The sequence below is a fragment of the Centropristis striata genome, chromosome 21 (genome assembly GCF_030273125.1).
Source record: "Centropristis striata isolate RG_2023a ecotype Rhode Island chromosome 21, C.striata_1.0, whole genome shotgun sequence".
Classification (NCBI taxonomy): domain Eukaryota; kingdom Metazoa; phylum Chordata; class Actinopteri; order Perciformes; family Serranidae; genus Centropristis; species Centropristis striata.
This window is the reverse complement of record NC_081537.1, coordinates 25,998,853-26,105,315: the sequence shown is the minus strand read 5'-3', so window position 1 is coordinate 26,105,315 and position 106,463 is coordinate 25,998,853. Positions and strand designations below refer to the sequence as shown.

The 106,463-nt window shown below is 38.3% G+C and overlaps 2 protein-coding genes across 2 annotated transcripts; one reads left to right on the top strand and one right to left on the bottom strand.

Annotated features, from left to right (window-relative positions):
- Positions 1–11,911: 11,911 nt before the first annotated feature.
- Positions 11,912–77,219, bottom strand: stxbp4 (syntaxin binding protein 4). The gene is made up of 22 exons (XM_059324197.1): positions 77,087–77,219; positions 66,562–66,635; positions 66,298–66,393; positions 66,115–66,184; positions 64,864–64,938; positions 59,872–59,957; positions 57,850–58,003; positions 55,006–55,138; positions 53,925–54,031; positions 52,798–53,023; positions 52,587–52,668; positions 48,715–48,797; positions 46,977–47,073; positions 45,733–45,857; positions 43,361–43,450; positions 43,161–43,226; positions 35,468–35,647; positions 32,462–32,578; positions 31,587–31,636; positions 27,168–27,304; positions 13,257–13,314; positions 11,912–12,434 (listed from the first exon to the last, which is right to left on the bottom strand). Exons 1-22 carry the CDS (start codon positions 77,140–77,142, stop codon positions 12,278–12,280), a joined length of 2,319 nt encoding a protein of 772 aa, XP_059180180.1. The 5' UTR covers positions 77,143–77,219; the 3' UTR covers positions 11,912–12,277.
- Positions 77,220–84,566: 7,347 nt separating this feature from the next.
- LOC131959097 (hydroxycarboxylic acid receptor 2-like) lies at positions 84,567–87,210 on the top strand. Its single transcript, XM_059324205.1, has 2 exons — positions 84,567–84,968; positions 86,106–87,210. The coding sequence occupies exons 1-2, from the start codon at positions 84,567–84,569 to the stop codon at positions 86,796–86,798; spliced, it is 1,095 nt and encodes a 364-aa protein (XP_059180188.1). The 3' UTR covers positions 86,799–87,210.
- Positions 87,211–106,463: the final 19,253 nt, after the last annotated feature.

Below are 106,463 nucleotides of genomic sequence, written 5' to 3'. Positions count from 1 at the left end.
ACACACACACACACACACACACACAGCTTGCAGAGAGGAATGCTGGGTCACATGAGTGGGCTGGCTTGACCTACTTTTGTCCAATGAGAAGCCTCCTTCTCCTGCTCACCTCCCTCCTCCCTTGCAGCCTGGACACATTGAACATCATGTGCTCAGGAGGAGAGAAAAACAAATCGAGAGGAGAGGAGAGGAGAGGAGAGGAGAGGAGAGGAGAGGAGAGGAGGAAACAATAAAAGAGGAGAGGATAAAGCAAGAGAGGAGGAGAGAAAAAACAAACTTAAGAGGAGGAAAGAAGGAAACAAACCTTTGAAGAGTATGAAACAGGAAAGGAGTGAAGTAATAAGGAGAGGAGAGGCCTCACAGAAACATTGGTATATGTCTTTAAATCACAACATAAATCACAACATATATATATATATATATATATATATATATATATATATATATATGACAGACATTACATTTTATACATACTTTATGACTTAAAAGTCACATGACGCATGATAAAATTATTGTAGGAATATTATTGAAATATACAGTAATTACAAATAACAACAAGCAGGTAAAATGTAATAAGGTGCAATTAAAAATCTCAGTAAGTCTGTTGAGTCTTTTATATTGGTGTTTTGTTTTTGTTTTTTTAATCTCAGACCTGTTTGTGACCTGTTTGTGTCTGCGAACATGAACTGAAGGAGTCTTCTTACAGCTAAACACCATATGTGGCACTAGATGGAGAAAAAAAAAAGAGTCGCTGTCCTCAACAGCCTTGACAAATCCCTACCAGCCTCTCTCTCATTAAAACTTCCTTAGCAACGGAGATGTTGTGGCGACCTTTGTGAGGGAGGAAAGTGGGACACGGCTCAGACTCGCTGGGAGGTGACTGGGCCAAACACAAAGTCTTGACTCATCCCTTTGAAACGCTTGATGCCAACACCTGAATTACCTGTCGCCATACATGAAGGATTACACCTGACTGAGAGTCCACAGTGACAATGCATTAGTAGAACATTTAGCAGCTATTTGGTGGTAGAGACAAAAAAACAGAGCTAAAATAGAGAGAATCTTTTTTTTTTTAAGAATTTTTTTTTTTTTTTCAGTTTTCAATTTAACAAGATAAACATGAAAACACACAACTCCAAACCCCTTCCCCAACCCACCCACAGACTGGAAAAGAGAGAGGAGGAGAAAATAAATAGATAAATAAAATTAATAAATAATTAAAATAATGTTAGTAATGATATAAAATTAATTAATTAATAAAAAAAATTAAAAAACACGGTCGAGAGGCAAGGAAGACAACAATAAGCACTGACAACATAGAAGCTGGCAATGTGTCCATAGATGCTAAATAGGGCTGCCACATCTCTGTAAAAGTATTATAGTCATTCCTGAGTGTATATGTAATTTTTTTCAAGTGGAACACAGCTATTCATTTCTGAAACCCATCTTCCTATAGAAAGTTGGGAGTCAGATTTCCACGTGATGACGATGCACTTCCTGGCAATGCACAAGGCCAGTGAGAGGAACCTCTTTTGAGCTTTTCTTAATCGTGCATCAATATTTGTAGTATCTCCTAATGAGCAGGTTTGAGGATCTAATGGGAGATGTAGTCCCAGAAATGTTGTCATGATGTCAGAGAAATTATGCCAGAATATGTTAAGTTTTGTGCATAACAAAGGCAGTTCAGACTGCCAGCCAAAATCCGATTTTTAGCCCATCCAGATTGGAACTGGATGGCTCTTTTGAAGTCTGAACAGTCACAAATCACATGAAATCTGATTTTTGCGAACCGGATCGAAACCACCTTCGGGAGGTAGTTTCAGATCGCATTTGGACAGATGCGTCTCAGTCTGAACCTCCAAACACTCAGATCGGTTTTCACTGTCCGTGACGTCACTCTACGTGGTACGCGTAGCGCCGGCAGCGCGGAGACGAGGTGTCCACCGGCAGCCGTGCCCGACTCATGCGGGCCCGACGGGGGCGTCCATCCGCCCGGTTTCTCCCCTGGTGCGTCTGAGATGTTCTGCACCTCTACTGGACAGAGATAAGGCCAATATACTGAGGTGACCTGCCTCCATCATGTTTGTTGTTGTTGTTCTTGTCGCTGTCGCAATTATATGACGCCGTTACTATGGTAACCTGTCAGATCAGTCAATAATGTGGCCCAGTCTGAACAGAGCCATATCCGATTTGGACACTTGCTTAAAACAGTGTGGACAGTCAGCCCTAAAAATCTGATTTGAGTAGGAATCTGATTTGAATCAGATTGGCCTGCAGTCTGAACGCGGCCCAAGTGCAGTGTAGGAATGAACCCTCCTCTATACTACATCTAAAACACAGGTTGGATATCTCAGGTTTTTAATTCATGTCATTTCTGTGGCGTAAGATAGGTTTGATGAAGACAGTTGTAATAAGTCAGCCTGTATCTGGAATTAAGAGTTGCAGTTAGACTTTTTTGACACAGTTCAGCCCAGAGCTCTGTACCCATTGTCACATCCAAGTCAGACTCCCATTTCTCCCTTGATTTAAATAGAGAAAATATTGAACTTAAATCCATGAGGTGACACAAACACTGCAGCTGAATATGTAAACAAACCAATATTTAACATATCAATTTATAAGGTGACATTAAGTCAATATTTTGCTCAACCCACTTTCCTATACCCTCACAAAACTTACTTATTATAACATGAATGAAAAATGATTCCACCTTAAAACCATCAAGGCCAGAAAAAGCAAGATTAACAACCTTTTCATGTTCTTTAAACACTAGAAAACAGTTTTGTCGAAGCTTTTGGACTGATGCATAAGCAAGCTAAGTGCTTGTTTAGTGCTCATGGTCACCAGATGGGCCCAGAGAGCACTTGAAATGCCTTAAATAATCTTTATTTACTTATTGTAATTATTTTTAAATCTGCATTTTTTTAAGTATACAATGACATTTCTTTTGATTCAGACTTTTCAGAGAAATTACAGAAACAAACAAGAAGAGTTTTGCTTCATCTATCTAAAATTAAATGAGTTGGTAATTCTTAAGTTTCATGTCGACTGTCATTCATAAATTCAGAATCACAGCAATGAAATGTGTCTTACAGCCAATCAGAGCAATGACACGTGTTCATCGACCAATCACATCAATAAAAAACATCTTCATGGACCAATCACAGCGATAAAGTTATGACATAGGACCAATAAGAGCAATGAAACCTGTCCTATGACCAATCACAGCAACAAAATGTGTCAATCAGGTTGTTAACCTGATTGACACATTTTGTTGCACGTGTCCATGGACCAATCAGAACAACAACGTGTCCAATCACAGTAAAGAAACGTGTCGTTGGACCATCAAAGCAATCAAAAATGACCTAGGCCCAGCGAGGGTCAGGACCAGGCGGCAATCTCCGTGTCTGAGCATGGAGGCCAACCAGGAAGTGCCTTAAGCCTGCAATCCACCGAAAATTCCAGCAGGGGTTGCTAAGTTTGGCTGCAAAAAAAATCTGCCCATTCATTTCAGTGCAAAATTTGAAAACTTCTGGCCGTGGCTACAGGTCACTGTCAAGGCGAGCCGTCATCAGGAAAGAAGCAGAGCAATGCGTATCCACGGCAACGTGTCAATAAAGTTATATGTAACGTTATATAGATAGAAAAGAGGACGTTTACCGATTTGGTCTCATAACTTTGACCCTTTCACTTTATTTTCACTTAATGACAGTTTATTTGAACGTTTTGTTCAGTAAAAATGTCTTGTTCAGTGTTTGGTTGGACTAACAGACACTCCAAGGAGTCGCTGCTCAGTTTTCTGAGGTAAGAAAGATACATTTTGTTTTTGTTTTTTGCTAGCCAAAACTAACATCCCAGTTAATGCTCCAATTAATGCTAACATCAATTAGCAGCAGCTTCTCTCAGTCAGGTTGAGGTGTAGAGAGGCTGTAGTCAGTGATCAGATCCCTCTCGCTCCTCCACAGTCCAGATATGGTCTGCTCCCCTTATCGGAAACAAGATGGCGACGAGTGTAACGCTTGAACTCGAGGCTTCCAACAGGCCACAAACCAAGGGGTGACGTCACGGTGACTACGTCCATTATTTATATAGTCTATGATCAGGACCAGTGGAAATCTGTCTGAATGGGAGACTTTGTTACAGTTATTTTTAAATTATCATGTTATCCTCATGCTAATATTAACGTGAAGCTGATTAACAGCTGGATTTAACAGAAATTAAAGAGTCATTGGTTCTAGAGGTATCCTGTGATGACTTTAATGTTTGTACTGGACACTGGATTGCCAAATGTATTAAGATTAATCATCTATCATTATGTGAAATTGTTATGTGAAAGAAATGACCAACAGATGGTACATTAATCCATCTTCAGAGCCACAACAGCAGTGTGACTAAAAACAACCTAGTCAGTCTCTTTTATTGTTAACAGACCAAAAGTATTATTCTTTGTTATCAACAGACGTCATTTCAAATAATACAATCTAAAAATGTATTCATAATTGGGTTTCTTGATGTTATATAATTTGATCAGAAATCTGGGCCACAAAGAATCCACTGTGAAACTTCCAGAGGAGTAAATTGGATTTTCCTCCTGAAACGAGGGGATTGGTCTCCGATTTAATTCATGCTGAGGAGATAATTTACTCCAGGAGCTAAATTACACAGAAGCCCTTGTTTTGTGGGTCAGTTTGGGTTGTTTTTCAGCACACTGTTAGCAACAATGTGGTCATGTAAGCACAGTGTGTGCCTGCAGTGGTCTTTAGAGTATGATTTACATAACTAAAGCTGGCCTGAATGAGCTCAGTCAGAGCGACGACCTCCTGGTACGTCTTAAGACTCGGCGAGGTCGAGCCAAGAGCTATTTCCAGCCGTAAAGCAAACAAGTTAACAAGAGTTTTTCGTCATCAAGGACTTCGATAAAAGACGCGTCTCCGGAGTCATCCAGGGTGACGGTCATCAGTGACTTTGTTAAGCCGGCCAATCGCTGACTCACTGTGTCTGTTTGGGTTGAGCTTACTCTAATCCGATCCTGACAGGGTTGTTGATGCAGTCTGTGACCTTTGACCTCCTCCAGGTTGAAACAAGGGAAAGAGGCTTTGCAGGTTGTGTAACGTCTCTGCTGATTTGGTTGTAAACTGTTCGTGCACACATGTGGTCTGATCACCAGGACCGTATGGAGGACGTCAGAGGGGCCAAAATACAGAAAAGGTGAATTTTGCAAAATATCGCAATAAATATATACCTGGAACACAAACATTTAATTTTTAATTTTGTTTTGCAAACATAATGGCAGAAATTTGTGTTTCTTTTATTATTGTAAAGTGAAACATAAAATCTAAAATGAAAAGATATAATGGAATCCAATGCATAAGGGTTCATGTAGGCAGGATTTACTATCCTGCCCTCTTTTTTTCTTCTTTTTTTGGGAAGTAACCTCTTAAAATGTGCATGCCACACATTTTTTCACAACTAATACATATTTATTAATTTATAAAGCCCTGGACTGTAGCAGCTCTTATTTGTTTCAATAATTTGAATTCCGTAAAAACATATCTGTGTTGCAGGCTATTATTTAGAGACAGAAGAGGTAATTTTATGGAAATATTCTTCTCATGGGGACGCAGATGTAAACAAACACACTGGCGCAACAACTTACTGTAAAGTGTTCTGCGAGAAAAAACAAACAATGTGAGAAAACAGTCGGGGGGCATGGTTGTTCTGGAGAGTTTCACTGTCAGTTTTACAGTTTTTCTCAATTGCTAAAACACATTTTTTGAATCCTCCTGTCCTTTTCTCAGAATTCTAAACACAAAACTCTTTTCTCACACTACATTCACAAAACCTCTGATTCTTTTAGCAAAACCATACCATCGCCTCAAAATAGTTTTACCTGTTCTCAAAACCAAACAATGTTGTCAGATCTTGAAGTAATTGGTCTAAATAGAAAAACTGCTGAGCAGTCATTACACACTTCACTAGGGTGACCATATTTTGATTTCCAAAAAAGAGGACAATCGGCACGGCCTCGAGACACAAATTCAGACAGGCTTCTCGGAGGTTGATGAACATGCTTTATTATGCTTCAATGGTGCAAAATTAACTTCTGTAATAAAATAAAATGAAATCTGTAAAAACTTGTAACAAAATAATAGCTCTCGTAGACTCTTTTCAAATAAATGAATAAATAATATGAAATAATGTTCTAAATATGAACTCTTCTGTTAGAAAATCTAGCTTCAACAATATATCTCTTAATAACTGCAATAAGATAAATAATAGAAGAGTCTCACAAAGATCACAAAGAGCTTTGAGATCTCCAGCACCTTTATTAGACACTGAGACATATGTGCCAGCATTGCACACGGTGCACTCCGCCTCCCACCTGTCCCGACCGGGACGGTACGTCGGAAATTTTTTTTGCAGTTCATCTGTGAAGCTGCACTTACGCTTCGGCATTTCCCGTGCAATGCTGCTCCGCTGTTCGATCTGCCCTCTGTCTGCTCTGCTCTCTGTCTCTCTGTGTGTCTGCGCGGCGCTGACCTGCCCACTAGGCAGCCTCTTGGTAATTACGTCTCGCAAAATTGTGTGCAAAGCGCCGGTCAATTTACATGCACGTGTACTGGTCCTATGAAAAATAGTGAACACCGGACATTTTCGTGAATTTTCGTGAATTTATAAAACCCGGCCGGACGTAAAAAGTGGACATGTCCGGGCAAAAGAGGACGCTTGGTCACTCTACACTACACCCCAAAAATTGAAAACACAGTGTTCAAGGCATGTAGCTCATGGAGAAATGTTTATTGGTCACATTACATTTTTTTCACATTAATGTGAAAAAAATCACGCAGAAATTGACAAATACAAATGAAAGTGTACAGCCTACAATGTACTGTAAAAGGTTAAAAAAAATCCTTAACTGCTTATCAGCACTCGGGTCATGGGGGGCTGGAGACGATCTCAGCTCACATTGGGCAAGAGGTGGGGTACACCCTGGACAGGTCACCAGACTATCACAGGGCTGACACACAGAGACAGACAATCATGCTCTCATTCACTCCTACGGACAATTAAGAGTCACCAATTAAACCTACGTAAGTGCATGTTTTAGGACTGTGGAGGGAAGCTGGAGAACCCACGCTGACACGGGGAGAACATGCAAACTTCACACAGAAGAGCCGCAGGCTGGAGTCGAACCAGCGACCCTCTTGCTGTGAGGCGAGATCGCTAGCCTCAAATTGAGATCGTTAAATGTTTACCATTGCATAAAAACGGTGTAAGCTGCTCCAATTTGTGTTTTTCATTGGCTATTGTGTTTCAGCTCAGAGAGTTCTGACATATCATCCAGATTTCCTAAATATCAAACATGTTGTACAGCTTGGGAGCTGTAAGATTGGATCTGAAACCGCTCACAAAACCACATAATCAGGTTCAGACCAAGAATCCAGACCAGATTTCTTCCATTTTTGGGAAGGAGAATCAGCCCAGAACCCCTGCTGTCTGAGCCTCTGATCTCTTTCATCATCAAGGAAGAACTGCGGCTCATTAGATATTTATTTTTCCAGATCATTCTCTGTTAACCCTAGATATTGCTGTGCATGAATAGCTCATTAAACCAGCTCATCTGGCACTAACATCGATGACAAGTTCAAAGGCACTTAGATCACCTTTCTTTGCTGTTCTGATGCTGGTTTAAACTGCTGCAGACGGTCTTGAACACATATAGACACTGAATGCATCGTGCTGCTGCCACTGTGTGACTGATGATCTGTGTTAACAAGCAGTTGAACAGGTGTACCACGTCACCCAATTAAAGTAAAAAGCTCACTGTAACACCAGTAATTTTTTAAAGACAACATCTGCAGCAAACACATGAACGTTTTCACCTTGAATACGGCGAGAGAACAAAAGGTCGACATGCCACAATGTCAGAAATATCAGCAGAAGCACACACCAGTAAACGTGGTCACGCATTCAGGTTGGTGTTTAGGTGTTCATGAGTGTGTGTGTGTCAGGTCATTAGTGTTTCCAACCGCGGCAGATATTTATAGCTGCAGTTGCTCGAGCGAAGGGAAATCAATATTTGGAGCCCAAGGCAGGAAGAATATTGGCTCGGCCCTTCCACTTCCAGCCCTCGCACACACACTAAAAATACTACCATTCACACATACACGCACACATACATTCACACACTCCAACGTTTGTGGCAAAACCACACACTTAATAAATGATTCCCCCTGATGACTTCCTCACCTGAAGCAGAAGAGTGAAATAATCTCATTATTACAGGCTTTTATTTTGTTAGTGTCGAACAAAGACGTCAGCAGAAGAACAAAACAGAGAAGAATCGGTATAAAATCCCGCATCAGAAGACCTGTTCTGTATCGATCTGCCTCTGTGACATAACACATGTTTCAGTCCAATAATAACTCCAGTATGTGGTACAGTACGACTTCTGAGGACACATGCTGCAAATCATAAAGTGGTAACGCTCTCATCCTGAGTTTAACAAGCATTTTTTCTTGAGTAAAAAGTAAAGAAAGAAATAAAACCTTACATGTTTGAGTGAAATTTAGATGGAGGAACTGAAGTTTTTGCTCTGGGCCTCATGCATGAATGTTTCCTTATTTTTCTCTTCTTTTTTTTTGTTCTTGCACACAACAATAAGAGGACAGTACATGGGATTCATGATACATGTGTTTACAACCGAGTCTGTTCTTACACACATGAGGATGCTGATGGTGTGATTGGATGCATGTGCCTGACAATTTCGTTTTTGTTTTATCTCTAATGTTCTACCTTTTTCCCCTATATTTTAGGACTTTTATGAAATGTTTTTTAGGGCGCTTCCACAAATCAAGTCTGTTTAGTTAGTCCAGATCAGAGTGAAATTGATACATTTGGTTCGTTTTGTATTTAGTCTGGTTTGCTTTAACAGTGCGGACCAAATAAAATAAAAACATTTGAAGAGGGGCGTGTACGAAGGTGGAGGGCTGTAGTCATACTTGCACTATTATTTCTTATTGGTTGAAAGGTGGCGGTGAAATTTGTAAAAAAATAAAGTAATCAAAGCAAAATAGAACAAAGCGCAAACCGAATACGTTTAATTATACCGACATTAATCCTGCTCTGGTGTTCCGACCAAACTAATTTGGAGAGAAACGTTCACAACGAGCTCCTGTTGATCTATTATTTCCGAGGTGCTGCGATCAGACACGTTTAATTAGAAAAGAGCCTTGAAAAGTTGTCCAATTTTTTTTTGCATAAACAGTGTCACAGCTCAATCAGATTTATTTGTGTTTTTAATATCTGCTTCTACCACGAAGGTAAATTTTGAGCAATGTGTTGATAATTCTGCAATATCAAATTAGCTTTAGCTCAGAGGTAGCCTACAGAGTGAAACTGAAGGACACATATCTCACAAAATGTCAGTGCAGGTAGCCCACAATCTACTGTGTTTTGGTTATTTTGCTTTAATAGGGTTGGATTCAGGTCGGATTTCGTTCACAGTAGAATCTAACCGCACTAGGATCCGTTTGGAAACGGACAGAGACCCTCTCTGCTACTAACTGCACCAGAGTCCGATCAAAGGGATTAAGCTTTGGGTTGTGAAAGCACCCTTAAACAATTAAAAACTACAAAGAAGCTGCTCTGTTATCTTTTTCTTATCTTTTCTGACATGTTAATTCGTTGTTGTTGACTCTGTTCTTTTTTACCCTTCGAGCTGCTGCAGAGAGGAATAACACGTCCTGTTAGTTTGGACAAGCTTATGGCAGCAAACTTCAGGCTCCATTGTGGCCCTGAAGAACAATTCAGAGCAGGAATGTAGACCTTCTCAGAATAGCTTCATGCACTGAGAAAGCCTTCCTGTCGCTGAGAATAAAAACACACCGACTGTTTTTAAAGGCCGAGGACTGATGAGAGACAAAGACAGGAGACACACTAAAGTGAGGAAGAAGAAAATTGCTTCAGTCTCAGAGAGTCCTGAAGTTACTTTTTTCTTCTTCTTCTTAGATTATATAATGTATGAAATGCTAACAAAACGGTTGTAGCTTGGTTCAGTTTAGGCATCAAAACTACTCAGTTAGGTTTAAGGTAATCATAGTTTGGGTTAAAAAATGTGCCTGTTTGCCTCCCTCCAGCATCTCTTTTCTTTTTTTGCACAACAGAAAACAGAGCAAACACCAGTGCAACCAGTTAATGACGACAGGCCATCACCTGATTTGTTTTTTTTATATGAAGTCACATTTAATCATGTGAGTTTCTCCAAAGTCCTCCAAACCATATGACCACATACAGTAAATCGTTGGTCCTGAGTGCCTGACTGGTGGCAGATCAACATGTCAGATTTAAACACGTTAATGTTGAGAAACAGTCACAGTTTTGTTGGACAAAAAAACTACTTCCCTAAGGTTAGAGATATAAAGTACATGGTTTAGGTGTTATAAAAGATAATTTATAGAATCCAGAATTGAGTTTAAAATCCTTCTTACTTACAAAGCTCTAAATGGTCAGTTACTTGTGATTCCTAAAACTAGATTGGGAGCCAGAGCCTTCAGTTATCAAGCTCCTCTCCTGTGGAATCATCTCCCAGTCTCAGACGCCCTCTCGTTATTTAAGAGTAAACTTAAAACTTTCCTCTTTGACAAAGCCTATAGTTAGAGCTGGCTGAGGCCTTGGACCAGCCCCTAGTTATGCCGCTATAGGCCCAATGTGTCTGGGGACATGATACACCAGGCCCCTCTTTTTTTCTCTCTCTCTTAATCTTTATACATTCATGTCTCAATAATACATGTCACTAGTTTGTATTTTCCCAGAGAACTCTCACTTTACTCTGCTCTCTCTTCACAGGGTGTGGAGCTGTGGTCCTGCTCAGCATCACTCCTGCTGGTCTCACTGCTGTGGATCTGGTTCGGCCCCAGATGGGAATGCTCCTCTCCTGGTCCACTCTATACTCACCATCACTACCGCCAATGGTGGCGCATCACCTCCTGCTGCTGTGTCTCTGTCTCTCTCCTCCTCTCAACCCTCTCTCTATCCTCCCACTCTCTCCCCCCCCAACCTCCATCTACTCTATTCTACTCTGTTGATCCTGTACAATGACATCTATTGCACGTCTGTCCGTCCTGGGAGATGGATCCCTCCTCTGTCTCTCCCTGAGGTTTCTTCTTCTTTTTCCCCTGCTAAAAGGGTTTTTGAGGAGTTTTTCCCTGGCTGATGTGAGGGTCTAAGGACAGAGGATGTCGTACCATGTACAGTCTGTAAAGCCCTTTGAGGCAAATATATGATTTGTGATTCTGAGGCTATATAAATAAAATTGACTTGACTTGGCTTGGTTACGTTGTTGTTCTTAAGGGCTCGCGCTCACACATCTGCAAATTTCAAATTGGTGAATATTCACTTCCATTCTGTGCAAGCAAAGAGGCAGATAACGATTCCCTCCAGAGGCAACGCCAAACCTATAATAAATACTGACTTATTCCACTGAAAGGACTTGATTTTGCTGTAAAGATCTCCAGCCTAAACAACAGAATAGACCGTTTGTCAGTACCACCCATTTCAACACATATGAGTGTCAAAATGACTCATATGAGCGTTTCACAGCTCACGGTACAGCAGAGCATTCTAAAAACAGCACATACGTCATTATACATACACGTACGGTTTGCAGTTGTAAAAAAGACTGCAGTTTCTGTTAATTTATGCTACAAAACCAGTCATACGAGACCAGTCTCGTAAATTTAGTCATGTTGGGCCTCATCAATCAAGAGACAGAAAGAAAGAAAGAAAGAAAGAAAGAAAGAAAGAAAGAGAGAAAGAAAGACTCAGCTGTTCTTCAGCTGTCATTGAACAGCTGTTCCTTCCTGAAAACATCTGTTATTAGTATTAAAGCTTGATGAACTCAGTCATACTCGAATAAATGATAAGTGACAACTTTATTCTGAAACATTTCAAATCACGACTTCAATGTAACATCTGAAAGGGTTAAAGCTTTACGACCATACTTGGGCAAGAAACAGTGGGAACATCTGCAGTAAAACCTGATCATCTATCTTCTCTGGTGCACAAATAAACACAAATGATCCTGCAAGAAAGCAAATATACGTATTTCCTTAAATGTTGAACTACATGTTTAAAATAAAGTTCTGTGGGTTTCAACAACCAGACAGCACAGGTAACTACAGGTGAGTTAAACTAAACATTGTCATGCATAAAGTTACTTTAATGGAGATGTGACAGTCGGTGATCCTGTACAGATAAAAACATGTTTCCCAGGTTTTCACATCTCCGTCTCGATGGACGAGCCTGGCCTTCGGTCCGCTGCCTCTCCGTTCCGATCCGCCTCCAAGACTGAGGCCTCCGGAGGAGCAGGAGCCCCCGGGGCGCCGCCGCTGCTCGTCATGGGCAGGCTCCACGAGGTCGTTTGGGTCATGTGACTGAACAAAAAGAGCTTAAAGGTTACTGATCACCAAACAGACGGCTCCTTGGCCCTTAAAACAACTCCAGTGAAAACAACTATAAAAATATAACATGAAATTATTTTTATTGAGGAATGATATCTGTGATGAAGACCAATAAACAATTTCTAATCAGTATTCTGGCTCAACAGATTTGCATTTATAGTGTTTTTCGACAGCTTAGAACCTGTATGGATCATATATTGACTGTAAATTATTATTTCCAAAGGAGCTGATTAGGAAAAGGACATTTCAAGCAGAAACTCAGAATAACAACAAATTTAGACTCAAAATCCTCAAAGTTGTTAAAGATATAATTATATTTAAATATTGAATTATATTTGACATCTGACATCTTTTGTATTACGATTTAAAGCAGTGCAGTATCCTGAGCACACAAATAACTTATGGAAATGGATTCCACATATTTTCATAAAAAATATGCAGAAAGGTTTTCCTTCAGAAAGTCCTGTTTATATTTAACAACAAACGTATTAGTATTGTACAACTGTGTCCACAACAACTATAAATGCCAACGGTACAGTTACAAACAGGATATTGTTTGATAAGTATTTTTTAATGAACTACACGCTAACTAAGTCCTCGGTTATTTAGATGTAATTGTTTTTTTCAGTGGCTGTTTTGTTGATGAGTGAGTTGGTTATATTTCATTTGATTAATTGCCAATTTGTACTGGAATCTGCACCACTAATAAACATTATAAAATAGTTTTCCAGGGAGGGATGAGTAGCTGGTTTTTGAGGGTTTTGGCTTTGTTGGAAAACATCTGATTGCTCTTACTTGATGTAGTATTTGACTCCGTCTGCAGTGTAGGCCTCCTCCCAGCCGTAAGGAAGACCTGCAGCAGGGAAAACAACATTTAATTTAACTATTCACTGGATGTCATGTTTAATATGTTTACTTTTTCCATCATGTTCAGACAGAATCAGGCCAGCAGATCACCAACACACGCCTCACAAAGATCAAGTTTCCATCCCGCCTCTTTTCCTGGAGAAGCTCCAGCGTGAGAGCCATCTTACTGTACTTTTCCACTGGATCTCTCGCTGATCTCTCCACTTACAGTAAGAGTCGGAGGATGAAAAGTCTCTTAACCCCGTTTCAAGAGAACAAAAGAGGGCAAAGTTTCAAATGCTGCCCCGCGGAAATCAGCTTGTAAACTGAAACCAAACATTTCACATGTTCTGAGAAAAGAGGGATTGTGGCTGTATCAGTGACTTGACATATTACATGGCAAGTGATATCTTATGACATGTATCAGGGATTCAACAATATTCAGAGACACTGAGCACAGAGCTGAGGATGAAGTCTACAGTCTGTTTTCAACACTCATTCAGACACATTTTGAGCATGATTTGAGGCTGAAACCAGATGAAAACGACTGTTCTGCCAAAAAATGGCCCTGGTCGCATTTATAGTTCCTCTAAGCCTCTTAAGAAATGGCCACACCAACTGACATTTTCTGCTTTTTATTTTTTCAATTTTTTTTTAATTTTTATTTTTACAAAATGTAGTCCCCCTGCTGTGGTTGTAAATACTAGGTTTAATAAACGTGTTTAAAAGAGAAGCTGTTGCTGTTAGTTGCTGGCTAGTTAGCAAGCTAGCTCATGCTTCATACTACACTTGTCACACAAAATGAGCCCAAGCAGTGGGCTTTCTTATGCTATGAAAAGAGTGTGTGGATGAAGCATGAACGTGTTTAATTTTACTAAAGCTAGCTAACTATCCAGCCGCTAGCTTAGCTTGCTAGTTCCTGGTGCCTCCAGAGCTAATCCTCAGAGCAAAGTAAAGTGTCGTAGCCGTGTGGAGCGAGGAAGAGTCCATTAATGTCCTGTAAATTACCAGTGGCAGACCCAGAGCTGCCACCGGTCATTTTCTGTAACCAGTGTAGAATGAAATGAAAGCGCCAGCATAAGTATGCATGAGTGTAAGTTCCAGCCGGCAGCTGATAAAATTAAGTCAAGTTAACGGGCATGAGTCAATCACAGCACAGTCTAGTCTTCCATCATAGGAAAGTGGGCTTTCTTTTAGTTAAATTGGATTGGAAAAACAATTGACGTCCCAGCTGGACGCCAAAAACTGCACCGAGGTAGAGTCTGATGGTGACATCGTTTTCACATCCAGTTCGACATCTCCTACAAACCATGAAATAATAAGAATATTATGGCTAGAACAAGGGAGATACATGTGCCTTTTTTAAAAAAGACAACAACATTTGATTGACATTTACTTGGTTGTAATCAGATGGCCACGCTTTGAGGTTAAACTATCTTTTATAACACCCAGGAACTTTTTCACCCAAACCTTAGAGAAGTGGTTTTGAAGCGAAATCATGAAATCAGACCTTTTCCATTACGTTTATGTATTAGGACGTGTTGATCTCCTACAACTCCTACATTTCCTTTGCGTGACTTTGCTTCTCCAGACTCATGTGATAATGCATCAGAATTGCATTATCCATTATTGTGCTTTCAACGTCTGTATGAGCTGCATCGTGTCTCCTGTACTGTCCACAGGAAGTCAAACCCTTCCTCTTGTGCTCCGCTCATCACAGTAATCCTCATGTATGTACAAAGAGACAACAATATAGTTCTCACCGCAGGAACAAAGACACCTGATCTGCTTTGTGTCCCCGTGAATGACAGAGTGTGAAGCCCTGTGATACATTTCACAGACCAAATTTCACCCCAGTCAGTCTGAGCGATGACTGAAGGACAGAGACACAAGAGGCCAGTGTCAGGTGGTGAAAACATGTCTGTCAAAGAGGAACAAACACTGAACTGTAGAGCAGAGATCAGGTCACTTACAGGATTCGCCGAGTTCCTGGAAAACCTGTGAATCTATACGATGTATGAACCTCAGACAGGCTCTTTGTAACACGTGTTCATAGAAAGAGTGATGATGGTTGGTGTCAATTTCCAATCAAATCAAATCAAATTATTGATTTATACCCAAGGGGAAATTCAGTTAGTCTGTTAGCTCCTCTGTAAATTATTGAAGAATTAGATTAATTAATTAGATTAATTTCTTTGTTGAACACTGAGGAGCTCCCCAGAGAACTACATATCTTACTTGAATTTTCCACTTTGGTGGTTTCATTTCTTATTTTTACATAATTATAATGTCCCATCTGGCAGATGTATGATTATATTTCTACAAAGTGACATTTATTTGTTCTTGTGGTGTATTGTCAGATCTGACGGCCTTTTGGTGACTAGGTTATGTTGTTGAGGTCTCTTAATCCTTTATCATCTACCCTGTTTTTGGAATTCTCCCCTGTTTGGTATGCCCAAAAGGAATAGCATAACAAACAGAAGCACTGCAAGGTCAAACGCAAAATCTATGAGGCTTCATTTGAAAGATAACGTCTTTTTGTTTATGAAAATATGTTTGTCAGGCATATAGCTAAAACAAAACCTAAACTACATTCACAACCAAGGATTTTTTTGTCTTAGAATATCATCACAAACCTTCTCCGTCATGTCAAGCACACCTGTAGAAAATTCCAGATCTCTACCTGATGGGAGAGAGGAAGGTTTTAGTTTTAATATCGAATCAGCAGCAAGTCCTCGGCCAGAGAAAGCGTCTCCAGGGAGACACTCATCGACTCCCACAGACACTCTGTGCTTATTTGATTGAAACTGAAGTGTTATTCGACTCTGCTGCAAGTTTAACATGCAAATAGACACACTGTCACACATCAGTGTGTCTGTCCTTGTGTCTGTAGGAACTCAAGGGACTTCTGCTCAAAAACATATGGATTTGAGTGAAATCCTAAACCAAGAAGTATTCCTGCTGATTGTTTAATTAGCTACCAAACTTTTTAAATTATTAGAAAGCTGCCTACAAATCACATGGGTGAATTTACCGATAATGGAGTTCGGCCACTGATAGCACCATGAACTGTTCATCTCTTGCTACAGCTATCTGCTCTGTCTGTGCGCATTCCTTAAATATTATATAATATTGTGCTAATGATATTACAGAGCAGACACAGCCATAAAGGTTTCACAGCTGAGTGGATTCCAACCTTTTTTCTTCTCATTGCAATGATCCATATGATAAGTATGAATCTGTCGTATTTTTTGTGGTTGTCAAAAACGCTGTGTTGCCATCTGACATGTGAGAATTATCTTCGCAGTCTTTTGCAAATTAGTATTTGCAACATGTCAATTAGCAGTTCCATATGATCTACATTTCATTTCTGTTTGGGACTAACTCCTCCGTGTTGTGGTCCATGAGGCAAATAAAAACAAGGAACACAGCAGGGACGAAATTCAAAGAAATTTAATTTTGCGTGCATATGATACGCCAATCCTTTCCCATGTTTTCATTTGGAGTTAGTGTCGCCCTGTAATAATTACAAATGGCACCGAAGCGGAGTATATAGAACAAAAGTCACAGTTAGGGGGGTTGGGTCCAACAATACCCGGACTTTTACCCAGGAAAACCATGTGATTCAAACATCAGTTAACTTCCGTGCATCACGTTTTTACTAGGACTGTCAATCAATCAAATTGAAATATTTAATCGAGATTAATCGCATGATTGTCTATATTTAACTCGCTGTTTTAAACAGCTTTATTCAAGACGATTGACCTCATGAATTACAACAGACACATTGTACAACAGGTACCTTAGTCAGTTAAATAAGATCATTCCCTGGATCCTTCACACTTAAAGTAAATACTCTTGCACAGTGTAACTGTGTCTAACCTCACATGGGGAAAATATAGGTTCACAAAAACATTCTCTTCTACTAAGTGGGATCAAAACAGGGCGATACAATAACGGGAAAGGGCTGAGGGTCATACACACAGACAAAGAAATAACTCAGTTAAAAGGAATTTGCGTTATTATCGCGTTAGCTTTGACAGCCCTAGTTTCTGCGTAACAATGTCATCGTCCTTGCAACTACTTCACTTCCAGTATTTACATGCATTTATTTCCTCATCTATAATGCCCAGCCAGTAAGTTTTTTGCCCTAAACTACAGAAGTGGTTTTGTAGCAATAATTCAACGAAACTGCAAACTTACGATGTACTGCAACCGGTAGGGGTGCTATTTTTTGAAAATAGTATCATATGCATACAAAATTGTGTTACTTGTGCGCAAATCGGTGAGACTGGGTTGGTGATTCCACTGTTTCGCCGATATGTCAAACCAGCATCAATGCTCTGCGCTCTTCCAGTGGGTTGGTTTTCCCATCCACCTCCCCTCCCCACCCAGCGGTGGACCTACACAGCTTTCAACATCACATCCTTCGTCATTTTTTATTTTTTGTTGTATTTTTATATTTTATTGCTTGAGGTATGCCTAGGTTGTTCTTATTTAATTGTGTTGTTATTGTCTCTGCGTGTAATGCTGCTGCTACACTGTAATTTCCCAGCTTGGGATAAATAAAGTCTGTCTATCTATCTATCTATCTATCTATCTATCTATCTATCTATCTATCTATCTATCTATCTATCTATCTATCTATCTATCTATCTATCTATCTATCTATCTATCTATCTATCTATCTATCTATCTATCTATCTATCTAAATAATATTAAAAAGACAACATAGAAATGTAACATTTTTAGCTGCCGACTGGACTGTGGACTCACTTGCATATTCTGGTATTCATATTGGGTTTTTTTTAAATTCTATTTAATTCTATTTAATAGATTCAATCAATAAAATGCTCTGATATGTCAGAGAACCTCACTGATGCAGAACCATCAGTGAAGTTACACTTCTTCCTTTACTCCTTTTGGGATGGAAAACATATCACAACTAAAACCACTGTGGGAGGATGTGTGAGTTTGAAAAATCATCAAACCTGTTTCTGTATCTGATAATGATTTCGACTCTCCTGTAGCATCTCACAGTTTTCTATTTATGTCATTTTGTATTTATTGTTTTAACAATGACAAAAAAAACAAAAAACACACTGCACCAATTTGTCCTGGCAAGTTTTTTATACTGCGGCCCTGATGTTACTAATATTACCCTCATATCCACTTGTAAATCCACTTCACACACTATTGCACTGTTGCATTGATACACACTCTGACTCTCTCTCACACACACACACACACACACACACACACACACACACACACACACACTAGCTCCCCATGTGTGTTAAAGATTTTCCTTATTGTCTGTAACTTAATTGGGACAAATATTTCAAATATCAAATAAATATCAATGTGTTTTTTCAGTTTTTATATTATTCAGGCTGATAGAAATCCGGTGGATATTTTGATGCAGATATGATTCAGACAGAAACTTTAAGTCCAGCATCACTGTCTGCTTTATACTCAGTTGTCATGGCAACAGGAACGCAAAGATACTGGCTGTAATGACGGAGCTGTTGGTCCTTGTATTTAAACTGATTCATATAAAGAAAATATTGATAATTATATTAGTGCATATTTACATTTGAAAACTGAACTTGGCAGCCTAGAGTGTACATGTGGCCTAAAAGTGCATAATTTGATTTCCTTGTATGAAAAGATAATTTATGTTTGTTGTTCGTAAAATTTAATCATTTTCACGATTGAAAAGTGTTCAGAAAAAGGAATGTTCTATATCTTTGCAATAAATTAATTTCATCATTCAGTGTTGCAGGTTTTTCTCAAATAACTTGTTTTTGATCATCATACATCCAAATTTTTTCTTTTCATTTCTTACTTTTTGAATAAAACTCCTATTTTTATCACTATTCTTCTAATGCACAAAGTCATTTTTGACCCATGTTGTGCATTAGAAGGTGTTTATATGTTGTCATCAATTCACCAATCACCAATTTAAAACCTGACAAAGAAGACACAAATATTAACTATCCTATTTTGTCAAATTGGTGTTTTTCCAGTGGAAATTATTATTTGGTGCCTCTAATAAGTCTCAAATGTTAAAATATGTGATTTTCCAATGTAATCTGCCGGTTCTAACAACTCTTTTAAACATAGACCTTAAAAATAAGACAAACACAGTTACACATACACTCAAATTGTTACTTTAGTGTATCACTTTTTGTATCAATATGCTTCTAATGCACAAGGTCATCTTTGACCCATGTGTGTAAACTTGAACTATTTTTCTTCATAAAGTATGAATGGAAAAATGGATTTGGATGAAAGTTTTTTAAACACACAGACAGCATGAAATAACATGGAAACTGAATGCGGGTCATTTTTGACCCATGTTGTGCATTTGGAAGGTGTTTATATGTTGTGCATTAAAGGGTTAAGAACTGTTTAACCCTAAACTGTCACATTTATTTATTATAATCTTTATAAACTTTATTAATCACATTTGATCTCATCCGGTGTTTTAACAGCAACCTCACCAACATCCTGCTGTTTACAGTAAAACTATTATAGAAACTAAACTTCATATGGATCCTGATATTGAATGTATTCAGGTTTATAAAAACAAAATTCGTAGGTCACACTGATATCAGTTCATAAAGGCGGAGTTTCAATTGATATATTTTCATGTTGAGAACAAACTGTCCAGTAGAAAGGCCTTAAAATCTGAGTTTAGAGAATCACAAGATAGTAAAACAAAGTTTTTTCCATCTTTGGTTAAGTCAGAGAAAACATATCTGAGGCTTTAAATCTGTAAAACTAATAAAATTGATCAAAATATCAAAATTTAGTTCTCACTGCACATATTTAATGAGCAGTTGATGATTATTGATTATTGTTTCATATCCCAGAGGCTGAAAATTCAATATTCTGCATTATTAATGTTCACAGTTCAGCAGGTTTGTGCAGTTTACAGCCCCTGAGCTTCATATGATGATGTTTTTATGAACCAGAAGGTTTAAAACTCTTCCGAGTCTCAGGTGGGACAGTTATCATATAAAAAGTGTCTTTGCAGTCAGTTTGCAGATTCGTTATCAGTTTTTCTCCATCATTGTTGCAGCTCAACATCAGTGCATACACCTGAGATCAGTCGGCAGATTCTCCACCTGAGGGCTTTAGAGGGAATAAAAATGCCTCTAAGGCCCCGTTTACACGAAGGGAAAACGCAGATATTTCCATGCAGTTTGGCCTCTCATTTACACGAAAACCCTGTTTTTATCACGGAAAACGATAATTTCTAAAAACTCAGGGCAAATTGGAGAATTTGGAAAACTCCACTTATGTGTTGTCGTGTCAACTGGGAGAAACGGGGTTTAAGGTCCTCACACTCATTCTTTGCGGCAGAAAATGCTTCACGTCATCTGAGCGCCCTATGTTTACAGTTTGTTCATGGATGCTGTTAAGGTGGTACTCATTTTAACGTTCAAACGATTTTGGTCTGTTTGAAATTGAAATTACAACTGCTATACCATATCAAGGAGCGGAGGCGAAGGAGTGCACGGAGGTCAGCATTTTTAAACGAACTGCAGTCTGGAGGACAAACTTTGAGAAAGAATTCGTCCTCCCTAGTTGTTTTGAAAGGAACAGGAAGTCACTCATGTTATTCGTTGTTGATTCTGAGGATTCTGATTGGCTTGCATGGCTTTATCCTTCTCCCTACACTGCCGTCCATAGGTTTGGCATACTTATAATGGTGCTCGACTGCTTATTTATGCGGGTTGACTTAAATGACAACTTTTTTGAAAACTATGTTGTGTGCACGATGTTATATTTGAAAATGGAGGGGGGTAAATATTAGTTTCTCTAAATACCCTGCTATGTATAAGCGTGGCCTTAATATCAGTTAATCTCCAGATTTCTTAAACATGAAATATCAACCTTATTTTCCTTCCTCAGTATTTATGATTATTTATCCATTTTAGAGCAGAAGTTTGTTGGTAATCTGAAAAAAGAATATGAACAAATGTATCATTTTAATTTAATACATTTTAAAATATCCGTTTCATTTGGTTTCTACAATATTTATCTGCTTTATTTGAAATTGTTTTGTCTTGCTTTTTATTTTTCTGTTTTCATCTACTTGAAGCACGTTTTAGTATGTAATGTATGAATGTGATGTGACATTTAAATGAATATTTAATAAATGAATACATAAATATTCCTATAAAATAACAGACTGATATGGCTATGAAATAAATGAGTCAATAAATATATAAATAAATTAAAATATTAATACATAACCTGGACTGGAAAGAAAACGAAAGAAAAGAGTGAAATAAATGTGGAATTAGGAAATAAAAGTCACCTGAATTAATTAAATAAATATATAATTACTGGACACTAATGTTTTTATTCTTTTATTGTCTAATTTATTTGTTACAGATTTGTTTCATAGGCATAATTTATTCATAGATCTTTTTATTTTATATGGATTTAATAATGCATGTTGGTAATGCAATTAAGTGGTATGACTTTTTTTTTATTCTTCAGGGACATCTGAAATTTAAAAAAGTTTTCAGTGAACCATCATATTTGTTTTCCAGCTTTTATTTTACTTTTATCTCTTTGGTTGAAGCTCTGCAGACATACTCTCAATTACTGATCGAAATACCAAATAATACTGAATAGAAATGATTTTTTCTTTCCATCTCGCACAGCAAATGTCTCACAATCTGCAGGTTTTATCCACTTATTCCCAAATGTTATGAGCAGTGACTCATTCATAATGAATTATAAATAGAAGCTTTTTATTGTGTAACAGCAAATCAGGTGGGAGAAAAAATCTAAGGCAAGCATTCATCACCAACATAAATTATATAATTCTGGTAATAATTTGGGAAGTGATGATAGTAAGTTCGAACCGCTGCCTGCAAACAACTAGTGAATGAATGTCTGAAAACTGACTGCTTGTCATGTAATGTGTGTGTGTGTGTGTGTGTGTGTGTGTGTGTGTGTGTGTGTGTGGGTGTTCTGCTGATCATATTAACCGGCTGTGAATAAGGAAGACAAAGGTTTCTGCAGCTTTGCGATTTAAAAAGCAGAGCACGTCTCCAGGCAACAAGGGCTGCGATGAAGCTGAGCTTCAGGTGACTGCATTGACCACACATACACACAGAGAAGCTGTGAGACCTGGATCAGACTGACCTACTTTCTGTCCGTCCCTCTTCATTACCTCTAACAGGACAGTGAATTAGGGAGGACGTATCCGCTGGCGTCGTGTGATCCAGAATCACGTCTGTTAATTATGTAACAACACCCACGTCCTCCCACTGATGGAGGGAAAATTAGGTGACTGTGTCAAAAACCCACATCCTGCCTGCTGAAAACGTCAATCTGTATTCAAAGGACATAATCGGAGAGCTGGATTTGATTTGATTTGCTTGATTTAACTGGAGCAAATCAAAGGAAATGTATAAAATATGAAATATATCATGCAGTCGGTGCATTGTTTGTTTCAGACCAATGCAGTTTTGACATCTACGATGTGTGTGTAGAAAATGTACTTTCTGCCCTGTGAGGTCAGGTGCATTGTTTTTAAGAGATCAGAACCATGAACCAACGAAAAATACGGTCTAAAGCCAATGATGCAGTATAGAACTAATTGTTTCAAACTTGATTTTATGCACAATCTCTCCTCACCTGCAAAATGTATCATTATTTATTGATGTTAAAGCATAACTTTGGTGATATTCTGTATTTTTATTCCAGGGATTTGTTGTTGACAATAAAGCAAGAAATAAGAATAAATAAGAGATACCCAAAATATATCCTTTTGATTTGATCAATTTCAAAATATCAGTTTCTATTTTAAAAAAATCAAAAAAACAATATGTATCTGCTTTGTTTTATACAATTTTTGTCATTTTTTTCTGTCTTCAACTATTTGAAACACATTTTAGTGCAAACTTTTGTATAAATGTGCTCCACATGTAAAGTTCTATTAACATTATCATTGACTACATTTAACACACTCAGTACATCAGCTCTGTGTCTTTGCTTAGAATCCCTCTTCGTCTCCATCCAACCTTAATTACCCAGACCTATGGGTTTTTTGGGTGATGCTTCAGTCAAACTGATCCATGACGGGGCCGAAGTGCTGCTGCAGCCACACCTTAACCTAATTTTTTTTTAGGAAACTGTCTAATCTCCTTGGCCCATCTTCATGGGACATTTTGCCAGCTGACTTTTGCCAGTAAATAAGTGACTGCTCATTGTTCCAACATCCCATTGGTCCGATGCCTAGATATTTGGGTCAGATGGCTCACTTGTCTATTTAAAATACACACTAGAGCCCAGTGAATGCTGACCTGCTTCTTTTAAAATGATTATGTTTTATTGTCTGACACAATGTGTTTAAAATCCTGCTGTCATCTTCCCTCTAAAGTACTGGTTTGAAACTCCACGCTAGTTTTTGTTTGATGATTATGATCGGCCAAATAAAATGGATATAAGGTCTAAAAATATAGAATTAAATGATCTCCTCATTTTACCTTTTTATAGGTGATATTTGTAATTAAACATTTAAAATTCTTCATCTACCATGATTTTGTTCTGAAAGCTAAAAAAAACAACAACATAATTTTAAAAAATCTGATTTTATGGTTTTTTTGTCTGTTTTTTTGTGTTCAAAATGTTGATCCAGTATGTCAAAGTGAAAAAATAATTAACAGGTCATATAGGCGAGGTTGTGCTGAAAAAATAATACCAACGTCCATGGTAAACAAGAAAAGGTTTCAAAAACAAACTAAATAGACCAAAACTAAAAATGGGTTAAGTGATGGTTAAGTTTAGGCACAAAAACTTGGAGAAAGATAACTCCTTTGGACTATGGGGACGTCACACCAATTGGATGTTGGAACAACATGGCACCAGTGAACGAGCAGAGAACTCCTTGCAATGTGAAGGAAAGCCAAACAATATTTAAATATTGAATATTTCAGTTAAAAACAATTGACAGCATTATGTCCTTTTAGGCACCTGAATGTTCTGTGTAACTGCTAGAATGCTCCAAATTCCCTTAAATTAACCATACAATTTTGCCATAAAATGTCAGGGCATCACTCTTCTGACTGAAACTAGTGCTTTTGTTTGTCTTTAATTCTCAAAAACAACCCTTTTGGCAGGACCTGAAGCTGTGGCCTAACCAAAATGAAACTTTTTATTTCATTAAATCAGTGAAGATTTAAATGAAGACTCTTTCAGCAGCTGTAATCTGTGAAATAATCCAGAAATTAAAACTATATTCCACACAGTTTGACCTTTAAGTAGCTGATTCTCTCTACAAAGAAGCACTCATGATGTGTGAACAGTTTGTTTCAGAATATTTACTCAGAAAAAAAGATGAAGGACAAACAGCAAATAACTCCAAACATGATCAAAGTGTCTAAAGTGTCCAATCAGGCTTGAGCTGTCCTTTAATCAGTGCTGGTGTCAGACCAAGACGGCTGCATTCCAACATGAATGTCGTGCCTTCATCCTTCCTGACCTCGTGTTTGTAGGTCGGTAAGGGTTTTTCAGGATTCCTCCTCCTCATGTATTGATTGATGATGTTTCTAGTCTAATCTACTGCACGAACACGAGCATCCAGCCACTTAAACACAAAGCTAAACACTGACTTGATAACAGAGAGAACTTAGACGGACTGAATGCTACAGTAAGTTATTTTCTAGCTGTGTTGAGTTGCAGTGGAAACGGAACATTAGCTACAGTAAATGGCAACCATAGTGTATTATATTGCTTGTTAAATGAAGGTTGTAACAGACGGAGGTGAAACTTAAAGGACTACACCAACGCTTTTGGAAGTTTTGTCAATCGTTCACTTTACCCACAATCTGAAGAGTGTTTTGGCACAATCTCTGTGATTCTGATGAATGCTAACACTTTGAGCCTTCAGTAGCTTGGCTGATAGTCTTGATGCAATAGAAGAAATTGAAAACATGACATTTAAAACTGCTGGACAAACTTACTGTTTAGATAACACAAGCAGCCAAAAATGTTTGGCCAACTGCAGCTGCCAAAAAAGCCAAATTTATTTGCAAGTTTTACAGGCCGGGGGATGTAGTCTGTGTTCCAGCGAAATTTTCCATCTCAAGCATTCCAGGTGCACGACGCCAAACATAACCAAAATGAAAAGATGGTCGTTCATCATCGTCCTGTCCCCCTCTCTCATATGATGTACCACAAGGTTGGTGCTCGGCTGTATTTTATCTTCTTTGTATATGTTACTCTTAAGCCACATTATAAAAATGCAGTTTTGAATCACTGTTTACGCTGACGACACCCAGTTGTATCTTGCTTTCTTTTATTTTACCCCTTTTTGACTAAGGCAGTTCAAGGGCTGGTTTGGAGCCGGTGCCTAATCTCAAACCAGTTCCTTGTTTGACTGCTAAGGAACCGGCTATCAGCCAGGTAAAAATGGTTCCAGAGCGGCACAAACTCTTTGCTGGTCTTGAACCAAGAATCGTTTACATCAGAGGCTGGGGGCGGAATTATCGAGACAAACAGGACCAATTTGGATGCCAATGTAGAGCAAAGCCAGGAGCAACATTTGTAGCAACATTTGCCATTGTTGATGTTATGCTTGAAGTTGGCACTAGAGTTTCTGGGAACCAATACAACGTGGCTCTCTAGCCTGTGTAGCCAAACATGTTCTGAGAAAGTTTGCAAGTTGAACCAACTGCGAAACAGCACCAGCACAGCAAAAGAACTAGGGTTGGTTCGAAAAGGGGTAAATGAGACCTGGTGGCCCTAATGCACTGAAATGCCTGAATGATATCTCGCATTAGATGGCTAATAACTTCTTAAAACGAAACTAAAGAGAACTAAAAGAATAAGGCTGATATTTAAATTTTGAAAAAAATGTGGCCTGCGACTTGATGCAGATGTACTGGTTATGTAAAACCCTACAGAACAAATATTTTAGGGGCTGCCTCTTGGCGCCCGCTGATAGCTCCACTGCCAACAAAATCTAAAAAATGTCAAATTACTTAGATTTTAATGTCTTCTACTCGAGATAGTTATTGGAGGCGTACTTTTTACGTGTTGTTGTTTTTAAACTCTGTTATGTAATTATGCTAAAACGATTTTATGTTTTTCTTTCAAGTGTACACTAGAGGGTGACATTTTTCTGGGAATCTTGTTTAATGAAAATTGATATGTGTATCTTTGAATCCGCTCCAAACCATCAAGTTTCATGAAAATTTGGCAAGTACTTTTTCTGTAATTCTGCTAAGAAACAGACAAACTGGAAAACGACATTGGTGGTATTAACGTGAACAATAGGCAAAAGTTTAAAACGTTTGTGTAGTCCATCAACTTTACAATGGTTTTCTTTCAGTGTAGTAACCTGTAGAAACTTCCTTCAAGTCCCTCAAAAGAGTTTAAACTTAAAACTCAATGACTGCACCTGATGCATTTCTTTTCCAGAATATTTAGGTTAAAACACTGGAATAAAACCGCTTGTCTATTGGGTTATTGACTATTCAGAGTGGTAATTGTGCAAACAGTGTTTCATGCAGAGTTAAGACATGAGTCCGTTGCTAGCAGGTACTGAGGAGATGAGGAGCTGAGTCAGGGAGGAGAGAGTTTGGGTTCACGGTTGGCGGTTGATGTCCTGCAGACGTCTCAGAGCCTCGCTGACAGTCGAGTCCTCTAGAAGGTCAGCACTGCAACGGGGAGGACAGTTAACTCACAGCAGCAGGTCTGCGGGATCACTTTGGTTTCAGCTTCATCCAGCAGGACTGGCATGCAGGGCGGCACAGAAACAGACAGGAGGAAGAGGAGGAGGAGGAGGACATGCAGGCCTGCGTGCGTGGAGGCGAGCGCATCACTTACAGTCGACCTCCAGGATCGCTCTGACAGTCCTCGTGAGCTCCTTCGCCTCCTGGGCGAGCGTGGCCGCCGTCCACGGACTCTTCTTGTAGCGGGGAGGGAGGCCTTGTGACGACGCTCCGACTTTAACATCCCCAGAGCTGCAAAATAAGAGAAAGATGAATCAGCAGTGAAAGGCTAATACTGTGACTACAAGCATTCATTCATGGATGTGGCCTCGAGGCTTTCACAGTTAGTTTAAAGGTTTTCCCCAAATAATTAGCCAACTTCAGGCCAACCATTGTTTCTCTGGTCTGTCCTTGGTGTGGAGTTTGCTTTTCATATTCTGAGACGAGGTAGTATCTACTCTACATGCTTTATTTTAGATGTCAAAACCTTTGTGCAAGAGTACTTTTGTTATTGTATCTAGATTTTGTCCATAGAAAAACAGGGAAGCCAAGGGCGGACAGGTCAAACAAACCAGGACATGTCAAAAGTTGCAAACATCACTTGAAAAAGTGATTTTTTTCCAGCCCTTCAGCTATTATCTCTGCCATCTCGAAACTTCTCTTATACATCTTTTCCTCCAACATGGAAAAGGCTCTGCTCCAGTTTGCACACTAAATTTAACTGTTCAGACCATTTCAACAAAAAATAAATTGGTTCTGAACCAAAAAAGTTGGTTGCCAGCTCTGAACTTCAGTGCAAACCTTGAATGCATCAGTGGGCGTGTCAAATCCTAAAAGTTCGAAAGACAGGATGGAGTCTTGCATGTGATTGTCTTTGGTTCATGCTTGTTTATTCTCTAGTAATAGAATAAAACTTAAAGGTTACCTATAGGCGTTTTTGGACCAAGTAGCTCTGGGAACATCTGGAGAGTAACTACCCAATGGTTTCCTCTAAGAACTGCAAACCTTCAGGGGCTCTTTTTCTGTTTGTATCAACGTGTGATGTGTGGTTCCACTTTGGCTGGCAGAGTACCATCTCTGAAACAGGAGCTAAAAGTTGCTCAAAATTGGGCACTAAGAACTCTGATCGTTCCTATTTCTTGCAGTTGGACATAATAAAAAGTTGGGTTCTTAAAAGTATGAAAAAGCTCATTCGGTCCAAAAATGCTTAATGTGATCCATTGTGTATTGTGCAAGGACCCGGTTGATGTCGATGGACCCTGCTGAAATCAATGTACAGGAGGAGGAGGAGCCTTCTTTTCTCAACCCTTTCCCCCCGTCTAAAAACTTCTACCTATTCAAACCAACAAGAAACAGGCTCCACTAGAGTTTGCATACCTATTTTTAAACAGTTTGGAGCATTTTGACCAAAAAATAAATTGGTCTGGAATCCAAAAATTTGGTTCCCAGCAGGTTTCCCTTGACCTGAAGTGCAAACCTTGACAACATCAGTGGCCGTTTTTCTTTCTTAAAGTTGAAAAGACAGGATGGAGTCAGTTATTGCGTCATTGTCTTTTAATCATGTTATCCATTGTGCATTGACCCGGAGGGCGTTGGCAGCTTTTCCCCCCCTCCACGCAGTGTAACTTCCTGCCATGTAAAGGTCGTCTTGGACCATGAGAAATAAAGACAAGCTATGCTCCTGGTGAAAGGAGGAGATGTTTCAGCCGGCGAGGTGCTCTCCGCCTGCTGCCAGAGCTCTGAGTGCAAGCTGGTTTCAGACCCAGTGGGAGGTATTAAGAATATTTTTTTCTGCTGATGGTCTCATTTGCTTATGTAGGTCATATAAAGGCATCAGCTGAAACTATTTCATAACCAATTTCAATTACTTACTACTCCCTGTAGTAACTTTAAACCAAGTAAACCACCATTACCAAAACTAAATATTTCACATTTTAACCATGGTTTGTTGTGTGCTGAGCTGCCAAGCACCCAGAAACAGCCAGTTTTAAAATAATTGCCAGCACCTGTTCATGAGTGGCTCCTCTGCTGTTGGGTTAGTGGTTTGAAGGAGTGACTGAAAGCTTTAAATAATGCTCATGAAGTGGCTGGTTGGTGTCGTTTTTTTACTGCCTGATGAATAAACTCACACCTCCAGTTGTCTGACTGATCGGGCGAGCTAAAGCCGCACTCAGTGACCACGTCGCCATGGTTGCAGCTGTTCACACTCCCATCAGTAAACAGTGAAACAGGATGAACAACAGGAATCTCTGCTTAAATGTTTGCTCCTGGAAAGTCTTCTAACAGCTCCTCAACTTTAATTCCCTGCTCTTTCTCTCCTCAGGGATGTTTTCTTTATTACAGCGCTGAAGTCAGAATGACTAATGGCTCTAATGAGAGTGCTATTTAAAGTCATTAACTGGGAGTGAATGGGCATTTATTACGAACAAAGAGAGGCAACACCTCATGCCTGCTGCTCTAGGTGAACCGGACCACCGGACAACCTACATTTCCTGTGACGGGTGACCTAGAAACGGACGGACAGGTGAATGAAGGAGGAAAACACAAGCAGGGGGTCGACTGGTTATGAAAGATGTGTGAAGGTGTCCCACTGACCTGGACTGAAATAAAGGAGAAGCCAAGCAGCAGGTGTCATAGCCAGGCCACTTTTTATAACACGATTGATTGACCCGATTTACAAAATCCGACTTACACAACCAAGCAGAAGGTGCTGATAACGCCATGTTATGGTTCACAAAGGATCAGAAACAGGAAAACACAACAGAGACAAGATCACAGAGTGAGACTCAGATTACATACACTACAGGTAAAAAGAATATATAACTATAGAATAAGAAGCGATCAGTAAAATGGAAAATGTACTTGTTTCCCTCAAGTTTTAAAGAAAGATTATAAGAGAAAACAAAGAAATAAAGGAAGGATAAATGGATGGGAAAAAGGCTTAAAATGGAAGGACAGAAGGGAAGAAGGAAGCAAAGAGACTGAAAGTAGAGAAGAAAAGAATAGGGAAGGAACCAAAGAAAGAAAGGAACAACCAGAAGTAAATGAAATATTATTAGATAAAGCAATAAATAATTAAAGGAGGGATAAAGTAATTAAGGTGAAAAAAAAGGTTTAAAAATGTAGGAAGAAGGAATCAAAGAGACTGATATCAAAGAATAAAAGAATCGGGAGGAGCCAAAGAAAGAAAGAAGGAAAGATATATATATATAAAAAAAATTATATAAAGAATTGAAAGAGGGAGGGGATGAAATGTAGTAGAAATGGACGTTGGACAGAAGGAATGAAAGGATAAAAAGAAAAGAAATGGGACAAAATGAAATTGAGGGCACTGAGAGAGCATGCAATTTGAATGTTGTGAAATGATTGAATGGGCGTCTTTCAGTGATAATCATCCCATCAGTAAGGACGAGTAGTGGCCTGCTGCACTTGGTTGTTATTATCTCATTAAACGTGCAGCTATATTTACGTGTGTTGTTGAGTGGCGCCCTCTACTAGCAGTGTAATGATGAACGACGGCAAGGCGGATGTTACATTATAGAGTGAAAACAAAGGGGGAAATGAGAAAAGAATTAAAAGTGGTAAGAGGGGCGTGGGTTTGAATCTTAGGGCTCTTCTGTGTGGAGTTTGCATGTTCTCCCTGTGTCAGCGTGGATTCTCTCCGGGTCATTTGGCTTCCTCCAACAGTCCAAAAACATGCAGCTTAGTTTAGTTGGTGATTCTAAATTGCCCGTAGGAGTGAATGAGAGTGTGAATAGTTGTCTGTCAGACCTGTGATAGTCTGGCGTCCTGTTCAGATTTGTGGCATAATCATCAAGAAAGTGTGGCTTTTTAAGAGCAAATAAAATGTAGATATCTGTTATAAAGAAAGAAAGAAAGAGGAATAAAGACAGCTGTTATCTTCTAGCTGAAGCCCCAAAGTCTTTTTCTTCTTCTTCTTCTTCTTCTTCTTCTTCTTCTTCTTCTTCTTCTTCTTCTTCTTCTTCTTCTTCTTCGGTGGTGGTGTTTAGTAACCTCATGCTTTCGAGGTGTTTCATAATGCCGCAGTTCACTGCAGGTGACCATTAACAGGAGCTAACTGCTGTCCTACCTGGACTGAAGTGGGCCAAGCTGGACCGCTGAGTGTTTGTGTGTGTGTGTGTGTTTGTGTGTGTGTGTGTGTGTGTGTGTGTGTGTGTGTCTGAACTGGGCTAATGGGCTCTGCTCTCAGCAGGATCTCTCATTATGTGACTCCAAAGGTGGTGTCGGGGTCAGACACACACACCCACCCACCCACCCACACATCCACACACACACACAAACACACACACACACACACACACAGACACAGACAGCACACAAATACACACACTGTCTCATAGAAGTGCAAACACACAGCGTTACACACACACTTGCACACACACACACACACACACACACACACACACAGACTACACTGTCATTAATATGATACTGTAAACACACGCTGTTATGTAGTGTACACAAAACGTAGCATATATAGATCACGTACACACACACACACACACACACACACCTGTAGCTCTTTGTCGGTCCGTGACCCTCCAGCAGGAACTCCTGAACGTTCTGCAGACAAATAGAGAAAACAAACAAAAACAAAATATGACTGAAAGTTTCTTTTGTTGTTTGCAATACAATGATACAATCATGGCTAGAAGTGGGAACAACTCAAACATGTCTTTCGTGCAGAATAACACAGTATAATGGCATAAATCACACAAAAAGAAAAAGCTGAATTTCTCTGACACATTTTTTTTTAAATTGGAATAAATTGGTCCTCTTCTCTCTGCTCTGTGTAAATTATTTCAGTGAATATTTGTCATGTGTGACCGTCTCAGAAGAATCAATCATGGTTTCACGGTGTCGCTGAAGAGCAGAATGTAATGTTTTAACAGGATCTAGTCAGTGCAAAAGCTTTATTCTAAATGCGTCATTTAAAAAGTGTTCAAAAATAAAGTGATTGACAGAAATATATTTTATTCGCAAATTAATTTTGGTAGCGGAAGCTTTTCTAATCGATGATCAGTTCAAGGACCGTCTGAAAGTTCAAACTCTGACGATAATGCCTGTTTTTGTAGTGTCCCTCTACGATAAATTATTGATATTTGGCATTATTTTAAAGAAAACATACTGTTTAAACCACCGGTGGGTTGGAGGTTAAATAAAAGTTTGTTTGGTTAAAAATAAACTTTAAGGACTCAGTCAATATAAAGTGCAGAGTGGTTATGGTGATGAAGGAGCATGTCACACAGTGCGGCTCATTCATGTGTTTTCAACAGAAGAAAAAGATATCAGGTTGTGATTCACACTCAGTATATTGATGCTTTGAGTCTGAACATGAAGATTTGATTACATAACAGAAGAATAAAGAATAAAACTTTGAGTCATTACCTCGACGAAACTGAGCAGTTTAGCTGTGGACATCTCAAAGCCCTTCTTGGTCGCTTCACTCTTCCGCAGCTGACACTCAAGGACGGCGACTCGTTTCTTCAGCTCCTCCGTCTCGTCCTGAGGATGAAAACAAAACAACAGAAAGTCTGTCAGTGAACAGCCTTCTTCATTGTCTAACCTTTCAAAATATAGGAAAGTAGGAGAGCGAATGTGGACGTTTTCAGACAAAACAATCTGTTTTTAAATGTCACTTAAATTGCACTCCTGAAAGTCTTGAGGAGTATTCTCAGACTATTTGTAAGCCATAAATCCAAAAAACAATCAGAAGATGAATTGATTATGAAAATGAACAGTCTCCTCAGCCATCATGAGAAGATCAAATATATAATATGTCCTTGAAGTGCAGCATTTTCATTTCTTCTATCAAATTATGTCTTCTTATTTTGGACATAATATTTTCACACTGTTCAGAAGTATTCAAATCTTACTCAAGTTAAAGTACCACAGCATAAAAGGTACACTGTTACAAGTAAAAGTCCATCATTTTGAATGTAGAAATGTATTGGCATCAAAATTAAAGTCCCGAAAGTCAAATATAGTTGTTAATGTTCTGCTTTTTCTTTTTCTGTCATCGAGCTTTGCATGTTTGAGTTACTTTCCACCACTGGTCAGCACTTTTTTTCGTCATGATATTTACAGATCTGCAGAGAGGAGCTTCTTCCTCTCTGCAGATCGTCTCTGCTCGCCATTGACAACGAGCTCGCCGCTGCTGCCGACCTGCAAGTTGCTACCCAGATTTCTGTAAAAATAAACCTGTCGGAGAAAAAGGTGACGTCAGAGAGAGAGAGAGGGAAGCAGCTCTGTCACTGACGGAGTGAAAACACTGACCCACATTCAGATCTGAGGACGGAGGAAGAAACCGAAGTACGGAGCGAAGGAGCAGGAGCGGAGGGAGGCTGCAAACATCTCATCCCACAAACAAACTAAACACTGCAATAAAGACATTTGTTAGATAGAAACTACACTTTTTTACCCACAAATGTAGCGCTTTAGTGGCCCACAGAGAATTAGCACTAAGTTTAGCTTTTTAGCCTCTTCCAGCTCTTATTTTTTGATTTTAGACACATTTCCTGTCAGGTTCAGTCTCAGTGTTTCCAGCAGCGGCCGACAGAAACAGTCAGTGACGAGCAGGTGAAGAAATTGGAACATTTAGCAGCTACAGAGACAGACATCTTTCTCAGGAGTTGGTTGGAGAGGAGAGGGCAGCACCTCAATCATGTTTTCTCTATTTGAATCAGATCTGGCTGCTCAATATGAAGATTTGACTATTTATTTTGTTTTATATAGACTATCTGGCAGTCAGAAGTCCATTGACAGGAGTTTGGTGATGATTTTGACCATATTAACATGCTCAAATGTGTCCCATCACAGTTTCATAATGAACTTAAATGTTTTGGCACTTCTCAAAGGGTGAGGTGGGGATTAACTACTGTCATTTCCTCCATGGTGGTGCAGCACGACCGGCTCAGGAGCAGAGATGGCTCAGGGATAAGGCTGCAAACTTAACATTTCCCTTCATCCAGACCTCTTCACTAGCGTTTGGCTGGTGAAAATAATGTTCAAACCTATTTGATATGAAGTTAAACACTTAACCAGAATGGTATACTGAGTTTTACCACCAAAATATGACTGAAAGTTTCTTTTGTTGTTTGCAATACAATGATACAATCATGGCTAGAAGTGAGAACAACTCAAAAATGTCTTTCGTGCAGAATAACACAGATATAATGGCATAAATCACACTAAAAGAAAAAGTTGAATTTCTCTGACAAATTATTTTTTTAAAATTGGAATAAATTGGTCCTCTCATCTCTGCTCTGTGTAAACTGATTTTCAGTAAATATTTGTCATGTGTGACCGTTAGTCTCAGAAGAATCAATCATGGTTTCATGGTGTTGCTGAGGAGCAGAATTTAATGTTTTTAACAGGATCTGGTTAGTGCGATAGCTTTATTCTACATGCGTCATTTAAAAAGTGTTCAAAAATAAAGTGATTTTGACAGAAATATCACAATTTTATTCGCAAATCTATTTTAACATTTCTAATTGGTTTCAAATGGAAGCTATTCTAAGCGATGATCAGTTCAAGGACCGTCTGAAAGTTCAGATTTAGGCTGTGATTCCCACTCAGTATATTTCAGTATATTGCACTAGGTGGTGCAATTGACCCAGCAGCATCTCTGAGTGGAACATAATGAGACTGAAAGAGCCCATTAACGACCATCAATCCTCTTGATGGCGAAATGCACCTCTAAGCACCTCCCTCATGTTGCCGGCATTACCCCGGCATGATGCATGGTTTTTTTGCAAGATTGTCGGTGTCCTGTAACATAAGACATAATATAATGTAGAGCATATGCAAAAGAGCGACAGGAGATAATCCATCGCAATGATAATAATGCAAATAATTCATAGGTCACCACCTGCGGGAAACACATGTTTTTTTTTTCAGCAAACATGCTCACCTTGCTAGAATATAAAAATATAATGTAATGCACCCTGACTGACAAGAAAACAAGAACAAACAAAATGAAGGCTTGACCCGTAGGATTTTCGAGTTGACTTTGCGGTCACGAACTGATGACCTGTACTGTCAAGTGTTGGCAAAGCAAAGAAGCTTGGACAAAAAAATCTACATTTTCCATAAAACAGTTGAACCTGTTTTTTTATTCTGTGGGAAACATCAGTGTAATATCTGTACAAATCACAGATTTCATTTTGACTTTATTCACTAAAGAACGTTTAGTCAACTACAACTTTGTGTGTGTGTGTTGCATGTGTTTGACCACAAGAGGGCGCTCATTAAAGAAAATGTAAGCTTGGTTCGTCTTGAGTTCGTCTGAACAAATAATGTTTTTCTGATTTTCAGGTGGAAATGTATAAAAAGTGAGCTCCTTTTGCAGACACTTTTTGCTTCTGATCTGTTTGAACTTATCCTGTCGCTCACCTTATTGGCCAACGCTGGCGTCTCTGCTCTCTGAGTCTTCAGCTCAGCGATCTCGGCCTCCAGCAGGTGGATCACCTCCTCGTAGTCCATCTCCATCCCCCTCGCCTGCTTCTGAGCTGCCTCGGCCAGCTGGATCCGAGTCCTCAGAGCCCGGCTTTCCTCAGCTCCCAGTTTTACCTCCTGCAGAGGATGAGGAGAAGCAGGAGAGAGAGAGAGAGACATCATCACTTTCATCAACAAGTGAGCAGATTACTCAGCAGCAGGGCTCCGGCGGTGCGTTCAGGGTCCAGCTCAAAGCTTCTTAACCCTCATAAATCTTTCATGGTGCCGGATTGGTGAATTCTCGGTGTCGGGGCGCGTTAGTGTGATGAAGCTGTTTCACTGGATCAGCAGTGGAGTTGCAGCAGGCCTGTCAGCACTCAGCATATTTCTATCTGTGATAAGGTTACTAACATCACCTGGCAAACCAGAACAGGAACCACTGATGTGTTTCATACCTGTGATGTGAAATATGGGATGTATTTTTGTGATTCAAAACAGAGAAAAACAACAAATTTAAGGAAATTTAAAGATGCTCAATAAATGATTAATGATATAAAGTTATTAAAATCGCTGTCAATTAATATGCTGTTTGCAAAATCCAAATATATTCTTGTATGGACAGTGCACAACACAGTGGCCCAACAAACTGCACATCTTTGAAGACTGGCCTCCCATCAAAAACGACAATATAGGTAATTTGTACAGGCAGCAAAATACATCTCATATTGACATTTTGGACTTCCGTCATCTTGCTGATGCAGTAATAATGATAGACAGGATGGGAGATGGATGAGACAATCAAGCGGCAGACTTTCACCCAGAAGAAAAGGTTTTGTGTGAAAACGTAAAAAGTAAATTACTTTTATATAATTTATGTGTTTTTATGCAATTTCTGTGGCTCACGGTTTGTGAATGTACGTACAGGACACTACCACTCAAAAGTTTGGGGTCACCCAGAAAATGTTTTATTCTTGATTGAGTTACAAAATGAATCGAAAATATAGTAAAGACATTGACAAGGGTAGAAACAAACATTTTAACCTGTACAAATGTCCAACTTTACCTCTAGATACTCAACTATTCTGAGGAAGGATCATTTTATTGCTTCTCAAATCAGCACAAACAGTTTTCAGCTGTGCTAACATAATGCTCAGGTGTTTTAATGATCAATGAGCCCTTCAACACTATAAACGTGGATTAACACAATGTGCCACTGGAGTGATGGTTGCAGACAATATATAATAGATATTCCATAAGAAAATCAGCCGTTTCCACCTTTAATAGTCATTTACCACATTAACAATGTCTAGACTGTATGTCTGTGATTTAAATTAAAAAAAATGTTTTTCTTTCAAAAATATGGACATTTCTAAGCGACCCAAAACTTTTGGTAGAGTGGTAGAGTACATTTATTTACTTTTTAAACTGTATTTTTTAACGCCTTGTAGCAAGGTTTTTGCCCTAAACCTACGTCAGTGGTTTTACCTTCTTTTTTTCCCACTTTTTATTGTATTATTTTACTTTTTATTGTTTTTATTTCACTTTTTTGGAACCAGGTTTGATGAGGTGAAACCAGTGACTCAGTCCCTCTGGTTTCCACAGAGCTCTGCAGTGTATTTACAGTCAGTGTTGAGGGGCTGAGAGGGAGAATCAACTCTCAGAGTTACGTAACTGAAACAGACACCAGCAGCCCATGGTGGCTGGGGTTGCTGGTGTCTGTTCCGCCACTCCCAGTACTTTTGACATACTGGCACCCAGTAACTGAACCCCTGCAGCGCTTAAATAAAGCCTCTCCTCGAGCAGAAAACTGATCCTCCAAGGCAGTAAAAGATAACAAGGCTTCACAAATGAGTCGTGAGTTTTGTCAGGCTGCTGAAGGATGACTCAGCGCTGAAGACACAGAGAGTATCGGGACAGTTCCTTCATGTTTTACTCTGCAAGAACAACTAGTGCACACATACTCTCCATGACCTGGTTTGAGCTTCATAGTTCACCTTAATGAAGACATATGTCAGGGCCTTTTCACATTGTCAGTGCTCTGGTCTGAATCTGCCGATGAGTTTGTGAACTGGGGCATTTTCCCAGAGACTGGTCTCCCTTCAAAAACGTCAATACAAGGTGCTTGTACATGCAGCAAAATATGACTATTATTTACATTTTAGACTGTCCTCCGCCGATAACTTGCGTACGTAGTAGTAATGATTGACGGTGATGCAAAGTTTAAATGGCAGATGTAACACTTGGAGAGGTGGATGGGTCGAACAAATGGCAGATTTTCACGCAGGAGAACGCGGTTCATGTCCCATGTAAACACAAAGATAAATTACTTTTTACGTAGCCTACGTTTTTTAAGGTTTTTTAGGTGGCTCGCGGTTTGTGAATCACGTTTTTACGCACCGACCGTAACTAACGTAGCTACCGTAACTAACGTAGCTACCGTAACTAACGTAGCTAGCGTAGCTAACGTAGCTAACGTAGCTAACGTAACTTCCGTGGCTCACGGTTTGTGAATCACATTTTTTTCTTTAACTTCCGTGGCTCACCTCATGACTACTTCACTTCCAGCATATTGACAAACTCTTTTCTGTCTGTTCTGTCTTGTTGGTTTTCTCCTGAGTTTCGATTCTTTTCACACGCAGAAGAATCCAACAAAAACCAAAATGAATCATGTCAGAACATGTAGCAGGTATAAGAAGGCCCTATGTGGAGAATACGAAAAGAAGCAACAGTAGAGTTGGCATCGGCTCATAACCATAGTAATTATCTGAGAAATTCAACAGGCGAAAATATATCAAAGTACTTTGAGGAAAAGTCTTCAATACTGAACTGCTTCACACATTGAGAAAAGGTTGTGTTGCCTTCAGACTGTTGCAGTTTGTGTGTTCTGCTGCATCCCAGAATGCAAAAAACACCTGGATACAGGAGCCATTTAGCTCAAACCTGCAGAGTACAGCTTCAAGGTTTAGTCGGATAGAAGTCAGATCACGTTTTCAGCATAAATTAACCGATTCAGAGTTAATTTGGGGGAGACCACCTCCTCAAAGGTCTTGGTCCGGTTGATTTGGTCTGTTTTGAAGTGTGATGACATTTCAGTCATCTTGCCTGGTATCAGAAATGTCGTCCTGTTACACTCTGTCTTCAGGCTGATGCTCCAAATCTGTTTGAAAGTGTGAAACTGGAAGAGTTCAGGCTGGTAGAGCTGCAGGTTAATGACCGAAATATGAGGGAATATTCAGACATACTTTTGGCAATATATTTATTTTTATGTTTTCTGCCTTTAAACGACTAGATTATGATATGCACAGTTACTATGTGTACTACTTTTAGGGTCTTTTCTCATAATATTACTGCAAATTTGCTTTTTCATTTTTTAAAAAGAAATAACCAAGAGTGGACCTGCAACTTCAAATGATCTATGTCCAGTGAAACAGACTAATGAGTGTTTGTTTACTGCAAAGACTCTCTTTGTTTCTTGAAAAAATACACACACGCTGCCTTCCTTCTTGGAACAGCCATTTGCAGTATTTTAAAATTGCATGTCGTCCTGCTGAGAAAAGTGAAGCGAACAGATGGACTGTTCTCACTCCTTCTGTGTGTGTGTGTGTGTGTGTGTGTGTGTGTGTGTGTTTGTGTCCACAGCGTGTGTGTCACAGCGTGTGATTTCCATGTGATGTTCAGAAATAAACAGGTCTTGCGTGTTCGTTGTGTGTGTCCTGCTAGCTTGCTCTACATATGACTGCACCACAGGAGGAGATCTCTGCTGTCTGCTGCATGTCAGTGTGTGTGTGTGTGTGTGTGTGTGTGTGTCGTCTTGTACGTCATCATCATAAGTGGTCAAACTCTTGGTTGGTCAGCTTGACAAATTATAAATCTTGAATGTTTAAAACTCAAAATTTCTCAGTAGCATTTTGTCTATTAAGAACACTATTGTGAAATATTTATTTTGTTTTAAAAAAATGTTCCTTTTGTTCTGTATGTTGTGTGTGTTTATTTCTGTTGTTAATCACATAAACCAGGCTTTACTGCAGAAATGTGTGATAACTAATAAAAAAACACCTGCCTACAGTATTGGTGTGCCAAAGGGTGCCCTGTTCTTCTCCAACAGTGGTGTTATTGTAATATTTTAGTATTTTCCTGGTGGCCTCTGATTGGTCGAGATAGCATGCTGAAAATAACTCGATCTGATGCAGAAAATTTTTCACCCACGAAATGTTGCCAGATTTTGCAATTTTTCTGCCCAGAAAAAGATGTTGGTATTTTTCTTATTATATTCAATATTCTTTTCTGGCTAACAAGGAAGGGTTTTTTTAACCAACCTGGCAACACTGCAGTAACGATTAAAAGGCAACACCAGAGTCCCTGGCTTCTATCTGATGAGACCAACAGAAGATTTCTACCCTACATATTCCTGAATTCTGGTACTTTTTAGGGACCTCAAAATATAACGGTATAGTCTACTGGCCGTTCCAGGGGATCTTGGTGCCCCACCTTGGCCTGCTGACAGACACAAGATTTATGTTTTTGGTGACACAAGAAATACTTTTTTAATTCTTTCTTTATGCTCTTTTCATACTTTTCATGCTCTTTCTTTACTTTAAGTCTTTGTTTACTTTTTGTACAATAATATTAATTTCTACTACATTCATTCTCAACTCTCATACTGAAAGTAAACATTCATTAAAGTTTAAACAGAATTCAATTTAAAGAAGACATTCCTGAAATATTGCTGTTGCATAAAAAAAAAGCATAAATATACATTTAAACCTCCTTGAAACTTCTTTATCAAACCATTCCTCCATCACCTAATGTGTTTCAGTCACTAATTCTGAGAAAATACTGCACGTCCAGAATAAATAAAAGCTGAACTGCTGTTTTAATGCCACACCTGCAGCAGAGTGACCTAAAGTCTTTTTTTTCTGGATGTTTGACTTGGCATCCAGCAGCAGAGTGGAGTGGAGTCGGCTGGTTGGGTAACTAATGGATCCCAGCAGGAGCTCCTTCCTTCCAGCTGTGGTCTCATGCCGGCCTGCGGGGCCCTGCGGGGCCCTGAGAGGCCCCCCATCTTGAAGCTTGACCTCCAGCTCTAATGAGAGAGCATCTCACCCTCGAGCAGAACAGAAAAACATGACGGAAGGCAAACCGCTCGCTGATCTCAGAGTGGTCCAGTTTCCATCCTGAAGTCCTGATCTCACATTTTAATTTCTGCCAGCTTCTTCTTTGTTTGACTGTTATGTAACACTGATGTAATGCCTCCGACTGAGCTGGGGGAGGAGGGAATATTAAAAGCACTTTAGGTGATTCAGGAGCGTGCGTGAAGGCCGGCTTGTGGTTTCTGTGGACTGTGCATGGATTAGAGGAGTAATCTGGACTGTACGTTTCTACTGCTGGTCCTGTTGCACACAAATACAACAATCTTCAGTAAAATACAAGAAACAAAGGAACACCTCCTCAAATGAACAAGATCCAGCCATTGTTGTCCCCTTCCACCTCCAGTCAGCTCAGCAGGAGGTGGAACGCTCTGTGTCGCCGAAATAAATGATGCATTGTATGTTTCTGCAAACAGCAGATTAACTTTAAATGTCTACATTTTTTAACTAAAACACATGAAATATCAATGCTTCAAGTCGCTGAAAACAAGCTTTTGTCGTCTTTTTGCATTGAGTCAGTTCTTCACGCTTCCGTCTCCAACGTCTCGCGTTCAATTCATTGATGCCAAGCTGACGTGCAGCAGCTCTATTTCCTTCTTCGACAGCCAGATCCATTGCCTTTAACTTAAAAGCTGCATCATATGCATTTCTTTATGTGTTTTCCATGATGAGAGTGTGTACATGATGTGCAAAATGACACACTATCAAACTAGCATCTTCCTTGGCGCATTATCTCATCCACCTGTCTGTACTAAGAAGGACTTACACAAATATGGTGGCCTTATATTGAAAAAGGGTTTTAACCTGCTTGTTTTTTGCCGTGTGACCCCTGAAAAACAGCAGGGACTCGCCTTCTCAGATTGATTTAGTCATATATACTGTACTTTACTTACTTCAAGTTAAGCTTGCCTGTATTTCAAAATAAAAGCAGTCCATATATATATATATATATATATGGCGACCTGTCCAGGGTGTACCCTGCCTCTCGCCCAAAGCTGGGATCGGCTCCAGCCCCCCGCGACCCAAGTGTGGATAAACGGTTAATGAATGAATGAATGAATTAATTAATATATTTATATATACAGGTGATCTCAATACATTAGAATATCATGGAAAAGTCCATTTCCAGTGGTTCAAGTCAAATAGCCTCAACCAAGTATGCATAGTATGCATATATATATATATACTAAAACATCATCTGCATAAAAAAGGAGTGTGGATAGCAGGCACCCTTGACGCGTCCCTCTAGCCAGACCAAATGACTGAGATATATGTGCATTTACTCTGACCATGCCTTGAGGGGCAATTAACCTTTTAACCTTTAGTATGAACACTGTGTATCGGAGTAGACCGGACGCTGCAAGCAACACAGCAGAAAACTCAAAGCGTGAACATGAAGTGTATCCTCCCTTGTTTTACTCGACAGATAGGTAACGTCCAGGCCAGTTCACCTCTAAGTCGTGGCTAAATGTGGATATTGATTGTTTTTATGCAACAGAATAAAAGTTGAGAGGAGGCAGCAGAGTGGGAGCGAGCCGGAGAGGCTGAGACCCTTCAGCTGTGAATCACAACAAACAAACACAAGGACCAACCTAAAATAGTGTTCTCACACTCCTCAGCCTCCCACATACACACACACACACACACACACACACACACACACACACACACACACACACACACACACAGATAAAGGAAAGCTGAGCTCATGAAGAGTTTGGTTGTTTTTTTTGTTGCAAGTGTGCAAGTGTGTGTGTGTGTGTGTGTGTGTGTGAGTGCGTATATGTGTAGCTTCACCTGCTGATCTATTTAGAAAGAAGCACCCTTCTGAAGCCCACACACACACACACACCCTCCAAGCAGGTGATACCATAATAAACTCACTGCACAGTTCACACAACTTCAATATAAAATACATATTATTCAGAAAGAGATTAAATGTTTATTTACACATTTTTCTCCATGTTTTTACAAACAATAATTTGAGGAAAAAAATACAAATTTGAGGCGGAAAATTAACCAAATATTTTATGAGATTAAAAAAAGAAGAAAATCACTAAATTAAGAGACAAAAACTTGAAAGTGATACATTTACAAGAAAAAAGTCAGAGAATAATACATCAATTTCTCTTAAATTTGTGATTTTTTTTCATTTAAATTTTTGAGAATAGAGCGGCCATTTCACAAGAGAGAAAAAACATATCTAATTTAAATTTAAGAAAATGTAAGAAAAGAACATTCTTTAAGAGATGTATGATAGCACATTGGGCTATTTTAGTTTTTTTTTTTTTTTTTAATAATTACAAAGTTGCAGCATGGGGGCACTATTCAGACAAAAATCTCATAAATCTACGACATTAAAATAAAAAATGGAAGATTCTCCATATATATATATATATATATATATATATTAATATATAGAAGATAGATATTAAATATTAGTCTCAATCAAGTATAAAAATGCATGGAAAGTGAAATACCCAACATGTGTGTGTGTGACTCACCTGTTTGACTTGGCTGAGCTCCTCCTCTATCTGATGGTGAACTCTCTGAGACTCCACCAGCTGCTCCTGAACAAACAGGAAACCAAAAGGATGGTTTAATTTCAACTTTTAACAACATACATCTCTACAAACCTTCTCTTTGTCTGAGCTGTTGAGGAAGTCTAAATCAGAAATGTTCAGGTGTGTGCGTGTTGTTTTACCTGCAGCCTCTTGATCTCCCTCAGAGCCTCGATGTGTTCCTTCCTCAGCCGCTCCATCTCCTCCAGGTCCTCCGAGTCTGACAGGGACGGCTGTCAATCATCCAGTTAAATCAGTCAGGGTGAGTGTATTAGTAATTAAGTTAATTTAGTTTTTGCACATATATATGTTAAGGCTCAGAACCCCAACAAGCTGTTTCAGGACATTTTTTGCACATTTTACATTTTGCTCACTGTGTCCTTGTTTTTCACTGCAATATATAATATAGATAATCATGATAAAATATATAAAAATCTATATGGAAACAGCACAATCATGGTTTGAAGTGTGAACAACTCAAAATGTATTTTGTGCAGAATAACACAGTTATAATGACATAAATCATAAAAAAGTTGAATTTCTCTGTTACTATAAAAAAAAAGGAATTTATATATACAACACTTTTCCAAGTGCCCACAAGTGTCATGAATGTTTTTTTTAAAACAGTTTGTTCTACTTATTCTACATATTGAACTATTTCCATGTTTCCAGCCTCTCCTGTCCTCTCCCCTCTGCTCTGTGTAAACTGATTTTCAGTGAATATTTGTCACATGACTGCTGGTCACAGCAGAATTTAATGTTTTATCTGGTTTGTGCAAACGCTTTATTTTTGGACACGTTTTAAGTGTGACATGTAAAATAAAGTGATTATGACAGAAATATCACAATTTTAAGCTTCGTTTTTGTTACTTTTTCTATCAGAAACGTTTATAACCGATGAGCGATTCAAGGACTGTTGGAAAGTTCAAACTCTGACCATAATGCATGTTTCTACAATAAACAGTGTTTTTTTGGCAATTTTTTAAGATATTTTTTTTAATCATATAAGAAAACCTACGTTTTAACTCTATAGTGGAATGTTGGGGTTTCAGAGGGTTAAACCTCCAAAGATGGTCCCATTTATACATACAACCAGTAAGATTCGAGGACTGTTGGAAAGTTCAAACATGCATTATGGTCAGCTAATGCATGTTTCTACAATAAACAGTGTATTTTGGGCAATTTTTTAAGACATTTTTTTAATTATATAAGAAAACCTTCCTTTTTAACGCTATAGTGGGATGGTGGGGTTTCAGAGGGTTAAACCTCCAAAGATGGTGATATTTATACATACAACCAGTAACTTTGAAGAGGAGAGCGCCACCAAGATATGAGTCAGATAAATACTAACATGAATTCTTCGTAAAAACTTCAATTTAATGAGTGATAGGATGAGCATACTTATACTATTTGATTAATATCCCGTTCCTTCCACCAGTGGAGGTCAGAAGGGAATAGTGCATCTATTGGGGACTATTTCCAGCGGTGGATTAATCCACCTTCGGTGTTCTGGTCAGTATTTGTGTCAGCAGGACTGTGTGTGTGTGTGTGTGTGTGTGTGTGTGTGAGATCGGGTTAAAATAAACTCCCAATGTGTGTTTGTGTGTGTTTTTCAGAATAAGAGCCTGTTCGGTTGTTGTTCTGAGGCTGGGATTGATTCCTCTATGACCCCGGCAGAGGAGAAAATCTTTACTGCCTGCTGATTGGACGGTTCGTACACCAACAGGTCGATGTTGTGGTGGCCACATCGACCAACGTACCAGCACATCCCCGAACACGAGGATGACACAGATCTGATGACTCCCATTGAGCTCAGTGCTTGAGTTAATGTATGTAATTACATTTCACTACTGGGGAGCCATAGGTTTGGTTTTCTTTTACTGAACATAATTCACAACTTTAAGAGAAAAAAACTAGGATATTCTTGAAGATGAAAGTGAAATGTTCAAAAGGAAAAACAGATTTACAATAAAAAAAAATTGAATATATGACAGAAAATGTTGAATATTCTTTGGCATATAAGGGCTATTTTACATTTTTTTTTAAATATTATGAAGCTGGGGGAAGGGGGCAATATTTACAGAAAAAAAAGTTGTTTTTTTTAAAACATAGAAACTAGAATATTCTCTAAAATGAAAGTGATAAATTCAAAACAAAAAAAACTGATTTTCAACAGGAAAAAAACTGATTTTTCTTTTTTTTTTTAATTCTTTGAGATTAAGAGATGAGTTTATAAGAATAAAAAACTCACACATTTATGGAAGTTTAAGATTAAATACACCTGTAAAGTTACAAATACAACAGTTCATGTTAAAAAAAGTCTTCCTTAAACAGCTAATCACTGTCTTTTTTGAGGACTATTTTCAGTGGCGGATTAATCCACATTTCATGCTCTGGTGAGTGTTTCTGTCACCAGTGTTTGAGTCAAAATAAACTCCAGCGTGTGTGTTTTTATCGATTTTACAAGCTGGTTGTGTTCAGGATGTCTTATATTAGGACTTGTTTTAAACTGTACCCGTGCGTTGGTGGGCGACTCCAACAAACTGGACAGGTCATCAGACGTGAACCTCGACCCCGGTCGAGTGACGGCCAACTCCTCCAGCTGAGGCTTGAACAGCTCTCTGATCTGGCTCTCAAAATCTGTAAAACACAAGTTACACATATTTAGTTTTGGGAGTTTAGCTTACCAGGCTCCACCAGATTGAACTGTTTCAAAAATCACAAATTTAGGGGAAGAAATCTCATATATTCTGAGATTAAAGTGGTACATTTCTGAGAAAATTCCCAATAAAATAATTTATTTTAATCCTAAATTTATGACAATAAATTCAATGAAAAAACTTGAATATTCTCTAAGATGAAAGTGAAATGCACAAGAAAACCCCCCTCAAATATTCTCTCTCTGTTACAAGAAAAAAGTTTTGAGAAAAAAACTAACACATTTTTGAGAAAACATTTATTAATTTTATTTTTGTATAAAAATAATTATCTGAGATTAAAGGGGTAAATGTATGAGAAAGAAAAAAATCACAAAAATCACAAAAACATAAACATTATATTTCTGTGGTTTTGGAGACATTTTGGTTATTTTAAAAAATGATATCAGGCTTTCTATCTTCCAGATTGAGCCGTTTTCTCATGTAAAGTGAAGCATTTTGTGTCAGTGAGCCTCTACACTGTACGTACATGAATTTAAACTGAAAAATGAACATGACATGAAACATGCACATTGTTTGTGTTTTTGTGTGTTTTCCCATCATAAAGACACAGTGGGATTAAGTAAACAAACTGGCATGTTTAAGACTTAAAATTCTGGAAATTAGTTCATATATTTCTTGTTGTGATCAGGACAGATGTTGGTGGAAGAATTTCACTCAGTAAAAGTGAAAAAAAATATTAATGTTTATTTTATGGCAAGGACATCAGAGCAACTTTTTTTAAAGTAAGACAAAAGTAAAACTGGTTGTAAAACATGAAGGCTAAATGGAAACAGGGAAAAGGAGTTTAAGGATTCAATCTCAGTCATTTATATGACTAAAAGTTATTTATTTAGGAATAAATACATTTTATTTATGGAGCACCTTTCAAAAACAAGTTGACAATGTGCTTCACAGACAAAGAAAACACAAAATTTACAGATAAAAAGGTTCAATGCAACATAGATAAAATAAATCTTTAGGCGCAAGTCTTAAATTAAATCATAAATAGAAAAAAATAAACTGTAATAGTTTGGGGGTTCTGTGAGGGTGTGAGTCGTACCTGTGAAGGCCACCGTCCCCGCCGGGTCTGCTCGCAGTCTGGACCGCAGCGCCTGCCGCTGAGCATCTGTGGGCTTCAGACCGAGCAGATCCAGAGCCTGCACACACACACACACACACACACACACACACAGATCAATAAACACAGTGGTGACGCCCTGACACGCACACGCACACACACACACACACACACACACACACACACACACACAGACACAGATACACACACACACACACGCACTGTGCTGCTGTCACCATCCAATAAAAACCCTACAGATCTCTGAATATAAGAAGCATGTTTGAGTGTTTGAGATGATTGAGAAAATCTTTCTTTAACTCAACTAACAGCATAAAATTGACTGGAAGTTAACCCTCTGGAGTCCATCTATTTATTGAAAATATACTGAGCATGTTTTATTTGCAGTGATAACTTTAATTATATATCATATGTGACAAGCTGAGGAAGCCAGTCGAAAGTGCAATCATAGGGGATTTTTTCACAGTGTGCCATTTGTTTCTAGACCATTTTTAAAATGTGAATTTTCTGATAGCCAAACTTGTGTGGAGAAAAAGGAGCCATGCATGTGATGTAAGGACGTACTGAAAGATGCTAAACAGAGACAGAGATGAATTCATAGAAAGTTGACAAATTTGAACCAAAATCTCCTGGACTTCAGAGGTTTAATGATGATGCCAGATAATGACAGCACAGAAGTTTGTTTCTCTTGTTTGATTTGATTTCATTGTGATTTGTTTGATTTCTTCCACTGAAATGAACAACTTTCTCTTGTAAATATGTGGGTTTTTTTCTCAGAAATGTACCACCTGTACAATCATTTTTTCAGACGGAGTGATGGAAGTGGTTACCTCCACCGAGACTGCTAAAAACCTTCGGGTGACTCTCAACATTTAGCTGTCCCTCACCACAAAAATTACTGCTACCACCAGATCCTGCAGATTTTTGCTGCATAACATCAGGAGAATCCACCCGGCAGTTCAGGTCCTGGTCCAGACATTGGTCATCTCACGCCTGGACTACTGCAACTCCCTCATGGCAGGTCTGCCTGCCAAAGCCATCCGACCTCTACAACTCATCCAGAATGCAGCTGCTCGATTGGTCGTCAATCTTCCCAAATTTTCACATACTACACCACTCCGCTCCATTCACTGGTTACTGGTGGCTGAACGGACGCACTTCAAGTCTCTTGCTGAGAAAAAAACCCTCTACCCTTCTGTTTCTTCTCTTCGTTAGCATATAGCACTCCTGTAGCAATGACAGTTAGCTCTTAAAGTTATGTACTTACTTGATTCCTGTGGTCTATGTCTAGTACCATCAGGTTGAATGCACTTATTGTAAGTCGCTTTGGACAAAAGCGTCTGCTAAATGACATGTAATGTAATGTCAAAATATACTGGAAGCTGCAGAATAACAGAAGCTATGTATAACGTACGTATAATCTAGTGTATGTGTAGGGGTATTTATTTATTTAAATAATTTATTGTTGTATTTTTATTTTATTATGTTTGTTTTTAAATATTTTTTAGGTTTTTTTTGTTTAGTTTTAAACTATTTTCACTGCTGTTTTTTATTTTAATCTAGTGACTTTAATTTAAATCATTTTTGAATATTTTATTGCTGTCATTTTCTTTTCTTTTTGGTTTTTTTTCAATACATATTCTTTTAAGTTTTTATGATTGATTCTATTTAAATGATTCAGTGTTCACACACACACACAGACCTGCTCGAGTCTCTCCAGTTTGAGGCGACAGCTGGTGCTGAGGGAACACTTCCTGTGAGGAGGCTGCTGGCTGCTGACAGGCTCTGCAGACAGACACACGACATGTTTAAAACTTCATTAAATAAGCTTTTGACTGACATGTGCTTCAGTAAACAACAATAAACAACAACAGGTTGGATGCATAAAATATTAGACTAGATTAGACTAGATTAGACTAGATTAGATCAGATCAGATCAGATTAGATTAGATTAGATTAGATTTTATTGGCCCCTGGTGGGAAATTCATTTTCACAGCGACCAACATCATTATTAAATTTGTCACCTTTTATGATTCTAAAGCCATTTTTTTATTTTATTTTTTTTATTTATGTTTTTGGTTGGATTTTTAAATTATTTTATTTATTTATTTATTTTATTCTTCTGAATTTTATCTAAATCGTTTAAAATATCTTTTTTGCTTCAATTTAAACCTAATTTATTTATGTTTGTTTATTTTTATTTGATATTTATTTTTATTCATTTTCATGATGGATTTTTAAAGTATTTTCACCGTTGGTGTTTTATTATTATTAGTTTGACTGACATGTGCTTTGGTACACAACAATAAACAACAACAGGTTTGCTGCATAAAAGAGACCAACATCATTAATAAATCCTTATTAAAACATGTTAGGTCAGTCAGATCAAGGCATTTCTTTGCAATTAAAGAAAAAAAAAGTTATTCTATTATTATTGTCGTACAAATGTCACCATTATGATTCAAACGCAATTCTGATGCTCTGTTGACAAAAACCTTATAACAATTAGTTTCCTTTAAAAAGTCACCAATTTATTATTTTTTAATAAAATAATATGTAAAAACAGAAATGCTTATTGAATGTGATAGTTTTTCCTTTTTAGGGTTAGATCAATGAAGGGGGAGAAATGTACACTTTTGCTCATAAAGTTCGAATAACATCTTTTTTTTAACCTCTTTCCATGAAATAATTGTTACAATGTGATTTATTATTGACAGATAAAGTGTATATCTTCCCAAACCTTTATCAATCTCTTCTCACAATGACAATAAAATCACAACTAACAGTGGATTGTGTCTGAAAACCAAATTTTTACAACTTTATGGGCGACCGTGTATTCAAATGATTTTAGCATAGGGCTACAACATAACAAAATGTGAAAATATAATAATCATAATCTGCCCAGGACTCTTTTGATGGTTTTGATTGACTCAACACTAGATTATTTTCATAGTTTAACCCTTCTCTTATGTTGCGGCCGGTCAAATTGACCCATTTCAAAGTTTAAAAATCTAAAAAGTAGTTAAATGTATTTTTTCAGAAAAAGAAAACATTTCAACATGCTAAATACATTTTTTTTAATCGATGTCATGTAAAACCATTGGATTTTATATGTAGGTTCTTCCAATGTACAAAAAAAAACAAACAAGTGATTTAACCTCATTGAACTATAATCTGTGAGAGAGAAACAACACCACTGCATTAACCCTTTGATGCACAATATGTGTCTAAAGTGACCCAACTGAGTTTTTATGTTCTATATCTTTGCAATAAATTTATTTCATCATTGAGTATTACAGGTTTTCCTCAATTAACTCGAGGAAAAACAGTATGAGGGGAAAAATGGAAATAATGATCTGTTGTAATCAAAAACAAGATATTCAATGAATGCTTTGAATATTCAATCATAAAAGAAATGGATTTCAAAAGATAGAGCAAAGAAACACACAGCCAGCATAAAATAACATGGGAAATGAATGTGGGTCATTTTTGAGCCATGTTGTGCATTAGAAGGGGCGTCAATATGTTGTGCATCAAAGGGTTGAATATTGATTCAGAATGTTAGTAATGGAGTTAATTTTATTGGGATTTTTTAGTTTCTGACACATTTGGATAATGAAACATGCCCCCGGTTATTACTGTTCCTGAAAAAACGAACATAACAGGAAAGTTATCACATATTCCTACAAACTGGTTTCCTGCACGTTTCCTCCTCCTGCATTGGAACCACGTCTCTTCACGTCTTTACGTGACGTCAGACAACAAACACAACAACCTACAACGACTAATTTTATCCTGACTATTATTGAAATAATTTTAATCGTTTATTGTTGTAATTTTATTTTTTTATTATGATTCTCTGATGGATTTGGGAATTATTTTCACCGCTGGTGTTTAATTTTATTCTACAGACTTTTTTATCTAAAATATGTTATGGTTGTAATTTTATTTTATTTTCATTAATTAATGGATTTTTTTGTGGATTTTTAAATTATTTTCACGCGAGGTGTTTTATTTATATTTAAATGCTTTAAAATCTTTTATTGTTGTAATTTTATTTAATTTAACTATATTTGATTTAAGTTTTTATGATAGATTTTTAAATTATTTTTATCACCGGTGTTTTATTTCATCCTACAATGAAAAAATAATTTAAAATCTGGTATTGTTGTTATTCATTTTATTTTATTTTATCTTATTATGGTTGGTTATCACATATTCCTACAAACTGGTTTCCTGCACGTTTCCTACTCCTGCATTGGAACCACTTCTCTTCACGTCTTTAACTGACGTCAGACAACAAACACAAGAACCTAAAACAACGACCCACATATGGAAGAAGACCTCAGGATCCCTCTGACATACAGAGACGAGGCGATGCTTCACAGCTCCTCCACCAGTCGCGGGCCAGACCTCCCACCCGCTTCACTTCCTCCTGCAGCAGGCGGCCAACCAACACGCCATCTGTCCCCGGCTCTGCCTCCCCACTCGTCTGTCTCCATTTACATTTACACCTCGCATGTAACGCAGGTCATATCTGCTGCTGCTGCTGCTGCATGGGTGTCTGAAGCCTTTTTTTTTACTATAACGTGTGATATCGTGGCATTACGTGTTCTTATTCACATTTTTTACAAGGTTTTTGAATGAATACGTTAAAAGAAAGTGTTTGAAAAAGAAAGTCATATTTTATGCTGGTTCATCATTTGAGTTTTGACTCGAACCATTTAATGACTTATTTTTTATATTTATATTTCTTCTTCAGTTTGTTTAATTGCACTGATATTAGAATCAGCTCCCCACCAGCTGTTTATATATATATATATATATATATATATATATATATATATATATATATATATATATATATGTATATATATATATATATATATATATATATATATATATGTATATATATATATATATATATATTGCACTAATATTTAAATTTCAAATAAATGTATTTTTTAAGTTTTTTTCTACTGTCTACTTTTATTGAAATCATTTTAAACCTTTTATTGTTGTCATTTTATTTGTTTATTGTGTTTTTATGATGGATTTAGAAATTTTTATAAAGTTTTACTCTACTGACTTTTTAATTTAAAATATCTTATCGTTGTAATTTTAATTCATTTTATTATGTTTTTATTTTTTTTAAAGGATTATTAAATTATTTTTAGATTATTTTCACGCAAGGTGTTTTATTTATATTTAAATGCTTTAAAATCTTTTATTGTTGTAATTTCATTTAATTTAATTATATTTGATTTAAGTTTTTATGATGGATTTTTAAATTATTGTTATCACAGGTTTTTTTATTTCATCCTACAATGAAAAAATTATTTAAAATCTGGTATTGTTGTTATTAATTTAATTTAATTTTATCTTTGTTGGTTTTTTCATTTAATTTTTGTTTGTCTGTGTAGTTTAAATGTTGGCATGGAAGCAGTTCGGGCTGCGTATCTCCAAGAAATATTCTATGTGAAAAAAAATGAGTAGAACTTTTGTTTACCTAAAATTAAGACCAGCAGTGGCTGATTTTTATTTCTATCAGAGAATGATTGACAGATACACACCAGGGTTTGTGTCAGCGATGCTCTCGCTCTCTGGTGGGGAGGAGACACGTGTCGGCTCCGTTCTGGCTGGAGATACTCGCACCTGCAAACATAACACATAACGATTGATTAGGAGTGTGTTCACGTGCACGTTCACACGTGCGTGTTCATGTGCGTGTTGTCACACGTGTGTAATCACACGTGTGACATCGAAAAGATCTGCAGCTCACACCTGGCTCACGTTGACCGCTGGCAGAGTCTCACAGGCCGGGTTCCTGCTGGAGGTGATCTTGGTGACCACGGCGGCCTGTGGAGGTGTTGCTCCCAGACCCGGGGCCCTCGTCTGGGGTCCACCTCCACCCCCGGACCCCTGCAGAGAGATGGGGCTGTGAGGCCCGCTGCTGGAGCTGGAGGAAGACCTCCGTCTGATGAAGGCAATTTCCACTGTGGGGTCCGGTCTAAAACAGACAGGACGAGTTGTTGTTGTTTTTTTTTATGTCATGAATGAAGCATACAACATACATGTATAAAAACTGTAAAATCTTCTTTCAAGAAACAAGAATACTGATGGCTTTCCCACTGGTTTTTCATTTTTGAGTAATGTGACATTTTAGTTTTATGATGTATAAATGAATTCTACTGATACTTATTTATTTTTCATTCATTCTTATTACCATTTATTTTATTAGTCATTTATAATTAGTCAATTAGATTTTCTTCTTCTTCTTCTTCTTTTTATTATTATTATTTGTATTTGTATTTTTTTATTTTTTATTTTTTACATTTTTTAAATTTTTAAATTTTTAAATTTTTTGATTTTTTGATTTTTTGATTTTTTTTATTTTTATATTTAATTTTGGTCTGTTTTGTCCAAATTTTTTTTATGAGCAGTAGTTTTCGCTGTATGCTTCTAAGAAATAACACTTAAAACAATGAAAATACTAAATATTACTCCAATACTAATAGTACTACTAATAAGCACTACTTAAAAAAAAAAAAAAAAGCACTATAAAAAATATTATAATAAATTGTTAATAATAGTAATTCATAGCATTTTTATATTTTTATTTTTGACCTACCCAAAGATGTTAAAATTTTACACCAAATTGAATGTTTTAGATTCTACTGCCTGTCAACATTAACTTTACACGCAAAATGAAGGTATTTTATGATGTTTTTCTTCTTTTTTTTAAAAAACTTTTTTTTTTCTTCGCAAAATCAGTGACTGTGAATGATGCCTGCTTCTATCAGGAGAGAATCTCTCTCTTTTACATTGATTCTAGTGGCATATTATTTTAGACTCAAACTGTCCTAGTTTTTTCTTGTATCTTGAATAACTGTTGAGAGGTGTTGTTGGACCTGAGTTTTGTGCGTGTCAGGATGCTCCTGGCCTCCTCATAAGTCACTCCGATCAGGGACTCTTTGTTGATGGACACCAGCTGGTCTCCCACCTGCAGCCTGCCGTCCTGAAACCACACAAATACACAGAAACACTCAGAATGAGCTGACTGAGACACTGGGACTGATGGAAATAGTAAAACTAAACACATACAACATTTTCCTCTAACACTTTGGTGCACATTAATGCTACTTTCAGCAAAAGTGTAGGATCTGAATTTTATACCAGCTACTGGTGTGATTTAGATTTTTCTTTAACATAAAGTTTAAGCAATTACAAAAATCTAAACATGATGAAATAAAAGCAGGTATTGCCTTTAAAAAAACAAACAAAAAAAACGCAAAATATCTGGCTTCAAACTCGACAAAAGCTTTTATTTTGAAGTTAGAAAAAGACTTTCAGTATTTCAAAACTAAGTAACTAATAATAATCAACAAATAATATTAACTAATGCAAGTTAACTAATTTGTTGAGCTTTAACATGAATCAGAGTGTCATCTGCATAGTTGTAATTTATGTCATTTTTTGCTCGCAGAAGATAAGAGCGTAAACATGTAAAGCAAAAATAAAAAGGGTTTTTATAAAGTCTGGTTTTAAAAGCCATTTTCACTTTGTCTATTTTTTGCTTTATTTATTAAAATTGAAAATAAGGGGCAGCTCAAGCATGTTTGGTAAAAAAAGAAAAACGATGACATCAACACAGGTTATTTGGCTTCGGGCTGGACAAATTAGGATTACTAAATAAAACTATCATGGATTTTTTGGTGGACAAACTGTCTGAGAAACAAACAATAACAAATAATATTAAATATTGTCTCTACTTTGTTGATTTTTAAGATGCATGTGTGCCATCTGAACTTCTTGTTTGGGGAAAATATGTGAAAGTCTGCCCGTATGAATCTTGAATTAGGTGGAACTAATATTAAATGTTTTTAATGGTCTTCAAGCCCTTAATTAAAGCACTTTTTGTTTTGTTTGCTTAATAAAATGATGTTCCACCATAAAATCCAAACAACCACAATACTTTGTGAGGACACTGACCTTCTGGCAGTCTCCTCCAGGCACTATTTCCTGAATGAACACCATTGGTCCTTCTGAGCGGTTGGCTCCGCCCTTGATGACGAGGCCCAGGCCTGTTCCCTTGGCAACACAGATCAACTGAATGACACTGTCACTGGGGAGAGAGAGACAGAGAGGACGACACTAAGCATGATTAAAAACCACAAAGCCACGTTGCCGCCTGCTCGCATCCAATCCCGCTGTGACATAATCTCTAACCCTCCTCCTCCTCCTCTTCCTCTCTCTGGTCTTCCCACACTTCTCTGTGAAACTGCTGAAGCTGCTTCTCACTATTTTTAGCGGTTGCTGGTGTTCCCATGCTGCAGCAACACAATTTAACATTTTATATAACAACCTCACAAAAAGACAAAGTAATACCTTGAGAGAGAAGCTCTTTATTACCTCCACCAATGAGGTTGTGGTTTTGGCTCGACTTGTTTGTTTGTCAGCAGGATTACAGATAAAACCGCTGCATCGATTGTCTTGAAACTTGGTGGAAGGATGCAGCATGGGCCACGCTAGAACCCATTACGTTTTGGAGTGGATCGGAATAACGGATATACAAATAATTTTTCCCACTTTTGTTAACATTGCAAAAAAGGCCAGAGGTGTCCCTGTTAACTTTCTAAAACTGCTCCATGTACTGTGTCAAAATAACTACATTCTGTATGTAAATGTGTGATCATAAGCTTGAATCAATGTGTGATTTAAATTATTTTAATCTGTTTCCAGTTTTAATTTTAAGGTCCCCCAAAAAATAGGTTGTTTTGTGCAGGATAACAGTTTACCCTGATAAATTAAAAAAGAGTAGTTCAATCAAAGATGTTAATAAATACTGAAAAAATAATATTTTTATAGTATATCCTTTTTTCTTTAAAAGGCCACAACAATTGGAGTTTATTCACTAAATTTTCACTAAAACAACAAAAAAGAGGTCATTTAATGGACCAATTAGTCACTTATTGTGTTTTTACAATTAGTCAGGCGGCTTAGCTAAATAAAGGGGACGCGCCGGACAAAAGCACCAAAATTTATCCACATGCTCTCTATCACCATAGTTTCAATTTTTGGTAGGAGCCACTTCATCAAGATTGTGGATCGAAGATGGCAGCCATACAAAGTCTATGATAACCAGTATATCTTCCAAGCCACGTAGAGAGTCAATCTTGGTGTCAAAATATACATTGTCTGGGTCAAGGAATCATTCAAAACTATTGAGAATATCACTAGATGATTATTTAATCAAATACATATGTTCATTTTCACCCAGAGTGGTAGGCAACTCGCTTCAAGTGCTGCAGCAGGAAATCCTGAGTTGAAAATGTTTCAGATCTATGTTCACGGGAGAGTGCGGATTAGCTGCCATGTACACTGCTAAAAAAAAATCAAGGGAACGCTTTAATCCCATGTCAGATCTTGTCAGAACAAATTATTTTCGGTGAGAATCTTTAGTGATGTACATTGTATAACTTTTTGAGGGCTGGATTAAAAATCACACCAAAAATCTAAGTAAAAAATGTACATTACAGGCTGATCCAACCTGCATGAATTTTTATCATGGCAACTCATAAAGTTAATGGAGTGTATGGCCCCTGCATGCCTGTATGCACACTCAACAACATCTGAGCAGCTCCTGATGAGTCGGCGGATGGTGTACTAGGGGGATCTTCTCCTAGACCTGGATCAGGGTATCAGTGAGCTCCTGGACAGCCTGTTGCAGAACTTGCCGGTGTTAGATGCACCTATTCATAATGTCCCATCGGTGCTCAATTGGATTTTTAAATGATGAGCTTTTCATTTAATTTTTAATCACTTTTAACAGCCTATTAACCTACTTTAACATATAAAATTTCAGTTGTGTGAATGCTTTAATTTACAGACAGCTCCCCTCAACTAAAAGCAGTATGTCAATGTATTAAATATAAGCCACAGTCCTGTGTTACTTATTCCTGTTACTGTGGTACACATCTTATTTTAAAAGAGAGAGCTGTCTTTACATGGATGTGATCATTAAATGAAACCCATAAAATTTGTTTGAACAGAAAATGTAAACAAAACTACAGTTACATTAAAATGTGTGATTAGTTTTGTGATTTCAATTGAAACCTAAATTATTAATCCATCATTAAAAAGACAGTATAATGACATTTCAATGTGTAAAATTATAAATTAGGGTCAGCATAAGCATGTTTTATAAAAGACAAATAACAAGACTGACAAACGATATTTGGCTTCAGGCTGGACAAACTAAAAAAATATTTTAGCATTTTTTCAGCTGGACAAAAACTGTCAGTACTTTACATGTGAAACAAACAATAATCAACAAATAATTTCAAATAATGCAAATTTTTTTGTAAGTTGCTGAGTTTTAAGAAAAATATGGGTGTCATCTGCATAGTAGTGGTGTTGAATTTTGTGTTTGCGCAAGAATCTTGAATAGGTAAGATATTTGGCTTCAGGATGACCAAATAAAACTACTTTGGACAAATACATTTTGCATTTATTTTTAATGCATCATTCAAAGACATAAGTACATGAATGAAATTAAATTATTACTCATCAAATGCCTAATTTTTTTTTTAACTTGAACTGAATTCAAATATAATTTTAGCTATCAGCATTTTGTTTAAAAAGTAAAATCTGCTGTTTTTAATGTAACAGTTTATCAATTGACTATACAATTATACTGTAAATATCTAATATTATTCTGGTTGGACTCCATGCTGCTTACTTGAATTTTAATTGGAGGCTTTACAGAACAGGCTTCGAAGAGTTAAAAGTTATTTCTGTAAAGGTTTAAATGTGCTGCAGCCGTGTGTTTTCTACCTGAAGGCGTGTGTGGGCGTGTGCATGGTGTAGGCGGGGTTGGCAGTGTAAGAGGAGGCGTGGGTGTAGGCGGTGACCCCCTCTTTAGGACTGAGGAGCTGGGGGCTCTCCGATCTGGAGGAGGAGGAGGAGGAGGCCGTGTCTGTCAGCTTCCCTGAGCAGAGACAAGAGAAGAAGAAGAAAGCAGAGAAGTGAGCAGGAAGAGGTGGGAGAGAAGAAGAAGAAGAAAGACGGAGAGAGGGAAATAGAAAGACAGTGGGATGGGAGGGAGATGTAGGGAGGAGGTTGAGAGTGGTGGATCATGGGACGGAGATGGAGGTAGAGAAGAACGAGAGCACAGGTTCAATCAGAGTACTTTAATCATTTTAGCAATGATAAAGATTTCTTACCATGGCACGAAACTAAAATCACAGAATAAAGTAGTGTGTCTTGTGTTTCTGTCTCTGTGGGGACACATTTTTACCATAAGAGACCCACAAAGACTCATATTTAGTTTTAAAGTCACGTAGATCATTTAGTAAATCTCTATATCTTCAATTAATGATGTGAGGAGTCGAATAAGCTCCACGAAATCTGTCTTGTATCGAGCAACTCCCAGTAAGCAGGCACAGAGTTGGTGCGGAGTTTGCCTGCTGCTTGTTATAATATTAAAGTTAAAGTCTAATAAACATATTCATTCAGGTTACAATTTGGGAGGTTTAACCCTCCAATTTACTGATTCATCTCTTACATGTCCCCCTACCTACCAAATACCCATGTTTGTCTTTTTAGTATGGGAGAGGGTCTTTAGGGGGAGACAGCAGGTCAACTTATATGTCACATAGAAGTGGTGTACATCCTCTAAAAGCTGGAACCTGAAGATTAAGTTGAGATGCAGCTTTAGGGTTAATACCATTAGTTACACACATTGGGAGAATCGATAAAAATGGTGAAAACTCCTGCAGAGTCCCACATCAAACAAAATGACCTTGAGGAACACCAGAGAAAAATCCATGCTGTGATTTGATTTCAAAAACTTTTGACATTTTGTAGATTTGTAGCGAGAGCATTGGTGTTGCCTGCTGAGAAACCTCCTTACTGACAGTATACTGTAGAGAGCCATCCGCCCTCTGAATGCTCTAGGTCTCTAGTTTGTGGTTGTAAAGTTTCATGAGGTCACAGCAGCTCATTTTATACACTGAGCTCAAGTTCACTGACTAACATCATCACACATTAATGAAATTGGGCTCACTAAATCCACAGTGTCAGCTTTCCAGTCATATCCGATTTATGCAGCTCACAGTATAACCACAGTATAACAGTGTAAGACATTTGTACTGGAAAAACTATGTGGTTTTGCCCAAAACTGCATGTTTTTTCTTTTGGAATTAGCATAAAGTGTCTGTAAAGAGGTGACATGTGGGTACCCGTAGAGCCCAATTTTATTCTGATATCTTTAGGTCAAAGGTCAAGGGGCCGGTTTGAAAAAGGGCATGTCAGTATTTCTCAATAAAATGTATCCTAACTTTTGAGTGTTTTTCCACCACCTTCCCAACAAGATATCATGACATGGTTGGTACCAACAGATTCCGTAATAAACTCTTCTGACTTCTGACCTCTATCTTTACTGTGGCATTAATGAATACTATTAGGCTCATTGAATCCACAAGAATCTCAGCTTTTCAGTCATACCCAATTTATGCAACTCACAGACTGTTTAGAGACCCCAGTATGTGGAATTATTCACATGCAATAGGAGAATTATAAAACTTTTTTATGCATGTGATAACCTGTATAAAGTGGGCATGTCTGTAAAGACAAGACTCGTACTAGTGTTGCTACTCAGTGTGGCGTTACAACTAAAGACGCTCCAGCCTCTGAGAGACCAGCACTCCTCTGGGGCTCGACTCAGATTGCTTTAGAGCCAGAACAACAACAATGGTTTAATCTCAGAAACAGTTTTAGGAATGAGGTTGGGGCAAGACCGAGTAAATGTAAACAGCATGTATTATGTCAATGAGAGGTATGAGTAGGGTGTTTTACCTGTGGAGAGTTGAGTTGGAGAGATTCGTCCTGAAGCTGTGATATTATTGGAGCCATACTTTTCCATCAGCTCAGCAAACTCCCTCCTGAAACACACATACACAAGTTTTGTTTTGACTTAATTCACTACACAAATGATTCATTTTGGAAGACTTCAGTATTCTCTAAGAAGCATTCAAATAGTTAAAAAGTGACATGTAAAATACCATGACACGTTCTGCATTTTAATTTTAATAAATGCAACAAAAGCACTTTTTAGAGATCTTGTGTGTTTGACCTGTAACATTTTTATGGTTTTTATCTTTTTTGTGGGGAAGTTATACTTTTATGTTCTTACACTTTAAATGAAAACCAGAATGAATTAGCGTCACATATGTTTAAATACGTATAACAAGGATCTTCTTGCTTTTCCAACATATTTGAAAAAGAAAATCTTGGACTTTTCCTCCACTACAATTATTTGATGGCTGGTTACTTTACATTCAAATTGAGAAACATAAAATATTGTATTTATTTTGTTTTATTTCATATGTTTCCATTCCTTCTTTCTTCAACTGATCTGAAAAAAAGGTTGTTTACCTATGGAGCTAAACTTCTATTTTGGATGCTTTATTTTTACAACACAATGATATGATACAGAAGATGTTTTTTTCTGACAGTGGAGGAGGATTTGAGGAGAGCAGATCTGTGAGTGTTTGTCTCCCTCACATGGACGCAGAGGAAACCTGAGAGCTCAACTGTCTGATCTGGATGAGATCCGATTGGCTGATGAAGCCTTAAATCAGGATGGCACGGCCATTGAGACAAATCACTCAGAGGTCAGAGGTCATGGGTCACATCCACTGTTTTTTTGCTTTTACAGTGCTGTCTTATAAGGAAATATCGTGATTTAGGAAGAGTCAAAATAATATTTCATGTTATGTTTCTGAAGACACAGTTTATATCACAGTCACACCTTGAACCTCTGAACCTGCAATGAAAACATACATTTTCTTTACAAGATCACCAAAAATACACTGTTTATCATGTCTCGAAACAGCAAAAACAGGCATTATCTTTGAAATTAGTTTTTTCCCGCAGTCCTTGAATGGGTCATCCATTACAAAAGTTTCTGTCAGGACAAGTAACCAAAATTACTTTAAAGGCTAAAAAAAAAAAATTGTGAAATTTCTGTCAAAAATCACTTGTCACTACATTGACAAATATTTACTGAAAACCTGTTTACACAGAGCAGAGAGGACAGGACAGGACAGGAGAGCTTTAATATGTATAATATGTGGAGACACAATTTTTTTTTATATATTGTCATATTCATGACACTTGTGGCCAATTGGAAAAGTTTAAAAAAGTAAGTATTCATCAGAGAAATGTAATGTTTGTTTCCTCCTTTTTCTGTTATTATAACTGTTTTATTCTGCACAAAATGCATTTTTGGGTTGTTCCCACTTCTAGTCATGATTATACTGATTCTGTAGAGCTGCAGGACTTTAGTTTATATAGGTCTTAAACAAGGCCACAGTGAGTGGAATGTAAAAATAGAAAAAAAATGCCCCTTGTCTTTGTTGATAAAACTAAATTACATTAATCACACAAACTATTAGACCCTGAATCACTGCAGATGATAAATTCCCTGAGACTTTTCATGTCTGGAAAACAGCTTAAAACTGCCATAAACCCACAAAACCCCAAGAATAAGTTTAGACTGTGTTATTTTTGTTGTTGTTGTTGTTTTTATCCATTGAACCTGTGAGGACACCAGACCCAAATCCCCCCTGCAGCGTGATTTCATCCAGGCGTCCTCACTGTGACCCGCTGTACCGCTCAGCAGCAGCTGCACACAATCATCATAATTTGTGTGAAACAAATCGCCGAAACAATCGGGGTCGAGATTCGAGGTGAATACCTGGTGTGTCAGCCCAAAGCTGCTTTCACACACACACACACACACACACACACACACTGTGGCTGCAGCTTTGGTTTCATAATAAGGATGAAAAAGAAAGGACTTCTCTCTCTGCCAGAGGTGGGTCGACCTTTCCTCAGCCGTCACAACACAGACGCTTCATATCATCCGCTGTGAACTTTTTTAGCAGGTCGCACCTCAGATCACCTTCACTTCCTCTTTGAATCATATCCACTCATTTCCTACATTTTCCTACATTTTCTTTCTCTGATACCTCCAAACAAACTCTTTCCACCTGTGTCCTTCACTAAGAGTTTGGGTTATTATCATTTTCCCCCCCTTTTCTTCTCACCATGTCACTCCTCCCTGCAGTTCTCAGTATTATAAACTGGCGGTTTAGGATAAATCCATTAATAAAGATTTATTTTAGTCTTGACAGTCAGTAAGAAACGTACGACACAGTACACAGTAACCGACAGGTTGCCAACCTCCCCCAAATCCTGAGAAAACACAAATTTCCCACATGAGCCTAAACATGATTGCTTTTTCCTGTTTCTGTTACTGTTTCTATGGTTTTCTGGAGTAAGTTGAGGAGACCATGGTACTGGTTTCAGCAGCCACAATGACAATGGGCCTCATGCAAGAACCACTCCAGAAGTAGCTTGTACAAATGACAGAGGAGAATTTGCCCAATTCAACTTTCTCTAATTTTGAATTTTCTCTCATGCAGAAACATAATGATTTTGTGTGGTCCAGACCTGTTTTAGAAGTCATGTGCAGGTTGTGTATTTCATTACTTTGAAATGATTTCAAGTTTGAAAATCCTGCAGAAACTTAACTTAAAAAGTTAATATAAGAATACGAAAATGTTCTTGCATGAGGCCCATTCATATTTAAAGAGAGAATGACCGAGCAAGAGGCTGCTTGATGAGAGTAAATCTTATTGAAAGGCTTGTGAAATAAAAAGCGGCAGAAACAAAAGTTTCACAGTTTGGGCATAAGATAGCCAGGGGTGTAACTGTATTTTACAAGCTAAATGAAACTTTAAACACAATAACTTAAGAAGTTTAGATTAAAGTAGATATGAGTAGTCAATGCCTCTTCTACTTACATACTCCATGCCACCCCTACATAAGTCCCACTTGGGCCACCTTAGTCAAAAACACCTGGACCTGCACTGTGGATAGCTTGTATTTGTAAAAAAAATTAATTTGAAGGAAGGTAATTTGAAGGTAGGCTGCAAAGATTTTGCAAATCATTGCATTCTATTTTATTCCCTTTTTAAAAAAAAAAAAACTTATACCCATTCTAATGATATTTAAAATCACAGAAAATGGTCTGGGAGCGATTGGCAGAAGTTATTTCAGACCCAACATACTTCAACAAGTTCTAAAAAATGGAGGGAGTTTGGTTGGAAAAATTTAACATGTTTTTTTATTACACCCAAAATCAAAAAATAAACAATTAGGCCAACAACAAAATTGTTGGAGAAATTGTGGGTAACTGAATGCCAACCATTCTCATATATTTTGGTCATGTGAGAAAATACAATTGTTTTGGGAAGGGGTTTTAAGAACTATCGGTGAAATTTTTGGGTATAATATCCCTAATGATCCACTGTGTATATATCTAGGACTGATACCAGATAATGTAATAGGTAAAGAAGACATATACCTGTTCAAGATCCTATCACTTGCAGCTAAGAAAGCCATTACAAGAAGTTGGCTGAGAACTGACCCTCCTGGACTGAACCACTGGCTGGACATTGTAGAAGAAATTCGATCAATGGAACAAATGACCCACAGTCTTAGAATCAAAACAGAGCTATATCTTGTGTTTTTGTATGTTTCTGTATGTGTTTTTATTGACTGGAAAAAATAAAGTTTAAAAAACAAAAAAAAAAAAAATCACAGAAAATGACTGCATTCTGAAGAGCGTCCTGCAAAAAGTGCAACATGGAAATGGTGCCCGCTCGCTGTTGTTTCTGCTGATCTGCACTGCGTCTCTGATCAGCTGGAGCTCTTTCTCTGAGCAGAACGCCCTGTTGACAGACAGCAGAGCGCCCCTATTGTGTCACTGTGTGTTTGTCTCAGACTGACGTGGAAAAGCACAGGGGACAGCAGAGTGCCAGGTCAGTTTACCTCCTGCTGGTGAACCGCAGGGATGCTGCCTGTCAGCCGCACACATTCACCTCAGATTTTACACCAAGGACGGATCAGACCACTGGCACGTTTCATTTCAACAGGCAGTAAAAGCTGGAGATAATCAGACCTGTCCCTGCTCTGGACTCAGTTGGTGTCGGGGAATCGTCACACTGGGAATACGAGACGATTCCTTAGAGAACATTTTCATGAAGAACCTGTTTCTAAAGGCTCCATGAACACAGACTCCTCCAGGAAAAACCCTTAAGGATCCTCCTGGAAACACTTTTGCATTAGACAATCTAAAAAGATTTAAGTCTTCTCTGCACACTCACAATCGTTTCTGCACACCTGAATGTGTGACTATGTATGTGTATGTTGGTGGTAGCACAAGCTGAGTTAAAGTAAAGAAAGTTTTGCAGTTCACATGATCTTCATCAGGTTCGCTAATGAGGATCACAACAGTATCAATATGAATACATAAATGTTGGGTTAGTTATCCAATCAGAGGACCAGAAAAATCAACACAAACATTGCCATCCAAATATGTGGTTACCAATTATTTACCCAAAGTTTGCTTTCATTTGCACCAAAATAAACAGGCTGGTCCCCCTGAAAAACAAAATTTAGGGCGTTTTTTACAGGCAGCAGAATACGAGTCATATTTACATTTTAGACTTTCCTCCGCCAACATCTTGCTGACGTAGTAGTAGTGATATAGCGGCGATGCAGAGTTTAAATGGTAGATATCACATTCGGGGGTTCGTGTCCCGTGTGAAAACAAAAGTTAACTAAAGCAATGTTGCTCCAAACCAGTTGATTAAAAAAACAGCTAATTAACGTTTCTTGGTTATTACAACATTTCAAAAGTTTGATTAAAATTCATTTTTTACAATTGAACGGAAACACTTTATTTGGCTTGGCCGTGAGTCTTATTTTTTGTCTCACCTGGATTCATCGTCTCTGGCGATCAGAAGGGACATGTGGTTAGAGAGCGAGGCTGTCCTCAGGATCTCCACAGCCCTATCAGGAAACAGGACAGAGGTGTTACATCATTGGCATACAATATATACATAAACTATGCAGTATATATACATGCAGAACAAAAATAAATAAATTATTGTATAAAAACAAAACAAATTCAGATTAGATGTATATAAAAATGATAAATGAAGAATGACATCCTGAGCATTTGTTGACCATGTTCACCATCTCACTTGGTCTCGACTGCTTTTGGACTTGGTCTTGACTGGACCAGGTCCTGGACTTGACTTGTACTCCGTTAAGTTGGTTTTGACTACAACCCTGGTGTCACTATATTATTTTTTAATTAAATTGTTTATCAAAACCAATTAATCAACAAAAGTACTTGATTAAAAAGTAAAAAAAATAATTATGTTTATTATGTACGTGAGCTAGGCAGTAAATGTAGATAGTGTGTGGACTTTCTTGCTCTTTATACAACTTCACCTGTTTTATGACGCATTCATACAGACACTTAAGGGTGCCTTGAAAAGGCTGTGACAAATTGTCAGTATTTTGCAAACTCAGACTGAGAACGGTCTAAAACCAGCGATTTGATAGATAGGCAAATGTTTTTCATGCAAATCCTGTTCAAGTTTGGTCGCAGACCATTTTCTAATTCTCAGAATTAATTAATTTCTCATATAAAAAAAACAGAGGTCAAGGCTACGCCCTGAAAGTCCTCAAATTTTAAATATTTTGTTTTATAAATATTAGTAATGTTTGTTGATTAATTGGACCCTTGGTGGATCGAGTTGAGTTAAGTTTTTCAATGCTAACATAGTGATCTTCTAACATTAAACTAATCTAACACATAATGTTGGTGGAATCAGCCAATCAGGCAACTTCCTGTGCAGCTGATCCCCAATCAGCAGCCAGGAACAACTTGACTTGTCCTCGATAGCCAAGTCTAAAAACCAAAACCAAGTCCAAAAAGGCCTGATACCTTCTCAAGTGCAAGATTTCCAAAAAGGTTGACATGAAGCCTAGACTGGACCCAAATGCTACAGGCCAAGTCATGGCAAGTTGTCTTTATTAAGAGTCTGTCTGTGACATGTTGCGATAGGTTGTTGTTTCTGATGTTGCACTCCATGGAGCCATGCCGGCAAAAATAAAAAAAATCCCTTAAAACACCTCTGCAAAGACTCAGATAAACTGCAGATGCAACAAACTCACCTCTCATTGGTCACCCCCATCAGACTGATGTTATTGACATCCAAAATCAGGTCACCTGACTTAAGCCGACCTGGAACAGGGAGTGACAGACAGACAGACCCGGTGAGGGAGGATAATAACAATAATAATAATAATAATAACTTTCCCTAGTACAAAACAAAAATACCCCAAAAAAACACCTACCATCCTGAGCTGCCAGCCCGCCAGCTATCACCCGCTTCACATAGATGCCGAACTCTTCTCCTGTCATCTCTCGGTAACCTCCGATTACCTTCACACCTGTGCACAGATGAGCTCAGGTTAGTTATGAAAAAAAAGGTCTGTAATTTATATTGGTGCTTTTTATCACACTGCATTTCAACACTCTGAGCTGCAGTTTAGAAGTAAGTGAGACGATGTTAATTCAGAGGTCAGAGGGGTCAGAGAGGTCAGGGGGAAGATGCTCACCGAGTCCTTTCTTGCAGTCGCAGAACTCCAGCCTCTGTACGGCTCGGTTGATGCCGTGTGGGCCCATGATCGTCCTGGCAACAAGAAAAGCACCAGATTCAAAAACATATCAACATTCTGCCTCATGCAAAGCCGCTCCCTCTCCTCTTTGCTCTGCTGCACAAAATAATCAAATCATCACAGGATTTTGTCATTGTCTCCCCCCTCCCTCCTCCACACAGCCACATCCAAACCAATAAAATCTGTCGCCTCTTAAACGGCACATCGCTTGAACCGTGCGGTGACCTGGATGTGAGGAAGCCCCCCAACAGACACAAGCAGTGGTTAAAAATAATCAAAGGAACATTACAAAGCAGTTATTATATCCTCGACAGCCGCCGCTGCCGCTTACGGAGAGATTTGTGGGTGAGAAGGTTCAGATTAAAGCTGGAGAGATTCCTCAGACGTGGTGAACATGATGCTGCTGTCTGCTGGTCCTGTCCCGAGGCTCAGCTCACCGTCAGAGCACAGCTTGTTTCAGATGCTTACGTATGTGTGTGTGTGTGTGTGTGTGTGTGTGTGTGTGTGTGTGTGTGTGTGTGTGTGTGTGTGTGAATGTCAAAGTGTTTGTGTAGAGACAGCATCTATTGTCGTGGACAGACTGGCTTCACTTTTCAGGGCTGGTGTGAGTTTTTGGGGCCCTGAGGAGAGTTTGTTTCCCGGTTCACTACAAAAGATGCTAAAAGTAAACACCAGTTCATGGCACTTCGCACGGTTTCTCCTGTAACTCATTTCAACAACCTAAAAATCCTACTGTCCAATGACAATGTTCCTCCTTTGTATGAAAGATGCTTTAGAAACTTCTGCCTTCACTCAATGCATTCTCATAAACAAGTTCAAAACGATTTTGCACAAAAAACTTCCGCAAAATGGTTTGTATGATGACTAACAAAACATGGTCGGACACGGACACTGTTTTAAACTGGTGACAATCGTTATTTGAAACATACAGACTACTAAAAGTCAGCCAACAAAACCGGTTGTGTATGGTTCGGAAAAAATAGCATGATGTAGCTTATAAAACTGCTTAAAACTACTGGATGCAGATATGTTGTTAACAAAGAGTTAACAGGAGTTTCCAGAAGTTTCCAACGGAACACGACCTCATAACGTCTGATGGCCTGCCGGCGGGTTGCTGTTTTTTTTTTTCTTTCTGAGGTTGTAGTGGACTTAATCTTAAAGTTATGGTGATATCATATGAAACTAGAAACTGAGATAACACTATTTTTAGAGAGGAAAAAACGGACATGGTGATTTTCAAAGCAGATCTCTGAGCTCTCACCTCAGGTTATATGAGCAAAAATGGGTTATTTTGGGTACCCACAAGTCTCCTCTTTACAGACATGCCCACTTTATGATAATCCCATGTTTGAGGCAAAACCCACATAGTGTTCCTCCTGCAGTAAATGTGTTATTTGCTGCCAGTTGTATTTTACTATTTCTGCATACTGTGGTCCCTAAACAGTCTTGTGAATTGCAAAAATTGAATATCACTGTTGTTTATAAACATGAACTCAGTGTATAAAATGAGCTGCTGTTGCCTCATGAAACTTTACAACCACAAACTACAGACCTAGAGCATTCAGAGGACGGATGGCTTTCCTACGTATATTGACAATGAGGAGATTTCTAAGCTGGCAACACAACACAAGTGCTCGCCATACAATCGCCAAAAATTCTTGCAGAAACCTCCAAAAATGTCAAAAAGGCAAATCACAACATGTATTTTCCTTAAGGTCTGGGTGTCTTCGTGTGGGATTCTGGAGGGATTTTTTATTTTATTTTATTTTTTTTACAATTTTTAGCAATTCTCCAATGGTAACATTTTTAAAATTGATCCCCAAATCTGTATAACAAATGGTATCCACCCCAAAACTGTGCCAATATCATATGAGACTTAATTGAGCATGGATAAGGACTTCATATAATTCTCTCTTAATGTTTTATACCTTCATACACTTTCAACTTTCAACAATTGAACAGACGATTTGGGAATCAATGCGGTAATTTTTCAGTAAAACCAGGTTTATAGCCAACAGCTCGACTCAGAGACCAGGCAAATAAGTCAAAAGTTCAGTCTTACTCGTGGTCTGAAACGGGCAGAGGTCAAAAACAAACACTTTAGTAAGAGAAGGAGAAGTCTGAAACCAATTAGGGATTAGACAAAAAGGGCAGAAGTCCAAGGAGCAGGCAGGGATCAGACAGACAGAGATGAAGGCTGGAAGGCTCAGCAGAAAGACCATTAGACGATCTGGCACAGAATGAATGGAAATGGGCGGGTGTATGTACAGTGTAAAGGCTTAATAAGGAAGTGGGGACTAAGCCTTACTCTTCAAATGTAGCTTCATTAATTCAGACTAACAGGCAGATATCAGGCTAGACTAATCCTGTTTATTCTAATCCAGATAACTTGATCCTTTGACAGCAGTTTGGGGTTTGATTTTTTAATTCTGGGGGGAGTTCTCTCAGGTAACAGTGCACTTTTATTTTGAAATGAAGCCAAAATTTGTGAAGAAAAGCGTCGCAGCATGCACTAGGGAAATAGATTATTCACAATGTCATTGTATGGGTGTTTCTGCATTGCTTTTGTTTAATATTGTGCTCCACATGTTTCCACACAGTCAACAGTGCATGATGTGTGGACGAGCAAGACACTTTTAAATGAATGTGAATTTTTCGAATGATATGATCCCATAAGTATGGGCGAGTACAGTTCTGCTGAACCTGCTGGCAGTTTAAGAAGGTTGTTATCAGCTTATTCAATGGCCGCTTGTTGAAAACAAAGCAGTTATGTTTAGTTTAAAGCTTGCTGTTTACTTACCACTACGCTACAAAACCACTTCTGTAAGGTTAGCGCAAAAAACTTCCTGGTTAGGCGTTACAAAAGATAGTTTAAAATGTAATACAAATGCACATAAATGCTTGAAGTTAAGGTATTATGGGGACGATGCAAGCACCTGAAGTGACATAGTCATGTAGGTCAATTAAAAGCTTTGGTTTTCACACAGGAAACAAACTACAGTCTCTTGGGTTTGTTTATTCTCTGTTTCCTCGATTCTCCCTTTGATTTTACTTCCGCCTTGGCTTCATTGTTGTTTTTTTTGTTAATTGTTAAGGCCGCTAGAGGGCGCTGCTGAACAACACAGGTTAATATAGCTGCTTATTAGAGGCGGGGGGAAAATAATTGATACAGCATAGTATTACAATATTTGCATTGCAATATTATATAGTTTCATGGCCGCCAAGTATCGATATATTTAGCATTTATTTAGCATCAGAATTTATTTCATGGACACAATCGTATTGAAGTTTACAGAGCAGTGAAGCTTAAAGTTGAGGAAAGTTTGAGAAAGTACTGCACTTGTTGTCGTCCATACATGTTTGATGTTTGTTAAGTTCAATTTGACTGAATCACAATATATTGTATCGCAATACGCACCATGTTGCAAAATGCTTAAAAATAATGCAATTGCAATAATATCGCATCGTGACTCAAGTATCGGAATAAAATCTTACTATCGTGGCCTCTGTTGATTCCCACCTCTACTGCCTAGTCAATGAGCTGATAATGACCTGCTGGCCTGCCAGCAGGTATGCCACTCTTGCTTTTATTTACTTGCTGCCTTTGGGTCACATTAAAAAAACAACAAACTATATTGTGTAATGTCTATACTGATGACACAACTATATCTCCTGAAACAGTGATTGACTCACTCCATTCCCTCTCTTACATTTGAGCCACATATCGAGTATATTACAAGAACTGCTTTTTTTCCACCTTTGTTAAATCATCCAAATACGCCCCATTTGATCGAAGTCAGATGGTAAAATCATGCTTTCATAACATCTGTAAAAGACCACTGTAATGCCCTGTTCTCTGGAGGTTTGATCATATAACACCGGATCTGATGTCTTTGCATTGGCTAGCGGTTCATGCAAAAGCTTTATTTAAAAACATTCTGGCTCCCTCATATATTTCCAACCTTATTTCTCCAAAAACTCCATCACGTACTTTACGTTCCCTCGATGTCGGTTACATTAGCTCCATTTTTCTGGATTAATCTCCCACTGTTCACCCGGGAGGCAAGCTCTGTTGATACTTAAACTGTCTGATAAAATGTTAAAGTAAAAACAGCAACAAGTCTTGAAAATTAAGAACAATATCCAGTGAGCTTGGAGCTGTGTGCTCCGATATCATCTCAGGATTTAAAGCGAGCTGTGAGGCGGCACTGCTGGGTTACATGCAGTATGCTATGTTATGTAAGGGATAATGTACAGAGATGTGGATGAATAAAAAGACCAAGGTGAAGCGGAGGTCGCTCTGATCTCTCTGGAGAGGCTTATTTTGAAATGATAACATGATCCATCTTAACACTCAGCCAACGGCCTTAACTTATGTTAATATATAACATTGGGGACGTGTTGATTTTAAATGTTAAGCCAAGACATCCAACAAGCCTGGGCTTCTGAAAGATTTTCCATAATAATGACCTTTTGTTTTATGCACATATGCACGTATTTGCAGACAACTCCTGACTTTTATACATAAATGACTGAAAGTGTTCTCAGTCATGGAAGGCGTAGCTTTAAAAGGAACTAGTTGCTATGAAGTGTTACAAAAGTGTTTGCACAAACAGCCAGAAGTTACTCTTGTCATCTCCAGTGTCTGACACAGTTTAATGATGCCACTCGGGATGCACCACTTGGAAAATTCAGTGCTGAAACTGATGTTTAAAATAACAATTTGGCTGATACACGTTTCTTTTGTTGTTGTTTCTTTTGTTTTGTTTTTCTTATTTAGTCCAGGGTGTACCCGCCTCTCGCAGATGTCAGTTGGGATTGGCTCCATCCCCCGGCGAACCGAGTTTGGAAAAGCAGTTCAGGATAATGAATGAATGAATGTTAATTATTCCCCCTTTCGTGCCATGGTAACAAAGACATCTTCATTATATTAAAGAAAAAAACAGACTATCCTTGAATGAGCACAAATTCTGTAATACAACTTGATGAAACAGCCTTTCTATGGAGTTTATTTAATATTATTTTTCAAGAGCAGGATTTTCCCTTTGAGCACAGTGTTTTCAGTTAAGGAGCAGCATTACTTGATTTTTCAGATTGTTTGACTGCTCTCTCTCGAACCTCTTGCACTCAAAATCTCTGCTCACACTCAGATTTTCTCTCCTTGAGCTCAAAACTATGTGTTTGCACCCAAAACTTGCAGTTTACACTCATTTTCTTGCCCTCACTTGAACTCTTCTCCTTGGATTCAAACCATTTGTGCGCTCTCTCGAAACTTGTGCCCTTTTGTGGGCGCATTTGCTTCCTTGCTTCCTTTCACAAAGCAATATTGTGCATGGCAATGTTATCTCGATTCATCATTTAACGTTCTGACGGTTCACCTTTTTTTTTTATTCTGGGGGCTGTAGCGTGCTCACTTTAAGGAATATACTGGAGATACTGGTATCATATGAAACTAGCTGCAAAGTTAGGCTATCTTTTGATGTTTCATGGTGATTTTCAAAGCGCTTTCTTCATTTGCAAATACTTGAGGCCATACAACGTTGTGGAAAACGACGGTTATAGCTATGTGCTAAAGACACTGGAAGTATATGTGACTCCGTTGTAACCTTATTTTACGGACACAGCCATATCGAAGCTATACAGAACAGTGAAGCTTAAAGGTGAGTAAAGTTTGATAAAATTCTGCAGTTGTTGTCGTCCATACATGTTTGATATCAGTTCAGTTCAGTTTGACTGAATACTTTGTTGGTCAGTCTGTGGGTTTGACTCTCATTGTGGAGAAATAAAAAGACTGAAGTGAGATGAATACACTGAGAATTTTCTCTTATTTGACAAAACAGTTGTTGATTGAATTTCATTTTGTGGACACAAAATGCAGTTAAACAGTTAAATCGCAATATTTTGTATCGCAATACTCACCATATAGCAAAAAATCGTAATAATATTGTATATTGTGACTCAAATATTGGGATAAAATCATATTGTGGGGACTCTGGTGGTGTGCACCTCTAGCTGTTAATCAGGTTTTCACCTGGTTCATTCATTCTACCATACAGGGTACGATCTTTTAGATAAAATTACAGTTCATACAAACACCTGTTCCCCAAATTTTGTGCAATAATACGTGTATATAGCAGCAGTACGTATACTGCATAGCCGCCTCCCACAACACCAGACCCCGAAATAAAAAAAACATTTGCTTCAGTCCAGTTTAATTTTGGTGTACTTTGACCTGCAAAGTTGCAGCCTCACCCAATAACACTGACGTCTGTTTGTGTGGGCTTGTTGACCCCAACTGGCTGTAAAACAGACCTCAAACCAGCAAACTTAAATCCATTTGCTTCACATCCTGGACTTCCCACATTCACCACGAATCTCACCCTGGCAGTATTTGTGTATGTGTGACCGTACCCTAGTACTACACATGGCTGGTATGTATTTTATTTTTGTTTGTAAGTAAACCACACAATGGCTTCTTACGCCATGTCATAGTCATGTTCAGCCAGCGGCTTCTTCTTAGAATCAGCAGCTTATATAGCAGCGTTTGTTAACAACTGTTGTCCGAGTCCGACAAGATTGAGCAAAATTGATGCGAAACAACAAATAAACATCAACGACTTTGATCAATGAATGTAATATTTTTTGCCAGAAGGCCAATGTGGGTCAACAGGGCAAATCCGTGCAGCCCTAGACCCCACATATTAGTCTTCATTGGTCAGATCAGAAACCTGATTGTCTCTGTGATTTATAGTCCAGATTTTTGAAATCGGTCCATGCACAACCCACCTGAACCTGATGTGGATAAACCGCAGGAGACCCAATCCAACATGTAGCTAGGGGCCAGTAAGACCTGGTCCAAAATAGACCAGAGGATAATTAGATCCACTTGGGTTTAAGACACAGTGACACAATGACAATGACACAGAATGAATCGTCTAATTGTGTCCTTTGTGAATTTTTTCACGTTCTTCTAAAACACATGAATCGCATGAATACCCTGACAGCAGCAGCAGCAGCTCTCTGAGCCCCACACACAGATGACAACAGCCGACAACGTGCAGCAAACCCAACGGCTGGGACATGAGGGAGCAATTAAACTGATCACTTAATACCTGATAATCTGCATTACCTGCCGCAAGTGATTAACATCACACACAGGGCGGCTGCCAGCGGGAACACGGTGCCACAGTAACACCACCGCAGAAACACCATGTCAACCAACACTGACCCGCTTCTACCACGATGTCCTCAGATCTCCTAGTAGGCAATAACAGTTTATTTTAGCAGTTGAGTTGCTGATTCAAACTGAATAGAATAGACACTGAAATCTAAAGCTGCAAGAATAAAACCCAGTTGCCAGAAAAAAAATTGGCCTGCATCTGCAAACCACAGAATGTGGCGTTATCAGTCATTATCAGCCCATTAGTATGGGTGAGTAGGGGCCTGTTCCACCTTCTGGCAGGTTCAGAAGGTTGTTATCAGCCCATTTGTAGTTAGGCTTTCCCTTGTTATACCCCTGTGTTTCCTCCCACCCATTGTCATTTGTTCTGTTTTTGGGATTGTATCTGTGGATTACTGTCATTTTGGCTAGTTTTTTCCAGTTGGATCTACAATTAAAAGTTAGATTTTTTTGTCCTGGCCTCAGCCACTTTTTTCTGCACCTGAGTCTCTGTTGCGAATCATTTCAGAAATAAATGCACAAAAATTGTGGCAGATAAGCTGTTGCGTGGACAACATGGTTACAAAAAGTGACATAGTTGCTTTGGTCACGTAAAATCATGATGCACAGACATTAAGTAACGTTACTCCAAATAATGTCGTCGAACACATGAAATGAAGAGCGACTTTGTATGCTTTATACTATGTTTTCATGCTTCCCCCTTCGCTTTCTCACTCCGTAACGTAACGCCGTAATTACTACGGCCAGCAAAGGGCACGCTAAACACATGTTAATACATTGCCCATTAAAGGGACTGATAACAACCTATTGGCCTACCAGCAGGTGGAGCAGTCCCCTACTCATCCATACTTATGGGCTGATAACGGCTGTTAGTTGTCCTATAACATTTGAATCAGGTGCTTCCTCACATCTTCAGGTTCTTTGTCAGATCTCATTCCTCCCCAAAAATCACCCAAATATGGTGAGTTCTGGCTCCCAAAAAATTTGAAAAATTCCAAACTCATGGTTTCAAAACACTCCACAAACAGTTACACTGACTTCTTTAACAGAGTTTGTTGTTGACACTAAGGAGGGGACGTGAGGAAACATTTTGGGTTTTTTTTAGCAGATTTTGTCATTTCATGTTTGTTATTTTATGTTAAAAAGGCATTTTTGTGAAGAGAACCCTGAAGAAGGCTGCCTTCTAAAGAGCATCATTTGGTGTTTACATATTTCATGTCCTCCTGTCTGTTTGCTTTCCCTCCCCGTGTGAAATTAAAAAAACACCAGACGCCCCAAAAACCAGAGAGGAAGATAAAGAGATGAGACTCCCGGCGGTAAAGCGCAGCAGATGTTTTCATGGAGATGAGTGATGCAGATGGATCCATACGCTGACAGATTATCAGCCGTCACCGGATGCTGTGAGGCAAACAGAAGCTTCACTTCAAACAGGATCACAGAGTGATCGCATGAGAGGAGATCAATTAGTCAGTGAGCGCATTCAGGAGTTGCCATGTACCAGCTAGTAACAGTCAAACATGTCACAACATCAACATTTTAGAAGTATTTTGAGGTTACTTTCTACTATTACTACATTTTGGAGGCAAATATTGTACTTAACCCTAACCCCTTTGTCACTGTTCAAGTGTGTTAATACGAAGTAAAAAGAAGAAACTATAAAAAAAAATATAGCAGGTAAGACTCATACACACACTTATATTAATAACCATCATTAATAAATGGTGAGTTGAGAGTTAACTTAAGTTATTTCACTGATATCTAACAATGAAATTATATAAATAATGTTTAATAACTATATTATATATTATACTATATTAGTACTGCTATAATTTATGCTATTTCAACAGTTGATTGTTGCACACATTTTTAAATTGTATATATTATATTAAGTATTTGTTAATGATCACAAAGAAACTGTTTATAAAACATCTATAAACATTACAGAGATGGACCAGATGTTTGCTGATGGCTAATAATTGTTTACCATTTGTTAACCATCCATAAACATTATTTGGATCTCAACTAAGTTGCAACTAATGTTTATAATATTATTTAATCATTTATAAGAGGTTTATAAAGCATCAAGTTACATTAATTTGGCCCCTATTAGATCGTTTATGGATATCTATAAAAGTGTGATTATTTGTGAACTGATAATGTCAGTCTAAATATGTGACTAAAAATGTTTATCGATGTTTTACAAAGTATTTATTCACCATTTAACGAGGTATTTTATTAATCATTTGCAACTTTATAATAGCATCTAAATAATATTTAAAAATGCTTTACAGATCAATTGACAATCATTAATAAATAATTATATATAATATATATACAATGTTATAATGTCTGCAACAATTAACTGTTAACAGTAAATAACATTATTTAGTTTAAAAAATATCATTTTATTATTGTTACCAGAAAAATAACTTGAATTTATTAATTTACCATTTATTAATGATGGTTATTATTTAGTTTGAGCAGAAATTACCGAAAATTATTATAGATTAAACTATAGGATATAAAGGAGCTTATTAGTGAGTCAATCAATGGTTGTAAAAAATAAAATAAAAAGTGCTTGTTTTTTTCTCATTAACAGTCTAATGTCCAAAGTTGTTTAATTAACAGTGACATAATGAAGGCAAAAACAGCAAATGTCTTACCTGAAACTACAGAATGTTTGACATATTTACTTAATGATTAGTTAAAATCATTGATCATTATATTGACTTATGTATTGATGGTTTCGGCTCAACTCAACACTCTTTAGATAATGTCTTTAAGTCACTGTGTGAGTTGAGTCGTGGCCAGAGGGCATGAAAAGTTTAGATTTTGTAGATTTTTACTCGACACCAGCCGCATTCACCTTGTGTTTAAGAAAACAAAACAATCTCAAGCAGTCAGATAGTGAAATAAAAAGTAAAAATCTCAAGAAGTCTCAAAAATTGATCAGTACGTGTTGTTGTTGTTGTTGTTAAAATATTGTTGCTATCTCCTTTTAAAGCAGCTCTTACATGCATGACCCAGAACTGCGCACCAGCATGTGGACTTAAACTCGGAGGCATCTGCCGGTAAACAGGCTGTAAACCTATTTCACCTCTGAAGTCTGTGACCCACATGAACTAATGCAGCAGCAGCCAAAGATCGAGGCAGAAAAACAAACGGTTGTTTTAAAAAAACACACCTTAAAGGAGTCAAGTTTTCTTGTTTTTATAAAAGGAAGAAGGAAGAAAGAAAGGGAAGGAAGGAAGGAAAGGAGGAGGAGCAGAGGGGGAATTAGCTTACCAGTAGAGGAGAGACAGCCCATCGAATCGCTCAGCGTCCTGAGGGAGTAGTGGCATCGCACAACCGTCCAAGACAAAAAAAAAATAACAACCAACCAATCACCAAAACACACACAAGTGTTAGGGCGCCATGAGACGGGAGCGGGTGGTTCGGAGGAGGAGACGGGATGAGATGAGACGGCAGCGGCGGTTCAAACGAGGTCGGTGTGTGTGACCGGAGAGAAGAGGAGAGGGATGGAAATCCGCCTAGACAGGGAGAGACACACGCTTACCTTTACTCACTAATCCATGCTGATACCCGTCCGTCACACACACACACACACACACACACACAACATAGGCACATGCACACAAACGTCACGGAAGATGAAACTTTTCAGAAGACGTGTCCTTTTCTCCCGCTTAAAGATTAAAGCATTATATTTAAAAACACTGGAAGGAGCTTAAATGTCTTTAAATGTTGCCTCTTTGGAGAGAAAAATAAATCACCTGTAAACATTACGAGCCTGCTGCATTGCTTTTTTTTGGAAGTATCGAGCCAAGCAAACGGCTTGGATTCGGCACACATAGATTGAAATTCAAATTTCATTTGACTGAGTTCACAAATGGGGTATGAATCATCAGAGGGGAGTGTTTGTGAGATTAAAAAGACAGATGGGAAGGAAAGAAGGGAAAGAAAAACTGGAGAAAGTGAGAGCTGTGCCAGCTTTAGCAGTCAGAAAGGTTTTGACCCAGTCCGGATGGCATATTTTAATAAAATGATGTCAGCTAGTTAAAACCCAATGCAATACTTTTATAATTTCAGTTGACAATCTCTAGTGGCCATAGTAATTATGACGGGAGCAAAGGAGAAAGTCAGGCTAGTGTAGTATAAAGAGCGACAAAGTCCGTACAGGGAAGCGGTTGGGGTGGATGGATGGCTCAAACAAATACAGGACTTTGACCCAGACTTAATTTAGCTTATTTAACCATGATAGTTTTGTTACCTAAAGCAAACCAAAGTGCGACCGTTTCACAGCAAAAAACATTAAAACTGCAACCCTTACAATTTTATCTCCTGTCACCAGTATTTAGAAATCTAAACACCCTTCTTGCTGCCTTCTCATCTTTGATCTCGGCTGAAAAAAGCTCTTTCTATCAGAACAAGATCCAATCCTCATTCTCAATCCCCAAGAAGCTCTACTCCATCTTTACAAACCTCCTGATCCCTCCAACCCCCCCTCCTACCTCCTCCCTCCTACCGACCCACTTTGTCAACCACTTCCTGAAAAAGATTGAGGACATACGCTCTTCATTTACCCATCCAGTCTTACAACCCGCCTCTCCTCCTTCCCCGTCAGCGTCTCCCACCCTCTCAGCATTCACTCCACTGTCTCCTCCTCAAGTGCTCAGCCTTGTAACCTCTGACCATCCTACCACTTGTCAGCTGGATCCTATTCCTTCCCACCTGTTTCAGTCTATTGCTCCAGATCTCCCCCCGTTCTTCTCCCATCTTATCAACACTTCCTTGACTACTGGCTGTTTTTCTAACTCTCTGAAGGAAGCAAGGGTGAATCCTCTCCTAAAGAAATCCACCCTCGACCCATCCTTAGTGGACAACTACAGACCCGTCTCTCTCCTGCCGTTCCTCTCCAAAACTCTGGAACGAGGATCTTTAATCAACTATCCTGCTATCTTCATGGGCACAACCTCCTTGACCCTCACCAGTCTGGTTGTAAGAAGGGCCACTCAACAGAGACTGCCCTTCTCGCTGTGACTGAACAGCTTCACAAGGCGAAGGCGGCCTCTCTCTCATCTGTGGTGGTACTGGACCTTTCTGCAGCTTTCGACACTGTGGATCACCAGATCCTCATCTCCACCCTTCACCACCTGGGAGTATCGGGCTCTGCCTTGTCTCTACTCAAATCCTATCTCACGGACCGCACCTTCCGTGTAACTTGGAGGGGTTCTGTTTCAGAACCCTGTCCACTCACCACCGGGGTCCCTCAAGCCTCTGTCCTTGGTCCACTCCTTTTCTCGGTATACACCAACTCCCTTGGCTCCCTCATCCACTCGCATGGCTTCTCCTATCATAGCTACGCCGAGGACACCCAGCTAATCCTCTCATTTCCCCAGTCTGAAACACAGGCAGCAGCATGTATCTCTGCATGTCTGGCCGACATCTCCCAGTGGATCCTTGCACCACCTCAAACTCAACCTGGGAAAGACTGAGCTCTACCTCCCAGGGAAGGGCTCCCCCACCACTGACCTCCACATCACTGTCCAGAACACGGTGGTTGTCTCCACAAAAACCGCCAAAAACCTTGGCGTGACTCTTGACAAACAAACTGTCCCTCTCCACAAACATCACTGCCACCACCAGATCTGGCAGATTCTTGCTGCATAACATCAGGAGAATCCGCCCATTTCTCACCCAGAAGGCAGCTCAGGTCCTGGTCCAGGCACTGGTCATCTCACGCCTGGACTACTGCAACTCCCTCATGGCAGGTCTGACTGCCAAAGCCATCCGACCTCTGCAACTCATCCAGAATGCAGCTGCTCGATTGGTCTTTAATCTCTTTTTTCTCTTCTTTTCTTCTTTAACATATAGCACTCCTTAGCAATGACAGTTAGCTCTTAAAGTTGTGTACTTACTTGATTCCTGTGGTCTATGTCTAGTACTATCAGGTTGAATGCACTTATTGTAAGTCGCTTTGGACAAAAGCGTCTGCTAAATGACATGTAATGTAATAATGTAATGTTTAATCTTCCCAAATTTTCACACACAACACCCCTCCTCCGCTCCCTCCACTGGCTACCGGTGGCTGCGCGGATACGCTTCAAGACTCTAGCTCTGGCGTACTCTGCTGCTAACGGTTCAGGTCCTACTTACATCCAGGACCTTGTCAAACTCTACACCCCTGCCCGTCCTCTACGCTCTGCATCAGCCAAACAGCTGGCAACTCCCACCCTGCGTGGGTCAACTCGCCTCAAAACCACTTCCAGACTTTCCTCTGTCCTGGCTCCCAAATGGTGGAACGAGCTCCCCACCGACATCAGGACCTCAGACAGCCTGGACATCTTCCGCCGCAGGCTCAAGACCTTCCTCTTCCAACAATACCTCGGTTAAGTCATGGTCACCTAACATATCTATTTATAATAAAAATAAAAAAATAAATAAAAATGCGCTTCTTTTTTCTCTTCTTCTTTTCTTCTTTAACATATAGCACTACTGTAGCAGTGACAGTTGGCTCTTAAAGTTATGTACTTACTTGATTCCTGTGGTCTATGTCTAGTACCATCAGGTTGAATGCCCTTATTGTAAGTCGCTTTGGACAAAAGCGTCAGCTAAAATGACATGTAATGTAATGTAATGTAATGTAATGTATTTAGGAGCTATACTGGTTGGTCATATAACAGGTAGGAAAAAATAACTTGTGGTTGTTTTTGTTGGAGAACTTGATGGTCTCAACACAATTTGAACATGTCATAAAAGAGGATGTATTGCAGGACTGTTGCATTAAACTGACTGTACCTAATAAACTGACAACTGAGTGTGTTTTATGGAAGAGCACATTGGGGATGTGGTTATGTAGTTTATAAAAGCTTCTAGTTTGTCAGGTCTATTCGAAATAAGGACATGACCACATCCCCTAGCAACCCCGAGTGTTTACAACCTGAACTAATCAGAGACAGACTGTGGAGGATAATGAAATATGAGTTTATTTACAAGTCAAAAGATCAAGAATTGCCAAAATAAATTAAGTGAAAACTAATAAAGTGTGCTGTCTCTTTGGAAGAGCAATTCACATAATTTTATATTCAGTATATTCATTCACCCACATGTTTCTATTTTCAGTTACACATAAGGGGATTAACCCAATGCAATTCTTTTATAATTTTAGGTGACAACCTCTAGTGGCCAAAATAATTATGACGAGAGCAAAGGAGAAAGTCAAGATATGTACTATAAAGAGCGACAAAGCCTGCACTGGGAGGAGGTTGGACCCAGGAGACTGGTGTCTAAGTCTTGAGTCCCGTGTGAAACCAAAAGTCTAATTGTTTTAAAGTAACTACAAGGAACTATTGTTTCGTGTTGAGTTTGCCAGCGCCTGTGAAAAAAAACAAGTATATGTAACCACAGTTGTAACACACAAGCAGGAACCCAAACACAGAAAAAACATCCCGAAGCAGCACCCATCCAGAAGATGCTAGTTACCCATCCCTGCAAGATCCACTAACAAAGAGATACCTCAATTGTTGTTATTTGCAGACCTCCACCATGCGTTGAGAATCTCCTGCACAGCAGATATCTAATCAAACCAAACTCCATTCAGAAAACCATGATTTTAAAAGTACTTTTCTTGTAGTGTAGCAGAGAGACCTGACAAAGCATAAATTTAGACTTTTTCCACATCAGCAAAATGATGTAGCTATATCAGCATCCCTTTGATGTGTTTAGTGAAATTAAATCACAGCTAAATCATCTTTTGTGTTCATACTGATGTATCAGTCTTGTACCATTCATCCAGACACTGTTCCTGGAGAAGGTGATGAAATTCACTGAGCAGTATGCACCTCCAGATCATATTAATCCAGACATGACGCAGTTTGGTTGGTTGTATATGGAACTTCCACAGCAGCTACAGAGCAGCAGGATGGATTATTTTAACCTCAATTGATGATGGAAAATAACATTAATGGCAGCATTAATGGCGCATGCCGCATAGGACAAAATGTGTCCTGCAATGGACAAGGTATAGCTTGTTTTTTAGCTGATTGCAAGAAATCTCTTTGCTCTCTAACTGAAGCAGTTGTTCATGAGTTGAAGTTAATTTGTTGGTAACTATAGGGCTGTTTCCAATAACGGGCAATAACCGGAATGAGGCGGGTCTCACTCGCCGAAACGCCTCTAATTTGAATACGAGCAGTCTGGAGCGGCCTTTTGTCTGGACTTTTTTCGTCCCTGTCGAAGAGCAGGGTCTGTTTTTCCATTGAAAAAAGCCTAGTTACTGATTGGATAGATTGCTAAGCGGGATGTGACGTAGTACTCTACATGACAACAACACATGCCATTTGTAAAAGCCGGTAAAGCAGTGTTCCCAACTTAGCAACTTTGTTGCTATATTTAGCGACTTTTCAGACCCCCTTAGCGACTATTTTTCAAGAAAGCGACTGGAGACAAATCCAGCGACTCCTTCTGTAGCTAACTGCCGCTAAAGTTAGCTCTTTAGCAGTGCAGTGTGTATGTGCTGCTGCTACAGGAGGTGTTCACTTGGCAATCTCTGTTTCTGTACAAGAAGCACCGGACACTAGTCATGCCGGTTAATTCACAATCACTATGTTTATGATCAGCGGGGACTCTGCATAATTAGCCATGCTGCTTTCAGCTGCTGACGTTGTGCACAGTTAGCGACGGCGAAAACCATACGTCACCTCCGGAGTCTCTAAATCCCTCTGGGGACAAACTTGTAATAGAGACACACTTTTGAGTAGGTGTGGCCTGAGACTTTCCCGGTGGCCACTCCCCCCCCACCCCATCGAAACACAGCTTATATCTGCATTATATCAAGATTGTGCAAAACCTGAAAGGTAAGGGGAAAAACATATCTAGTTGTATTAATATAGCAAATTGTGAGTTAAAGAGAATCTGGAAAATGCCAACATGCTGATGAGTCACGTAAAACAGCAACAACAGTAATCCTGTGATTTCAAAACTTCCCCCATTATTTGTACATTTGTACCCAGAAAGGAACTCCAGTCACTGTTTGACCTGCAGTGTCTCGGCCATGACGCATCAGAGACAACAGTGGTGGGGAGGAAGACGACAGGAAGGGTGACCTGACACCGACCCAGGAAAAACACAACCATGATATTTGGTTGGCAACTGGTTGTCTTGAAATCTGGGTAATTTTAGCTGAATGTTTGTCTTTATAGCTTTAGTCAGGAACTACATTTACTCAAGTACCAGTTTTCTGAAACTTTATACTTGTACTCCTTTTCATCTCAGAGTGAAAATATATACTTTTTGCTACATTTATCTGACAGCTTTAGTTACTTTACAGATTCAGATTTTTAAAACAAAATCACGATCAACAACAAATAAGGATCGCTGAGCATTTTTAAGATTTTTGCTCAACAGAAAATGAAACTTTTGGATTCAAAATTTTAGAGCAAAACATTTTTTGGTCTTGACTTTGCTCTCAAAACTATTCTGAACACACAAGACACACAAGTAACCTCATAAATAAATGTTTTTATTCTTGTATTACCTGCTACTGTTCAGGAAGAGTTCATCTTAATTATTCTGTATAAATAAAATGAAACTAATTGTTGTGCATCTACAGATGAAATGAATGTATTTTAATAATATTAGTCATATTCCTCTTTATCGTCATAGCCAGATGAGTGATGCTCTTCAGTTTTTTAAAAATAAAAAGTGCCATCCCCCCTGATGTAACGTATTAAGAAATATGTCTTCACACTCTGATGTTACGCATCACTCTGTGTGTGCTTACCGCTGTGTACTGCCACTCGTATGGTAACCGCCTGACGACAGCCGTGATGAAAGTCGACCACTCAGGAAGGAGATAAGTACAGAGACAGCAGTTTGTAGACAGCACTTTAGGAATGAAATCCGAAAAACCATACGGTTGACTGGTGAGTTCTTGATATTTCTATATTTCACTGTGATCAATATGTAAATATATATGTGTTGTGACCAATTGGTTTATTAAAAAAATACTTTTTCTTCAAAAGAAACTATTTTATGTGCAACACGCAAAAGTACATGTAATAAAAATGGTGTATTTTGTTTTTAGTTTTCGTACATGCTTACAAAAATGAGTTGGTTCAGTGGTAGTTAAACAGTATTTTCTTGCATTGTTTTTTTTATAATGTTAAATATGCAAAAATGTCTCAGGTTTATTTGTGATTTCAATTCAATGTTAAGATTATTATTTCATTTGATAATATATGATCATATTAACTTCATTAACTGGCAAAAGATGTGAAGGTACAATTGTAGGGTATCTTTAAAACTACACTGCAAATTGAAAATAGATAATTTTTTATTATGTATCATATACATTTTATAATGTTTATTATCATAAACCACGTTAAGCAAGATTTATCCATTTTAATTTTTAAAATAAGTTTTTTTATTTTTTGAAAATATACAAGATTATTGAATTAGACTCCACATGTTTTGTGCAAAATGCCATGATATTCATCTCATGAGGAAGTTAAACTGGTTCCTGTGCAAACATAAATGTACTGTTTGTTTTTTTTAAACACAGATTTCATTCTGCAGAGAAAAGGAGGAAGGTGAAAAGAGGAAGTGGTAAATTTCCTGAATCTAAGAACTTTCCTGAATGTGGTCACACCACAACCACCAAACTCACAACAGGTTTTAATAGAAGCACCTAAAAATAATCTTATCTCCACTCTGATTCATCTCTTCCATTTCGATAAAAAGTTAAATTGACATTTAATTTGCCAACATGCAGTCAGAGCAAAATGAAACCATAACGATGTTAAACGTGACGACCCCGATCCCTGGTGGTGGTGGAGGCTGCCCACCCGTCGGTATTCAGCTGGAGGGTCTCATCCTGCCCCCGGTCCTCACCATCGACGTCATACTGGGGCTGCTGGGAAACCTCGTGGCTCTGTGGATCTTCTGCTTTAAACTGAAGACCTGGAACCCCAACAACCTGTTCCTCTTCAACCTGGTCATTGCCGACTTCCTGGCGCTGGTGAGTCTGCCGCTGAGGATCGACGCCCTGCTCCGGGGTCACTGGGTGTTCGGCGACGGTTTGTGCCGGATCAACCTCTTCCTGATGTTCTCCAACCGCTCGGCCAGCATCGCTCTCATGACTGTGGTGGCAATTTACCGCTATTTTAAGGTGAGGAAACACGTTCACATTTTGTTGTTATATGACCCCAATTCAAAATTTCTAATTATTTGTGGCATATTTTCATTAGAAAAATATACAACGACAGTTTAATTTATGTTCAAACAGACTTATTTTTGTTTCAATTCGGAATATATATACATTTGGTTTTTATTAACATTTAACATAGCACTTTTCTTTGGAATGTACAAACTTGCACTTATGAAACTAAAAAATTAATTTAACATGTCAAATAATTATATGTGACCTCTGGCATTGGGGTTTGTGCCGGCTATATTCGAGTTGCTATGGTTGCTAACTAAAGATTGGATGTCTGCTGTCCTCTGCCAGCAAGAGTGAGAGCGAGGCCTGAACAAATACACGCACTGAATGCAGCAAATGAAAATGGATGTTATCAATTCTGTAGTACAATGTGGTCAAATGTAATCCCGTACAGTAGCTGACGCTCATATATCCTTGCTAACTTCCCTGTATGAGAATTTCCCCAGAAATCTTCCAAACCATACAACCTCACTTTGTTCCTAACTTTGAATACAACCCATTGGAGCATTTCCAATTTTAGAGCTCAGCTTAACTGGGGGCAGGAGATAAGCACTTCCCCTTATGTAAATTTAACAGTAGCCATTTTAAAAAAAGGTTGCAGTTTTTTCCATTTAGGCAAACAAAATAACTTTTTTCAAACATTAGGGCAAAAAACCCATTATTGTTAGGTGTTACTAGAGCTGGTTAAAAAAGTTAAATAAACGCATGTAAAATGCCCAAAGTAAAGTAGTTACAAAGCTGACGAAAAAACATGATGCACAGAATTTAAGTTACGTCACTTTAAATAACATTGTTTACTTTTGTTTTCACATGGGACACAAACACCACCCCCTCTTAAAAGTCCTGTAATTGTTTGACCCATTGCACCTTCCTTGAGCGGACTTTTTCATGCTTTATACTCACTTCCACCTTTTGCTTTCACACTCGTCACATATCGTCACTTCCACTCGTAATTACTACCTCCACTAGAGGGCGGTAAAATGAACGAAATATGGGTTGACACATGTGGTCGTATTTTGTGATTTTATTCACGCTTTTGCTGTAAATGATGTATAAAGATGCACCATCGCTGTGTTCTTGCTCCAGGTGGTCCACCCTCACCACCGCTTCAACCGCATGACGAAGCGTCAGGCTGCGTTCGTGTCCGTGTTCGTCTGGCTGCTGGTGATGAGTCCTCGGGTTCCCATGCTGGCGTACAACCACATCAAGGGCAGCGGCGACAGAACCCAGTGCTTCTTCTTCACCTCTTACAAAGAGGCGTCGCGGGCCATCATCATCCTGGTCGCCATGCACCGGATCCTGACGGTGCTGGAGTTCATCATCCCGATGGCCATGCTGCTGTTCTGCTCCGTCCGGATCTCCTGCTTCCTGCGGCAGCGACAGATAGGTAAACCAGACAAGGTGCGGAAGGCGATGCGAGTGTGCGCCGCCATCGTCGCGGTGTTCATGGTGTGCTTCTTACCGACCACGGTGACCACCATCGGGGTGTGGGTCATCCGCTCGTACCGCCCGTGGGACTGCGCCTCCTTCTACACCTTCACCCAGCTCACCATCGTGTCTCTGGGGCTGAACTTCCTGAACTCGGCCCTGGACCCCATCATCTATGTGTTCTCCAGCTCCATGTTCAGGAAGGCGCTCTGCAGCTCGCTGCCCCGCGCCCTCCGCTGCGGACAGGACGCCGGCGACGGCGAGAAGGGGGCATCCTCCTCAGGGAGTCAATCGACCACCCAGCAGGAACTGAAGTCCATGAGGGCCAGCAGAGGGAGTGAAGCCATGTGAGGAGCTTCTCCTCCATAAAAATGACTGATTCAGGAAAAAAAATGTTCATTCCTGCTCTGATTCATTTTTCAAGTTGTCTGCTTGTTGTGTGTTTATGTGTTTTTTGATTGATTGACTCTTTTTTACCACAGCCCTCTCCTTGTGGTTGAGCTGGTGGCAGCAGTGGTCATGATGGTGTAAGGTTAAGAAGGTTCAGAAGTTAATATAATTTATATTTGAGTTATTTTACTAAAAGATGCTTTTACAATGTTATAATTTTCATCAGTTGGCTGTTTGTGTATTTATGTTGCACATTTATTATTTACATATTTACATGTTGAATGTTTGCAGCTGCGTCTTTAAGGCAGTTTAGGACTGGCTTCTGATTGGTTAATTCAGTCTGGTGGGCTGTGAGAAACCAGGAAGTGAAGTTTTTTTTATTTTTATTTTTTTATTATTATTTTTTTATTGACAAAGAATCATGTACAAAATGTCATGGCATATTAACAACAAGTAACATCTCTCAGCAGGGCACATAATAAATATATAAAATAATATAGAGAAGAGAAAAAGAAATCAAAAAAACAAAAGCTTAAATAAAAAAAATAAAGAATACAAATTAGGAGGTAAACAGGTCAACACATCATACAATTAGGGGTCTATGAATATATTAAGATCTTCATACGCTGCAAGGAGAGACAGTGCATGTTTGTGTGTCATCAGTTTTAAGGAACTGAGGTGATTGTCCACAAGAGTCTTTTTAAAAACATTAAAGAGTGGTTTTGTTTTTCTCCATTTGGATGTGTGGATGAAGAATTTTGCCAAGACTATCAGGTTGTTTACAATCAAATCACATTTAGCATCTTTCAAAATAATACCAAACACAACATTTTCTCTTGTGAGATGAGTAAGTTGGATTTTAGTTGATAGCCAGTCCTGCAGATCCTCCCAAAAAGTCCCAGAGTGTATGCAGTGGAAAAACAAGTGATCAGTAGTTTCAATTTCAGTATACTACAGAAGGCACAGTTGTTGTGATCAATACCAAATCTCAATCTTAGCAGTTCACTGGATGGATAAATATTATTCATGATTTTGAAATGAACTTCTTTTGTTTTGGGGCTTACAGGATACTTAAGATATTTGGCTCTCAATTTGTTAATGTCTGATTTAGGAAATAGTTGGATAATGGAATTTCTGTTTGATTGTATTGGGAAAATAATTTTGGTCAGGTGAATACGCATGGCTAAGTTTGAACAATCTCTAGCCAGAAAGTCAAGGCCATAGAAATTAAGTGCAGGAAGATTTATCACGCCAGAGTGCGTATCTATGTTTTGGACGAGTCTTCTAACTGCTTCAGGGATCGCTTTAATTACTTTATTAAACTGGGCTTGTGTGCAGGTTAAATCATATTTTAAACAAAAATCTGTGTAAGAGAGCCAATGTCCCTGGTCTCTAATTAGATGAGTTATGGACCAGATATTTTTTATCCATTCAGTTGTGCAAGAAGAGAGATTTGCCATTGCTCGTGACATATCTGTTATTCCATATTGGGGTTTGATGAGGAGTAAAATTGTGTGTGAACATGAGTTTCCAACATAATAAAACCTGTTTGTGAAATGAGGACAGTTAGGTTGACAATCTTTCAACCTGAAAATCACATTTAAGGACAAACTCTATACCACCCATTTTTTTAAAAACACCTCTGGGGAGACAATACCAAATACAGTTTTTGTTCATCAGGAAAGATTTTAGCCACTTTAATTTTAATATAGCATTTAAACACTCAAAATCAATAGCTTTCAGACCACCATCTTCATACTCTTGGACCATTTCTGACTTTTTAATGTAATGTACCCGGTTTTTCCAAATAAAATTGAAGTTCAATTGGTTAATAGTTTTAATGAATTTATTAGATATGGGCATAGAGTATGCAGGGTAAATACATCGAGCTAAAGATTCCATTTTAGTTAAGTATGTTCTACCAAAGACAGTTAGGTCTCTTTGTAACCACATGTTGAGTTTGGATTTACATTCAGTAATTTTGTCTTGTAAATTTAATGTTTCCCGATTTTTTTCATCTTTGGTTATATGAACACCAAGATATTTCACAGAGGATCTGATGGGAATGTTTTAAGCATTTGTAAGGTTGCAGTCATGTATGGCCATTAATTCACATTTATGGCGATTACGTGTTAAGCCTGATGCTTCAGAGAAAGTATCAAGTAGTTCAAAGATTTTGGGGATTTGTTCCAAGTTTTTTACAAAGATGGTGGTATCATCAGCTAGTTGACTTATAATAATCTGTTCATCAAAAACATCTAGTTTGGGAACATCCAAATTTTTAATATAAATTGCAAGCATTTCTGCTGCCATAATAAACAAGAATGGGGAAATATTGCAGCCTTTTTTAACTCCTCGGTTAATGTTGAATCTAGGGGATGTGCCATGTGGGAGTGCTACTGAGCTGGTTGTATCATTATAAAAGGATTTTAGTATGTTACAAAAATTGGGGCCAAATCAAGACCTTGAACAGAAATTGATGCTCTAACATATCAAACTAGCAACATTTATGAACTTGCCTACAAACATAAGACCAATCCTCTTTCTGAATTTCCATATCAAGATCTTGTTCCCACTTTTGTCTTAGATTATCAGTATTTACCACAGAAGAATCGATAAAGACATGGTATAACTTAGACGTGACTTTCTCTTTGTTCTGTTTCTTATTGTTTAATATATCATCTATTTTTGATGGTGTAGGTTCTTGGAGAGAACCATTTTCAGTGTTTACTACATGTCTTATTTCAAAAAAATCGAAATAAATGAGAAGGAGGTAATTCATATCTCTGTTGCAAATGAGCAAAAGAAAGAAATGTCCCGTTTTCAAACAAATGACAAAATTCTTGAATACCTTTATCGTACCATGATTTAAAAGTGTCATCCTTACAGCATATAATACTTGGGTTATTCCAGATTGGTGAGAAAGGAGAAACAGAAATCTTATAGCCTAACAATTTATGGGACAATCTCCAAATGTTCACACTATTTAAGATAACAGGGTTCTTGGTATTTACGGTTGTGATCTTCGATTTCTTGAATTTTCTCTCTCAGTGCGGTGTTTTCTGCATACAAGTTGGCATGTTTTTTTATCCATATCAGTCAAACGGCGATCGTTATCTATAACTGCATCTTCCACCTCTCGCAGCTTTGAAGATGTGTGTTTCAAGGTTTCTTGAGAGAGTCAATTGATTCCTTTATCGGTTGCATTTTTAAGTCAAACGGCATGCCGATCTCCTCTCGCTCTGTGCTGTCCGTGGCCGTGGAGTTCATGGCAGAGTGACTTCTTAGATTACGATATCTCATTGACATTCCTACACTTTGAATACAATGCCTCTCAAAATTCAATTTAACACATTAAATTGTTTTAAAAGTTAATCTTTGAAGAGGGAGCGACGGAGACGATTTCAATTCATGCCGCCTCGATGCCGCCGGAACAGGAAGTCCTCCAAGATTTCTGACATGCAGAGGTCAATTTATTGTTCAATTCAGGGGGACCAAATTATGGAATACCTTTTCCCATCTGGCAAAGGACTCCATCTCTGTAAAATGCTTCAAAAGATGTCTGAAAGCTCATTTAACTGCTGTTTTGAAATTCTAGTTCACACACAAATACACTTTTTTAACGTGTTCATTTTTGTTTTTAATTGTTTTTGTTATTGGCATTATAACTTGTTGATGTTATACGTTTGTTTTTTCTATTATTAGTTTATTACTTTCTAATGAAATTTTAGGTGGAGGCTTTAAATAAGCCCATCTGGGTTTCTGCCCCTCCCATTTTATGTAATTCTGTGCAAATAAAATAAAACCTAAAAAAACCCTAATAAAGTTATCTATCTATCTATCTATCTATCTATCTATCTATCTATCTATCTATCTATCTATCTATCTATCTATCTATCTATCTATCTATCTATCTATCTATCTATCTATCTATCTATCTATCTATCTATCTATCTATCTATCTATCTATGCGTAATCCACTAAACATTCGTTGTACTATCTCTCTCTCTCTATGCATTTATATATTAATAAAATGTGGAGCGAATTCCCCCCCCCAATATTTGTGACACTTGTGAGCACTTGTGTTGTGTCGTATATAAATTCAATTTAATTCCAATTTTAAATTATTTTTTTTAGGGAAATTCAACTTACTACTTTCCTCATTTTATGATTTATGTCATTATAACTGTGTTATTCTGCACGAAAGACATTGAGATGAGATATATATATATATATATATATATATTTTTCACTGTAATATATATATATATATATATATATATATATATATATATATATATATATATATACAGTGAAAAACAAGGCCACATTGAGTAAAATGTAAAAAGAGCAAAACACCTTGAAAAGGATCCTCCTACAGTTGGCCCAAAAATTTCCCTTGAAGTTGAGAAATGTTGAAAACTCCTCACAGTCTTACAGGATGACATAAATATTATGAATCATGTTGTGTCAGCTCATTGAAATGATCAAACATAAACTCAGTGGTTCTCCTTTTTGACAAGCTATTTTCGATATCCTTCCTCTTCTTGAAGTAAATACTGTATATATGGGTCAAAATTGACCATAACACCATATGTGTTACTATAGTTAATAATATTAAAATAAATAAATAAATGACTAAAACAAATTTATTTGAGAGATGTCTTATAATAACCCTCAGTAATAGTCAGGTAACATAACAACCCTTTACTTATTTCTCTCAAGGTTCATTTTACCTTTATTTTTTAACTTGAAAGAGGGGTATGCTGTCAAAAGAAAGGTCCAGGGAGCCACATCAAAAATATTAAAACAATTTTTTTCATGGATAAGGAAGCCTAACAAGAAACTAAGAGATAAGAGACAAAAGAACGATAGATAATTGTTTTGAGGGTATTTTATGGATCATTTAAGACATGAGTCAAAACCGACTCGCTAGCATCAGGGATAGTAAGAGAAAAAAAACATAAGAGGAAGGATATCTTGTGCTTTATTTTCACACACAAAAATGTACCAGGAGACAATTGGTTTCTTTAGAAACTTTCTGATCTCTTCTACATATTTCTGTGGGTTTGAGTGATGAGTTTCAGAGGTCAACCCTTCAGAGAAAATATTCAGGAAACCAACAACAAGGATCACATTGAGGCATAATTATCACCAAAAAAAAAAAAAAAAAAAAAAAAGAGTCCTCTGTACACATTGATGGATCATGTGCACCATCTAGTGGACAGATCATTAACTACACTGCTTTATATTTTACTGTCTTACATGTTGGACCAGTTTGACAGTGGGCTGATGTTACAGCAGAAAAGTTCTGAGGATGTGACAGCAATCTGACATCACATGAACACAAACAGACACAAATAATTCAGTAAATGATTCAGGAAAATTCTCTTATGAGGCATTATCTAATGCTGCTTTGGGTGAACTGTACAGACAACAAACAACAAAATGTGTATTTTTTTTAATTTTCTTTCCACTAATCTGAAAGAAATTAGCCCCAAATATCCCTAAAACCATTGAGTAAATCATGAAAAAAGCAATGTTTGCCTGTAGTATCTTACCTTAACCTTTCTCTTTTGTTAATTACCAAAATTACAACACATATCATAGAAATAAACTGTTTTTAAAACTTTTTCTGTGAGAAAAAGTCTTCACTCTAAAGTCTATGTCTTATTTAAAATATGACCAAAAACAAACTGATTGGAATAAATTATCCTGCTAAATACATTATATTCTGCAGTCCTCATCGACACTCTAGGGCCAAGATTAATCCCTAAGTAATGATTAAGTAGTGAAAGTAGTGAAATTATCAATAAATGTCATATGTTACACTTTTGGTGAAGATTTTTGTGTTTCCTGCAAAACTTGAAAAAATGAGTTCGGTGATTATTTTAACAGGGTGACGATAAGTTAACCCTATAAAGCCTGAACCGTGAAATAATTGCCAGAAAATCCTAAATTTGGTGTTTGAGTGTTTGTTGAACCGGCTAACATTTTTTTTAAGTCAATATCAATTTTCATATATGAATTTAATTTGGATCATATTTGATACATCAGGTCTTTTTGTGCAATTTGTTGCTCACAATTTGCTTTTCTTGAACTAACATATTCACATAAAACCTAATATTTTTAACCAAATAGACCTTTGACTTTCCTTTTAACATTTTCCTCAAACATACAAAATATTTTTTTTCCATATAAAACAACATCATACATCTGCTGATATGAAGTTTTCACGCAGCAATGACAGATCCACCAGTGGAACCAGCAAATCATTTTTGTTACATCTGGTATTTTTGTGAAATTTGTTGCTCAGTTTTTTTAAACATCAATTCATGTATTCATCAGGTTTTTCAGGAAAAAAACTATCACACTGATGATGTAGAGGTCTCAAAAACGTATGTATCAAATATGATGCACTTGGCTTTGTAGGGTTAATTTTGTTCCGCACTCCTTTCCTAAAGGTGGCGGTAGTGCACCTAAAAGCTGTTGGTCAACCGCCATAAAAACCAAAGAAGAAGAAGTCTCGTTTTGCGCGATACATGCAGGTGTTGTTAACAATTGAACAGGAAGAACTACTCGCTACAGATGTTCTTTGAAGCTTGAGAAACAGTCCAGGATATTTTCCTCTGGATAAAACTATTCTGTCACTGTGTTTGACTCCATGTCCAAACTAGAACTGCTGAGACTGTCGGTGAAACATCGACTGGACGCCGCAGCTGAAGACATATTTGGGCTGTTTGACGAAACCAAAGCAGACTACGAGGAGGAACTTTCTCGTCTCAGAGAATATGAGCGACACCACATACTACTGGATGCTAAAGTCAGATTATGCAGATCAGGTTTGGACATTTTCATTGTTATTCTCGGTGTTTGTATTGTTTTTACGTGTTTTATTCTCGTTTTAGTCGCAGTTTTCAGGTAGGTATTTTACCTTAACTCTATTGAGTCTTTGCTCCTTTTCATCCTGCCTGTGTACACCACTTAAACATGTTTAAATGCCATGTTGGTATATTTTTTTTCAACACAACCTCACCTATGTGACCTAATAATAATTTATTTTTTATTCTGACTTACTGGATCAACATTTTGAACCAAAAAGAAACAAAGAAAAACCAACATAAGTGATCTTGTGATTGTGTGTGATCCTGTCATCCAACTCTGGTTTTTATTCTAGCGTGACTCTATTTTATGTGTCTTGTGTGTTAAGCTTAACAATTTTGGTGATTTTGTGTCTTTTTTTTGGTAATTTTGTGTCTTTTTTGGTCATTTTGTGTCTTTTTTGGTCATTTTGTGTCTTTTTGGTCAATTTTTGTCTTTTTGGTCATTTTTTTTGTCTTTTTGGTCATTTTTTGTCTTTTGTTGACTTTTTTTGGTCATTTTGTGTCTTTTTTTGAGATTTTGTGTCTTTTTGTGTCTTTTTTTGAGATTTTGTGTCTTTTTGTGTCTTTTTTGTGATTTTGTGTCTTTATTTAGTCATTTTGTGTCTTTTTTTGGTCATTTTGTGTCTTTTTTAGTCCTTTAGTCCAGCATTGTGATTTTGAATCTTTTTTCAAATTTTAAAACACTATCATGCTCAATAAAGAATTTTAAATGTTGCAAATGTGAACAAAGGTTGCAAATATAACACATAAGCGGGTTAGATCCAGTTCTATTGTTTTATACTAAATATATTTGAGCTTGTCTCCAGTTTTACTTGGTATATCATCATCAAACTGAAACTGGCCTCATGGAGTTTACTGCCAGAACTTTAGAGGTAAATTTACAGCAGTGTCTCAAAATAATAATTTAGCATGGCAAACTAAAGACTTGCGATCACAAAATAATGATTTTGAATCTCAAAATAATCACTATCTCAAAGTAATGATGTAGGATCTCAAAATATTAACTTGGTATCGCAAAATAAAGACTTGGGACAAATTAAATCCTGTTGCTAAACACATGCAGCTTTCAAAATAAGAGTACAGCGTGTTAACAGAATCCACTACATATTTTACAAGAGTGTCAAAATAAGATGCCTTAAATACAACATACAAGAACCCTCATCTCCTTTAAAATAATATATAATATGCCATCTTTAAGATCAGTGTATAAGATGGAATAGTAGCATTAGAATGTGTGAGAGGCCACCAAATTTGGGCTTTTATGGAAGAAAAATTCTCCAAGGGGGCATGTCCCTGGACGCCCCATCCAGCTATTTTTCACACTGGCTGGCTTTTCCCTGTCCTAGCTGAAAGCCCTGTGAACAGCACTTAAACATGTCACAGTAGGATAGCAATAGCTCTCAAAGTGCACAAGATTGGTGCATTTAACTTAAAAATGTACAACATTTCATGGGAAACACTGTCCAGTATATACACCAGAACAGTGATGCCAACTCCTCAGAAAGAAAAAATAGCTATTAGCTGTCCTTAAAGTCGCTAAGTGATGTCATCACCTACTTTAAATTGTCCATGTGCATGTTATTGTAATGGATGCTGAGGGAGAGAGGAATAATTAGTGGGAGAGAAAAAGTGAGTAAAAAAACAACCTAAATATTTTTAGAACTACGAATAAACTCTCTTCTGTCGATTTTCTTTTAAAGGTCACAATTCCAACCCTCCTCCTTTATCCGGGCTTGGGACCGGCAAAAGTGGCTCAAAAGAGACACCCTGGCGGAGTTACTTTTTTTTTTTTTTGTATAAATATATATTTTTAATTTATTTACATAGTAATTTACATTAAAATCAATCATACATTATTTATATTAAAAACAATATTATATCAAAATTATATTTACGTCGTGTCCCATGTGATAACAAAAATACACAATGTGATTTAAACATTACAGAACCTCCCTGCCTCACGTTTTGTGTATCCTGTTTTTATGTATCAATGTCACTACCAGCAGTCACGTCACCCTTTTAACTACTTCACTTATTTACTTTTTAAACTGACTTTTATAACACCTTACTAGGAACATTTTAACCTAAAGTTTTTAAACCTAGATCAATGTTAGTTCTAATTGCTGTTTTTAATTTAATTCATAGAGAAGAAGCCAGAATCACAAATTACAAATTTACAGACTGTACAGTGTACGACATCCTCTGTCCTTTGACCCTCGCAGCGGATAAGGAAAAACTCCTAAAAAAACCCTTTAACGGGGAAAAAAAAGGAGAAACCTCAGGGAGCGCAACAGAGGAGGGATCCCACTCCCAGGACGGACAGACGTGCAATAGATGTCGCTTGTACAGAATATTTCCAACACCAGTTGATGTTAACATTGATTTCTAAAAGTTAATAAGTAGGAGGAGGGTTATTGTGTGGCCATACATCTATGCTGATAAGCAAATCAGCAGACGGACGGACAGACCAATGGGGAAATATATGTGTGTGTGAGTGTGCGTAAGTGTGCGTGTACTTTGTATTTATAAGTGCTTGTATACATGTCTAGATATTTCAGGGTGGAAAAATGAGATGTGCTGCAAAGTTCTTTGGAATTGGGATCAGGCATTTGTAGAGGTTACTTTTTGAATAAATGTAGACCAAGTTTTGTTGAATCGGGGTATGTTGTGATTAATTGATGCTGAGATTTTTTCCATTGAGATTTGGTCTATGAACAAATTCTTGCAGTGTGTGATGTTCAGTTTTTTTCTTGTTTTCCAGTTTAGGAGGATTGTTTTATTGGCGACAGCTAGGGCTGTAAACAGTGTAGTTATAATTCAATTATGTAATTGTATTGATGACATGTCTCCTAAGATGCAGAGTTGAGGGGATAGTGGGATGCGGCAGTCTAATATATGTGATAGATGATCTGTGACTTGTATCCAAAATTGTCTAATTGGTGTACAGTACCAGAAAGCATGCATGTAATTGTCTGTGGTGTGCTGTGTGCAATAGGTGCATTGATCTGATGTAGTGAAGCCCGTTTTATGTAATCTCCCACCTGTGTAGTGTGTTCTGTGGTTAACCTTAATTTGAATGAGTTTTAAATTTGGGATTTTGCAGCGAGTGAAGTTATTTTTACATATTTGTGACCAGAAATCTGTATTTGGAGTGATGGAGAGATCCTGTTCCCACTTAGAGGTTGGGAGAAAAACTGAAGTGTCAGTAGTGTTTAGAAATGTGTATATATCTTTTAGAGTAATTTAACAGAGCTGGAAATCTTTGAAAAGTAATCTATGATAATTGTTTGATCTTGAGTGTTACTGGGGATTTCCACCGGGCGCGTTACGGCCGCGGAACGGCTCCACCACAGTTTTGCTTTGTCTTCTGTCCGGTGTCAATTCACACCGGGCTCGTTACGGCCACGGAACGGCAGCATATCGAGCCAGCCGTATAGACGTGAGATGACGAGAACACGCGATAATCCTGAACATATGGGAGACCTCGAGATCCCGTGATAAACTGTGTGTATAAAGTAAACAACAACAACTTACTTTACTTCTCTGACCATCTATCCTTATAAAAACAATATGTTATGTCATAAATGATTGTATGATGTTCCACTTCAACAATCAGTCTCTTGTCGTCCGTGTCGCCGATCCTCTGAGACCCTTTGATTGATTGATTGCTGATCTGGTGCCTCGGTCATAACATAATGTTGATGTGAAGTAGTTTTAGGCTGCATGAACTGCCTATTGTGTATTATTTTGAAAGGGAGTGGAAGTGTATTACGTTGATTCTGAATCGGACTTCCTGTCTGGTGTTTTGCTCTGTTGAGATTTACAAGGTTTAGCAGCGGCTCGCGGAGAACATAGAAATGCTACCTAATGCTCGCAGAGAGCCGCGGCTGAGACGTTGCTGAAACGTTCCACATGGCGCCCGGTGGAAATGTTCTCGTTGATCAGAGTGGCAGCGATCAGCAACAGCGATCAGCAACAGCGACCGCGGCACAGCCGTTCCGCGGCTGTAATGCACCCGGTGGAAATCAGGCTTTAAATGTATTGTTGATTTTAGGAGTAATGGTAGTTGATGGTATTTAATACCATGGTACTTGATCTGTAATGGAGATATTGACTGTTACAAATGTTGAACTTTTGGATTAGTCGTTGAAAATTGATGATTTTGGAATCCTGTACAATATGGTGGTGATGTGTGATACCTTTTTGTTTCCATGACATGAAGTTTAATGGTTTCCTGTTTATTATAAAATCTGGGTTCTTCCAAATTGGTGAACGAGTGGATGGTGCATGGAGCCTTTGATACGGAATATTTTCCACCAAGCTGTCAGAGCTGAGGCTATGGAAATGTTCTGAAAACAGGTGTCATTTTTAATTGTTTGGCTGATGAATGGGAGGTCTGAGAGGTTTATGTTCTTGCAAAGTGCCTGTTAAGTTTCCAACCAGTGTGAATCATGATGTGAAGGGGTGAGCCATTGTTTTAAGTATTTTAATTGACTTGACAGGTGATATAATTCAAAGTTGGGTACATCTAGTCCTCCTTGACATTTGTGTTTTTGTAGCGTTTATAGTTTTATGCGAGGTGTTTTATTTTTCCAATAGAGTTTAGATATTGCTGTATTGAAGGAATTAAGCCAGGGTAAATTTGGAAGTGAAGGGATCATGGTGAAAAGGTAATTGATTTTTGGGAGGACTGACATTTTTATTGTTGAGATTCTTTCTGACAGTGAGATTGGTAGATTTGTCCAGCGATTGAGGTCATTGTGTATTGATTTGAGTAATGATGTGTAATTTAGATTGAACAGCTCTGACAGCTTGTGGGATATGTGGATTCCTAAATATTTTAATATTTCCTGTGGCAAGGTGAAACTGAGGTGAGGGCTGCCACATCCCTTTGGTCCATGCATAGGGGTAGGATGGTGGATTTGGAGAAGTTAATGGAGTAGTTGGATCGAGATAAGAATGATTCAATGACTGACTGACATTCTTGTAGTGATGAGTGGGGTTCCTGAAGGAGGATCAACACATCATCTGCATAGAGGATTGTTTTGTGTTCTAGGGATATTGATCTAATACCTTCGATGTTGTTTTGTCATATACTGGCTGCAAGTGGCTCCAAGAACATTGTAAAGAATGAAAGAGAGAGTGGACATCCTTGTCTGGTGCCGTTGTAAAACATGAATTGTTTTGAAGTTACAGTCACCTATTAGTTGTGATAGTGGCTGTTGGTGAAGTATAAAGTACCTTGATCCAGCTAATGAATGACTCTCCGAATCCAAATTTTTGTAAAAATCTGGTTTGTTCTGGATGTATTATGAAGGGAATGGCTTTTTCAATTCTGTTTGACAGTGCCTTGCTTATGATTTTAATGTATTTGTTAAGTAATGAGAGAGGTCGGTAGCTGGATAGGTGAGTGGGATCTTTGTTTTAAAGCAGGGTAATTACGGCCGTATTCATCGCTGGAGGAATGTTTTTGGTTATGAGGAATTCATCAATCGTTCTGAGAAAGAGGGGTGAGATGGTGGACCACAAAAGTTTATAGAACTCAGCAGGGAAGCCATCAGGACCAGGTGCTCTTATTGTTTTCCATTTTATCAAGTGCATTATGAAATTCAGCTGGGGTTAATGGTTGTTCAAGTGAATTAGTTTGTTCTGTTGTTAATTGGGATAAGTTAGTATTATTGAGGAATTTATGCATGTCCTCTCTTGTGAGCGGATGTGTATAATTCTTGATGATAATTCTAATATTGTTGATATCTTTCGGATTATGGTATGGCTTCCCCGCTCAGTCTTTAATTACTGTTATAGTTGTTCTATCTTTATTTTGTTTAACCATATTTGCCTGATATGTAGTTGATTTATTACTTGATTGATATTGAGTCTTTTAATGAGAAACTCGTTTTTCTTATTTAACAGATTGTTCAGTTCCAATTTGTATTTCTGTAGTTCACATAAATTGTTATCAGTAGGATTAGTTGCATGAGTGTTTTCGAGCTCTTTAATTTTCTTTTCCATTTGAAGTTGTAATTGTGTGTCTTTCCGTATTTTTGTAGGATGAGTATGAAATTATTTTGCCTCTTAAAATGGCTTTCTATGTTTGTCAGAGTAGAGTTGGTGAGGCATTTGGAGAGTCATTCATTTCCATAAAGGATGTCGTTTCTCTCTTAAAATAACTGTCAAATTCTTGATCCTCCAGCAGTGATGTGTTAAACCTCCATCTGGAAGAAGTACTTAAGGTTCTTTTTGTGTAGTTGAGCCGATACTAGTGCGTGATCACTGATTGTGTTTGGATGGATTTGTGTTTCAAATTTATCCGAATGTAATGAGTTGTTAATGAGAAGTGATTAAGTGATTTTGGGGTTATTGTAGAGCTTCCCGCCGATGTAGAGTTTGTCAATGACAAGACGAGTCTTTTTGTCCTTTTTACGCGCCTCTGTCATGGTGGGGTGAAGCAACCTGCGTCTCCTCAGGATGTCCGGTGGATACTGCTCACTGATGGAAAAGTTAGTATTGCGGAGCTCCTTTTCTCTCCCCATGATGGACATTTTCATCTTTGTGTCGAGAACCTTTGCCACAATGGGACAACTTTTCTGCCTGGATGCGTTGGCAGGCCCAATTCGGTGTGCTCTGGAAAAATGGATGGCTTCGACTAGGAGTGAAATCTGTGCCGATCGATCGGCAGACTTTTTTTCAAGAAAGCGAGTGGAGACAATTCCAGCGACTTCTTACTCTTCTTAACGAGCCGGAGGCTGGCTCTCTGTTTTGTTCTCTGTTTGTTTACAACAAGCACCGGACACACAAGGTTTATTATCAGCGGAGACCGGCGGAACCATAATTAGCCATGCTGCTTTCAGCTGCTGACGTTGTGCACAATTAACGATTGCAAAAACCATACGGCACCTCCGGAGTCTCTAAATCCCTCTGGGGGCTAACTTGTCTTGCCATGGAAAACCCTCTCGTCTGTTTTTCTTCTTCTGCAGCTTGGCATCGAGCCCGTCACACTGTGTATCATCAAATGTTACGCTGCCCCCCGTGCGGAAGGCACCAGTAATACAACTTTTTTTTCTTCCAGATATGATGAACTATTCAAATTTTTTATGATTTAATGACTATTGGAATATTCAAAAATCGATGCCCATCCCTAGTTGTCTGTATGTTGTACGATAACGAATCCAAAAGAAAATTGCAATCGGTGCACCCCTAGCTTCGACCTCACGCTCATCTATCTTGAGGTTCTCTTTCATGAAGGATTTCACCAGTTGCTCTGTGGACTGGTAAGTTTCTTTGCTTGTCTCAGGTAGCCCGTGGATTATAATGTTGTCTCTCATGCTTCTGCATTGCATATCAAGAATATTTTTATAGTTTTCCACTCCATTTATTTCCATTACCATTTACTCCAGTTTCTTTTAAATTCTTCTCTGTTTCTTAATTTGTAGGTGATTCTTTCCATTTCCTTAATCTGATCTACTGTTATTTTCCATTTGTTGATGGATGGTGAATTAACGTCCAACCAATTTCGTGTGATCTGTTTTAATGCAGCTATACGTATCACTGTATACAGATATTTATCTCCTTTTTTCTCAATTTCGGATGGAATAATACCTAAAATAATATTAAGTGGTTTTAATGGCTTCTTTAAATAAAATGTACTGATGATTTTCTCCTGAACTGCCCTCCAGAATGTTTCTAACACTGGACAGAAATAAAAAATATGTGCATGGTTAGCTTCTTGTTCCAGACATTCCCTCCAGCATTTTGCACTTCCTGATGAACTATATTTTGATTTAATGATTGGTGTTACGAAGAGCTTCATGTTAATTTTCCAGGCAAATTCTTTCCAATACTTTGATTGTGTTGTCTTAAATATTCTTTTACATGCTTCTTCCCATTCTTCTTCTGATATTGTTATTGCCAGTTCCTTTTCCCATTTTTCTTTAGTGTACAGATTCTTTTGTTTCTTGTAGAATTTTGTACAGTTTAGAGATTCCAGTATTAAAGCTATTTCTATTTTTGTTTATGAATTCCAATAATGTATGTTTTCTCTGAATCTGTTCTCTCTGCTCTTTCATGAGATAGCTCCTTATCTGGAAATATTGAAATAAATCCTTATAGTCTAAATTAAATGTTTTTTGTTCTTTTATAACTACACCTTTAATGTTATTATTTCTCCTTATACTTTCTGCAAGTGCCTCTATGCAAATTGCAAATATAATTGGTGAAAGAGGGTCTCCTTGTCTTGTCCCTTTATGGATTGAAAACCTTCTAGACAGTGTGCCATTCACCTTCACTCTAGACATCGGGTTTTTATACATTCCTTTGATCCACTTACAAAACGTTTCATGAAAACCAAAACTATTTAGAATCTCAGACATAAATGGCCACGAAACTCGATCAAAGGCTTTCTCTGCATCTAACGTTAAAAGTACAAGATTTATATCACTGTTCTGTGCATAATCTATTATGTTTAAAGTACGTCTGATGTTATCAGACAACAATCTACCTGGTATAAAACCACATTGATCATCATCTATTATATCAGGCCCAATATCTTTCAGTCTATTAGCTATAATTGAGGTTATTATTTTATGATCAGTGTTTAAAAGTGATATAGGCCTGTATGAGGAGCATTCTGTAGCATCTTCACCTTCCTTATAAATCACAGTTATTATAGATGAGTTCCAAGTAGTTGCCCATGTTCCAGTTTGTAAAGCAAAATTATATACCTGTAAAAGTAATGGTAACACCTGTATTTTAAAAGTTTTTTAGAATTCATTAGTATACCCATCATCTCCAGGTGTTTTACCCGTTTTTAGTTTATTTATCTGTTGTGATATCTCCTCTGCTGTGATTTCTTTGATTAATCCATGATTTGCCTTCCCTGATACCTGTTTTAAATTAAGTTTGTCTAAAAATACTTTCATTCGATTCCTGTCTAAATCCGCTACATCATTTTCGTATAGCTTTTCATAATATCTTGCAAATTCTTCAGAGATTTTTTCCTTTTCCGTTACCATTTCTTGGTTGTCTCCTGTCTTTAATTTTGTAATATAAGCTGCCTTACTCTGTTTTTTAAGTCTATATGCCAAGAGTTTTAATGAATTTGGCCCTCCATCATAGTATTTCTGTTTTGCATATGTCATTAACTTCTCAACTTCCTCTGTACGAATCCCATCTAACTCTTTGTATTTCTTTTTCAATTCAGTTTTAAACTCTATTTCATTTGTATTTTTATGTTTTTCTTCTAAAAGTTTTATTTGTTGTTCGAGTGTCTTCTGTTTTTGTTGTTTTTGTCTTTTCTTAAATGAAGAATATGCTATTATGTGTCCGCGTAGAACGGCTTTAGCTCCTTCCCATTAAGTGATTGGATTAATATCCCCAGTATTATTAATCTCTATATATTCTTGGAGTATATTGTTCATCTTATCTACAAATATTTGATCCTGCAAAAGAGAGTTATTTAACTTCCATGTTTTTTCTCCTTCCTTTATATTAAGGTTTATATTTATATACATAACCCGTGGATTATAATGTTGTCTCTCATGCTTCTGCATTGCATATCAAGAATATCATTGGACATTTTGTCATTCCTTTGTTGGAGTTCAGTTGTCAGTTTTTTAAGATGGTTTACTTCAATTCGGAGTGAAGCGTTGTCTTGTTTGAGGACTTCATTTAGGGACTTGTTAAAGTCCATGGCTTGTTTTAGATCCTCAACGTCGTCTGACAACTTTTTTTAGCAGATCTAGTTTCTGAAGTTGTTTTTCCATAGCATTTATTGACTCTCTTATGTGAAGCAGATCTTCTGAACTGGATGAGTCCTCTTGTTCACTGGAGCTCAGTTGCACTACTCCTCGCAAGACATATTGTTGTTTATCGTGTCGATATAAAGTTCCAAATCGTCAATGCTTTCTTCCGCAAACTATTTGAGTTGGTGAAGTTGGTGATGATTCAGTTAAGTTTTTGCAGCATGTCGGGTCGGCTAGTACAAGGTCTCACATTCTCGGTCTTGCAATACCATGACCTCTTCCCCACTTTTTCTCAAAGGGGATCCTTTCTCTGCAGGCGGATGGCCCTGCAGAGCTTTTTCTGGCCCTCTTGCTGTCTTGGCCTGGTGAAATGTGGGAGTCCTCGTCTTGAGCCATCTTTCTCTTTTTGTTTGTTTGTTTTCCTCACAGGTAGTTTAGATAGGCCTTTTGTTGTATTTATTTCAACTTTCTTTTGGCACAATCACTTGTCCCATCCTCCCCCACCTTAGTGTGTCTTTCTTTTGTTGTTTTTAAAATGAAGCATAATTTCACTTCACTTTTGACTTCTTTGATTTTATGACTGTCACGTTACTGTCTGCTGGCTGGGTTCGGTCAAGTGGACGTCTTGAGCCATCTCTGTCTTCGTTGAGATGCAGTTCTGGGTCTGGCTATTTCTGCTTGAGGTGGATGGACTTCTCCAGAACCTCTTCTTACCATCCTCCGATGTTTGATAGTGGTGAGAGTCTGTTTTAGGATGACCCTCATCTTCACCACCCGCCTTTCTCTTCACCGCTGGCCTGGTGCAGCTCTGGGTCTGGCTGCTGGTGGAGGGCTGTGGTGCGCTCTTCCTCGCTTGCTATCGCACCGAGAAGACATATTGTTGTATATCGTGTCGTGTTCCAAATCTTCAATGGGGTCTTCCACAAGCGATTCCAGTTTGAGTTGGTGATGATTCAGTTAAGTTTTTGCAGCATGTCGTGTCGGCTAGTACGAGGTCTCACAGTCTTGCGTGATATAGCTCATATCTACTCACCTCCCGTCCTCATCCTCTGTTTTTCTTACAATACCATGACCTCTTCCCCACTTTTTCTCAAAGGGGATCCTTTTCATCAGCTGCTTTTTTTCTTAGTCCTGACCGAGTCTCGGTCTGTCTGCTACTTGGAACAAGTGGCCGTGGTCCTCCGATTTAGTGCTCCTCCTCAGTCCTTGCTGTCTCTGCAGGCGGATGGCCCTGCAGAGCTTTTTCCGGCCCTCTTGCTGTGTTGGCCCGGTGAAATGTGGGAGTCCTCGTGTTACGTGTCAGGCAGCAAGGTGTGTGTGTGTGTTTTTGTGTTTCTCCTCCCCCTTTTCCTGTGTTTTCAGGAGATTCCTGCACAGAGCACTCAGTGTAGGGGTGGGCGATATGCCTCTAAAAGAATATCACGATATTGCAGGCTATTTTTGCGATAACGATATTCTAGACGATATTAGGAAATTCTTAAGATATAGAAAATATGATTTTTTTTTAGTCTGTATAGATAAATAAAAATCTAAAATGTAGTTTGAAGTGCAAATCTCAACAGTTGCCAAATACAAAAATATTGTTGTTTATCGTGTCGATATAAAGTTCCAAATCTTCAATGGGGTCTTCCGCAAACAATTTGAGTTGGGGAAGTTGGTGATGATTCAGTTAAGTTTTTGCAGCATATCGGGTGGGCTAATACGAGGTCTCACAGTCTCGCCGCTATGTCACCCGCTACAGCTATAGCTCATATCTACTCACCTCCCGTCCTCATCCTCTGTTTTTCTTACAATACCATTACCTCTTCCCCACTTTTTCTCAAAGGGGATCCTTTTCTGTGCAGCACATCCTTTTAGGCGGATGGCCCTGCAGAGCTTTTTCTGGCCCTCTTTCTGTCTTGGCCTGGTGAATTGTGGGAGTCCTCGTCTTGAGCCATCTTTCTCTTCATTGAGATGCAGTTCTGGGTCTGGCTATTTCTGCTTGAGGTGGATGGACTTCTCCGGAACCTCTTCTTGCCATCCTCTGATGTTTGATAGTGGTGAGAGTCCGTTTTAGGATGACCCTCATCTTCACCACCCGCCTTTCTCTTCACGGCTGGCCTGGTGCAGCTCTGGGTCTGGCTGCTGGTGGAGGGCTGTGGTGCAGCAGTGCGGGCCTGATTGTATTTGGTCGAATTTAGTCTGTTGCTTGATGTGGATGGACATGCACTGCTTTCTCTGTAATTTAACAAACAGGAGGAGAACGCATTAAACAGATTTGTAATGCAAACAGACATCAAACTGAAACAAACCTTTTAAATTATTCTATATAAACTGACTGATAAATGTGTGCCATAGCAAACTTACCGGTGCGATTCAGTCTTGACCCTTTTGGCCAGATGCAAGGTCTCATCTTCTTCGTACATCTTTCTTTTTATCCCTGACTTGGCTGAACTAGTGGGCCGGGCACTAGTGCAGGGACGGGGGTGGATGTTGCCAGGTTGGGTCTGGCCGCTCCTCTCAGCAGAAGGACGATGAAGGTTCTGCCGGACACGGTGACTGGTCCCAGAGGAGGGCTGCTGCTGAGACCCACTCAGAGAACTCACCCTGCTAGAAGTTGTGGTCTTTTTCTGACAAGCCTCCATTATCTCATAAGAGGACTTGACACTGCAAGACATCGAATCATTACATTAGTCAACGTCATCAACACATTCAGATAAATTAACTCATAATATGTTCAAATTGATCAAATCACAGCATTGACTTACTAGGAGCTGCCAGATTTCATGCTCACTAAGTGGCCCATGTTGATGAATGGATGCTCCAGCACCTGATGGGGTGTGATCCTCTTGGCAGCATCTATCTGGAGCATTCCGACCAGCATGTCTACAAACATCCGCAGGTCAGATTTTTCTGCAGCCCTATCTGCAGGATTCTGGGAGTTGATGACCCGGACCTAAAATGTGAATAAAAAATAACAACAAAGGTCAGAGGAATCTTGAAAAACACCTCCAGGAGTGATT

Excerpts from the sequence above, each read along its gene's own strand:
- stxbp4 (XM_059324197.1), bottom strand. The coding sequence starts at position 77,142 with ATGCCACTACTCCCTCAGGACGCTGAGCGATTCGATGGGCTGTCTCTC. Across the intron at positions 66,636-77,086 it reads GGGCTGTCTCTCCTCTACTG|GACGATCATGGGCCCACACG; the intron begins GTAAGCTAATTC and ends TCTTGTTGCCAG. Across the intron at positions 66,185-66,297 it reads CGGGCTGGCAGCTCAGGATG|GTCGGCTTAAGTCAGGTGAC; the intron begins GTAGGTGTTTTT and ends TCCCTGTTCCAG.
- LOC131959097 (XM_059324205.1), top strand. The coding sequence starts at position 84,567 with ATGCAGTCAGAGCAAAATGAAACCATAACGATGTTAAACGTGACGACC. Across the intron at positions 84,969-86,105 it reads CAATTTACCGCTATTTTAAG|GTGGTCCACCCTCACCACCG; the intron begins GTGAGGAAACAC and ends TTCTTGCTCCAG.